The following is a 126,554-nucleotide window of genomic DNA, read 5'->3' on the forward strand; positions in this document are numbered from 1 at the left end:
TGAGGGGGAGTATTGAAGAGCAAGTATAGAAAAGTCTCACATGATTCTCACAAAAAGAAGTCTTATAGAGCCAAAATTACTACGGAAGGAAGTCTCACAGAAGAATCTTAGTTTAAAAATATTTTAGTTATGTTAGTCTTCAATTTGTGTTTAGTTGTTCAATTATTCTAGGACTAATCTTATAGTGTTTAACTTTTGGTGTCACTGGGATAAGGGTAGTTTAATTATAATTGGATTCTACTTGTTTCCTCTATTATATATAGAGGCTCATGTACTCAAATTACATCAAGTTAGTGAAGTTTTTCTCTTTTCTAGAAATTTAACATAGGATAAAATTTAATATTTACTTAACTCCAACCTTTAGAGAAGTGTAATCTTTATATTTTCCAAGTTAGGTTTTGTCATGATAAAAAAGGGGGAGATTATTGACCGTAGGTTGACTCCCATATTGTTTTTTATGATAACAAAACTTAATTGAGATAATAACTTACAAATCTAGTATTTCAAATGATTAACCTTCAAGAGCATATCAAGGTTTAAAGCTTCAATGCCAAAATGAAGACATCAAACAAATTGAAGAAGATCTCTTTAAGAAGCACCTACAAGAAAGAAGACTCGAGTTCAAGCATCAAAGACATATGCTTAAACTCAGTCAATATTTCTAAAAGAGTATTCTAACTCCTATTCCTTAAGTACTTTTGAGATCAGAGCTTTAAGATATAATTTTTATAAAGACATATTTAGAATCTTCATACATATTACTTAGAAACATGTTAAAACACTTAGAGAAAAATTCCCATGCTTTATAAATATATACATTTTTATCAATCATTAGAATGATCTATCAGTCACTGACTGTAATCGATCACCTAGAACTGTGAAGACAAAAAATATAAAGCATGACTGATCGATCATCCAAGATACGACCATTGCATGCTATAATGCATGATCGATCATCCCTCATCAATTGAACAAGTATAATTGTTTAGGCAAGAAAAACTAATATGGAATGATCAATCATTCCTCCAGATTGATCAATCAATTAGAACCTTTCTAGTAAGGGACTCCATGAATGATCGATTAAATGAAAATACACTGATCGATCATACTTGTATTGCACAGCTAGAGAAAATCTCGATTGTTCGATAAGCCACAGGAAATGATTGATCAACTTATCTTTTCTGGACCAATGATAACGTATTTGACCCATTAGTCCATCAATCAATAAGTCACTATTTGACAGAAAAGTAGTTGTTATGATCGATTGATCGATCAACCACTTACCAGTGATCAATCAATCAATGGTTTGATTTATGCAAATAGGCAAATAACGACTAGTTTGTGTTTGGGAAACTATAAATACCCCACCAAACCATGAGTGAAGAAGTTAATGAGCATTTATTGGCATATCTTCAAGCCACAAATCTTTATCTTACAAATTCCCACCAAAAGTGCTTTAGAGAAAAAGAGAGAGAACCTTACCTTTGGAAAACCTTCTCTATCTTTCAATCATCCTTGCATGCATCATCGTATAAGCTCCTTGACCATTCTACAACGCCATGCAAAGGCTTGAATTTCTCAAGGAGAAGCATCTCTCCAAGTATGGGTATAATTTTTTTTATTTCTTTTATGTATTTGTGAAATATTCATCTAGAATATGTTAATCTAGATAGAAATGCCTAGCTAAAGATAGAATCTAGTAGCAATCTCTTGGGGAGATTGGCTTGTGAAAAAATCATGTATTGAGCTACACGTGACCAAAGAGAGCCATAATCTCTTTGCAATTTTCCAACTTGTAGAGTGTAATACTGGAAAATTTTCCAAGTAAGAGTTCTTAAGCGGTGGCTACCACTAGGGTACATCGAGAGCAAAAAAAATCTTTGTCCCTATGGTGCGTGAATGTCTCTATTTATATTGATTGTTTTTTTGGATGATATTTTGAATACACACACAAATCTCTTTTAGTTCGAACAACACAATCACCCCCCACCATTTGAGAAGCCACCTCGGACAGCAGCTAGGTGATCATGTCACAACCACAACAATTTGCAACTAAATTCTATCTCAAACAAATGATTTCAAAATACGAGCACTTTAAGGGTTGTTGGACTCCTAAATTAGAGTTATCTAATTGGAGTCTAATATGATAGACTTGCAACCAAATTTCAAAACAATGTAAAATGTTGTCAAAATATGTTCAAGGAAGTTTCAGCATGAAAAATGCTTAGCAAACACAATAAATTTCACTATAGCAAGTGTAAATACTAATCTCTTTCAAAGAACTATTTTGTTCTAGATCTTTGAAAATTTTGTTATTGTGTTGGAAAGCTGGGAAAGTGTAAAAGTACTTGTTTTCACCGTAGAAATTGGTGGTTTTTAGTGTGGGGCACAAAAACCTTTAGATAGACATGATTGACCGATTTAAAAAGAGGTTATTCAAGGGCCACTTCTCCCAAAAAACTACACTTTCTCATTTTTCAAAAGTTAGTCAAATCGATCTCATAAAAATTGAAGAATAATGTAAATACATCATTTGAGCTAGTAAACAATGGTAGGTTACTTAGAAATTATGGTGAACTATGTTGGCCGTCTCAAATTAGTTGGACATTTGTGAAACTTTGTCTTGGTGTCGGTCATTTGATTGACTACGGTCTAATTAGATAGTCTTTTTAACATGCTCTTTCTAATCTCTTCAAGATGTGTAGATGGGTGGCAAAATGTGAACTTACAATTCTTTTTTCTCTCATGGCAATTGGATGGAGTAGGTCTAATTAGATGGTTTTCTTTGGTATTCCACTTTTCCTTCTAGCCCTCAATACATGTGTTGTTCGATTGGTTGGGCAAATGAACATCAATATAGGTTTTGCTCTCTCCTATCAATTGGATGCATGCAGTCTAGGCAAATGAGACTTTATCATAGCTTCCTTCTCTTCATGTGTTCATTTGTTTTCTCATTCAATCATCGGGGTAGACGGTTAAAAACATAACTTTTTCTGTCTCCTCTCATTCAATAAGCTAATAGGGAGTTAGAAAACCTTCATAATTCTTTTGGGCTGCCACCCTCACCTTTTGCATACATCGTTCAGCTGTTCATGGCCTGATTGGACGGTTAATACTAATTTTCTTCCTAAGACAATTTCCTCCAAAATTGCTCATTCAAAATTTTTAATTAGTTTCTAAGTGTTGGTTCTCATCAAAGTTAACTTCCCGAGGATCTTTAATCCAACCATTTCCATTTTTTTAAGATGGTAAACACACTTGAGAAAATAAAAAATCACAATCAATGAGTGTATGAAGATGCATGAAGTTCAGACAAGCTTCCCATGAGTTGGTTGCCTACTGTTGAAAGTTTAGGGAGAAATTGTATTCACTCATTGATTGTAAGCTGAGTAGATCTCCTATTGGATTTATAATAGAGAAAATAATAAAAGCCAAAGAACATGTAAACTACTAATGTCCCAATTACACCCAATTGGAACTCCCAATGAGGAAAATATGCAACATAAATAGAGACTAGAACCAAAAGACCTCTTATATGAAATAAGGAAGTTCAGTATTATTTGATTTTTACTTTATTAGAATTGTTTAATTATTGCAGAACAAATCTTTTAAGAGTTGCACTTTGTGTAACTAGGATATGGGTAGTTTAATTTCACTCAAATTATGAAATCTGAGTATCAGTGTGAACAAAATGAAAAAGAAGTTGATTGCCACAATAGGATTGTTTGGACTAGATCCCTCAAATGCTGAAGAAACACTCTTTAAGCTACATCTTTTGATCAGGCAATGTCTTTCAATAAAGTACATTTCAGCCATAATTACGACCAACAACACAATATGATTAATGAAAATAGTCTCGTATCTGATCAAACAACTCTGACCTCTATCTTTTGTGATAATACTTTTGCAAAAATAGATGGATGTTAATTTGATTCAGGAGCCATGCTCGACTTCATGGGACATTGAGCTTGCTTCCAGCCCTTCTCAAAGTCACAGCCATGTCGTATCAAACAGCAGATAGGCAGCAAGTAATGTGGTAACTCCCTTCTTGAAAAACTACCAGAGGAAATAGTCACCTTCCACAAAGGAATCCTAGGAGAAATCCACTTATCAGCTGCGTAAATCTTTCTCTTCAGAGACATTTGACAGTATCTTGCGTAGTGGATAAAAAAAGTCTTGTTCATACTGAAGCTTCCATGGCGGGAAATGGCTTCTTATCTGGCTAGCTAAGCAGTACCTTCTTGGACTTTCGTGACATCCGTCCTGTGTTTGTCCCCTTATCATTCATTACATCTGAATGGTCAAGAAATTTTCGATTCCACTGACTGGAATTGTTTTTATTGATGGAGCTCCTCCATGATTGGCGCCTGGACTCGAGGTACCCTGAATTCTAATAATCATTCATCGAGCAAAGCACATAATAGAACTCGTATTTTAGATTTGTTAATTCGTTGCAAGGACTGCACCAGACGTCCACATGGTGACCCCGTAAGATCAAACTCTGCCATTCATGTGGCGATCTTCATTAAAAACCTCCCGTTTGCCGACTTATCAATATTTTATCTCACTGCACTGCCTCTGCAAAAACCAGAAATCAGTTCTCCCTCAGTCCCTATTTCGTAAACATTAATGGCGGAGTTGCCGGGAAAGAGTGGAATAAGGAATGCATGGCAGTAGGGCCACCCGTATTTCTTCCAGATTCTCACCATTTTGCACGTATTTTTCGATTTGACTGCACCATTTTCGTTCATATAACAGCAAAAGAAGGTATCATAACTGTATGTAACTGCATGTTTTGATATAAAGAGAATTCATGTCTGTCACTGTTTGTTTTTTACTGGAGAAAATCACCTTCACGGGCCTCGTCCATCCCATCATTTATGACTAAAATTGATGAGAAAGGGAGCAAGAAAGACGGCCAAATAGCCGTGTCAGTTCCGGCAAACAATCCCCACGAGACTGGAGCTGCAAGGAATTTATAGTCTACCAATCTGTTCTTCTCTCCCTCCGCGTCCTAGAAGAAAGCAGATGGGTGGTGTTCTAGGTAGAGGTAGTACCAGAAGAGGTGAGAATTGCGGACTTCTGAAGCAAAGGGTAAAGCTGCTCGAGAAGGAAATCGTTGGAAAGAGGTGCAAGACCGAGCAGGAGAACCTGGTCTACGAGCATCATGCCTTTGCGTTCATAGTGAAGGAGACTGAGTGGAAGCGTGAGAAGAAGAAATGGAAAGAGGAGGTCCGGAGACTGAAAAAGAAAGTGAAAGAGAAAGAAGAAGGAATTCGCCGACTAGAAAAAGAAATTACGGCGATGCTAGTGAAGGGGAAAAGCGATAAGGAGTTGCATAATCTGAGTGCAAACTTCTTGGTGGAGCAGATGATTGAAGAACAGGCACTGAGAGAAGAGACTGTAGAGAAGTGGAAGCGACTCTACCTTGCCATCAAGACGGAGCTCGATGATCTCATTCTCAAAACACGCCACGGTATGATCACCACGAAACCGAAACCCAAATCTTTTGCATTGCTTAATCAAATGGAATGTGAGCATTGTCTTCAATAAATCTATGAAACTAGTCTCAGATACAATTAATCCACCGACTCTACCTTTTGCTAGCGGTTAAATCGTTGTGAGTGTTATGTTTTTAAGAGAACCTACAGAACAAGCGAGTCTGCTTGAATCTACACAAGAATACAAGGTTTAGTTCATCCTTGTAACCAGATCGTTACAAGTTGGTTCATCTTCTTCGATCTGGCTTCCCCAGCAGATAAAAGGGAAATAGTTAGAAGTTAAGAGCAAAACAGTCATGGATTTTGCTCACGCTTAATGCTCTAATGCAGCTTTTTTCTTCACTGGTAAAAGGAAATTTACAGGTCAAGTAAATGATCTCTTTGCCGTTGACTCTTTGTAGGGGAGAGATTATGGAGGGGACGAGAGAAAGATCTGATTAACGGCTTACGCAGGCAATTGAAGGCCAAGGAAGAGATGGCGGAAGATCTCAGAGACAGAATAGGTGACATGGTGAATGAAGCAGCTAGAAGGGACAGAGAAGTTGATATACTGAGGCAGAGCTTACGAATCATAAGCAACTCGAAACAGGGCAACAAAGGCCTTCCTTGAAGCTTGCATTTCTAAAAGAGCCAGAACGAAAATGGATTGGACGATTGGATCACAGAAAAATTTTCTGTTCAATCTTTTCCTTTTTTTGATTTTTTTTTCGTTTTCTTTCTGTTTATATATGTTGTTGGGTTTGAAGCTTTGATCATCAATCTGAGAAAAAACATATTTACCTTGAGGATTAGAAGCAGATGTTAGAAGCAGCTTCTTGCCTTTCATAGAGAAGATACTCCTTTCATATGATTAGTTGCCAATCAGCCATGAAATCATAGACAAGCAACTGGACTAGCTTTCACATTGCAAATTAGATTTGGTTCTTGCATTTTTTTTTCAAGTGGTCAACATAAGAAAGATGAGAAGCCCCATAACCTCTCCATTTCTGTACAAAAGAAATGTGACAAAGTCTAAAACATGTTTGAGGATTACAACAAAAAGCTTATTCCTCCAAAATACAATCTGGCAAAACTATTCTTCCAATTTAATAGCATTTTATTGTTTGGACATGTTCTTTTAGAAAGTAAATAGTTTCAGATCAACTCCAAAAACTTGCTTAAACTTAATTATTAAATAAACTAGCTTCATTATTGTCATGGAACATTGAGATAAGTATGAGAACATAAAATGTTATTATGTTTCCTTCAAGGAGTAAAAACTTCACCTGAATCAGCCATTATGTTTCCTAAAGAGTCTAAAAAGTAGCACACAAGTCAATGTGGGTAGGTGCTATGGGCTCCACCTTGAGGGGGAAAATTAGGGTTTTGAAGATTGGAAGACCCAATTCACCCCAACAAACAACTCTTACTATTGTAGGTAATTCTATGAGAAAAACCACAAATTTCACCCTTTCAAGGTTGATGTCACATGACCTTGTGATGACAAGGGTAGTGTAGCCCAGTAACAGGCTGATCGGCAATGAAGAAGAGAGAATTCAAGTAAACAACTCTCTTTTAAGGTATAATTCTAGGATTAAGCACTTAAGTGCACAAGCTCATGCAATAAACCAAAAATTAGGGCTGATGTACACAATCCAAGAGATGATGTAGGCAAAAGAACAAAGTGTTGGGCTCGCATAGTCCAAAAGAGTAATTGTTATTTTTATCACTCAATAATTAGTCATAGGCCAGTAAGTAGTTCAAAACTATTCAACAGGAGAGCTAAAAAAGTTCAGATTTTTACCAATCAGTCAAGGTAGATTCTGGAAAATCCTTCGTCCTAAAGTCACAAGCTTTGATGAAAGGTCTGGAGAGAGCTGGAAGACTTCAACTAAGACCTACTACTTCAATACCATGTAAAAAAAATCATTTTTAGGGTTTTGGAGGAGGAGAAAAAGGAAGAGGGGGAGAAAATCTGAGTTCAAAAAGACTGTGTGCGAGTCGAGCTCGTCCACCAATGCTATTTATAAGGATTTTTGTTACAAATTATAAAAATGCCCCTAGTCACTTAATCCCTTGTATCTCCCTACATACTTGTCCAAATTACATAAAAATTGAACCAAAGATAAATATATATATGGAATAAAGTAGTATAGTTGTTGGACTTTATAGATAGTGTAAAATGATGATGTTGCCCTTTAGTGGATTTTCTAACATGTCTCTTTCTATCCATGGAATCATCAATCATATGACTCTGGGCCGGGAAAAGCTCTCTCACTTTCACGTTGTCCGACTGAAACTGCTTCAGTTTTCTATTGAGATAATATTAGGGTTAGGACTGCTAGTGCTCCTAAGATAACATCTCTATCTTAGAAGATCCAATGAGTTCATCTTAAGGTCGGATAACCAAGATTGAACTACCTTGGTTTTAGACTTTAACACTCCCCCTCAATATAGAGCATAAAAATCTAGGAGACCTAACTTCTTAAAAAAAATCTCATGATCTCGTTTTCCTAGAGTTTTGATAAACCTCACCAAGTTGACCAATAGAGTTGATAAATTGGAGTAACCATTGTTCCACTCATGACAACATCTCTGATGAAGTGACAATCAACCTTCACATGTTAATTCTTTTAATTAACAAGATAGTCATAGCCTCTTTAACAAGGAAGCCAAAATTCTTGTAACCCAAATTCTTTTAACACAATTTTCACCCATAAAAGTTCACTAACTATATTAGTCGTTGTTCTATACTCGATCTCTATATTGAAATAGGAAACTAAGCCTGTTTTTTGTTTTTCTATCCCAAAATAATTTTTTTTGTCTAGTTTAGAACCGACATAATCAACATCAAAATATTCTACAAATATAACAACTTTTTTCCTACCCTTCAATTATCTCAATATTTTCAATGCAACTTCTAGATGAGTCTTTCTCAAGTGCTTAGTAAACCCGCTAACACACTCACTACAAAGACTATAAATGAGTTTGTTTATCAACCTTTTGTACATTATCTCTTAGCTCTTCTCTATTTTTCTCATGAAGAGTATGACAAACTTCCATAAGGGTTTCAACAACTTTAGCTCCTAGAAACCCATATTCTTCTAGCATAACAGTCACATATTGTCTTTGACTCAGATACTTTCTTTGCAATCCTAGAAAGGTGAATCACAGGGTAGCTTCTTCAAGGACAATTTTTTTACCAATCTTCTTTTCTTGAACACACGCAAAGGATCCTTTCTCATGTGCAAGGGGGTTTACATAGACTTGGGTTATAAACTATTCCAAGTCCAACTCAAAGTTGGAGTGTCTGAGACTTAAACAAAAAACTAAAATTACCAGAAGAGTTATGTGTAGAGTTCTTCTAGTAATAGAAAAAAATTCACTTGAGTGGTTTATCCATTGACATGATAGAGATTTCTCTTCAAAGAAAGTGTAAAAGAAGTAGTTCCCTTGTAGTTTCTGGTAATCTACATGCAACAGCAACCCTTCTTCTTTGAAGCTTGTACCACTTCAGAAGCAAACACCTTTAAAGCTTCTTAATGAGTGAGAAAGCATCTTAATAACTCGCCAACCATGTCAATGAAACCGATATTCTTGAAAGTTACAAACTTTAAGAAATAACTCAACAGTTATAATACAACGGGTCCAAATTACAAGAGCATAAAAGAACAAATGAACCTTTCAAAATTAGAGGCCACGGAGTCTTCCCTTACTAGCATCAGGGAAAAGCCACGGCAAAATGTGAGCTACAAGAATACATCAAAGTAAAACACGTAGAGATGCCTCTTTATCTTGGATCTGTACATTTCAAGAAAAATAGTGAAACTAAAAGAGACACCAGAACCAAAGGGAATCAAACCCAATTTCTATCCGCTCCCAGCCTCCTCGAAAGAAACCCATGCTCGCTCATGCTCCCCCTCAATCTATAGAAGGCGGGCTTGCTTCTCATGGTTCTTAGCGGACCTGATCTATTATGTGCTGTTAAGGACTCTGGTCCTGGCATCAAAGTTGATGTGGAAAGATGTCTACCAACTTCGTCCAGAGGTCCTGAGCTGTACTCCATTGTTATGAAGGAAGAAGCATATCCGTAAGTCAGACGAGGAGTCCCACACCACCAACTACTGTCAAGGCCCTGATCACCCTTGAAGTCACAATCTGGACCAGATGACCCATCTTTCTGACTGCAGGAATCCCGGTAAGTTTCATCCGCATCATTGTATACAAGTTTAAGGGCTTGCACTACTTCACCCATGAATGGTCGTTGAGAGACCTCTGGATGAACACACATTGAAGCAATGGCTGCCACCTTTGCCATGTTGTCGAAATTGTAGTTCCCAGCCAAGGAAGGATCCACCAACTGCTCCAAACCTTCTCTGCTAGTCAATAATGGGCGAGCCCATGTTACAAGATTCTCTTGTCCCTGGGGTTGGGACATGTCCACAGGCTTCATCCCTGACAGAAGCTCCAATAAGACAACCCCGTAACTGTAAACATCACTCTTGACTAGCAGATGCCCAGTCATTGCATATTCAGGAGCCACATACCTGCCAAAAGATGAAGTTCATTTATGTGTTCGTAGAATGTAAAATCACATCCCTTAGTTGAATACTAAATCCTCAAAGAGCACTTGACTAAAGAACAAATAAACATACCCAAAAGTTCCCATGACACGAGTGGAGATATGCTGACTGCCTTCTGATGCCTCCCTAGCTAAACCAAAATCTGAGACTTTGGGAGTGAAGTCCTCCTCTAATAGAATATTGCTAGCCTTAAAATCCCTGTGTATGACACGGGGATTGGAATCCTCATGCAGGTATGCCAGTCCCCTTGCTGCACCAAGGGCTATTTTCATCCGAGCATCCCAGTCCAAAGGACTGTTTCTCTTATCAGCACCTGAAACAACAAATATTGGTTTGAACTTAATGTATCCATCAGATGTTTATCTCAATAGCTAATCAAGACTACGTACCATGTAAGTGGAACTCAACACTTCCATTGCGAACAAGCTCATAAACTAAACAGCGGGCACGCTCTTCGATGCATATACCTATCAGTTTGACTAGATTTCGATGGTGCAATCGGCTCAGCATTTCAATCTCAGCAATAAACTCACGGTCCCCACTTTGATGCTTCCGCAGTAGCAACTTCACTGCTACCTCAAATCCATCTTCCATTATCCCATGATAAACACGCCCAAACCCTCCTTCACCCAAGATTTTCCTTGGACTGAACTTGTCAGTGGCTTTCTCAAGCTCATCCAGTGAAAATGTCTTCACTGACAGTACGCAAGTAGCAACAGTGGAGGCAAGAGAAAGGGATGTCAAGCTACCAGCATCACTACCTGACAAAATGGACTGCCCCCCTGCATTACAATGCTGTTAAATTACATCAAATTCATAAATGTAATAGAGACATTAAATTGTGAGCCCACGGTTATGCTTTACCAGATCTTTTACCAATTGATGATGGAACTGCGGGACCCACAACATTAGATGCTCTTCCAAGCTTCTTGCATTTGAAAAGGATCAAAACAGATCCAACACACATCAATACAAGTATGAAAGAAGACAAGGCAATAAGTACAACAGTTCTAGCATTCATCTTTTGAGACTTGCGGATGACATTTGCCGTGATAGGGTCTGAGCCTCCATCAGGAGAGGCTGCAGGGAATTGCCCAGCTAATGAAGAAGGAAGCCCTAAGAGTGAGGCACAAGCATCAAACAGAGAAATACGAATGGAATGAGTTAGAACACAGAAAATGCCTAGAGATGAAAGAGAAAAGAAAGGTATATGTAGAGAAGTAAATAAAGATCATATCACCTGGGTATCTGATGGATACCACTTCATAATCACCAAAAAGTGACTCATTAATTGCCACCTTCTTCTTCCAAAATCTGTCGTAAGTCAATAAAGCCGTTGTATTATCAAACTTTTCACCAAGTGGGACTAAGTCAATGTCCACTACTGTCTTCTCTTGATCTTCACTATTGACATTTGCACCCATTATCCTTACTTGACTTTGTTTAAGATAAGTGCCAGCTGCAACCTCAATCTCTAACTCTTGAATTAATGGAAAAACTACAAGTGGAGCTACCCCAAGATTGAGTTCAACTTGCATAGGAAGCACACAACCACAAGGTGAACCAATAGGAGTTGCAGTCAGTGGATCAGCGCAAGAGATTTGATCACAGCCTGCCAAAGAAAACAACATATCAGTCTGATGATGATCTAGCAAATAGAAAAGCATGCCCAGCACAAGTATTTTGGAAATCAAGGGCTTTTGTCAGTCGTGTCAGCAAGCAAAGACTTCTTCTACAAGCCTACAAACCTTGATCGTGTAAAGGAGATGGGGCTGGGCCAAGTCCATGAGGTAACGTTCGATGATGATGATGATGACGGTGATGATTTGAGTGTGCTCTGCTAGGACGAGGAGCATATCCTGAACAGATAGATAATTAACTATATGCATACAATTGAAGATTCTAAAGTTCTCAAGCTGCAGCTAAAAAGAAATGAAGTACCTGGATATCCTGGAGCAAAAGTGGGTGCAGGAGATGGTACCCATGAGTGACTAGTTGCATGTGTGTCAACTGGATCCGAAGGACAAAGTGGAGTTGTTAGAATTGATTCAGTTGGATAACAGAGAATATTGTATCCATGGATCATAGATGCTGGTGAGAACCTCTACCGTCAAGTACTTTAGGGTGGCTAAGAATAAGTCTCATATTTCATGACACCCATATTCGCCACAAGAAAGTCTCACATAGATTGACATGGTCCACGTATCCTAGTTGTTATTCAATATTAATAATCTGATTTACAGCATACTAATAGAAGATTGATGAAGAAAGAACCACTGCATTTTGAACATTTTGAATTGTACAGAGAAATACTTATAACACAGCTAACATTGACAGAATGACCAACCCACAAAGCAAAAAACAAACAAAAGAACATAAAGGGTAAAATTGAAGATCTGGCTCATTCCAGGAGACAAATTGATTAAGACAATATGGCCAAGACAACAGTTGACTTGCATGTGATCCAAAAGGTTAGAAACATTGCCAAAGAATTGTCATTTTTTTTGAAAATATTAATTAAATTAAACTAAACATGACTCATAAACATTGTTTTTGAATTACTTTATCGAGTGCAATTTTATGTAGAAGTGGACATATTTGACGGGTGAGGAGCACATAGTTCTTCAACCTAATTAATTTCTTTCTTTAATCCCAATACTCACCTTCTAGTTGGACCTGTGACTAAATAATCTAATGCTATTGATCACTTAAAAAACTATTAGTGCAATAGTGCAATTTTGTGAAGAAGAAGACATTTGATGGGTGAGGAGCACATAGATCTTCAACCAAATTAATTTCTTTCTTTAATCCACACACGTCACCTCCTAGTTGGAGCTGTGACTAAATAATCTAATGCTTTTGATCACTTAAAAGACTACTCTTTGGTCTTTAATCTGGATTATAGGGTATTAATCACATAGTCCCATTAAATTTTAAAAAATAATATTTTCTTACATCATTAGGGATAATTCAAGGTGTCGGTAGTTCTGATCTCTTGAATACATCCTTCAATGTTACAATGATGTTTTGTAATCTTGAAAATTCATATTTTAAGAGAGTCTCAAGAAGACATGCGTGCAGTAATAAGCATGTAACAGAATTTTAACTATTGAGGCATGAAAAGTTCATTTTAGCATTATATACATTTATAGATTATGTTGTCATTAAATTAATTAAGTTTGTTAAAAGAGACAAAACTCCAAATACTAAAGCTTCTTGTATGGGCATCAATATTTCAGTAGATCACTATGGTGTTTTATGACTGAGTTGTCTTGGACTCAATTTAGATCCCTGACTCACCTCAATCATGCAGAAACATCTCATCAAGTCTAACAACTATGATCTGAACCTTTAATACCTGAGTCAAAACAGGCTTTAACTTAAGGAACTCCAGACCATTTCATCGATGACCAAAATATTATCTTACTCAACACCTAAATACAAATAAGATGTCCCTGTTCATTGAATTACTACTTTTCATGAGCTCAATAACAACTTTAATGCAGTTATCTACCCCTAAGCAATAGTAAAAAGGAGAAAAATGTATGAAACATAAAAGTTTACAAGCAAATTGCATCAGTAATCAGAGCAGAAATTGTTGAAGACCTTTAGTTGAGGATCTTGATAGAACAAAAGAAATGTCATTTGCTTCTCGTCCCATTGCAATGACAGATTGAGGCCTCAGTACCTGAGCAACGGCTTCTATAAACACAAAACAAAAAAGCCATCACTGTATCAATTTCTAAACGTTTTGCTAGTACACTATTATTAATAAGTCGAACACAGATAAAGCTTTGCTGATTGAGCATTGCATTTTCAGGATCCATCAATCATTAGCCACGATGAGTTCAATCCTCACCATTTTGTTTTATGATTGAAAGTTGATCGAGTACTCTAAATACATCTATATTCTTTACATCTGACTCCATCAATCTTATGTGCTCCACCGTCCTAATTTTTACAATATGTTACCTATTTGAACAAGAAACAGAGACTAAGAGCGACAGCATGCAGCATTTCTCTCTCACTATGAAACATGACTAACTTAAATCTAAACTGTTGATATGAAGACCCCACAACTAGACCACCAATGGGAAAATTTTGGTTAATGAAAAAGGCCCCACTTGATGCTGGGCATCATCATCATAAGGAAGGACAAGACCCCATAAAAGTATTCCTTTATGACATCATTCATGACTCCATTCTTGAAAGCAGTCCCTTGAAAACATCCATTGACATCCACAAACATTTGTATGCTTACCAAAATTCAACAATGACTTCCTCTGAGCCAGTGGCTTCTGTGGCAGCAAAGAAGGAGACAAGTTTATATGAAGCACCTTCAATCCTGCAGGATGAAGTATAATATGTTAACAGTAGCAAAAAAAGGTGATTTACACGTTTAAGCTCATAACACTCGTTTGTAATTAGCCCACTTTTAGCACTTCAAAACCAATACCATGTTCATTCAACTGAAGCCACATTTACAATTTTCACTTTAGAATGCCTTGGCAATTTACTTTCGTCATAAGAAAAACAGATGAGTGCATCCAATTTAGAACCCAAAATTTGAAGAGAGTGAGATATAACATCACATGGCACTCATATGCAAAACCTTCTACGACTATAAGTTGCAGCATCCCATAGATTTAACATCATTCTTATTTTTAGCTGTTTTTCTCTCTAGAAAAAGTTGTCTAAAACCATTGAGGAGGCAATTGTGTTTTTACTTTTTATGCATCTACTTAGACTTTGTTCATTTGTAAATATATACCTTTTTTGCACGCACACTACAGTAATTCATATTGTTCTCCAACAATTGTTGGTGTAAATTCCAACCTTCTGATTGAGAGTGCCTGATGTTGAACTTTTATGCATATATCCATAATTCCATCATTGTAGTTAGGACTGCTTGTAGACAAGTATATAGCATAACATCCTTGTGTATAGTGTTGATTTTACACGTACATCCAGCATTCCTTGTGGATACTGTTGATTTTCGACCAGGCTTCCCAGCCTGCTCTCAAACTAGTCAGGATAAATACATAATAAGGTTACTAAACAAGCATAAGCAACGGTACTTCTTTACAGAGGGAAATATTGCACAAATCGATGTTTCACTTGGGTTCAGAAGATTTATTCCAGCCTCAGAAAATGCCCTAAACTCGCATTCAGGAGACGGAGGTAAGTACATCATGATGGTGGACCACTACCAGAACAAAATTTATCAGCCACCAACCCAAAAAAGCACCACGCTCATTTAACTGAAAATCGTTGCCCTCAAATTCCACAATCAGAACAACCGTCTACATATTAGCCATCTTACTGGGCTCACAATGTCCCAGAAGAACGCGCGGCGGCAATATGCTATCATCACACTAAACTTTGAGAAAAGCCACGCCCAAGACTCACCCCATGGCAGAAATCGGAGAACCAGAAAGCACAAAATGCAGCATTGAAAAGCTGAATAACGCACCGTAAGCAGAAGAAACCAAATTAAGGGAACAAAGCAGTATCGATATCAGCATCAGCATTCGCATCTTCTTCCAGCATTAGAAACTCGTGAAAACGACCGTCATGAGCAGAAGGCAAACTCGGAGAAAGTAGGGAACCCGAGAGGGTAGGAAGACACTCCATGGCATTGCCGCAATTTTTCAGCCCCTCTTTTTTTGAAGCTGAACCGAAGCATCGCTGACAGGAAGACCATTGGAGTATCAGAAGTAGAAAACCTAAATCAGTAAGAGCAATGCAAGTGGAGGATGAGAAGGATTTTCCAGATCCATGAACAATCAGTACCAGTCAGGAAAAAAATAAAAAAAATTTAGGTACCGTAGGGAGAGTAGTGAATAGAAAAAAAGAGAAAAAATCAGATCTTGGGGAAGGAGGAAGGGTAGGAAGAACTGGTAACAGCTAAGAAGAGGAGAGAGAAAGTAACGAAAAAGAAGCTACAGTGTGGTATATGTTTCTCTCACTAGTTACCGACTAGGCTCTTTCTTTTATCCAGTCGAGCTCGTGCTGCAAACTGAACGAGAGAAGCAGATGAGACGCTTCCAGTTGAGTAGGTGAGATTTCAATGGGGGAGAGTCTCACACTGTTGCATCTCACGGTATCAAAAGCGAGCGGGAAGATGGAGAAATTGTTTATAGAGGGTTATAAGGAATCCGCTGGAATTTCCTTTGGCAGAAAGGCAGGGTAGAGACAGAGTGGTTGGGCCCACGAAGTTGACGTGTCAGGTAGAGGTTGCAACCGGGACAGTCGGTCACCACGCGCGGGGGTGGGTTTTAATTTTTAAACAAGGAATTAATTAATTTAAATTATAAAATATTAAATATTAAAATATGATATTTCTTGTCTTAAAAAATTCAACTGCCAGGTGCCATTTTTCACCAACTTTCAGGAGAAAATATAAGAAAATACAAAGACGCGTTATCCAGGCCAACATACTCGCACTGCTATTTGTCTTTATTATGGGACCGGGACGGCGTTGACGTTTCTGGCGTTGGCGTGAGCGTGTATGTGTTTATTCCACCAACTCTGCAGTGGGATTTTATTTTGTTGGTGTCCGGCGTCCGGCGTCGCTCCCGCGAAGCGGCACGATGAGTTGCTCCGCCGTCTGGAATGAATCATTCACATTCACGTTTGTCAGCCTTAATTCTCTCGCCCTCGTCTAACCAGCTTTAAGCTAATTCTCTCGCCCTTGTCTAACTGCTAGCTTTAAGCTGATGCTCTCGCCCTCATCGGACCAGCTTCTTCCTGCATTTCCGAAGCCCACCCTCCCTCAGTGCTGTCATACACGTGTCCCTTTATTACTTGTAATTTTGAGTTATAAAGTAATAATAACTCAAAATTATAAGTAATAAAGGAACACGTATGTAACAATTTTATTCTAGAAGATTCTTGTAAATCACCTTCACCGCATGGTAAGGTACTCAGGGTCATCCCACATCAATCTCAGGTTGCTTCTTCCCGACCAAAGTCTAAACTTAGGAAGAAATCTTTCTTTATAGATCTAAGACGTTCAATGCCCCAACCTAATGTCCTCTGGCTTTCGTAATGGACGACAAGGGAGAGTCGAAGTCTGGAGGGTCTGTGGAAGCAACGGTGACTTAAAACTCGCTATTAAGCCATGGAAGCCGGGCCGCCAAAAGGGAAGGCTGCTTCCGCAGGCGATTCGACAGCTGCCCCCATGGGAGCTTCCAAGTACCTGGCCAACCTTCCCTCCCGTGGTCTCTTCTCCTCTACTGTTCCATCGTCGAATCCAGTACATGCTGCCATTTTTCTCAAAACCCTTACTTTCGTCTTCTTCATTCTTAAACTCTTGTTTTTTCTTCTTTGTATTATTCTAAAGGATATATTTCTATTTCTTTTTTATTTTCACTTATTTACATATAGGGTAACCTTAATTCGGTTTGGAGACTTGAGGACTTGATGTCTTCCGAGTTTTGTGCACCTTGATCAATTATGGTATTACCCTCTACTTATTGCTTTTTTTTTTTTGAAAAAAAAATTGTAGGGGGGAATGCGTGTGTATGTTTGTGATCATGATACCTCGCCACCCGGTAAGAAATTCTCTATGCTCTCATATTTGTTTTTATGTTATTATCTTTTCATGTGTACCTTATAAACTTCGACGAGTCTTGGAATTGATTATATGATGAGATTTTCGTCATATATGCTATCTCGCCTTCATGCAATCTAACTTTACTGTATAATTTGTATATCATTTTATTAGCTTGACGAATCTTTTTTTTTTTTTCTTCTTATTTGTACTGTACAATTGTTTTCACTAGAAATCTGAACTATCCGTATCTAAATAGATGAGCCCGAAAAGAGGAAATTTCCTATTATTTTGGATATATGTTGACTGCACTAAGTGCATGTTCTAGTGAACAATAACGTTGTGCTCTTGAAACTATTCAGATTAAGTTTTAAGCTGGATTTCATAGGATATATTACTTGTTACTGGATGACCATTTTGGTGTTACGCTTCTCTGGTAATTTTTCGCTGATCATTTTAATTACTATTTCAATGTTGTACTTTTTGCTATGACTTGTAGTGTTTTATCGTTCCATTTAGATTCCTGACTCAAATCTATGGGAAACTATGCCTTATGATCAGCAATGGCGAGGTTTAGGCTCTCGATAGTCCTTCTTGAAATGATTTGACTAGACAATTTTTCATTTGTTATACTTAAGAGTGCAATATTTTTTTATTTAATTCACAACTTTTATGACACAGATCACCTTTTAGTTTTTCATTTCTATTTGTGAGATTTCATCTTCACGTTTAATGATCAAATTATTGTTTTTGTCTCTGCAGCAGAGCAACTAATAAAGACAAACCAAACTAACATTTTGATTAGGTCTCTCACTCTTAAGAAGCAGAAGAGTGATTCTTGTACAAAGGATTTGAATGTTAAAATAGCGGCAGATAACACAAGGGGCAAGAGGTGTTGACTCTTATTGGTTGTTGAATAAGGTTTTTGTTGTGTATGACCTGGATGGATTAGCTTACCAAAAGATGTTTACTGATTGTTCTTAGTTTCTGTTTTTGAAAAAAAAAATAGCATATTTGAATGAGAACAAAGATATTTCGTTAGAAGTATTTGAAGAAGACAAAAACTTGTTGATTTGTGTCCTTTTGTAGAGATTTTGGAATACTTTAACATGCTTTCATCGTATTTGTTTTGTGAGGGTCAATATTTCTTATGGACTCTTTAGATTAGTAGCCCAGTCACCTGTTTACTAAAATAGCTTTTAACAGAAGGGAAACCTATTAGAAGGGAAACCTATTTAGTGGTTTTAGCAAGTTATATGGCAACTCTGAGGTATTCTGATCCTTGGGTCATTGTACATAGTTTTCTTTTCACGTGTTTGGTGCTGGAGAAAAATAGAAAAGAAGCAAAAGTCTTTTAAAAGCAATTGAGAGGATACTATTATACAACCTCTTATGCGTGGATGCACGTGGGTCATCTATATAATTGTCAGCACATGCCATATTTTAATTTCCTGCATGTTTACTTAAATATATATTAGAAAGATAGGCATACTCTCAATTTGCTCCTAGTTATTCTTTACTATTGTTTTCATATTTATGAATTTTCATTTATCTTTTTCAGATGTGCCGAAAGGCCTGTAGATGGTAGAACTTCAACCAAGAGAGCCAACTTAACCAGTAGTAGTCAACGAGGTAAAGTACAGTTCTAATTTTCTACCTATGTTTGGGGAATCCTGACTGGACAAACCTCAAATTGTAATAGCTTTGAAATTTTTCTCTTATGGTCTTTTGCAGTTAGTGTAGGTTTTCTTTTGTAAGAAAATTTAGAATTACATTTAACACAAAGAGTATAAGAAAGTACATAGAAGAACACAAAGAACCCTTATCAAAATATAAAAATCAACCCATATCCATTGAAAAGGAATCACCCACAATAGTATGTTATGGAGAATGTGAATGTTTATTTTTAGCTAGAGAATCAACAATATAATTTGCATTCCTAACCACATGTTTTGAAACAATTACCACACCTTGGCATTGTAAATTTTACCTTTTGTTGTAGAGGAGCAAAAAGAACCCTTTTCAAAATATAAAAATCAACCCATATCCATTGGAAAGAAATCACCCACAACTGTATGTTATAGTGACACTTTATTTTTAGCTAGAGAATCAGAAATTGATGCATTTCTGATGACATGCTTTCAAACAATCACCACTCACCAGTAACAAAAGGCAAACACCAAGGTGGTCTTGTCAAGGATAAAAACCAACTACTGGCGTTATTTTTAGTCAGACCCACTAAAGGTCTTAGAATTATAGAAAAGTTTAAAAGGAGGTTGACTGTTTGGAAAGTCCTATTGGAAGGGTCAAATTGATTAAGCAGCCTGCAGGTTTTCCAAACTATCTTTCTTTCAGAACATGTCCAATATCAGTAGCTTATAGATTTGAACTTATTATGCTTCATTTCTGGAGGACTGTTTGACAAGTTCAAATACCACTTTTAAATTGAGGGGTGGGGGGTGGTTATGCATGCCTAAAGACTTGCAGGGTCCAGGTAATCAGTCTGTTGGCCTCATGAATGGGGCCTTGTCGGTAAGAAGGCTATGTCTTTATGGGATTGACAGGAATACTTTATGCAGGTAGCTACTTGGTATAAACTTTAATTTTTTGTCTCTTCTAGCTCCCATTCATAGAGCATCTAAATTTTTTTAGTCAATAATAGCTTCATTTATTCAAGGTTTAAGATATCATGCTCATTAGGGAATAGATTTACATTATGGATTGATGAATGGATTGGGGACTCTCCTTTGGTGTTGCCTTTTTCATCGCACTTACTATTTCTCACAATCAGGATGTTTTGTTTTCTCAAGTTTTTACATGGGATTTGGAATTTAACTTCCGAAAAAATCTAAGAGGCCATGAAATCAATGAGATGGAGTGTCATAGGGCAAAAAACTGGCATGCACAGTTTGGATAGTGGAGGTTTGCATGCCCAAACTTGACAGTTGAGAAGTTGAGAAAATGTGCAACCCCAATTGGTGTGATGGTGTTGCAACATGGCTTAGGAACTGAGTGTCATAGGTGCTAGTTTGCAGCACGTAGGCATGTCAAGCAGTTACACTAGTAGATGTGTACAGGGAGATGCATGTCAAGATGCAAGTGACATTGGAGGAAGTGCACATGGCAAAGGCGTGTGGTGCAGCAAACCCACTAGGCATGGGTGCGTGCAACACTCTAATGTGAAGCGGAACACATGGGGTCGTGGCAGAGTGCAAGCGTCTGAGCTGATGGGCTTGTGCGAGCACACTGGCATGTGAGGGGAAAGGCATTTATAGCCCATTATAACCATAATGTCTCAGGATTTTATGTTTCAAGGATTACAAATTTTTGGATTTTGGGGGGTTACACTTGTAAGAACCTATAAATAGGAGTCAAAGGGAAGTCTTAAGCATCAGCCAGTCCATTCTGGACTTAGGCTCGATTAGAAGGAGATTAGCCAAATTAGTTAGTTGTCTAGCTTGATCAAGGGGAAGGTTTGTGAGTTCTTAAGGTAGGATCACCAAGTGTTTTGGTATTTGCCACTTCACAGGGATTTAGGGCATTACAAAGTTGAGCAATGTTAGAGAGTGAGATCTTGTAATATGTCTTTGTTCATTCTTTGGAGTAGAGTACATTATTGGTTTACATGGTCTACTCCTACTCTATTTCTCTCCTTTGGCTTCCTTTGTTGGACCACGCTACCGCAACTCTGTGAAATTTTTTACGTTGGAAAAACTTACATGTGTCTTTTTCCGCTTAGAGGGCACTAGGCCACATATTATTGACTTGTTACATGAGTGGTTTCTTTCTTGTGATAGTTGGTATCAGAGCGAGTTGCGATTGGAGTGAGAAGAAATGATCTTGTCAACTTGGAAGAGGGTGTAAGGGTTAGGTGAAGCGGTAGAAGGTTGTGAATTTGGTCATTTCACCAAGGCCGAAGGATTGACGCTAGGAATCTTGACTCTAGATTAGAGGGAGCCTAGTTTGAGGGTCTCATAAGGAATTTGTCTAGTTAGTGTGGACAACGTCTATGTTATCAGATGCGAAAGTGGTGGAGAGATGGATGGGTGAACAACTATGCAGAAGCCATGGTGGGCGATGTGCATGGCCATGACGATGAAGTAGCAGTGTGGAGTCATCATCTTTTGGAAGGCGAGTTGGCTGAGGTCAGCTATCTAAAAGTTGTGGTGGGATGCAAACATAGGGTTTTAAGCCCACGGGGTGATGGCTAGCCAAGGTCGTACACCTGCAACACCTATGTGCAGTGTGGCACCAACATCTTGCTGTGCATGTGCTCATTAGGTTGTCATACAGCACACGACAATGCTGCCTGGCCAGATCACCGTGCGGGAGACATCTATTGTGTTAAGTTCAAATGTGAAAAATTGCAACGAGTCATAGAGAGGGTGTTAAGCATGCAGGGCACTCGCTAGCCAAGGTTGTGCATGTGTGGTACTCATGAGCAATGCAACTACATCTTGCAGTGCATGTGCTTGTTAGGTTGTCATACGGCACATGACATGAGTGCCTGGCCAGACTGCTGTGTGGGAGACATCTTAGTGCTCTAAGTTCAAATGTGCAAATTTGTGACAAGCCATTGAGTTGGGTCTTGAAGTGCAATTGCATATGGTAAATCTGAGCAACCATTAACAGGATAGGTGTTTGTGCTCAGGCTTATGGAAGGAGGAATGGAGAACATGTGTATGCAACTCGCTTGTACCCTCTTCTGAGTTGACGAGGATAATTTCTTCTTGCTCCAATTGCGACTCACTTTGATACCAATTGGTATGGGTTGGGGACTTAGCTACTCATGGGTCATGTCGACACCGTGTGACCTAGGGCCCTCTAAGCTGAAACCAACATTACTCAACCTTCCTATGTAGAAAACTTTATAGAATCACAACAATTAGTAGAGGTAGGACAAATCATTTATGCAAAATAATTTACTTTATTTCCAAAGAATGAATAAAGGCAATACTAGATTGGCCTATATAACATTGCTGTTAGGGTAACTTAGGGGGGGTTAGTCAACTTGAAGTCTGAGATGATCTTCAACCGCATAACGCCCTTCAACAGTTGAAGTCGTTAGTGGAGCGCAAATGACATTTCATCAGGATACAGGGGATGAAGTGGTCCTTCATCTCCACGGTTTAAAATCCTTCATTTCAAAGAAGGCCATATTTGATCTTCTTTGAGATGAAGGACGCGCGACACTTCCTTTTCCCCTCTCTCCTTGCATCCCCCTCTCTCGCGCGTCCTCATTTTCCTTTTTTTCTTCCTCTCTCCCGCACTCTGTCTCGGAAATTTTCCAAGCGGCGAAGCCCCAACGGAATGCGATTTGCCACCAGAGAAGTAGGAGACTCTGTCGGCGAAATTTCCGCAAGGGTTCTGTATTCCGGGGGGCTGAGAAACAGAGCTTAACAGGTTTCCGAGAGCCTTCTGTCTCGGAAACTCTCCACGCGGCGAAGCCCCAACGGGCTGCGATTCGCAACCGGAGAAGCAGGAGACTCCGTCGGCGACATTTCCGCTCAACCTCCGTCTCAGCAGCACAGTGGCAAATGACCCATCGGCGAAATTTCCGCAGAAGGAGGAAGAAGGCTTCCGATTACAATTTTCCTAAGTTAGGAAAATTTAATCAGTGCAATATGCTGAGTCGCGTGCCGGACTGGGCTTACTGAATCGAGTCAACCCAGGCCAACTCGGACCGGGCCAACTAAAAAAATAAAATAAAATAAAAATAAAAATAAGCTCTAGTTTTGGGCGTCTAGAGGGTGGACATAGCTATCGCAGATGCTACTTGGGCACAGGTGGAGACGTCGGCATATAGACCCTATTTTCGAGCTTGAGGACAAGCCATATTGATTTGCTCCGTAAATTCAGTTGGAGCTTGATTAGCTGCCTAGATTGATTTTCTCTGTTCGTCATGATCTCTGGTTTTTCAGCGTCTGACGCAACCCAGCACTATATCAATTTTATTACTATATTGAACTTCATATTGAAGTCTCTGGTAAATAAAATATAATTAAAGTATGCATTTGATTAATTAATTACTTTTAATTTTGTGAAAATATATTATTAATTCATACCATGTAAAAAATCTATCTTATGTTATTAATATAATACTTTTTTATTCATTAATCATATTTATTTGTTATTTACTCTATTGTATTAGTTATTTAATAGTGGTAATTAAAATATTGTTAACTCAAACACTTGGTTTAATTAACTTATTTTTATAATTAATAAAATCAATGGTTTTAAATTTCGAAGATGAAGATGAAGATGAACTTGTTCACACTAACACCCTATTTCGAAGATTTCGAATATGAACTTGTCCACACTAACACCCATTTCGAAGATGAAGATCATGTAGATGCATGAGATGAAGATGAAGATGAAGATCAAATTTCCAATTTTTTTACTAACCCCCCCCCCCCCCCCCCCCCCCCCCCTTAGATCATGTTCTGTAACCCCATTTCTAGTGGCGGATTCTGAACACAAGGTAATCCTGCCTAAGGACTCACATATCTCCCCCTTTGATCTAGCCAGACGACTGACTGATTTGTCTGATCTTACTTCGTTCAAGCCTAAGTCTAGAATGGACTGGCTAATGCCTAAGCCTTCCCGTTGGGTCTTATTTATAGACACTTACAAGTGTAAGTCCTGAACCCCATATATTCTATAACCCCCGAAACATAAAATCCATAGATGCTATGGTTTAAATTGATCATAAATGCCTTTCAGCTTCGTAGGTTACAAAATCTAGTAGTTAATACACATATAGGACCCCAACAAATCCCTGCTTTTAACTCTTGGGCCGGTTAGAAATAGTTTGGTTCATAAATCCCTCAGACTTTGCTGATCTGCACCTTGGCCCACAAGTGCCACCTGCACATGCAGCTGTCCATTCTTGCATTTACCTGTTGCATGTTTGTCGGCCTTACTTTAGATATATCTTTATGGTAGTTCTAGAGGCAATGCAATCTCTCCTGGAGGTGGAGTTAGGCATCATCTAGGTAATATTACTAGAGTAACTCTGCCCTTTATGGCTTTGTGAGTCACCTGAGGCTGAGCTCAATGGCATACTTTGGGCATGTTGGGGTGTTTTGACAAAGTTTCTCTTGCTAACTAGACATGGTAGAAAAACTCCTCCTCGGTAGTTTCTTCACATTTACATTGAGGTCCTTGAGTTTTGATGCAGTTCACAGATTTAAGTCGACTCACACAGCTTAAGGCTCAAATTCTATGGTGGATTCTTTAGCTTGTCATGGGTTTTGACTCACGTATGTTTGATGTGATGTTATACCGATGCATATCACAGTATTCTATTGAATTTTAGGGGTCCCAATTGTTAAAGTCCTAAACAAGAGTACTTCCCAGGAGGTCACCCGTCCTAGAATTACTCTGGTCCAAGCTCGTTTAACTTCGGAGTTCTGAGTCAGATACCTAGCCAATACAACCCGAAAAGACTAGTCGTTTAAGGTGCGAAAAGCCAAGTACCTAACTCAGACCACAAACTCTAACAAGAGTGGACGGAACCACTCTGACACCCACCCCGCCCATTCTGGAGCCGTTTCTCACGGGATACGAACGCGGGCCGTGGCGTGCCTAGCTCTGATACTATGTTAAAGTCCTAAACAAGAGTACTTCCCAGGAGGTCACCCATCCTAGAATTACTCTGGTCCAAGCTCGTTTAACTTCGGAGTTCTGAGTCAGATACCTAGCCAATACAACCTGAAAAGACTAGTCGTTTAAGGTGCGGAAAGCCAAGTACCTAACTCAGACCACAAACTCTAACAAGAGTGGACGGAACCACTCTGACACCAATATGTTACCCAATAATGATAATGCACCCCTGGGATTTACTCATGGGGAATAAAAAACTGTCATTTTACAGAGTTGCATTCATCATTGTGGTCTTGTTTCAATTGTGTTGAGGGACACAAATGTTTCCCTATTTCGCTCTATCATTTTGTAGTTCAAATGCTAGGTTGGCTTGTTTCAAGACTTGTCACACTCATCAATGTTATCTTGAGCCCCTGTTCTTTTGCTGGTCTGTGGATCAAAATTATTGACACTCCTGGCCTGTTCACAGCATCTCTAAAGTCCTGTCGTCTAACCATGGTTTGCCATATTGGTGTTAGGTATTTGCTGTGTACAGTAAAATTCTATATAGTTTTTAAAAAACCGTTTCTATTTGCATCATCACATTAGCAGAGAATGAGAGATCATGTTTGTAACTGCCTAACCATGATGTAAACTGTCACATATTCTAGCCTTTTTACAGCCTGTATGTATCTTTCCTGTTGACGTTTGTCTTGTGGTTCACATTGTAAGATGGAAGAGCAGTTAATAATTCATTGTCCATATTGACAGCTAATGAAATCTGTTTGGAAATAAGTCTTACAATGTTTGATAATTCTCATTGTTTGATAAGTTTTTTTCTCATTGTTTGAGATCCTAACAAGTATGTGCTACTTTAGAGGGTACAAGATCTCGCTCACCTGCAGAATTCCAAAGTCTCACTGTAGAAAGATTGCGGAGAATACTAAAGGAAAGAGGTTTATCAACTAAAGGGAGGAAGGTAATCGAATTTGTTTTTAGCATTATTGGCGTACCACTTATGTTCGTGTTACTGAGCATTGTGTCTGTGTTTGCGAATCCATAGGATGAGCTTATTACACGACTGAAAGATGATAGCTATAAATGATTGTAAGTCTGACAGATGATGGGCAAAGTTGTAAAGAGGTCCGTTGCTTCTGATCCCCTCTTTTGTAGATGAGGAAGGGCTTGATCATACTCAGCTCTGTATGTAATTTTTTGGCTTTAAATAGGGGAAGTTGTTTGGGAGTCTTAGAATAGGTTCTGTTTGTATGGAAACGTATTATTTCGGCTTATTTAAAAGCCTTTTGCAGTTCTAAACGCTTATTTTGTTTTACTTTTTCTTGTGTTTTTGTTGGCTTACCTGTTGACGAGGAACGGCGTGATTTTAATGATGTTGACGGTGAAATTGGGGATGGACAGAGACGAATCAGAGAAAGAGGAGGAACTGAGGAGAAGAAAAAGAGAAGATTATGGGGAAAGAAGAAAAAGACTGAGAAGGGAGAGTAGAAGAATAATTTCAATTCTTCGTCAATTTGTTTTTCACTAATCCAATTACAATTCCTTAATAAAGAAAAAACTGAAATTCAAAATTCAAAAAAGAGATAAATAACTTGGACAAAGTAAAATGAATCTCGTAAAAACAGGAAAAACAAAATACAATAAAATAAATAAAAACAAAAATATGGTTGTGGTGGGTTCTAATGCGTCTGATACACTCGTGTGATAGGTGGCACATTGGTGTCCTCATTAACTCTTTTGGGGTAGGTGAATCTCGATCGTGTTGAATGTGGCTTTTGGAGGTTTTGATAATACTCGAACAACGTATTAAGAAATGTTGAATTGTACTTTTCTTAGTAAAATTTACTTGTTTATTTAAAATAACATCAATATGATATTTTTGTGTTGGTGGTAGAGGGGTTGTAAGGGTGGGAATGGGTGTTGTATCAGATGAAGTAGTAGAGTCAGAAGGGGCTGGACAGAATGGATCATCAGCAATGGATGGAGGACTCTTATATGCGATCAAACCCTTAATGTTAAAAGTGGAGTTAACGCAAGATTTAGGTGGCAAATCAACAACATAAGCATTAGTTTCCACTCTTTTGAGCACCTTAAATGGTCATGCACTACGGGCTTGTTGCTTTCGAGTTGCATTGAAGGTATATGTTTGGGTCGAATCTTAACCATGACATAGTCACCCTCATTAAATTATTTAACATTTTTTTGTTGCTTATTAGCATACATTTTGTACTATGTATTACTTGCGTAACTTTAGCATGCAATTCTTAGACTCACTATGCAAATGAAACAACGGACTTAGAAACCCAAGTATGGGGAGTCATTGGTACGAGATCTAAAGGTGTCCTAGGTTGATACCCATGGACAACTTGAAACATGCTCATAACTATTGACCTATTCGTCAAATTATTGTATGCAAATTGCACAGTTGGAAGAATTAAGACCCATGTCCGATGAAGGTCACCAATGAGGCATCCAAGTAAGTTCCCTAAACTGTGGTTAACGACTTCACTCTATGGATGGTAAGTAGTAGAAAATTTCAATTGTGTACCTACTAAGTGCCACAAAGTTTTCCAAAAGTAGCTCATGAAGCGGACATCCCTGTCAAAAACTATGGTTTGAGAAAGACCATATAGCTTGACGATCTCATTAATGTTAAACGCCTAGTCAATACAACTCAAAAAATCGGTCTGTTAAGTGCGGAAAGCCAAGTACCTAACCCATCAGTGGTGGACGGAACCACCCAGCTCTGATACCTACCGTTCCCGTTCCCTACCACTTCACCCGGGATTCGAACGTGGAACGTGGTACCCAACTCTGATAACATGTCGAACCCCTAGCCAATACAATTCAAAAGACCGGTCTGTTAAGTGTGGAAAACCAAGTACCTAACCCATCAGTGGTGGACGGAACCACCCAACTCTGACACCCATCGTTCCTGTTCTCTACCGCTTCACCCGAGATTCGAACGCGGAACGTGGAACGTGGTGCCCAGCTTTGATACCATATCAAACACCTAGCTAATACAACTCAAAAAACCATTCTGTTAAGTGCGGAAAACCAAGTACCTAACCCATCAGTGGTGGATGGAATCATCCATCTCTGACAATTAAAGAATAATCGAGTGACTCTAGATGGATCAAAAGTTTTAGCACAAGGGATAAAATGAGCCATCTTGGTAAAACGATCTACCACAACAAAGGAGTCATTTTTTTTCCGAAAGGTACTCGGTAGACCGAAGACAAAATCAATGATGAGGTCTTGCCAAGGGCATGTTGGGATTGATAAGGGCATATATAACCTAGTGTTTTGTTTCTTATGTTTACCCAATTGACATATCCTATACTGTCCAACCAGTTTTGCGACCTTCCTTTTTAAGCTTGGCCAGTAAAATTGACTTTCTACCTCCTCAATTATTTTATTTTGCCCAAAATGTCCATCGAGTCTTACCGCATGAGTTCCCAAACCAAAAAGTCTCGCACCAACATACGGGGAACACATAACTTATCTGCTCAAAATAAATAGTCATCCTCGAGAGAGAAGTCATCGATGGTGCGCCGTTGTCCTTCTCGTAATTCTGTGTACACCTTACCAAAGTCGGTACATGAAGCATAATTATCTTTGATCTTCTCAAAACCGATAACTTGCACACTCACAACGGATAATAAGCTAATCCTACGATTGAGGGTATTTACCACTTTATTCACACTCCCGGATTGGTGTTTCAAGACAAAAGAATATGCTTGTAGGTATTCAACCTATATTCTATGCCTAGAATTAAGTTTGTTTTGAGAATTGAGATATCGAATGGCCTCGTGATCGAAGTACAAGACAAATTCATGCAAAAGGAGATAGTGATACCAATAATGTAAAGCTTGTACAATAGTATATAATTTTTTTTTATCATAGGTTGAGTACTTTTGTTTGGCATCTTTAAGATTTTCACTAAAATACGCGATTGGATGTCACTGTTGTCTCAGTACTCCATCTATTCCAATACGATGTATTGCATTCGACTTTGAAAACCTTAGAAAAATCAGGTAGTCTCGTAACAAGTGCCTCTGTCATATGTTTCTTAATATCTTGGAAAGCGTAAGAGGCAACTTTCGACCACAAGAACTTTCTTTTCTTCATGCAATTAGTGATGGGTGCCAGATGGAACTGAATCCCCTGATAAATTATTGACAAAAAAGGCTAAACCATGAACACTACGAACCTCATAAATGGTACTAGGTTTTGAGCACTCAACAATTGCTTTTACTTTTTGGGGATTTGCAGTGAGACCAGCAAGAGTTACGGCAAGCCCAAAAAAACCACTTGATAAGTCAAGAAGAACTATTTCCATAGATTTGCATAAAGATGTTCCTGCTGGAGGTAAACTAGGCGGAGGTGGTAAGGATGCTAGTATTTGATTTGGCTATAAATGGGGATGTCATCAAAATAGACCACCAAGAACTTGTCAAGAAATGATTGCAACACTTGTGTCATCATGCGCATAAAAGTGTTACGTGCATTTGACAATCCCAATGGCTTAACCATCCATTCATACAACTCATCTTTTGTCTTAAAGGCTATCTTCCATTCATTTCCCATGCGGACTCGAATCTGGTGGTAACCGCTTTTAAGGTCGATCTTCGAAATACCTATCATATCATCTAGCCACGGAATCAGAAACCGATACTTTACAGTGATTTTGTCGATGGCCTTACTGTTCACACACATTCATCAAGTGTCATCCTTCTTTGGTGTGAGTAGGGCTGGTACTGTGCAATAACTTAAACTCTCCCTGATGAATCCCTTTCGGAGGAGTTCATTCATGTCCAACAGGATTCATTCGATAATGTAGTAAATTTGGAAGTGAGACTCTTAACACCAAATCTATGGTATGTTGGATATCATGTATAGGTGGCAGTGTATTTGGAAGCTCCTTAAGAAAGACTTCCTGGAATTCTCGTAAGATGGACTCGACTTTAGGCGAGGGGTCACCTAAGGATTACACAGGTACCTCGTGGGCTACCACTGTCAAAACTACAGGCTCATGTAGTATTTCATGTTCCAAATCTTTGGGACTGATGAAATGCAAGGTTTTCTTTTGCAAGGTTGATTGTGCTTTACCCTACGTGACAAGTTTTGGGGCAATGGTTTAAGGTGGATGGTTTTTCCATTAAACAAGAAACAACAAATATTTGAACGCCCATAAATAGTAATATCTCGGTCATACAACCAGGGCCTGCCCAAAATGATGTCACCCAAATCCATGGTAGTTACATCACACAATATTTTCCTTGTAGTCGAGAAATTGAATAGGAACCAGACACCTACCTCGACTGAAATGGAGGTGTCATCGACTCGCGAAACTCGATATGGTTTGAGATGTGGAACAGTCTTCAGGTCGAGGTCGGTAACAATGCTGGATGACACAACATTGATGCAACTGCCGCTATCAATGATGACCTTGCAACCCTTATCTCCATACTTGATGTAAGTGTGAAAGATAGTAGTTTGATGTCAGTCGTTAGACTCCTTGGGCTGACTCAATGCACATCCAACAACATTCAGCTTGTTAATGGGAGTGTGATCGGGCTTGGCACAATTCACGGTGGTTGTGTTTTCCTCACATTTCTCATCTAGGATATCAAAATTGGTGAGATGAGGTTCTTATTCCACGTTTTTTCTAGTATTCCTGTGGGTATTCCCAATCCTCGAAAAAGGGACTTGAGGGCTAGAATTGGATGTGATGTGCCCATATCCTCGACACTTAAAGACATTGAATCCTCGAATTAAATTTTGACAATTCTTTTCCTGCCCCTGATAGGGGAGTGTCCAAATTGTGATTCAGGGGAGCTCCTAAAATTGACTCTCTTAATAGGAGTTTGAGTTTTCTAATAGATTTACATGAGAAATTTATAGATAGAATGAAACTTGGCTAGGCAACGCATGCCAAAAGCTATATTTTTTCTCTCTTATATCCCTTCATTCTCTCTACTCGTCCCCTATCTCCTCTCTTCCTACTTTTCCCCTCTTTTCTTTTTCTACTTTGCCTCTCTCTCTCTCTCTCTCTTCCCTTCTCTCTTCCCTTGGAGCATTTTTTTTTCTCTTCTTCTCCTTTTCTCCTTCCATTCTCCTCTAAATCTACACTTAAAACTCTTTTCCAACCCTCTAAAACCTAAACCTTAAGCCTCTCCTTGCACACGTTGGAAAAATATAGAACCTTTCCCATAAGGGTTCTATCAAAATTTTACTATGAAAACATTTTTAATTACAATCATGTGGTTTAAAATTTTTAAATATCATAATTCTTTTATTTTGATTTTTGGAATTTTTAGAACATTTAGTCACAATTTTTCAGTCTCCTCAAATAAATTTCCATTCCACAAATCAAGTGACTTTTAAACTTAAATATTTTATCATAATGTATTATAATTATATTTAGCTTTAATCATTTTGCTTCATTTGCAAAGGTATAGAGGAACAGTACACATTGATACAATGAAAAATAAAATAAAATAATAATTACTTTTTTTTTAGCAATGCTTTTTTTACTTTTGTATATTGCATGAAGTTTTCCACTAGTGTTCTTCAATGAAATTTTCTTCTTTTTGTCTATGGACTCAGTGATTCCCTTGTGTCTTTTGCTTCTCTTGGTTTAATTGTAACAAATGGGAGACTTAGAAATGCACTTAACTGTTCATTCGCTACAGAACCAAAACCAAAGCAACCTGAAGGCATTCAACTATAGAATATAGGAATGATGAATAATATAGCCTTGATTATTATTGATCAGGTGTAAATTATTTATAGAATTACACAGAGAGATTGTAGGTGATTAGGACTCTACAATTTGAGTTTATCTCTAATTCAATTATTAATTATCTTTATATATATTATTATATTTATCTCTATCTCTGTCATCAACCACTCCAACTAATAATTTCTCTTGCTTTAGTTTTTTTTTTCCTTTCCTTCAAATTTTTTTAACCTAGCATCTATATTGTCCATCCAATTCTTTAAGACAGTGATTAGATAATTATATCTAATAAAATTTAAAAACTCAAACATGATTTTTGATCAGTTGGAAGCATATCTGAACTGAGAAGGGTCCGACCGGACAACAGATTGAGCACAACCACACTAATTAAATATTAGATCCCACCGAAACTTGGACAAAAGATTTGATCACAAAGAACCAAAATTTTATCTTGGAAAAAAAATAACTTGTTTATCACATATTTTTTGTGAGATAAAAGGAACCAGAGAGAAGAGTTTTATTATAAGTAAGATGTACATATCATGTTCATGTCTAGTTTACCTTAGAGCTTTAGTCCTACATTACTAAAAGGAATCGGGACTTTTAGCCATAAATATAACAACAATCTCTCCTCTATTGATTGTGTTCGAGGCACATGCACACGTGCATTTAAGGTGCTTATGCATGCACCTACACGTGGTCTCACACGTGATTGTACTACCACAAATGTATAGACATATAAACATGTGTATTTGATTTGAATCGTTGGATGTGTTGTTAAAGATCTAAATAATCAAATCAAGCCATTATTGATCTTAACCATCAGATCATGTGCTTGCATATTTGAATGGTCAAGCAGTTACTAATCTAGATTGTCGTGTTGTTACAAATCTGAAAAGCCAAATCAAATAGTTGTTGATCCGACCGTCAGATAGACATATCTAGACATCAGATTTATCCACTGATCATGGAGGAGTTCTAGAAGGAAAACCATTGCATCCCCGTGGTCTTAAGTGTTCTTGAAAGTGTTCTTTAGTTTTTGATAGAAAAGGAGAAAACAAACCTTGGTTCATCTGGTTTGAGCAATCAACAAAATATGGTTGAGTTTTTGGGCTTTTCTTGTTACTACAGACGTCTAGGAGCTCATAAGGTTTGTTGTATCTTGAGGAGGAATCACAAGCATCAGGTTCACTATAGGACGTGAATCTCTCGTAAAGATAGTGAATGCACACCTCAGACTTGCTAAAGGTATTATCTAATTATTTATATTATGTGATTGGTGAAGTAATTTGGCAAAGTGGTACACATTAATACCTATTTTATATTATTGGGTTTATTGTGTTATTTATAGTTCTATGAGTGATTATTTTCTAACAATTTCGAAAGAGTTTGGATTTATAGAATATTCAATTGGAAAATTCGAAGAACTCAATGAACAAAATACTAAAACCCGAACCTTTAGATGAAAATTTTTTTACTAGATGGCAGAAGAGAATAAAATATTGGTTGACAATATTAGGGTTTTTTACATTATCATAAATGAATATCTAGTAAGTAAACCAGAAGACCATGAACTAGGAAGATCAAACACTAAATACAAAATGGAAAGGATTATTATTTGTGTCGTGGATTGATCATTAGTGCTCTTAATAGTAGCTTATATGATATCTCAGATGCTTAAACTACGATAAGGTTATGGAAAGCTTTAGAAACAAAGTATAGGCTAGAAACTAGGTCAAAACAAAAGTATTTCAAGTGAGAGTACTTCACCTACATGATGTAGATGGAAAATAGGTGATCAATCAAACACATGAGATTTGTAACATTATTGTTAAGGACATCTCTAGGGTATCCCACTAAATGATAGAATTCAAGCAACTGCTCTCATTGAAAAACATCCACCATCATGGTCAAACTTTAAACTCCAGAAGAAATATAAAGAGAACTACCCTCTTTAGAGGAAGTGTTAGTTTTAATCTGGACTAAAACATAAAAATAACACACATAAGAGTTTAGGTGATGGTTCTATTGTTAGTGGTAAGGCCAATTTGATAGAATCCAAGAAGACTAACTTCTCAAAGAAGAAGACTAATAAACACTTTAGTAGCCTAATCTAAAGATTTAGAAGGACCAAAATAAGAATGAAAATTATGTTTGTGGTATATTAGGTGACTTTGCTAAACAATGTAAACATAGAAAAGATAATGGCTAGGGGCGAGGTGATAATGTAAGTGTTCAAGAAAACATGATAATTGGGCTAGCTCAGCTAGACTCGATGATAGGTAGTTACAGTTCACTTAAAGTTAAACCTAGCATATAATCTATAACATGTTGGTGCATTGGTACAACAGTAGTTATTCATATTTGTTCTAATGTTTCATTATTTCTTCCTACTAGGAGTTGAAAGGGAGAACTATGATGATGGGCAATTCCAGTGTTGCACAATTATCAGAGAAGGAGAAATACAATTGAAGGTTACATCTAGGAACACTCCCACTCTCTACAATGTGTAGCACATGTTAGGTGTACACAAAAATCTTATAGCAAATTCCTTATGAATCAACTAGGCTTTAAATTAATATTTGAATCAAATAAAGTTGTAATCTCCAAGGGTAGGTCTTTTGTAGGAAAGGGCTATGTTTCAAATGGATTATTTAAGTTAAAATGTACTTTCAGTTAAGTGTATTTATAAAAATAGAATTTCAACTTATGTCACGTTTGTTGATTCTTTTGACTTGTAGAAGTAGACTTGGACATGTATGTAAATATGAACACTTTAAAAAGAATGATGAACTTGAATTTAATACCCAAACATAATTTAGATGAAAGACATAAATGTGAGATATGTGTTCAATAAAAAAAACGTATAAAGCCATTTAAATCAACGAGTAGAAGTTCTAACCTACCTGAGCTTATAAATGGTCACAACCGTGAGATGAGTGGTATTTTAACAAGAGGAAAAAGACATTTCATTATATTTATAAATGATATATCAAAATACTTCTATGTGTATTTAATAAAGACTAAAGATGAAGTATTGAAAATTTTTAAAATTTATATGTTAGAAGTTGAAAATCATACCCAAAAATCAATAAAAAAAAAACTTAGGTGAGATAGAGGAGGATAATATAGTTTTATAGAATTTGGAAAATTCTATGAGGAATATCGTATCATACATGAAACCACCACTCATTATTATCCCTAATCCAATGGAGTTGTAAAAAAGGAAAACCAAAACTTTTTTAGAGATGCTAAATTCCATGTTATCTAGTTCTAGTCTTCCTGGCAATTTTTGGGAAGTCACCATAAAAGTTATGATAAGGTAGAAGATCTAGTCTTAAATACTTAAAAGCCTGGTGTTGTCTTGCTAAAGTTAAAATTACTGTCAACAAGATAACAAATCTATGTCGTAAAACATATGGTGTGGCTTTCATAAGATACACAAAATAATAATGCATATCAGTTATTAGTAGTACAATTAGATTTACCTGATATTTTTATAAACACTATTAATGAATCTGATGAAATGGTATTTTTTTAGAATATTTTTCCTATGTAAGAAAAGAGGAAGTTAGTAGAGAAAATTCTAGATCCCATAACGAGGATATCTAAGTTGTACTACAAGTTGAGCTTAGAAGGAGTAAAAGATCTAGGATATAAAAGAACCTATGGGATGATTTTTATACATTCGTGATGGAAGACGATCCTTTGATATATACCGTAGTAATGGAATCTAGTGATGCATCTTTGTTGGAGGAAGCACTTAAAACTAAAATAGATTAATTCCTTTTACAACACACAAGTGTAAAGACGAACTTATCTCTATGGTCTACACCAATTGGATGAAAATTGATTTTCAAAGGAAAACGTAATCCTGATTGGTCCATTGAAAAACACAAACTTAGGTAAATTGCTAAAGGTTTTAGTCAAAGAGAAGGGATTCACTCTTTGATACTTATTCTCTGGTCACTAAGATAACTTTAGTTCGAATTCTTATCGCCTTGGCCATATCATATAAACTCAAAATCCATCAGATGGATGTGAAAAATCACTTTATGGGCAGGTAAGAGGAGGAAATTTATTTGGAACAGGTAGAGGGTTTTGTAGTTCCTGACAAAGAGAATAAAGTGTACAATTTTTTTAAATCATAATATTAGATTAAAATAAGCTACTAGGAAGCAACATGAAAAAATTAATAAGGTTATACTTTCTTATGAATTTAAAATGTATGACTTTGACAAATATGTATTGAAAAACTTACGATAGGCCTTTCATTCTGTTATGTCTTTATATAGTTGATATTTTAATATTTTAAAATAAAAATGTCAAAATTCTAGAGGTAAAGAGATACTTTACTGATAGTATTGAAATGAAGGACCTAGAATTAGCAAATGTAATTTTTGGAATTAGAGTAATAAAGAATAAAAATAGATGTGTTTTGAGTCAATATCATTATGTAAAAAAAATGTTGAAATGATACGATTATGAGAACTGTAACTAGTGAGCACACCATATGATTCTACCATTGAACTAAAAAAGAATGGTATTTCTCAGTTAAGGTATTACCTAATTATTAAAAGTTTAATATATTTATCAAATTGTATCAAACCAAATATTTCTTATGTTGTAGGAAAATTGAGTGCGTACATTTGTAATCCTGATAAAAGTCATTGGGATACTATTGAGAGACTTCTGACATATTTGAAAGGTACCATTACCTGTGGAATGTACTATTTTGAATTTTCTATTGTACTAGAAGGGGACAATGATACTAATTGGATCTTTGATTCTGATAATACAAAAGTTACAAAAGGTACAAGTAATTTTTCCATTTATACTAGAGGGTGGTGTTGTCACTTGGAAATCTTTCAAGCAGACCTTTGACTACTAGATCCAATGTATTGGCTGAAATGGTAGCCTTATAGTTAACTATTGGAGAAGTTGAACTACTTAGGGTATATTATCAGTCATTCCATGATGGATAAGCCAATTCTAACTATACAACAACACCCTAAGTCATTTCGATCGTGCATGAGACATGCTTGCGCTTGCACGCTACAGATTTTAATGGTTAGATTAGGCAATTAATGATATGAACAGTTGAATCATGTGATTATGGATTTGAATGGTCAAATCAAGTTGTTAATGATCTAGACCATCAGATCATGTGATTATAGATCTAAAAAGTCAATTCATAGTTACTTATATGAACTGTCACTATCAGATCGTGTAGTTATAGATCTGAATAGTCAAATAAGACAATTACCGATATGAACTGTCAAATTGTGTTGTTATAGATCTGGACCATCAGATGATTCTATAGATCAAAGGGGAGTTTTTCCTGCAGCGGGTAGAGAGCTCAATAAATAGAGCTATATAATGAGAGAGTGATACAAAGAAGGAAAATCACTACTCTAGAAGGAAAAAACACTTTTTTGTTCTAGTTTCTTAAGTGTTCTTGAAAGTGTTCATTAGTTCTTCAAGCAATTAGATAAATCTTGTTGACTTCGTGGGTCTTACTTAGTATTAGTCTAAGAGGGCATAAAGTCTATTATATCTTAAGGAGGGATCGCCAACATCTAATACATTGTACGAAGCGATTATCTTTTGAAGGCAGTGAAAACACACCTTGGGCCTACTGACAGTATTATTAATTATTTATTTTTACGTGAAACTGTTCAACAAAGAGGTACATATCCGCACCGACTTTATATTAATGTATTATAATCTATTATTTATAGTTGCAATAGTAAGAACCTACATAATATGTAGAAAATTTTAATCTAACAAGTTATTTTTTTTTTGTATTTTTTTTTTGCAGGCATCTTAGGCACGAGTAGTCCAATGGAAACAAATTCATATTACAATTAAACATCTTAAATAAAAAGATATAAAGAAAGGTGAAATATTTAAATGGCTGACCGAGAAATGGTCGATCAAAGTTCTACAATGACGATGATTCGGAACAACATGTATAAGAATATACAAAACAAGTTATGATTCAAATAGCAATGGTTACTTCTTCTTAAATATAAAATTGTCCCACGACAATATTAACAAGCTTGCTCAACCTCATTCTATTAATATTTTTATTGTCATTAAATAAAAATAGGAAACCAAAATAAGAGGAATTTCAAAAAAAAAAAAGAAGAAGCAAAAAACTCATAAACCAAGTTCTTTAAGAGGCCACGTGTCAGTACGCATGGCCGTTGTTTAATATCACAACGCTTGTAGCCCGATCCAAATGTTCATATCTGGTTACGTGAAAACAACAAAAAAATCAGTAAAAAGAAGACAAAGAAAACTTTAGGTTTGGGGGGGTTAGTCCACAATGAAGTGGAAAATTGAATTGAAGTGAAATGAATTGCTTCCACTTCAACTCATGTTTGGGTGTTAGTCCAGGCAAGTTGAAGTGGCTGGAAAACATATTCCAGTGTCCTTTTCTAAAAAAAGAAGAGAATGAGTAACCTTTTATGATTATAGTAAATTATAAATTAAAACAATAATTATGTATGACTATAATAAATTATATAAAATTAATTAAAAAATTAAAAAATAACGTAAGGGAATATAATAAATAAACCTAATGGTTAAATTAATTATAACAATTGGATAATTAAACCAATTAATGATCATAGTTTATTATAAATTAAAACAATAATTACATGTGACATGAATAAATTATATAAAATTAATAAAAAAATTGAAAAATAACATAAGGGAATATAATAAATAAACCTAATGGTTTAATTAATTATAGCTATTGGATAATTAACCAATTAATGATTACAATTTATTATAAATTAATATACTAATTACGTGTGACTAGAATAAATTATATAAAATTAATAAAAAAATTGAAAAATAACATAAGGGAATATAATAAATAAACCTAATGGTTTAATTAATTATAGCTATTGGATAATTAACCAATTAATGATTAAAATTTATTATAAATTAATATACTAATTGCGTGTGACTAGAATAAATTATATAAAATTAATAAAAATTAAAAAATAACATAAGGGAATATAATAAATAAAACTATTTTTTTAATTAATTATAGCAATTGCATAATTAAACCAATTAATAATTAAATTTTATTATAAATTAATATACTAATTACGTGTGACTAGAATAAATTATTTAAAGTACATAAAACAGTTAAAAATAACATAAATGAATATAATTAATAAATAAATTATTTTTTAATAACATAATATATAGTATAAAAATACTTAATAAATAAAATTCAAACACGTGACAAAAAGGTATAAAATGACAACAACGAATATAATTAGAGTAAATTATTTTTTACAACAAGTTTGTGTGTTTAACATCATCAACTTACTAGTTTAGTAGATACGAACGACAACATACATGTTCAAATGCAATAAAGTACAACCACTAATAATCACTCCACATGCTAGTTGCTATGGTATCTCAAAATTTTGCAGCTCTAGTGGATTCTAATGCACGACGCCTACGCATTGTTGTTGATAGGTTGCCTTCATCCCCAAGATCATCGCTATCTTCATCCAAATTTTCACCTGCAAATCGGACCTCATCACCTCCTCCACCTACCTCATCATCAGAATCATCATCTTCCAATTCAAACATATCATTGTAATCCTCTTTACGTATATAATTGTGTAATATGCAACAAACTATTACAATTTTCATCTGGATCTTATAAGAAAACGGAGGAGCGACTTTCAACATTTGGAATCGAGCTTTTAAAGCACCAAAAGTTCGTTCAATAGTATTCCTCAAAGATGAGTGCCTTCAGTTGAATAGTTCTTTATCATTTCTAGGAAGGTTGTCTCCAAATTCTTGTAGAAGATAACGAGTTCCTCGATATGGAGCCAAAAATCCTAACATATTTGCATAACCAACATCGACTAGATAATATTTACCTACAATACAAAATATTTTCCACATAAGATATTTGAAGATAAAATAAAATAAAATTACTACATAAAAATATATTATTTACCTTTAGGTACACAGATTCTATTTTGGCGAGTCAATGCGTCCTTCAATACACGGGAATCAGCTGTTGAACCCTCCCATCCAACAAGTACATAAGTGAATTGCATATCAAATGTACATGTTGCCATCACATTTTGTGAGAGATAACCCTTTCTGTTCCAGAACCTTTGTTGTTCTTCAAGTGGGATGTTTGCTTAAATATGAGTTCCATCAATAGCCCCAATACAATCCTAATTATATCATTTCAATTAATACAAGTAACTCTAAATATTAATCTAAAATTGTTCATTAGATGCCAAGTGATGTTACCTTAAAATACGGATTAAACATTGGATTGTTTAAAATCTTCGAGTGAGTCTGTTCCGAAGGCTGTTACATGTAATCAGGTCGAAGTTTGATAATAGCATTCAACACCTTATTGAAATACCTACTTATAGTCCAGTTTGATCTATCAAACATCTCTGTTGTGACACTATACGTTTGTCCTTGACCAACAGTTAGGAGAAAATATGCAAGTTGTTCTTCCACTGAGATGGTCTTTGTAGGTGATAAAAATCCTTTACTATAAAGTATCTCTGCCATTTTTTTAAACACAATTTGATTCATCCTGTAAACTTTTCAAAATTTAACAGGTGATTTCGCTAATGCCTTTTGCAAATAAATCGGACCACCAATCCCTCGAGGACGTAATGCACGTCTATACCTATGGTTGAGATAGTATCTTCTCATCATGTATATAAGACATGTCAATAAAATCATTCTTGTATTCCTATTTTTCGTCTTCCATGGAAACCTGCAAATACAATCACCACAACCACAATGACGACAAAAACATACCCTTATCTTCAATCATAACCTATTTTCAATCACACCTATATAAAACCATCTCCAATCCCACACCCACAATATTCATCCACACAATAAGAACACAACAATCATGAAAACCCAAATCTTAACCATAATAACATTCATAATCTATCAATGATAAGTCTTATAAAGTCATAATTAAAAAAACATAATTAAACTTCAAAACAATCGTCCCAAAATACATAGTGTACTTAAAACTATTGACTACATTTCACCAGCACAGTATTTAAGCCAATTAAGTCGCTCTTCCACTGGCAGCTTCGTAAACATGTCTTTCTTCATTGGTGTATCTAACAATAGAGGAGTGTGAAACTTTATCTCTACCGACAGGTTCGGGATTTCTTTGAGGGCTTTATACCAATTCTCTCTGATGGTTTTATCATCTTTAGGTTGTAAAGATTGCAATAGGGTGGCAGTTCTTGTCATTGTATCAACGAACATAATACTATCATCGGTGGCCATTTGCGGTCTCTTTCTACGACGACTTGAAGTTGACGGTTAGTACTTGGAGACTGATCAGGTGTCGACTCATTTTATGTAAAGAATGACGAAGGAGTATCTCTACCTAAACCGACATCCTCGAGCATGTCCAAACTTGAATTTCTTCCTCATGTTGGACATCATTGCACATGTCTTCGTCATTTTGACTTGCTCTCCCCATGGCTATTGAGTTTCCCACTACCAAAGCCAATTTGTCATAAAGAGGGCAGCCTTGTTGCCTATACTTTTCAGCTTCTTTATGCTCCTACAAGGATAAAACATCATTTAGACGACTTGGAATAGAGTTCTAGTAATGCGGAAAACATACAAAATATTTTATAGTCAATCATAATTTACTGACCTTGATATAGTCTTGCCATACAGAATGACATGCAGTAACTTGATGTGTGGTTGCATCCCAACCAAACCCATTAGTGTTGAGACAACTTGTTATTGCTTGGTAAGTTTTCTTCCATGATCTTGTTCGATTCTTGAGCTGCTCAACAATTTTTTTATTAGTTGTGTCTTCATTGAACCTATTGACACAGTCCAAATATACTTCATGCTTCCAAACCCCATTGGGCATCCTGTTCCCCATATTGACTTGCTCAACTAAGAGATCGCGCATTTTGTTGTCATCATCGAAGGTCCAAATGTCATATGATCGAGGAGTTTATTGTTTTCTTCTAGCCATTTATAATCTAAATCTGAGATGGTCATCATGGAATTTTTTTTTATTAGAAAACCGTTACCCGTGGTAGTAACTAGGGACACACAGAAATACAACCAACAAATAACAAAATACCATGTGGTGGATATTTATAACACCAAAATCTCCTCACCACATGGCAAGAGCATTCCATAGCATTTCAAACATATTCAACAACATTCTAAAATATTTCAAAATTAATCTAACTAATTTCATTGCAGATGACTAGAACAATGCAAAAACAAACTCATGAAGTCCAAATTCTACGAACACCCCTGGTAGAGCCCCATATGACTTCGAAGTCACTACGAACCATACATCGTCATTGATGGGGGTCGGGTTTTGTTGGCTAATGGACGCCCGTGTAGGCGACTCTCAGCCTTGTTTGAATTGGACCATGTGGTAGATATTTATAACTCCAAAATCTCCTCACCACATGGCAAAAACATTCCATAGCACTTCAAACATAGTCAACAACATTCTAAAATATTTCAAAATTAATCGAACTAATTTCATTGTAGATAACTAGAACAATACAAAAACTAACTCATCAAGTCCAAATTCAACGAACACCCCTGGTAGAGCCCTATATGAATTCGCAGTCACTACGAACCGTACATCGTCATTGATGGGGGTCGGGTTTTGTTGGCTAATGGACGCCCGTGTAGGCGACTCAACCTTGTTTGAATTGGACCATGTGGTGGATATTTATAACTCCAAAATCTCCTCACCAAATGGCAAAAACATTCCATAGTACTTCAATCATATTCAACAACATTCTAAAACATTTCAAAATTAATCAAACTAATTTCATTGCAGATTACTAGAACAATGCAAAAACTAAATAATCAAGTCCAAATTCACCAAATACCCTTGGTAGAGCCCCATATGATTTCGTACGCACTACGAACTGTACATCATCAGCCTTGTTTGAACTGGACTAAACCCCCTAAATCCTATACCCTAACCGAGAAACCTACAAATTAAAATCAACCCTAAACCCAAAACCCTAGTCCTTAAAACTCCTAGCCCCAAACCCTAAACGCTAGTCCTTAAAACCCCTAAAAGTCCCAAACCCTAAACCCTAAACCCTAGACCTTAAAACCCCTAAAAGCCCCAAACACTAAACCCTAAGAACTTAAAACACTATCACCCCAAAAACCGAGAACCCTATGTTTTTTTAAAATAAAAAACATAAACCCTAATTCTAGACCTAAAGACTAAACCCTATACCTTAAAACCCTAAAAGTCCCAAACCCCAACTCTAATCCCGAAATTAAACCCTATCAAGACGAAATTGAACCCTAAATCCCATAAACCCTAACCCTAAATCCCCCAATTAGGCCACAATCAAGATAAATTACGCACATAAATTAAAATTAAATCAAATACAACACTAAATTAGTTGGAAAAAAAATAGGGTTTTGGCTTACCTTTTGAAATTTGGGGAAAACCACCGCCGAATGGGGAAATCTAAGCCCAATCGTAGAAATCGACGTCTAACTGTCGAAAATCAAAGAAGATCGAAGGAAATCGAAGGATATTGAAACCGGAATAGGTTAAATCGAAGGAAATCGGGGGAGGAGGAAAGAGAAGAGCGAGAATGAGAAGGGAGAGGGAGGCCGAGAGTGAGAAGAGAGGGAGGCCGAGAGGGAAAAGAGAGAGGGAGACGAGAGAGGGAAAAGGAAGAGTGAGGCCGAGAGAGAAACGGAGAGGAGATGCGTAGAAGAGAAGAAGAAGAAGATGGGGAAAAAAAAAAAAAAATCGTGTGTGTGTGCGTGCGCGTGCGCGCGCGCGCGCGCGCGGGGGGGGGGGGGGGGGGTACTCAGCATTCATTGTCCTGTTCACGGCAGGCCTGATCTGCCATGAAAGCCCGGGTGAAGCAGATGGGCAGGCAAAGAGGCTTCATTTATGTGGAGAAAACCCAGCCACACTCCCGATCCCGACAAATCTTTTTTTTTTTTTTTTCAAGTTGGAAAAACCAAATGGATTTGGTAAATTCAAATCTTATATAATATGGACCAGCTTTTGATCTGCCCCGTCGTCTTCCTCTTCTCGCTTTTGTATCTTTGCTCGCAGAAACAATAAAATGTCGATGACTTTCTTCTTCCTTCAACTACTGCTGCCTGTAGCTCTCTCTTTTTCGTTTATTTTCTTCTCTGTATATCTTTTGGTGCTTGGTTTCCAATATTACAGGCAGTACTCCGGCCAGAACCCTCCGACGTACCCACTTCTTGGTTGTCTTATCAGCTTCTGCAAGAACATGCATAGACTCTTGGACTGGTACACGGATCTGCTTGCGAAGTCTCCCACTCAGACGGTCACCATCGCTAGGTTTGGTGCCACGAGAACCATCGTCACTGCAAACCCGGAGAACGTCGAATACATTCTCAAGACCAGGTTCGATAACTTCCCCAAAGGGAAGCCCTTCACTGAGATCCTAGGCGATTTCCTCGGCCGCGGGATATTCAATGTGGACGGCGAGGAGTGGTACACCCAGCGGAAGCTCGCCAGTCACGTCTTCTCCACTCGCTCCCTGCGGGAATACGTGGCCATCACGCTCGAAACGGAGGTGAATCGGAGGCTACTTCCTCTTCTGGAGAGGGTCTGCTTGGACGAGGGAGTGGTGGACTTGCAGGATTTACTGAGGAGGTTTGCGTTGGACACGGTGTGCTTGGTTTCCCTCGGGAAGGACCCTGCTTGCTTGCATCCATCCTTTCCGGCTTCGCCTCTCGCCAGTGCCTTCGACGTCGCATCCGAGATCAGCGCCCGGCGTGCTGCAGCGCCAGTATATGCTCTGTGGAAGGCAAAAAGGGTCCTCGGCATTGGATCTGAGAAACGCCTTAGAGAGGCCATCGACCAAGTCCATGACTCCGTGATCAAGTTGATTCGCTTTAGGAAAGCAGAAAGAGACGACAAGAGGGAAGACAAAGATCTCCTATCTAGATTGATCTCCGGTGGTCATGATGAAGAGGTCATCAGAGACATGGTAATCAGTTTTATAATGGCGGGAAGGGATACCACATCTGCGGCATTGACTTGGTTCTTCTGGTTGATTTCATGCCTCCCGGACATAGAGAAGCAGATAGTAAAAGAACTAGCAGAGACAACAGTGGCGCCAACGGAGGAAGGAAGCTTGGATTACGACGGTCTGAAGGAGATGACAACATTAGAAGCTTGCTTATGTGAGAGCATGAGGCTGTACCCACCTGTCGCTTGGGACTCCAAACACGCCATGAGCCATGACAGACTCCCGGACGGCACCATTGTTGCAAAAGGTGATCGAGTTACTTACTTCCCTTACGGCATGGGAAGGATGGAGAGGTTATGGGGGAAGGACTGGAAAGAATTCAAGCCAACGCGGTGGCTGGAATCACCTGAAGGAGGCGTTTCAAGAGTCTCCCCTTACAAATTCCCGGTATTTCAAGCTGGTCCCAGGGTGTGTTTGGGGAAGGAGATGGCCTTCGTCCAGATGAAGTACGTTGCTGCATCGGTGTTAAGGAAGTTTGAGATCAGGCTCATCTCTCCTCGCCAACCAGTCTTTGTGCCTCTCCTTACAGCTTATATGGCAGGCGGGTTGAAGGTGAGAATTTATAAAAGAGGAAAAGATAAAGAAATTTAGAACTTAGGGACATATTGTATAGTATTTATATTTTTTTAGTGAGATGGTGAATAGATATCTTCAAACCCAATTGATTTTCAAAAGTGTGATAAGATTCGTGATGGTTATATTTTTGTTTTTATATTTGTTGCAATGTGGATGGTGATCATAAGAATCTTCACCTAATAATTTTGTTTGCCCATGTTCCTTGAAAGAGAAGACATGAACACCATACTCTTCTTGCCGGCTATGTTCATCGATCAAAGTTCATGATCTTAGACCTCCTATACAATTATGGTCCTAGACATTTGATGAAATTGAGACGTAAGTACCGAATTTCTCTTTTGTAACGGTCCCATGCCTTCGATTTGGTTTGTGGTCATTGATAAGGATATACGATTTTGATGATTAAATTTTATGCCTACAAACACATATATGTATTGAACTTTGGGGTAAGACATTTCAAATATTATAACATATGAATTATAGCCTCACGGGTACAATATTAAAAAGATGATATCATAGACAAGCTTAGGTGACATTATAGTAAATATATTATGTTCTTTGTCTTCTCTTCACTCTCTCTAGGGTGGAGGTATACTCGTAATTTATGTACTATTGACATTCATAAGCAAATTCATCATGGAAAGAGGTTATAGTAGAGCCAAAGATGATATCATCCACATAGATTTGAATAATAACCAAATCTTATTAATGACTAATAGTGAAGAAGGTTTGATCCATACCTCATTTCTACCCGTTTTGTTTTAAGAATTCACCAAGTCATGAGCTCTAAAAACACACTTCAAACCATATAAAACTTTATGCAATTTGCATAAATGGTTAGGATTTCTCAATGTCTCTTTGATTAGTAAAGGATTAACTAATACAATTTCATAATCGAACAATGAGATTAGATAAGACTCAAAAAAAGGGTCTCACTGCTCTAAATACAACAATACGATTTACAATTTTATGTTGGTCTAAATTTATAAGGTTTGTCATTTACCTATAGACCTTTGTATTTTGTGAAGATCATTTTCATGCATCTCTACTATTTTCCATTGAGATCTTCATGATTCTGGGATAGGTGAATGTTAACATTTTTATTTAGCATAAGTAGGCAAATTTGAATTTCACTACGCAAATTCAAAATACTATTTAAACTATTACGGCCAAGGAGATAAGGATTACTTACGACTAAGTTTCTATAGTACTATACAATTCAAACCTAAGAATCATCTGTAGATTCATATTCTTAAATGAAAATTGATTCATAGCTATGAGATGAAATTCTCAAGACCTTGATAGAGATCCAAAAACACAAGCACACTCATTCTATAGTAAAGGTTACCTAAGTAATAATGTCTAATATGCATTATTGTCCCCCAAATTAATTATCTCTTATTGTCCAAGAAGACTAATGGCAATAGAGGCTTAATTTGCCTATACCAAGAGATTTCAATATAAGCTTTCATTATACTTCCATAAACTAAGCAAAAAGAGCATCCAAAGTAGCTGCACATTTAAGATTTCTCTGGAAATCCAATTTTGGGCTACATGGACTCTAATGGTACAAGGACCTAAAGATTTTTTAATTGTCTTTTAATCGGGTTCTAATCCATTTCTATTAGGCTTGATTAGTTTGTATAGAGGCACAAAATTTCGTGAGTTTCATTTCTCTAACAAACTAACATTTCCCTCAATATGTAATCAATCTTATTATAGGAAAATACCTAATTAATAGTTTACCCAATTATATCTAAACATTATGACTTGCAAGAGTAGCAAATCAATGATTGACAATTAAGCTCATGTCAACAAAATAGTTAATACACAAATTATTGATTAAATTCACTTTATTGTGTATAATTATACTCTGTATTTGAACTTATGACTATGGGTCTAATTCTCAAGTGTGTTCGAAGTAAAAAGTTCATACAAGTAGAACTGAGAGTACTAGATTCGACAAACTAAGCTTAAGGTTTCAAATTCATCTAATCTCTCAATTCTCAATTGAGTTTAAACCAAGAGCTAGACAAATTTTGTTAATGTGTAATTTTTAATTTTCTTAATTCCACAAGAACCAGTTTTAAGCTTGGTTAATGAGGTAAGATTAGTGAAAGTGGATGTTTACAATTCAGGACTAAATTGCCACTAATACCTTAAGGTAGATAGTATTTGATATCCAAGAGTGACATGTTATACACACTAGCCACTCCAAAAAGTATGATGCATAAAATTTTCTCAATTTTGCGTTCTCATATTAATCTATGAGAAAGTAGGGAATGCATCAACACATAAGCAAGGAAAACTACTTATTTTAAAGAGTTTCATTTCTATGTCTTTACATATTGTATAGTATTTATATTTTTTTAGTGAGATGGTGAATAGATATCTTCAAACCCAATTGGTTTACAAAAGTGAGATAAGATTTGTGATGGTTGTATTTTTGTTTGCCCATGTTCATTGAAAGAGAAGACATGAACACCATACTCTTCTTGCCGGCTATGTTCATCGATCAAAGTTCATGATCTTAGATCTCCTATACAATTATGGTCCTAGACATTTGATGAAATTGAGACCTAAGTACCGAATTTCTCTTTTGTAACGGTCCCATGCCTTCGATTTGGTTTATGGTCATTGATAAGGATATACGATTTTGATGATTAAATTTGATCATGTAATACCTAATGATCGATCATGCTTTGTAAACTTTGCAAGTTTGCGTTTTGTATGATCAATCAAGTTTATGTAGGTTGATCGGTTATGCCATATATTAAGTGTACTATTTCCACATTTAAGCATGATATAAGTTATTCTAAGGAATTTATATGTATTGGTTAAAATATGGTTTTGAAATGTTTTCATGCCCTAAAGCTCCATAACATAATTGTATTTAAGAATCAAATTTTGGTTGGATATCTACTTATATAGCTAGAGTTCTTGAGATTTTCTATCCGATTTTGACTCTAAGCCTTCGACAAGTTTTTTCGTAACAACAATCTTGAATGTCTTTTTGCTTTAGGTCTTGACTTGGTAATTTGATCGATCATTCTTTTGTCTCGAGCTTTTGCAATAGACCTCATAATACACTGATAATACCATTAGAAGTACACTTTCAAGTTATTACATATTTTGTTATCATTAAAATAATGAATACTAAAAGGGTTGAAAAATATCTTTAGGAAATAGAATTTGTATGGAGGGTCCTTTAAATAATTTCCTTTTTTATTGTCTCTATTCCCTCACTATTACTTGAATTTCATAAATTAAAAGCCAGAGGCCCAGAACAGGTTCGTCTGAATAGCTTTCTGGTTATTCGAAAATAAGTTCCCTCGGAGGAGAGATTTACATGGACGGGCTATTTCGTGGAATTTGAATCCGACGCAAGGTTGAAGAGGGAAGGACTCAGGACTCTGAAATGCAGTACTAGAAACTGTAAGTTTCTTCGCTCTCATTTTCATTCTGTTGAGTCACTGAATCAGACTGGTCGGATGATTTCAAGCACATTGCGTGCTTGTATAAAGCAAATCGTTCCTTAGTCTTGTTTTTACTAGGTCCAAGCTTCTGTGATTGTTTCGCCAGGCGGCAAACTTTGACATTTTCTAGGTCATATAGTAACTCAAATTGTGGTTTTCGGTGTTATTATGTTGACAGGATTAGGGTTTTGTCGAGGTGAAGCTTTATTCCCCATTGTTGCCCTCATTTTTTTTTTGAAGAATTAGTTTTCTTGTGATTTATTGGAACTGTACTTTGGCTGAGTTTGTAATCTAAACCTTAGTTTTGATTCTGCTTGAAAGTCTTCCGTGTGATAGTTTGCGCGTTTAGGATACGAAATGTAATCTATGGTGTAGTCTTTAGATTCTAGCCTCTCTGATAGTAATGGCAGCAAATAATAATAACCAACCTAGAAATCCAGCTGTTCCGTCTCCTCTAGGAAATCCAGCCATGGTACCTTCGACTATGACGATGAATCAGCTCTCTCACCTTCGTCCTCCGTCTCAAACCCAAACGCCTGGAACTTCTCACTTCCAAACCCAGTTTCAGACTACACTCCAAGTTCAAGCCCAATACCAGGCACAGATGCAAGCCCAAGCGCAGGCACTCAGCCACAACCAAAATGCCGCGCTGGCATCTTCGCCTTCCTTATCTACTCCTGGCACTGCTAATGCTAAGCGGGCTCCCCAGAAACCTCCAGCTAGACCTCCAGGTACCTCTGCAGTCAATGCTCCACCTCCGTTCAGGACCACAGAACTCACTCCAGCAGCTCGCAGGAAAAAGCAAAAACTTCCTGAGAAGCAGGTCCCAGATCGGGTTGCAGCACTTTTACCTGAATCTGCTCTTTATACTCAGTTGGTTGACTTTGAGGCAAGGGTTGATGCAGCTTTGGCTAGGAAGAAAATTGACATCCAGGAGTCCCTAAAAAACCCTCCTTGTATCCAGAAAACTCTTCGGATTTATGTCTTTAATACATATGCCAACCAAACTCGAACTGTTCCAGAAAAACCAAACTCTGAACCCCCTTCATGGTCTCTTAAAATAATTGGGAGAATTTTAGAAGATGCTGTGGATGCAGATGCAGCAGGTGGGATACCAAAACCAAGCCCATCATATCCAAAATTCTCATCTTTCTTTAAAAGGATAACAATCACACTTGATCCTATGTTGTATCCTGATAACCCAACAATCATTTGGGAACATGCTCGCTCGCCAGCCCTTCATGAGGGTTTTGAGATTAAGAGAAAGGGAGATAAGGAATTTGTTGCAAATATAAGGCTGGAGATGAATTATGTGCCTGAGAAGTTCAAACTATCTCCACCTTTGATGGAAGTTCTTGGCATTGAGGTTGATACACGCCCAAGAATCATTGCTGCAATTTGGCATTATGTGAAGGCAAAAAAGCTGCAAAATCCTAGCGACCCATCATATTTTGCATGTGATCCACCTCTCCGGAAAGTTTTTGGAGAAGAAAAAATGAAATTTTCTGTGGTTTCACAGAAGATCTCTTCCCATATTTTTCCTCCACAGCCCATCCATTTGGAGCATAGGATTAAACTTTTGGGAAATCAGCCAGCTGCAAATGCATGCTATGATGTAGTAGTTGATATTCCCTTCCCCATACAGAGAGAAATGTCAGCTTTCTTGGCCAATACAGAGAAACACAAAGAGATTGTTGCATGTGATGAAGCAATCTGTGCTGCTATTAAGAAGATTCACGAGCATCTTAAGAGAAGGGCATTTTTTCTTGGTTTTAGTCAGTCTCCTGTTGAGTTCATTAATGCGTTGATTGCATCACAAAGCCGGGATTTGAAACTTGTTGCCGGTGAAGCCAGTCGAAATGCAGAAAAAGAGCGTCGATCAGACTTCTACAACCAACCATGGTAAGTTTCCTCTAATTTTCTTGTTATTTGTAGAAAGTATTGTTTATCAGTTGTTTTTCATGAAGCTTCTTTATCTTTGATGTCACCTTAGGGTTGAGGATGCTGTTATTCGTTATCTAAACCGGAAGCCAGCTGGAGGAAATGATGCTCCTGGAAGCACATAATCAGGGAATCTGTAGACTCTTCACTGACATGTACACTGTTTTCCTGTAATTGCTTCTGAATGTTTCATATGTCATCTTCTTTGGGTCTATATGATGATATATGGATTTAAAGTACTTGATGGGAAGGAGTTTTGATAAGGAAGTGATATTTACTTGTATATTTAGTTTTGTCAAATTTTACCACATTGATCTTATATCTTTAGACAAGGAGCTTCTCTTCTAGTCTTTTTCATCTTGCTGTTACAGTCTTCAGGTAGTTCATGTTGCTGTCAATACTGCCTTAAAAACCAGACACAAGGGCAGAGTTGTAGGATATAAGGTAAGTGATTACTTTTGAACTTTTGTTATTTATCTTCCTATTTCAATGTGGAGCATTTTCTCTTGGATTTATTCTTTTTGAAAGTCAATTATAATTTTCTCTCTTTTAAGTTTTATTCATTGATCTTGGACATTTTAGCTTTTTGTTTTTGGTGCTTGAAATGGAGTTATTACAATTTTTTTTTGGGGTAAAAACATGTCTTAGCTGTGTTGGGATGAGACAGAATTATATCACAGTTACAAGATTAAAGTTTTTGGTAATTTGGGAATAACTAGAAAAAATAAAGATGATTCATTTTTCTGGTTTGGAGCCTCAATCACAAACACACACACACACACACACACACACAGAGTAAAATAAAGTCTATTTATGCCTATTTAATGACAAGAAGATAAAACGATCTGTCTAATGTAAATTTGAATTTTTTTTCTACGAATAGTTTCTTTGGAGTAATTTTAAAGATTAATACAAACCATGATAAAAACACCATTCAAAAAAAGAAAAATAAAAAAAAATAACCATGTTAAATACTTTAATATAATCTTGTTTATCTATATTCTCTGTTATTAGTGAGTTGGTTGGTTTCGGACCATTTTTATGCAGCGATATTGAGTTGTAGTCAGAGAAATGGTGTTTGCTTGTCAAACAGTTCTTTTCTTGTTTGGGGTCAGGGAAGATTAAGTCCTATTGGCATTGGGATTCATTGGTCACAAAACAATGATTCCTATTGTTTTGAGGTATAATGTGTCCGTAATCAACGCTATCAATGCTAAAAAAGTGATCACCAGTGGCACCTCTCCTGTATTTTGTTCATAAGTGGAAGTTCAACAAATTATTTTCCACTAATACAAACACAGTGATCCCCTTACATGTGATAGACATTCAAGTTACAAAAAGTAAAAACATAATATAAAGCAGCAGGCATCTTTTCTGAAAATTGGTTTGGCGTGTTGAGAACCAATTGTAAGCTGTACAATTTGAAGAGTGAAGAAAAACAGAAAAATGTCGTCTTTCTGTTTCAATTACAATCTTTGGTGGATATCTGTTTCACTTTCGACGGTGAGCTTTCTCACTGTCAAATCTTGTCTTCTTCTGTTGTTTGGTGTTATATCATTATTCATCAACATCTATCTGAATTATGCCTATCCTGACAGCAAGTATGATATAAAAGATTTACTATTTTCTGTTCAAATTGCTTACTGTTAGCTCAGATTTGGCCAGATAGTTCATTTTAAAAGAAAGAGGGATGTATTTTTAAATTAATGCGTTCAAACAATATTATCAGAACCACCCCATAACGTCATCAGGTCCGATTCAGTTGGACTGTGTTGATATTATAATTTAAACAATTAAAAATTAGGAAGGAAACTTTTTTCCCTTTATTGGGGTTGGGGGTGGCGTTGTGTATGTGTTTGTGTGTATATTTGTGTTAGGGGTGGAGTCTTACCGCCTTTCCCACGCTCGGTGGGAATGCTCCGCCCTCTCCTCCTATTTTATGTATATGAGTTTCAGAGGTACTGAATTGAGTTGATTCTCATACCATTATTTAACCTTCTGCAGCCCAGACAGATGCAAGCGCTTGGAAAGATGCTGGTGCTATTGTGTTTTTGTTTTTCAAAAAACTATTTGATCGTCTCAAAGTTCTCTTTGGAAATCTTTTACTATTTACTATTTTCCATTAGCAGGGATTCATGTTTTTTTGTTTTCCATTTTTGCAATTCTCTCCACTGGCCATCACCGACTGGCCAATGAGTAGCTCCTTATTCCATTTTTTCTACCAGAGGGATGGCCTTACCTCCCCTTTTTTTCTACTGGATCTTCCCCTGCTCTCCCTTACCCATATTGGGTTTCAAATGAAGTATCCGGGTACTAAATTTAGTTGACTCTCTCTTACCATTATTCAATCACCCGTAGTCTAAGGTTAAGTAGGAGGATTATTATGACTTTAGCCTATGGTAGAGTTACCAAAACAGAAAGTGACTTGTTTGATACTATGGTTGACTTGTTATGGAGGGATTGTTTCGTTTTTTAGGACACTGGTCTTATTGTTTTTATTTCGCTTTGGGGGATCAGTTCACACGTACCACCTTTATAATTTCATGGTATACTCATGGATTAGCTAGTTCGTATTTGGAAAGTTGCAATTTCAATATAATGGCTCTTAATCTTTGAAAGATGTTGATGCGGTTGCCTGTTTTTATTTCAAAGAAAACTAATTTGTAGTCTGGAGGTCACACCAGTATGTCATTGATCATCCAAGTGTATACTCAGGAGGCATAGGCCTTCACATCATGGTTGGGTGATTATTCTTTCTTTTATTTTTCTTATTTTATCTTCCCTTATTTTACCAGATTTTATCTATTGTTGATCTTATCTATTTTTAATTTTGAGTTTTAATCTTTTTTGTTATTAATTGATTGTAACTGTACAAAAGATCCTTTCTCCTTTCATGCTTCTCTTATTCTCCTTCTCTTCAAAATCCAACAATGGAGCCAATTATTCATCAACCAAGTATCGGTTCTGCATCAATTTGGAATTAGAGCCAAGAACCACCGTCGAACAGCCTTTGGTATTGTCTAGTCTCCCATCACCCTCAATGATCGCTAGGCACTTCAAGACCACTCGGAATACCTTGTTGAGACTCTAAACATGTATAGAAAACCAGCCCTTCCCTTTGTCGTCGAAGCAAACTATTACGTTTACCTGTCATTTTTCTTCTTCCTAGGTGTCACCAGAAGCCCTGTTTGGCAACCTTTGGCCTTTGTCGAATCGTAAACCTTCTCTCAGTTGTTGTCAAAGCCTCCTTTGTTGATTTGTCACTTGTTGTCATCATCGACCTTCACCAGCCCCCTACAATCGATAACTGCCGTCATCGCCAAGAGCCAAATAAGTGTACTATCAGAAGCTTGGGAAGAGGGGTGCCCACACGTGCAAAATTTACACTTATGAGCTCAAGTGAAGAATCACACATGCGAAAAGGGGGTTAAAAAAAAAGTTTGTGCTTGATAATCACTTGCTTGTTCACTCTAGCTCGTTGTCGCTTGGATCAACCCCAACCAAGGTACCAAGTTGCATCGTTCTAACACTTTTTCGGTAATATATTGTTTGTCTTAAATTGCATTCATTATTCATTTTTGTGTTGGTGACTAGTTTTTCTTTCGGTTAAACCAATTGTGCCAAATTAGACCTTGAAATCCGTGCATATTCGAAACAAAAAGATTTTTTTTTTTTTTTTTTTGCATGATTCTAGTACAATTGTATAGTCAATCCTTGGTGTTAATTCTTGAGCTTGGCCAGTTGGTGCGATCTGCATCATTGCTTCAAATTAACTTCCTTTCCTTACCTTAGTGGTATTTGCACTTTTGTTGATTTAAAATTTTGACTATGTCACAAAATGAATCATAAGAAATAACTTTAATGTGCATAGCATTTCTGTGGACTTTACTTGCTAACACACAATAATTTATGCATTTGCATAGTGGTCGCATAATGTTTGACATTGCATCATTTTCCTTTGTCGACAACAAAGATGATACCCTCAAATAAATCCTAGAACAACTAGGCACCATTAAGGACAAACTCACTGCCCTAGAAATTCAATCAATCAAAGGAAAAACCCTTTAGAAGCTAGGTTCCTAACGGCTATTGTATTGAAGATGAGGAATTTACTCGTACCCGTTCTCATATATTCCTATGTATCGCTATGAGGGGCCTGAAGACAAAATATTGAAATAAATAAAGGTCGATGCCTCTATACTTGATTATCGTTTGGACCCATAGGTATTTTCCACATGGGTTCGTGAGATAGATTGATATTTCAAGTGGTAAGAACTATCTCTGGATAGGAATGTTAGGTTCACCAAAATGAAATTAACTAGCACCACTCAACTTTTTTAGGAAAATATTTAGAAGGATATCTCTCGAAGGTGTGAACCTCATATTTCTCATTGACCAAGTTATGTTGTTCTAACCCTCTTTTGGCATTACATTGTTTGTCTTAAATTGTATTCATTATTCATTTTTGTGTTGATCACTAGTTTCTTTCCCTATTTACGTCACAAAATGAAACATATGAAATGAATACTGGCACTATTTTAGATTAGTGACACAATTTTAGGCAGGGGAGTAAGTCAATTGCTGAGTACATCACTCAATTTTATGAGTTCTAGATGATTTGTTCTGTCATCGAGGATGATGTCGAGTAGATTCCGAAAGGGCCTCAATGACAACCTTTGGTGTGAAATGTTGCTTTGAGGTGTCACCACAATGGAAGATGCAAATAATTACAAGTTGACCTCCAAGTTTCAGCCAACATGTGGGTTAAACACTTGTACAATACCTTTTAGATCATTCATCGTCAAATCTCAAGTCCCAAGAAAGTTAATATTAGGGGCACTCCATTCGAGAGTGAATTTCAATTCGGAACCCTACGTTGGAAATAGGGAAAGACGTGTTAAAATTCAATTATGGAATTCGGTTTCACAAATGCCAAAGATTTGACCACATTGCATCCAATTGTAGCACTAGGGCCTATTCTCATTGAGGATTAAGAGTCACCACACCATAATGTGGAGTACAAACCTGACCCTGCTGATTTTGATCTCTTAGATGAGACATGTGAAGACAATTTCACCACTTTAAGTTACATCAGGTCCACCATCAATCCCATTTATGGGATGAATGTTGTACGGTGTGTGTTAACTCAGCCTACGGAGTTTGATGACTGGCATCACACTATTATATTTCATACTTACATTAAATGTAGAGATAAAGGATATAAAGTCATCATTGATAGCGACAATTGTATCAATGTTATCTTGTCTCGCAAGGTTACCAACCTAGGCCTTAAGACCGTTCCACACCCCAAACTTTATCAAGTTTTATGGGTCTATGTCACTTCCATCTCAGTCGAAGGGAGGCGTATTGTACCATTCAATTCCTTTGAGTACAAGGAAGATATTTGGTATGATGTGATCACATTTTTTCCTTTGTGTTCAAAGAGAAGACTATCCACATCAAGTCATTGCCACCTAAGCTCGTCACACAAGGTAAGGGACAAATGAGTGTAACTACAAAAATCTTTCATGTAAAATACCACAGGTTGTGAAAAAAGTAGAAAACACACCATCACCTTAATCTTCCACCTCCTTTCTCCCCACGTGCCCTCTATCTCCTTGGACGTCTTTCTCTATCTCTCTTTCATCTTCTTCTTCTTTCTCTTCTCCCTTCTCCTTCATCCTTACCAAAGATCTTAAGGCTATGGAATCCTGAAAATCAACACATGCACCTTGTTTTGCAACATTATCCTTGGATGATCTCCCATATTTTGCCCAGTGCTTATCTAGAACATGATTAATTTTTCCATAATGAGTACAAGGTTCCAATCCTTGTCCTCTACCTCTCTTTTTTCCCTTAAAATTGGAATACTTTGGGATACCTTCAAATATAAGAAAGAGTTTAAGGCAGAGGACTCACCTTTAATTGCCAAGGAGGACAAAACTAACTTAACTTAAAGTTGTGTCTTCAAATACTGTTTTCTCTTTACTTGCAAGAATATGAGCTTAAATTCCCTCAAATTCAGGTTCAAGATCATGGAGATCGTTTGGTAACACGAATGTCTTCTTCCTATCTCTCAACTTATGTCTAATCCATAACAAAACGATGATAACTCAAGATTTCTTGATAAACACTTTCTAATTCACCCACACACTCCATAACATTTCTATCACCGCTTTGTGTAGTAAACCACTAAGAGTATCATACATACAAGACATATTATTTTCTTGTGACATTCTTCTCTTCAAAGTTGTCCAAATTTTCTAAGCAGTTTTACAATAGATAACCTAATTAATAATATTTTTGTTCCATACCATTAAACGACCAAGACATAACTTGGTAATTGTCTATTTTCTACGCAGTTGAGGGATTAGTTAGAGGAATTTCCATAAGATATTTCTTTTTCTTTCTTGAGAAAACATAAATTTCAATGACTCTACACCACATCTGAAAGTTTCGGCCATTCAACTTGATCGAGTTAATGGGACCAGATTGTCCCTCTTTCTCTTTTCATTATCTATAATTGGAGAATCAACTTCACTGCTTCCTAATATAGTCACAAGCGCAAGATATAACACAATCAATACGAAAGAAAACTAGAGCTAGGTAAGTTCTCCTATTGTGTATGCAAAAAAGAATACTTGAAGCAAGTAATAACCCTCTTTACAATAGTGTAAGCTATTCAAAACTTGATAAAAAATAAATATTTAACTCAAATTATGGTAAAAAACAACTTAAATAAATAAGATCTCAACGTTCAAATATTTAACCATTGAGCTTAGGATGGGACACTTTATCCTCTCGCAAAACTTGATTAAAAATCACAAGAAATTAATAAAAAAAGTAAAAAATTCTCCTTAAGATAACCGAATCAAAGCTTGAGATCTTCCTCTACATTGTTTTCAGGTTGCATAGTTCATATAGTATTTGGTTTTGTTCGAATGGTTTCTCTATCAAATCATCGGACGTTCGAATGCAGAAATCATGCATTTGAACTATCTTCAATCTTCAACACTTTTTAACGGTTAGGGACCATTCAACTGGCTTGAATTTTGAGTGAGTTTTATGAGATTTTGAGTAGAATGTTTGAATGTTGGCACATGGCATTCAAATGGTCTGTCTTCCATCAACTTTTAGTGTCTATTGCTTCAAAGTGTTCAAACCCCCCAACGTAGTTTGTTCAATTATTGATCAATTTTATGATTTAATGAAATCCAGCCAATGAAGGTTATTACGTTTAATGAAATCCTTTTATATGAGATAATACCAAGGTGGCAATCACATGGCTTTAAATACATTTGGTTTTAGCTAACAAATAAACACAGTTGTCTTTCACTTGTTTCTATCTTTCTCTCCACTCAAGTGCATGATAGGAGGAAGACCCCATTACAAGTATGGAATCATCCCAAAAAAAAATTAAAAAAATGCCAAGTCAAGTTGCTTCACCCACAAATCAAGCCATGAAATGAAGTCTATTTGCATGTCTTTGCATGTAATTCAATTATTTGAGGTAGGAAACGTACCATGATAGACAAAATGTGCATCCACCTCCCTTCATGACCCCTCAATGTTTAGGATTGATTGGCTTCAATATTGAAACTAATTTGAACTAACTTTGCTTCCATGTGGATTAATCCTTTTTTAAACAAGACACCATCTTCACCAAAAAGATTTGTCACCTACTATCGAATTATCTTAATTATTGATTTGTTTGTGTATTAAATGGATGTTTATCATTTTTTTCCAAATTGGTTTCCACCGAATGATCAAACACTCAAAAGGGAAATTTAATTCGATCCGACCCAACCCAATTTTGGTAGAAATGAAGATTCTCCTTTACTCGATTGTGAAAATGGTGTAGAAATGTGATAGGGACAACTTTATGATTATTCTCATGTTTTGTATTCAAATATATCTCCATTTATGTTGTGAAGAATTGGCTGCTCCAAACGAATGAATGTATTATCCATCGAAGCCAATTACAGCTTCATAATTGGTAGTATCGCGGGTGGTGATTTGATTGTTTTTTAAAACAAAATTTACATAAAAAAACGACAGATGGGTTTTCCTTTTTTGAAGTTTTAAATTTTTGATTCACGTCTGTTTAAGATATTCATAATTGAGCAAATAAAGTTGTGTCTCAAGAAGGAAGATTCTCTGGAGCTTCTCTTTTTCATTTTCTGGTATTTTTTTTGTTTTTGACAATGGTGGGATTGACTTTTCTCTTATACCTATATCAATGGAGATGATCACGTTGAGGGACGGAAAAACGTAAGAGTGAGGGTTATTTCCGTAATAGACACGAAAACGTTTGTTCTGGGCATCAGCAATTGCATTGTCGGCTGTTGGATTCCCACTCCCGCCTCCCACGTTTGACAGCTCCCGTGTTATTCGGCTCCCCCTCTCTCTCTCTCTCTCTCTCTCGTTCAACCCACTATCTTTTATTTTTCGTTTGTAACGCTTCTATCCGATTTCCGAAGAACTGAAAAGAAGCAGTAGAAGGAAGCAAATTCCACAGGGCACACTTCCTTTTACGCGTCCACTCCATTTCGTCGTCTTCTCCATCATCGGGGTGTTTTATTTGCAGGAGAGTGCGCTCACTGTCGGGCTGATACTGGTATTTCTCTCACCCCCTTGTTCGATTGATCTTGCGTATTAGGATGACCTTATCGGTGTCATATAACTGTTCGGGCTGTGTGTGAGTGCCTGGTAAAGCAGAGTCTTGTTCAGATTCATGAGCTAGTTTTTGGTAACATCTGGGTTTAATTGGCCGAATTCTTTATTAGTTGTTCACTGGCACTGAGAAACCGCTACTCATGGTTTCATTTCCTTGCCCATCCCTGCGCGCTTCTTGCTTGTTTTTGCTTCAACTCCGGTGTCACGACTAGACCCGGCTTTCTCCCTCCTGAGGAATTCAGAGAGAAAAGATAAGATTGACAAAGAGGGGAGAAAATTTTATTGGGTTCCTTTCTTTCTTTTCAACGCAGCCTTATGCTTCTCCGATGGAAAGGGGAGCAGAGAACTTCCTTCCTTCTCTCTGTCTCACGTCGATTCCCACTTGTGATTCTCCTCTGCCGTGCGCTTTTCATCCGTTCCTTCCTTCTCCCCGTTCTCGAGGGAACTCTCCGACGATAGGTGTCGTCTCCATCGGCTTTTAGTTATAGATATCTCTCCCCCCTCTCTGTACTTTTTTTAAGAGGTTGACGAAGAAGCCGGTGCATTACGAACACCTTTTCCTTTATCCTAAGAAAAGAGGTCTCTACCTTGATTAATATAATACCATGGAGGCCGTGGTTCTGTTAGAAGTAAAAGTTACTAGTTATCCTCATCCGTGTAGATTATTGCACACTGGTTGGGGCAAGAACTACGAAACTACGTCTCAATCATATTGAACACTTCATATTTTATTTGGGTATATGAAATTTCAGTTTAGAAAGTTATCTGGTAATGTTGTAGAAATGGTTATATCAGCCGTGAGATGTTTTGTTTCCACATTTGTCGATTGTTTGTTTCTGTTTTCTACTCCTACGGACTCTCTCCCACTGCTGTAGATTTTGCATCCCCGTTGTAGCCCTTTTGAGGATTTAATTACTATCAGATAGTATGGTTATGGGCTACGTTCTGATATGTACCCACTAAAATTAAGCTTAAAAAGTTTTCCTGCTTCTAGGGCTATGTCCCAGTTTACCATCCCATTTTGTTGATGATCTGTAGATTTTGTTGTAGCCCTTTTAGGAACTAATTACTCTCAGATTGTATGGTTATGGGCTACGTTCTGATGTACCTACTAAAAGTATGCTTAAATTTTTTCCTGCTTCTATGTCTATGTTCCAGTTTACCATCCCATTTTATTGATGATGCTCACACAGAAGATATTAGATATTTCATCGTCTCTCCTCCTCATTTAAATTTTTTCTTCTCTACCAAGGAAACACTCTTTGAATAGCCAAAACTCATTTCATACTCGGAGAAATCAAAGTCCTCCCGGGACATGAACCATGTACTTTGATTACTCTCTTCCAGTTATCTCTCTATCTCACTTTTAAGAAGTTCCTTTGTGATTCTGGAATGGTTTCTCACTCTTGTCTCATCTTCTTTTACTCTTTTCAAGATTTATGAACGTGAACCATGCCCAGTTTGATTGCTCTCTTCCATTTATCTATCTATCTCACTTTTAAGAAGTTACTTTGTGATTCTAGAATGCTTTCTCACTAATTAGAAGCATTTACTGGTCTACATATCTTCTTTTTTTTTTTTTTTTTTTGAGAAAGCACATTTCTTCTTGTATCAGTGGCTCATTTTGTTTTCCCTATTGTTTGTAGATGAGTTTTGTGGAAATTGAAGATGACAAACCTTGTAAGTATTCTTGGACGAGCTTCTCTTTTTCAGTTTGGTCCTTAATTTTCATTGTTAATGGTGAGAAAATTAGTTTCTTTTCCTCTATGATTTATTCTGTACTCAATAATTTAAAAGACTAGAAGATATTTATTAAAAAAACTAGAAAATATTAAAGCTTTTACATTAGATGGCAGAATCAGCATTGGAACCAGGGATCTGGATCTTTTAATTCTGTCAATGACTATTAACTTTTTCATTGTTATGAAGAATATTACAGGCTTTGGAGTTCTCAAGAATTGATTGTTAGTGTGAAAGTTCGTTAGAGCTTAGCATGAAGCTGCTTTTGGTCTTCTATAATCCATTGTAGCTGCTACTGTTTTATTGGTTGGATCCTCATAATTTGTTAGGACTTTGTGGGGTCCTCAAATATCGATTCCCCATGTCTCTGTGTCTGAAATGGTTGTTCATGTGTGGAGCAACTCTAGATTCTCCTCCAGTTATAGGACTTTTTTAAGGGAATGATAGGCTAGGACAGTCAGTGCCAAAATTGTGGAAAATGTAGTTTTAGGCTACTCCCGTGGCATTTTTATTCATAGAGAGTTCAATATTAGTGTTTTTCAGTTTCCATGGTTCTTATATGTCATCAATTATGCATTTTATCTTGCTTGATGATATTTATATAATTAGAATATTACATCTGATTCAGGTGTCAGTAATGGCAGATCCCACCACTAAGAGACCATGTATTTGCAATGTTCTCCCTGCAGCGGCTGTGCTTTGTGTCACTTTCTTCATAGCAAGTGCATTCATTGCTACTGATTATAAAGTATGACCCTGATATACTTTTGTTTCAATTTCTTTAGATGTGCTAAGGCTAATTTATCCATTTCCAAAATTTTCTTCAAACTTGGTGCTGACAAAAAGATGTCTTGCTATTTGTTTGTTTGTCAGTCCTGTTGTTTGTGTATTGTCAATTGCAAAGTGCTTGTGATTAACTTCAGCTTCTCCACTATGCAGAGAGAATCAAAGTGGGCAGTTATAAATCCCAAATTGATGGTGCAATCAGATGGCTGCAAGGTTCCTAGCCTTTTCTATTTCCATGTTTGGAAGCTTAATGCATTCTCGGTTGACTATTCTGATTCACTTGAACCATGTTCTTTGGATAGAATCAATGCAAACCTCCTGGAAGTGAGCCTCTACCTAAAGGCATAATAAGTGGATCTTCCAATTTGGAAATGCGGCCACTATGGGGTTCCCCAACAAGGAAGGTTTGTTTGATATTTAGGTCTAGATATTTAATGCTTAAAAAATGTAAGTGCAAAAAATTGTTCTTCAAGCTCTACATTGGTTTTTTCTCAGCATTTTTTATTTTATTTTATTCTAACTTATGAATAGAGGAACGCAAAATCTTCAAAGAGCTTGCTAGCCATTGCAGTGGGAATAAAGCAAAAGGAAACTGTAAACCAGATTGTGAAGAAGGTATATGAGTCCTGAGGTTTTTCAATCTGCATAAATTCTTTATTTTCTCTTTATTTTAATTAACAGTGTTAATTTGTCTCTTCGTATGTGAATCTACAGTTTCCTTTGAGTGATTTCTCTATAATGCTTTTCCATTATGATGGGATTGTGGATGACTGGAGAGATCTACATTGGAGTGATAGTGCTTTGCATGTTTCTGCTGTCAATCAAACTAAATGGTGAAGAATATCGTGCATTTGAAATTATTTTAACATTATATGCTTATGTTTATCTACTATCACCTTGTAGAATAATATGCAATTATATTGTTTCAGGTGGTTTGCCAAACGTTTTCTACATCCTGATGTAGTTGCTGAATACAGTTATATATTCTTATGGGATGAGGATCTTGGAGTCGAAAATTTTAATCCCCTCCGGTATGAACTATTTACTCTAATTATCTATGTACTAATTAATATCTTACTCTAATGTGGTAATGACTGAAGTTCAAGTGGCTATGTAAACTTGACAATTTATTTTCTTTTTGGTTGCTCCAAAGGAGGGTGGAAACCAAGATACAATGTTCCACATGATTCAAATTTATCCAGTTCTATTCTCTCCTGTTGTGAAAAATCATCTTTTATGCTCATAAAAATATGTTTAGAGTATATTAGATCAATTAAAAGGGAAATCTCATCATAGTGTTTGACTCTTATCAGGAAGAAGACTTCTTGTAGGAGTACATACTTGCTTTTGCATTTGTGTTTTATTCAAACCAGTACACTTGTAATATGCAACTGTAAATAAAGTGTGGAGGGTTGAACAGATGATCATTGATTATCCTTGTAGGATGAAAATAAAATCTTTGACTATCCTTTCTCTCACCACCTCATGAATCAAGGTATTTGGGAGAGCTGAAGGATACTTTTCGCCCTATTATGCTGTAAAACTGACACACTTTGGATACAGTGGAACACTATGTAGGGTTGTGTGTTTGGGCAGACATGGTTTGGGGGTGTCTCATTATTCTAAGTCTGTTGTCCTTTTTTCTTTTGGATAGTGAAATACTGGTTTCTAGATTTGCCAGGAACTATTAAACTGGCATTGCTGGGGCTGCAGGCATAACTTGAATAATTGTTTGTGCCAAATACACCACGATATGATCATAATGATTGATAGTGAGAGCTGTTTGCCAAGGAAGGGCAAAGATGCTCTGACTCTAAAAATTGAATTTCAGAGTATGGACGAAACTGTAGAGTTCCAAATTATATAGTTCATTCTTAAGTCAATCTATTGTGGATGGTTTGTTGACTTTCCTGAGTGGGGGAAAAATATAGTGACATGTCTCCAAGAAACCTGTAATTAATTGGGTGAAAAAAAACTAATCGTCCAAGAAAATATTTGTATATGCTATTTGATAATATAGTTTGCCCGCTTCTCTGTTTACTAGAAAAAGAGAAAGAAGTTGGTACAGTTTTCAGTTAACAAAAAAAAAAAAAAAGAGAGAGAAAAACATGCTAAATATGTTTTAATGGTTGGAGGTTGCTCTTGCTGGTTTCCACACTCAGAATCTGATATGTTCCATTGCTTCAAATTTCAATATTTTTTTCTCAGCCTTTTTCTCTGGAATCAGTTTTCCTCATTTGATTGAATACATGCAGATATTTATCAATTGTTAAAGAGGAAGGGCTGGAGATATCCCAGCCTGCATTAGACCCTGTCAAGTCACTGGTGCATCATCGAATTACAGTGCGTGGGAGGAATTCCAAAGTACACAGGTTGTCTTTATTTTTTTTATTTTAACTTTTTGTGAATCTGAATATAATCCCTTCCGTGTTTTATCTTGAAATACTATAAAAACAGCACTAGAACAGATTGTTAATGTTTGACAGTTTTGCATGACAGAAGAACTTATAAGTTCACTGGTGGTGGGAGGTGTTACAAAAACAGTACAGCTCCTCCTTGCACAGGGTAAGATTCTTTTTCAAGTAGAAGGATGGTGATCTCTTCATAAAGTGTCTTCTGTTAGATTTCTCTGTTAATTAATGATTTCAGTGCTTGATCAGTCCCCCCTCAGTTTGAGGGATTCAACCACTGAACCTCGCAAATGAGACTGGTTTGCTGGATCACTTCTCACTCCCTTCAAGTACACAACTCAGATACGAAACAGAGAAATGGGTCGGGGATATGATGGAACAGGCAAACACCACCCCCACCTGCACACACACCACCACCACCTCAGTTTTAGGGGGGAGATGGGTGCTTTCTGTGCATGTGGAGTGAAGCCCCCCCCCCCCCCGGGACATTTTCTATCTATACATAACCACCAGTTCAATCACCGTTTTTTTGCGGTTGACAGACCCAACCATTTTTCTGGGTCAATGGCTGGACCGGTTCTAATAATTTTGCTCACATTTCAGTTGCAGACATGGGAATAGTATAGCAGATTTCCTTACAGATGGTTTGCTTTTTTACGTGTCTTGTATGCTTAGTTGAACGTTAGCTTTCAACTTAGAAGACTGGATTGTATCTTGGTCCAATTTTTTCTGTCGGACACTTTTTCTAGATTTGGATTTTATTTGATCAATAATCTTTTATACTCATTCAATGATTAAATTCTGTTTTATTGTGCTGATCCTTCTCTTTCATTTTAAATGAGAGCTCTTTTAAGGTTGTGCAAAATTGTCATCAAGAAAGTAAGAAAAACCGTTTCTTAAGTTTTGTCGTATCTATGGCGCAGGTGGGTAGAAATGATGGCACCTGTGTTTTCAAATGCAGCATGGCGATGTGCATGGTACATGATCCAGGTTTGATTATTCCTATGGAATGTCGGAGATCTGTAATGCTGTTTTAATCTAATTCAAACATTTCATGGCTGTGATATTTACTAAAATATGTAATCTATACTCATTTCCTGGATTTTCTGATGAAAGTGATGCTTGAATCATGTGAATGCTTGGTTGAACTTCTTGCGAATAATTAGACCAAAAATTTTCATGATTTTTTTCCTTTTTATATGATTCCTTTGTCTGAATAAATCATTTCTCTGAATCTTTTTACAGAATGATTTGATCCATGCATGGGGCCTTGATAAGAAACTTGGGTACTGTGCACAGGTAACGTGTTTAAGTTTGATGTGTCTTTGATACTCAAGGTTTCATTGGTTGAACTAGATACGAAAACTTTATTTAATTTATTTTAACATATTCTCTTATAACAGGGAGAACGAACTAAAAAAGTTGGAGTAGTGGATGTTGAGTATATAGTTCATCAGGCTATTCCTACTCTTGGAGGCTTTGAAGAAAAGGTGAGAATTCAAACTCTTCTTGTATCCTCTCCAAAAAATGCAGGCTGGGAGGAACAGATCGGTTTAATTTTTCAAGTAAACAACTTTACTAGCTAGTTGTGAGGTGGCAATAGTACTTTAAAAAGTGCTTGGTTCTTTACTAGGTTTGTTTTTCAACTATTGTTTGGCATACCTTTTTATTTGTGCTTCGGGTTTGAATCTCTTAGTAAAGACCAAAATGTTTCGTTTTACCACTGAACCATTTTCTTAAGCTTCTGATTTGCAGATGTGAATACCGAAGATCAATTTTATACATCTTGTATACACCCTGACTGAATTTCCCTACTGAAGTACTTTTTATCTGTAAGAGAAGGATAAATTTTGTTAAAGTTATTTATTAGTTAGGCTGGATCGCGGTTCAAGTGTTTTGCATGAACTGATGGCCGTTTGGTCTAGTGGTATTTTTCTTACATTAGGTGCATCAGGCTACGAGTTCGAATCGTGCCATGCCCATCTCAAAAAAAAATAAAAAATAAAAAAAAAATAAGTGTTTGGCATGAAATATGTTTTAGTATCCATGTTTAAAAAAGTACACCTATCTGAGACTAGTTTTTAACTGTGGTGATGATTTTACCATTTGAATCAAGTATCTAACTGAATTATGTTACTTCTACCTCTAGTCAAATGTTGAAGTTTCAAAGTCTGGCCAATCAACTGGTAAATCAAAATTAGGAACACAAGTAAGATCTGAAATCTGCAACCTGGCTTTCTTGCTGCTTTGTTTTGCATTTTTTATTATTTGCATCACATGAACTGATTTGGGGCTATAATTGGATATGCAGATGCTGTTTGACTCTCGATCAGCTGTAAGAATTCAATCCTAGATTATCGTCGCTTCTCTTTTAGCAGACTTGCTTGGTCGGAGTTAATTTACATCATTTTTTTGACAAGGATGTTCAACTTGCAGGTAAGGCAGCAGTCATACAATGAGCTGCAGATTTTCAAAACAAGATGGCAAAAGGCTGTGGCAGAGGATAAATGCTGGAGAGATCCATATTCTTCTCCAGTGGAAACCCATTAACCTTTACATCACAGGAACCTCTTCACTTTCTCTCAACTGGGAGGAAAGATTATTACTCAATCATGTTTCATAGAAAGAGAGATTTGTTGTGGAGCTTTTTAAGAAGCCCGCTCTTCCCAAGTCAAGCAGAATTCTTGGCTGGGTGTCAAGGACAGGTTTGTCTCTCAATCAGATATGCTGTAATTTAAATACCAAAATAACTGGCTGTTAAATAGTGTTGTAATTACATCATTCATTTTATAAATAATAAAAAAAAATGGTTGTCATTCTTGTAAAACTTCTCTATCTTGCTCACTGAGCTCGAATATTGAGAATGTAAATTGTATTTTGTTATGAACCTAATTTAACTCCTAACCTTGGACGAATGTGAAGCAGTTATTCTATGGTGACAGAATAAGTTTAGGCTAAAAAACACAAAGACAGAAATTTGGAGAACTCAGATACCGTTAAAGTAAGTTCATTTCACTGTTCACAGATGATTTACAAGAAAACTTTTTGTCTCTCCCACTTAAACCAAGAAACTACTTTATTAATTAAAACAAGGAAAATAATTCTTTCTCGGTCTCTTCCAAAAACTTAGGCTGTGTTTGGAACAGAGGAAGTGGAAAGAAAATAAAAGAATGATAAAAGAAACAGAGAAATGAATAAATGAGGTTTTATTCTCTTGTCTGGATACCCATGGAAAATGAAATAGAGAATAGGTAGAGGTCTCGTTCCCAATGGGAAGGGGATGATACTCCCCAAAAGGAGACCAGAATAACCAAACAACCTGTTGATTTTGACCCACCGGGGCAAGTTTGCATGTGGAAGAACAACAAAGATTATGCATATTTCTAAGATTATACATGGTTCAGGAGCAGAACAAAACAGGTTTAGCATACGGCTGAGGGACAATGCAGTATAAGAAAAACTTACAAGACGAAGTGAATGAAGCAATGACAACATCATCTTCATGCTTTGATCGTTACGCTACATAGGCACAACCCGGATGGCTTCAAAGAGGAAGTCTGCCATTCTGAGCCAGGAGATGCATCCGGATCATACAATAAAGTCTGGTACCATGGCTCCTCCTCCAACGAGAACAGCAACAACTTCCCATTAAGTATCCCAAACTGAAACCCCACTCTAGAGCTACCAGTCAATGGCACTGGAACCATTTTCCATGAGTTATCAACAGGGTTAAATATAGCCAGTTTTCTTTGGTTCTTCCATTCCATGCAGAAAAGTTTCTTGTCCAAAACAGCATGGGAAGTCACCATGACACACCCATTCTTCATTTCGCACCAAGTGTTATGTTTTGAGTTGTAAACATCCACAAACTTTGAATTACCAATTGTAAAGCTTGATCGGCCCCCCATAATGTAAAGCTTGCCTTCAAGGCCACAGGCAAAGCATCCCCAGCGAGGACGCCGGAGGCTCTCTATCAGAGACCACTCATTCATATCAGGGTCATAGACCTCAGCACTAGACAGGCTCTCACCATCAAATCCAAAACCGCCAACAGCATACACGACACCATCCACTTCAGCACAGGCAAAGTCATAACGGGCTACGTTCATCTTTGCAAGTTCGCCCCATCTGCAATCAGAAAAGAAAAGGATGAGTAACATTTTGATAAGATTCCCTTCCTGAAAGCCTTTTCTAAATTGAAGAATCCAAGACCCAATAAAACAATAAGCATTCCTGATACCCAATAGGGAAGAAATAAGAAATGTAAAGTAAACAACTTATTTGCATTTCAGAAACTAGATTTAAGTAGGTAATATAAGTCCACTTAGTGAAAATCAACAAGCAGAAATTTCTTTACTTCACTGAAACAGCAGTTTACCATGCACTTTGGATGCAACTATAGATAGATAAAGCACTTATAGTTTGAAAAATACCTAGAGACATGATTGACCCAGGGACATGCAGCATGGTCATAAGAGACCACCTGAGAATGTAGCCTTCATCTTCTGGGCCACTAATAGTTGCAAAACTAAAGGGTACTTATAAAAACCCACTTAGATAATCAAAACATAAAAAACGTCTTTGGAAGATGTGGTGTTCTAAGTGAGACACAAAAAGCAAACAGTACAATAAATAACAAGAGGTGACAATACAACTAGTTACTGACATTGGCCCTATTGTTAAACAGACAATGGGCGGCAGCATAAGATGACTAAGAAAAATACACGTACCTGTTGAGACGAGAATCGTACTGATAAACATCAGCACATACACAGCTTGTACCAACTTCTGTTACATAGCCACCCATAACCAAAAGCATTCCATCAAGAACGACAACCCCAAAAGCTGTCTTCAACGGACCTGGCATTGGTGGGAGGAGCTGATGGCCTCCTCCCAAATTATCCAAAATCTCCCAGTGATTCCCCATTCCTCCTGCATCTCCTGTTAAGACATAGAGCCATTCTTCAAGCTTTCCAGCGTCCTTCCTTACTGCAAGGAACTCCTTACTCTGGATGAATGACCTCCACCTCTTGCATACAACACCCATGACTGGCAAGTAAGAGCGTGGGACAAGGGCAATGCAGTACTTTGCCACATCATCCGGTAAACCAGGTAAAATTGGGCAATAGGAATCAGGTGACATCTGGAAGATTGTGTGAGAAGACAGTTTTGACAGTGAAAGCATATCCATCGGGTTTTTGTTGAGGAAATGCATTTCAGACTCAGTCAAGTGTTCCTTGACAAGCTCAAGAGCAGGCATTAGTGAAGGAAAAGGATCCTCACAATAGTTGTATTTGTCTCATCAATCTGTTCACTGAATATCAGAAATGACTTTGGAAGAATTTGTGAGAGAGAAAAAGTCAGAGTATTTCATGGAAATCATCACCTATGGGGATTCTACAAGTCCAAGGTTTAATGGTTAAGGAATATGTAATTTGGGCAGTGGGTGTCAAAGGCTTCCTAGGGTTAGTTCGTGCTCGCTCAGAGGCCATTCCACAGCCACTGCTCTTAGAGTAGTTTCTCCTTCTCAAGTGACAGACTGTTAAATTAAGCTTTCTACCGTAAGATTGGTTCCCCTGCCTACACATTGCCCCAATACCTACATGTATGGCATAAAATGCAGTCACATATGAAGGTCATCATAAGATAAATGCAGGCTCATAAATTGAAGGGAAAGAAAAAGGAAAACACAAACTCAAGGCCATAAACATCGACAAGATTTAGCCTCCAGCTGCTTCCATACCCTCGATGCTTAAGTTCAACTGATTAACTACATGAAATGGAAAATAGAAAATGAGGAACTGTAACTTTACATCAGAACCACAAGAATAAGATTTTATGTAAAAAAAATCAAAAGTCGGCCCTAAAGAAACATAATGCAAATTATAGCTTGCTAAATTTAGCATTACATGGCATAATGCTAGTAGTTGACTTAGTATTTCGAGCCAATAAAAGGAGAAAAGGAACGTTGCCTGGAAAATGAAATTCCAAATTCTGATTCTAACAAATACCAGCACAAAGGAAAACTAGGCAAATCCAAACACATAATCAGAAAACTATCAAAGCTTCCACGAATTCACAGTATCCAATAACCGTTACCAACCACAGACTGCAAGATCATAAAGTATACTCAGAAAACAATGTCCCACATAGTGCACCTGAAAGTGGTGGAGGAATTTATTTACTTTCAAAAACAAGGTCACTTTTAGCATTGGTGCACATGGTAAGAGAGGTGAAATTCACTTTAAATGGGTCAAAAAAGGTAAAATCCATTGACTAGAATAAACAATTTTATTTTCGATCAGAAACAGAAGAGGTTTGATGGTGATCAAATCACCAACTTCATATTTCATAGAGTTTCTTCACCTCATGAAGAGTAGATCATCCCCAAAGACACATTCGCTCTCTCCCATAGGTAATTCACTTTTCCCATGTGCTAACCAAACCAGAGCAAATCATATTGAGAATAACTGTTTGGAACGATTGACAAGAGATGAAAATAAGCCATTCGCTAAAACAGTCACTGTGAAAACTCAAGAAAATAAGTTGAAGGCATGAAATAAAAACGATGAAGCACATTTCCTGAACAGAAACAGAGTAAAATAAGCTGATACGTCAGATGCATAATAAGAAATCTAAACAACGGAGAATCTTTGAAAAGAATATAATAGCAACGGGATAAAATACAAACAGCAAATCAGAAACCTCTAGCCGGAAACAAGAAAACGAAACCTATCCAATCCGACAATGTATCGAAGAGTAAATATTTGATCGGGTAGGACCAAAGTACCGAATAGCTTACGCAAAGAGGAGCGCGAAAGACACAAATTATTCAAAAAAAAAAAAATCTTAAAAGGACATTTAGATACCCATCTGGTCGTGATCAAAGAACATATATCCAAGATCAAATAGAACCGACAATCTTCATCTCAAATGGCTCATAACATAAAAGAGGATCTTGTTTTTGTTTTCCAAACAAGAAGAAAAAGATAAAAACGGCATCGACTTCGTTCAGGGGAAGATAGTCTAACCACTCAAGAAGCAAATGAGATCTATAATAAGTCAACAGAAAATTTAACTACTTCCACTGAGCAAAAACTCCAGCTAGTTGCTAGTCATTCCGATGAAAACCCATGAGAGTTAACCACGACATTCGACATGCAGCACAAAGGACGCAAATTACCTCGTCCAAAAAAAAAAAAAAACTGATTGACCCGAATAACAGACCAAAACCACAAACGCAGAGAAAGGCAAAAACGAACGCCATAATCAACAATGACAGAAGAAAGAAAAATGAACTAAACAAGAAATCACCTCAATGTGCGGGCGGATACCTAGGCAGTTCTCTTCATCGCTTGGATTATCGCAATGCAGAGGCGATGACAACAAATGGAGAAAAGGAGGCAATTTATAGAGTGTAAAGGATTCGAAGAGGGAGATAAAGATAAAACTAACACACCAAGAATACCTCAGACAAGTAGTACAGCAACGTTAAGAAAAGGACGCGCCCAAAATGTCTCTTTTATCTATTAAACCTTGCTGTGACAGACAATCTCCACAGAGCAGATTAATATAGTAGAAAAAAAAAACAAATTCTCAGTCAAAATCTCAAAACCATTGCGACGAGTGATGGTAGCATTATTGATCGAGATGAAAAATCAGTTAAAGAGATCGGAATCTTTAATCCGTTAGGACAGGGGAAGGAAAATTGAGTCTTATCCAGACACCAGACTGCAGCTTACAGAGAAATTGCCGATGAGTCAGCGGTTATGTGGCAGGCTGGATTTGCTTTATTTGACCTAGCAACAAATCACATTGAAAAGTGCGACTTCGAGTCGGGCAGGTAGGCGGAGTTGGTGGATTGTTGCCCGCGGGCTGCTCGGGCAACTTCCCTAAAAAGCAGGCAATCAAAGAGTGGATTAGGATTCAACGCTAATCTTAGCCGTCCACGATGAGGGCGACGGCGTGTACTGTACTTTGAGTAGGGTTGATTATTCGTACCTTGAAAACTAGAGGACTAAACGGAACGGATTGGATCCGGTCTTAGATCCGATAATTCCAAATATCCTAAAATCCGAATTCATATAATAAAAAATTCAAAAAAATTAAAGTTGAAAAAAATATAAAAATTAAATAAAAAAATCAATAAATAATCATAAAATTATTTATTTAACTATTTAAAAAATTAAATATTTTTGTTTTTTGTTTCAAAGATGGTAACTAATATGATGTACACATCAATGCTAAAATGTTCATCAATAACTTTAGAACCTGTACTAAAAGCATATTTAAAAGTAACACTAGTAAATAGTAAAAATAGAGTGAAAGGATTTTCTATATGAGTAATGGAAAGACTCTTTGTCAGGTTAATTTTTTTGTTTGTTCCACTCTTATATACTCGTCGATGATCATTGTCAAAGTTATTCTGTCCACTCTTGTAGGCGGTAGCTTTTCGCACCTAACAGATCGATCTTTTGGGTGTATTGGCTAGCCGTTGTCAATCATAACCTTCAATAAGCAAATTTTATTTGTTCGCATGATTAGACTTAACCTTTTAAACCTTACCTTGTTAGTCTAAGGGTGAATTTGAGTTTGTGGGAATTTCTTGTTTGAGATTCTTGATAAGTTGTCTTTTAATTTATCAGGAACCAGTGAGGATGTCCCCCTCTTTATGAGAATTCTACGACCATTTGATATGAGAATTCTATTGCACACTCATTGTTTGTGAATCTAGTAGTCTTATTTTGAATTCTTGCATTTATGATTGTTAGAAAAATGAGTTGGTGCCTTCAATGTTAAATGTATGGGTAGTTACATGGCCAAATTGCATGTGTTATAATTACTATTATGAGTTCCTTCTTTAGTAGGTTTGGTTAAGAATGATTGGATTTTTAATTAGGATGAGAATGAGTAATTAGACAAAGGTTGATACTCTTCCAATTGCTTTTTTTTTAATCAATTATTATTTATTGTAGTTATGAGTTTCTTTATATACTATACCTTTATTAAGAAGGATTATTGTGGCTTGGTTCTACAAGTTTATAATCTCCATGTTAGGAGAATATGCAAGTATACTCATATGTACTAATGATAGTTATAACAAGAATTGAGAGTTAAGGATTAAACGTGTTGAATTTATGGAAGAAAAAAAATACTTCATTGACTTATTATAATCAGAGTACAGGAACCTCTATTTAAAATAGATGAAGGTAGTAGAGTCCAATTACAATAAATCTACCTTTGTCTCAATTACACTCAAACTCTAACACTTAAAGATAAGTCCTAGCATAATTAAATAACTCAATATAAATAGAAGACAACATAACTCAAATTAGAACTCTTCTATGAGGACATGACCATAGGATAAAGATGCCAGCTCGAGGCTATCTTTGTGGGTCCCACTTGATCTTCTAACATGTTCGTAGTTATCTTTGTGAATCCTTCTTGATCTTCCAACCCGGTTGTGGTTATCTTTGTGATTCCCACTTGATCTTCCAACTTATGTGATAAGGATGCCAACTCATGGTAATCATGGTCGGTCCTACTTCTTATGGGCTTGGGCCCATCTTACAATACTTTTAGATATGTGGGCATGCCTAGGTCGTGTGGGCTTGGACCCATCTTCCAAAAAATAGTAAATTTTATGTCTCAGGTAATTGCTATCTGCAATATTGACAACTATGTGTATAAATGCAATGCTCTCATTTAGTATATGCAATAATAATGAATAAAGCATTCGGGACCTGGACTAAGAGTCTTATAATAGACTTGAGTGAATTATCATAATTGACCTTAATTATAAGAGAGGGACTGCAGATTCCTTTTAAAATTAAAAAATAATAATAATTTTATAAATAAAACAAATTTTAAGATTTGGACCCTTGACATATGGGGTTAAGCACGTGCTTATAAGTGAATGTGTGCCCCAACTATTGTGGGGAATCTAGGCCAGCAGATGACCAAGAGAGGAAAAATATTGTGCCCTATCTGCATAGAGGAGTCTAGGCCTCAACTGGTTGACCAGGAGAGGAAAAATAATTGTGCCTCATTTATAGCAAGGAGTCTGGGCTTCGCCTGATTGTCCAGAGGAGGATTATATGGACTTTGTCAGGATACTGACAAGATGATGTGGACTTCACTTGGGACTCCAAGTGGGGAAACATGACCTCTTTTGGGACGCTAATTGAGGGTTGTGGACTGGACAATATTATGATTATGGACTTATAAAGTCTATCTCTGGAATTGTTGTGTCTCATATGTAGTAAGAAGGACCTTGTTGGGTGACCAACAAAGGTGTGTGTGTGTGTAAGGCAACCATAAGGACCTTGTTGGGAGACCAACAAGGGTATGTTTATGTGTAAGGCAACCACAAGGACCTCATTGGATGACTAACAAGGGTATGTGTATGTTTAAGGAAGCCATAAGGCCCTTATTGGGAAATGAACAGGCGTATGTGTGTGTGAGTTGAATAATTACTATTTAAACTCTGGAAATGTTGTGCCTCATCTATACTCAGGAGTAAGGACCTTGTTGGAAAATCAACAAGGACGTGTGTGTGTGTGTAGAACAACTACATTATAAACTTTGGGAATGTTGTGCCTCATCTATAGTGAGGCGTCAAGATCTTGTTGAACAATCAATAGGGCTATGTGTGTGTAAAAGAATACAAGCACATGAGAAAAATGTTTAAGAATAAGGAATGGAAAATTGACACAAGTTATAAACACGAGCATAATAAGGACCCAAGTAGAGGGTAATGCCCCTCAAATTAGTGAAGAATGTGCAGCTGATAGAGTATTTGGTGAGGGCATATCATGAGCTAGAGTTAAAAAAATAGAAATTTTCTTATGTTTCACAAGATCTTGTAGCAGTTATATCTGTACAATTGAAAATTTGAGATTAAATTGGGTTCAAGTTTATGCTAAATAATCGTCATGAGATATCTATGTGGGATTGATGTTATTATTAGACAATACCCATGGTGGGAATGGAATGATACTTGTAGAAGTGTATTTATAAAATTTTCTAATGATTGAAGTATGCAGGAATTCTGAGTTGGGTTAAATGGTGAAATTTTATAGAAGCATGTATAAGTTTTAAGTTTGAATGTGTGCTATCTTCTGTAGTGATAAATAATATTTGTTTTGAGATTCCTATTTATTTTCTAAGTTTTTTGTTACTAGCAGTAGGATTTATTGGGCAATAGCTCACAACCTATATGGACACTTTTTCAGGGGGATAAAAGAGTTGGGTAGCTTGTTTCATACAGTGGCAGAAGCATGAGTTGGAGATTTAGTAGGTGTAAGAGTTTAAATTTTTTAGACAATTATATTTTTTAAATTACTGTTGGAGAGTTTGCACCCAAGATATCTGGGACACATAAAGGTATGTGATGTAAAATAAAGAGCATGACACTAGGCCTTTCAAAGTGTGTATACTTTGGTGAACTTAAAAGTATTTCTATGAGAGTATGATAATATGGAAGGTATTAGAATGTTAAAATGACGTAAGAAGAAAAAATTGCTACCTTAAAGGAGTGTCATGTCCGATGTTCTATGAGTTAGAATTTAGGTGTGACAGTTTCAATACTCTTGTAGAGATAATGGCTTCATTCATTAGACTTCATGTATTTACACACCACAACAAAATGGTGTGGCTAAGATAAAGAATAGACATCTTCTTGAGTTTGCCTAGACTTTTCATCTTCATATGCATGTGTCCCATTTCTACTAGCCCCATGCCATTACTAATGCTAGTTTTCTCATCAACATGTTGCCTTCCTCGGTCCTTAATTATAGGTCACCGTACTCCCTACTTTTTCTTGGTGAAGATATGTTTTTCCTTCCCTTGAACGTGTTTGGGTGTACTTGTTTTGTTCATGTCTCATCTCTGGATACTACTAAATTAGTCCTAAGAGCTATTACATGTATCTTTTTAGGCTACTCTCATCCCAAAAATAATATGTTTGTTATAATCTCTCTCTCAAAAAATATTTATCTCCCAAGGTGTGAGATTTTGTGAAGAGCAACCTTTTTACTTTGTTAATGGTACCATGCCTAGTTTTTCTTCTATGAATGAATTTTCAAAGCCTATTGTGCCTATCGAATACTCTCTCTTTCATGGCAATAATGATTTATTTCTTTGGCCCCCTAAAGCAATGGCTAATACCACTCCCATGGAGTCTACAAATCTCTATGAGGTTACTTTTACTTCTCCTCATCGTGTTTTTGGTCCTTAATTTGATACTAGACCTATTTCTATTCAGAAATAACATCAGTTTTGCACTAAACCATATCTTCTCACCCCATCTCCGATTTTTTATCTATTCATCGGTTATGTCCATCTTTCTACGACTTCCTTGCTTCTAGTTCCTCTGTTTCTATTTCTTGGTCTTATCAGGAGGCCCTTCAGCATCTCGAATGAAAGAAATAATGGAAGAAGAAATGGCAGCCCTATATAAGAATCAAACTTGGCAACTAATCCCACTTTCATTAGATAAATAGTCGGTGGGTTGTAAGTGGGTGTTCATACTTAAGCCTAATCCGGATGGTTTTGTGGCCTACCTTAAAGCACTACTTGTGGCCAAAGGATATACTCAGTGTTATGGTGTCGATTATGGGGAGACATTTTCCCTTGTAGCCAAGTAAAACTCGCTACGTGTTTTATTATCCCTTGATGCTAACTATCCTTGGTCTGTCTATCAACTTGATGTGAAAAATATATTTCTTAATGGAGATATTAATGAGAATATTTACATGAAGCAACCACCTGAATTTGTGGTTGAGGGTGAGTTGGTATGTGACCTATAGAAGTCTTTATATGGTCTAAAACAATCTCTATGTGTTTGGTTTAACAAGTTTAGTCAAATAATGTTTCGATTTGGGTTCACGAGGTGCTCTATGGATGATTCAATATTTGTCAAACACACTAACAGGGGAGTTGTGCTACTTGTTATGTGTGTGGATGATATAATTTTAATAGGGAATGATAGAGATAATATAAGTCAATTCAAACACAAAAAAAAAGGAGTGAATTCAAGAAAAAAGACTTGAAAATTTTCAAATACTTTCTCGGTATTTAAGTCTTTTAGTCCAAGCATGGCATTATCCTATCACAGAAAAATATGTACTGACTTACTTAAAGATCTGCAGACACCCCTACGGATACAAATACAAAGTTTTGTGTTAGCCCTAGAGAAGATGTTAATGTGGGAAAGTGCCAAAGGTTGATAGGCAAGTTAATTTATCATATTGTGACCTGATATCTCATTTGCAATTAGTGTTATCAGTCAATACATGCATAAACCTTCAATTACTCATTGGCATGCATTGGAAAGGATTCTCAAATATTTGAAAAATGCTCAAGGTCAAGTGCGTTTATATAAGTGTCATGGTCTTCTTAATATTGAAGGTTTTTCCGATGCTGACTGGGCAGATATCTGGATGATAGAAAATCCACCTCAGGGTATTGTACCTTAGTTGGGGGGAACATTGTCACAGAGTAAAAATAGAAATCCAGTTATCTAGTGTCGAGGCAGAATATAGGGTTATGGTACATGCGGTAAAAGAGCTTCTATGGATTAAATCCTTCCTGGCAGAGTTGGGGTTCAACAAAGGTGGTCCTACGAAACTCTACTATGATATCACGCTGCAATTCATATTGCCTCTAATCCAGTCTTTCACGAAATAACAAAGAATATCAAAGTTGACTATCAATTTTACTAGAGAGAAACTACAAGTAGGTATTATGTCTCAAACATAACTCATCTCAAAAGCAAGTTGCTCATACACTCACAAAACCAATAAGCTCAAAAGTTCTCCCATATGTCTCGCTCCTCTCTGAGCACATTAAGACGCTTGAAACAAGAAGATCCCGTATGTCTCCCTCCTCTCTGGGCACGTTAAGACGTTTGAAAAAATAAAATAAAATAGTGGAAGAAAGCAACATGAAGAGTAAGCAAGCCAGCGAATTTTATTTCCACGGCCTTGGTTTGGTGATTTTGGATGGAATTTCTTTTTCCTTAATGCTGCACCAAGTATACCAAGAACGCTGAAATGCATGTCATCCCATTTCTTAAGATTTGGTGGGACTCTTATTCAACTTAAGACGTTAATTAGACTCGACAATTTAACAACATTAACCTTGAACCTGATTCCTCCATTGTTGCCGCAGACCCTTGACGTGGAACACAAAGAGTTAATCTTCTTTGAGTGTTTCAAAAGGTTTCAGTTATGGAATGGAAGTTTTAATATGTGCAGATATTAAGAAAATATATCAGAGACGACTTGCAGAGAAGAAGATATACGTGAAAAAAGAATTCTTGCAGCCGTCTCACAAAAGAAAGGGCACTTGGCCTTTGGTGTTCCCAAAGGATGGAAGTGGCCGTCGTTTCTTATGATCATCTTCTTTTGCTCAGCATCGTTATCTGCAGACATCATGACAACCGAACAATGCAATTCTAATGTCTATCCGATACTTGTAATACAAGCAAGGCCCTAGGACTGCAAGTCCAAGAGATGGTCAAGGTATTACGGACTTCCTCCAATCTTTTACATGGAACAAGAACATAAAAGAAATTATACCCAAAAATCTTCAGGCCATGGAAGAGAATAAACTCAAAGAGATTGTGATATTATGAGATAAAAGTATGCAGATACCTCAAGTAGGAGCATTAGCTGAATCTGATAGTTGTAATAATCATCATGTAACCCTTATTTTTCTGAAGATATGGATAAACATGGCACTTGCCAAGTAGCAGAAAAGCAAAGAGAAAAGCCAGCTGAGGTTGCTACCATGTGTTGCAATTTAATCCTAAAATTCATCATAAGTTGGTTTTGTACTAAGAAAAAATATAGTAGGAGAGAGACCATTGCAATTTTTCTTCTTCTTCTTCTTCTTCTCAAATCTAATTCCCATGGATTAAACCCTAGAATTTAACATAGTATCAGAGCTGAAATTCTTGGGTTTAAATCAAAGTTAACCAAGTGATACAAGTGTAGAGAAAATAACTCTCAAAATCATCCTTCAAGCAAAACAAGGCTCAACCAACTTGAAGGAAAGAAGAGGTTGAAATCAATTCAGCATGGTTTCTTTTTAATCAGCTAAGTTTCACTCTATGTTTTACATTATGAGGGATCAAATTCATATCTTTGAAAGTGATAAATTCATTCATGGTCAAGTCTAGTCAAATCTAAAAAAAAATCGTTTTTCCTCAAGTTATATGGCTGAAACTTGCATAAGCACATGTTGATTGTGTAGTTCATGGCTTGCTCCATTTTTTATGCCAAAAATTCTTCAATAAAATTTTAAAAATTCCTCTTAAATTTCTCGTTGAGTTCACTCTTGTTGAAAAAATAATTGATCAATTAATCCATTGAAACCCTAAGTTAGGGTTTGAGGAGTCGTTTCAAAAAGTAGTCCATAGTTCAATTGTGTTTAGGACTACTTTCATACCAGTTTTTATTTCGTTTTTCGTTGGATAATTAATAGTGATTGTTGGACAATTAGAGTTCTAGTTTAAACTCTAAAAGGAGAAGAAAAAAATAAAAAAATGGAAGTCATACTTGTATACCTATAGGCTGAGTTTATTTGCTTGCTTGATTGTTGAATTCAATGCGTTGTTAGTATTGTTTTTGAATTCCATTGCACCGAGTATTTATTCCTTTGATTCAATCTTGTCCTCTTCCTTCTAAAGTTCATTCAAGAGTTTTTTTTTTCATAAAAAAAATTGAGTCATCTTTGTCTAAAGTTTCAAACTCATATTCTTCCTCCTCCACAGATGTTGATTTCAGTCAAGAAGGGTCGGGCAATTATTTGTCTTGGTCCCAATGTGTGAAATTTTTCTTGATTACTAGAACCTTTTTGGAAATATAACTCAGCCACCATTTCATATAGGTTACCCCTCATATCACAAGTGGTTGAGGGAAGACACTCTAGTTGTCAATTGGCTGAAAAATAACATGGAGGAACCTATTGCAAAGTTTGTGGTACACCTAAAGGCAGCCAAAGCAACACGTGACACATTTTGAGTTATATTCTACTCCTGATAGTCTTCAGAGGATTTATGATATTTTCAAGAGATGTGCAACACTAAGAGTAAAGACAACCTTCATGAGTACTTTGCTAGATTTAGAGGGTTACTATTGGAATGGAAAGTTCACAACCATATGTTCTTGATATTGTTACACAGGAAAAGAAGAGAGAGGACCTTGTTTCAGCTATATGTCCTGCAAAATTACCATCTTACTTGGATGTTACCAAGTCACGGGTACTCAGCTCTATAGAAAAACCCTCCTTCAATGATGTATGTGCTACCATACTACGGATTTCAGTTAAGCGGTCTAACAATCAGCTAGACCAAGTGAAAAATTTAGCTATGTTCTCCCAAGGGTGGGGGAACAACGGTTATGGTAGGGTAAAAGAAGAAGTGGGAAGAAATATGAAAAAGGAAGAGGCAGACGTGGGAATGTTTCTACCTCTAGTTCAAATAACACTAGTAGTCAACAAAGGAAGTGTACTTTTTGTGGGCTCAACAAGCATCTGGTTGAGAATTGTTGGAACTTATAAGGGAAACTACCATACTTCAAAGTTAATCAAGCATCAACTTCCACCACTAGTGAACCATATTTAGATCCCTCGAAAGGAAGATTAACCCTATCAGAAGAGGATTATGAATTGTTTCATAAATTTAAGAGTATGATGGCCACTCCTCAAAGCAACACTACAACCACAATTGCTACTACTGGTATGTATTCCTTTCTCTCATGTTCTAGAAATTCACCTTGGATCATTGACTCTGTAGCCTCCGAACACTCACAAATAAAATTGAAAATGTATCTTCTATGACAACAAGAACTTCAGACCGATTTGTATCTAGTACAGATGGATCCCAAACAAGGATTCATGGTACTCGTACATCCACCATTTCACCATATTTTTCACTTTCTAATGTTTTTCTTGTCCATCAGTTTCCTTTGAGTCTTATTAGTGAGTCAATTATCCAAGAAACTAAATTATTTTGTTACCTTTGTTTCTTCTCACTATGTATTTTAGGATATCAAAATGAGATATGTGATTGATGGCGGCAAGTGAGAGAGGGGTTCTTTATTATATGGAAAATTCCATCCTAACAACAATAGCAACAACCACATCAAAAGAGGCTTCTCAATGGCATAAAAGGTTGGTCCATCCCTCCTCAGAAAAATTTAAAAGTTTAGTTCCTTCCCTTTGTTTTGTTTCACATTTTTTTTGTGAGTTTTGTGAACTTTGGAAACACTGTAGATATGTCTTTCAACCCAAGCAAAGCAATATTACTTCTCATCCATTTTGCTTTAGTTCAATCAAATGTTTAGGAACCTGCTAATATCCAAAATATTTCATAATCCAAGTATTTTTTTTTATATTTGTGGATGATTACAAGATAATTACATGGTTATATTTAATGAAGGACAGGGTCAAAGTATTTTCTATTTTTACCTCATTTTGTGCTATGGAGGAATATTAGCTCAACACTACGGTAAAAAAAATCGGTTTGATAATGCCAAAGAATATTTTTCTTCTACCTTTTAAATTCTTTCCAAGGAAAAATGGATCTTTCACCAATCCTCGTGTGTTTATACACTTCAACAAAATGGTGTTTCGGAAAGAAAACCACAACATCTTATAGAAGTTGGCTGCATTATTATGTTGTCTATGAATGTTCCTCAGTTTATTGGCCCTATGTAGTCCTCATTGTGTGTGTGTTTATAAATCATATGCCATTGAGTGTGCTACGAGGTGCCACTCCCTTCTCAAAATTGTTTCCTAATTCGGTACAATTAAACTACCCTTGTCCCAATCACACTCAAATTCTAACACTTAAAGATAAGTCCTAGCATATTTAAATAACTTAACATAAATAGAAAACTAACATAACTGAAACACCTTTAAGTGGAAACTCTTCTGTGAGACCTCCTTCTATAATAATTGTGGCTTTGTAAGACTTCTTATTGTGCAAATCATATAAGACTCTTCCATATTTGCTCTTCAACAATAGGGAAAAAAATATCAATACCTAAAGAAAAGGTTATGGCTAATGGTTTCCCAGAGGAACGCAACCTATTTAGGGCCTAGAAGGGATGATTTGTTTCTTCTTGTCGCAAATGTCTTCGAACTAATGCTCCAAAGAACAGATGGATCTTGAATAGTGGGTGTTCTAGGCACATGATGGGTGATGGAAAGTAATTCATGAAACTAAACACCAAAAGATAGAGGTCATGTAATATTTGGAGGCAATAGTAAAGGAATCATAAGAGGCATTGGAAAAAAGGTATTTCTAACTCTTTTATTTTTCATGTATATTATGTTGAGGGATTAAAACATAATTTACTTAGCATAAGTCAATTTTGTGGTAAAGGTCATAATATTTTATTTGAAAAGAATAAATGTGTTATTAGAGATGAATAAACTGAAATCTCGCTAGAAGGAACTAGAGACAAAAACCTATACATTGTGAATTGTCTTTGAGTTATCATCTTTTAATGCCTTATCTTTGAATGCCAATTTAGATAAATCTTGGTTGCGGCGCAAACGACTTGGACATGTAAGAATTGATTTATTGAATACATTAGCAAAGAAGAGTCTATTGAGAGATTACTAAACCAAAAATTTATACGAGAAAAATCTCATGATACTTGCCAATTAGGGAAGCAACACAAAACCTCTTTCAAATGAAAAAATGTAATCTCCACTACAAGAGCACACAACTACTCCTATGAACTTAGTTGCACCTATCCTAATTTCATGTCAAAATGGAAATTGCCACACCTTGGTAGTAGTAAATGATTATTCTATATTCACATGGGTAAACTTCCTAGTCAGCAAAGATGATATTTTTGGCCTTTAGAAAGCTTTGTGAGAAAATATACAAAGAACAAATAGTATAGGCAAAATTAGGAGAAATCATGGAGGAGAATTATTCTCTCAACAAGGTATAATAGCAACTTCTCAACTCCTGGAACTCCATAACCAAATGGTGTTATTAGGAGAAACAATAAGTCTTTAATTGAAATGGCTAGAGCTATATTTAATGCATATAACTTACCTAAAAAAAATTGGTTGAAGCTATACATACAGCATGTTATGTAGTTAACTAAGTAAATATTAGGTTCTTCCTCAAGAAAACACCACTTGAGTTATATACAAGAAACCTACCCAACATTAAGTATATTAGAACATTTGGATGCAAAGTTTTTACACTCAATGAACCAAAGAAAAAATTAGGAAATTTTGATTCAGAGAATGATTTTGGAATTTTTTAGGTTATGCTTCTCATAGTAAGGCATATAGAATTTATAACAAAACTACTACAAGAGTAGAGGAGTCGGTTCATATTGAATTTGATGAATTAAACTCATCAAAGGCAACACCAACTCTAACTTTGGATGGGGTGAAGAGGAAGATTCTCTTGATCCTCCAATGGGATCTCGAACTCAAGATCAAGAACTCGAGGAGAACCTACTACAATTAGAGCTTCTTTTACCCATTTCACTCGAATGGATAACAATTTATTCCAAATCCGCTTTTCTTATCCAATTACTCAGGGATAAATGGGTAAACATATAACAAAATGCATAATTTAGTACATTATTAGAGCCATAGAAATATGATAATAAATAGTTAACATAATTGAAAATTAAAATTAAACTACGATATTACATAAAGTTCTATAAAAAAATTATAAAATGATAAAATTAATAAAATATCTTTATAATATTAAAAACAGTATGTTATACTCTACTATCTCTTGCTTCTAGGCTAGATATATATTAGGTAGAACCTGAGTAAGGGGGTCATGAGTGCAAAAAATTGTCTATGAATATCCATTTTTCTTATAAACCAGGTGACGAGTAAACAGATAAATTGACTTGAATTCATAAAGGGGTAAAGATTTTTCTCCCATATCCTTTTAATAATTAAATGGGTAAAATGGGTAATTAGGTAATTTAGTAATCAAGTAAAATTGCCACCCTTACCTACAAGAATCAAATACACCCCTTAGAATAAATTTTAAGTAACTCAACCATAAAAATGAGTAGAAGAAGAAAAAGTTAAGAACAAATGACAAATAGTACCTTTGTTTCTCAATTAGAACCCAAAACCCAAAGCTAAAAAAGATGAATATTAGATAATGGCAATGCAATAGGAATTAAACTAATTTGAAAGGAGTTAGGTCAAAACTCTTGTACCTAGACCTCAAAATAAACAAATTATAGACAAATGGGTTTTTAGGAATAAATTTGGTAAGTTAAATAAGGTAGCGGGAAATAAAGTAACACTGACTGGTTGCAAAAGGATACAACCAAGAAGAAACCATAGACTTTGAAAAAAAAAATTGCACTAGCTAGATTGGAAGCAATAAGAACACACTTTGGCTATGTTAGTCACAAAAACTTTAAATCATACCAAATGGATGTTAAATGTGCATTCTTTAATGGGTACATACAAGAAGAAGTTTATGAAGAATAATCCCAAGAGTTTGAAAACTTAAACAAACTAAACCATGTATGGGACTTGCATAAAGCATTATATAGTTTGAAGCAAACTCCTATAGCTTTAGTATGAGAGGCTTAGTGAAGTTTTAAAACTAAATGGATTTAAAAGAGATAGTGTGGATAAAAAATTATTCACCAAGAACCATGGACAAAATTTGATCATTTTTTAAATTTATGTAAATGATATCATTTTTAGTCCAATTGATACCTCCTTATGTGATGAATTTGCAAAGATAATGAAAAATAAGTTTGAAATGAGTTTAATGGGTGAAATCACTTTCTTTCTAGGATTTCAAGTATGTCAAACTAAAGAGGGTATATTCAACTAATCCAAATACCCAAAAGAACTTCTTAAGAAGCCTAACATAGAAAATTTGAAATCCATTATTGCACCCATTTGTACACCCATGAATACATCCTTAAAGTTAAAATCAAACGAGCCTAGTAGACTCATAGATCAAAAACTATATAGAAGTATGACAAGGTGTTTGTTATATTTGACTGGTAGTAGACCAGACATTATGTTTTCAATTTCCTTGTGTGCTAGATTACAATCTAATCCTAGAGAACCACACCTAGTGGCTATCAAGAAATTTTTTTGTATTTTCTTGGAACTTTGGTACGCTTATGTCTCAACCATAAACTTAATAGGGTACTCAAATGTTGATTTTGTCAGATGAAAATTAACAAAAAAAAAAATAGTATTATAGGTAATTATCAACTACTAGGTAATATGTTGGTCTCTTGGTTTCCCAAGAAATAACATTTTGTAGTTGTTTCTATCATTAAAGCTGAGTACATAGCCATCAGTTGTTGTGCATAACTCTTATAGATGAGACAATAAGTAGAAAATTAAATTTTGAACAAAAATGAAATTCCCATCTTTGATGAACACAAGAGTGCCACGAGATTAACCAAGGACCGATGAAAACATTTTGAAATTAGAGATTATTTTATTCAAAATTTGTTCAATCTGAAACAGTTAAAATTGAATTTTGTTCCTACTGAAAAATAGTTGGATTATATTTTTACCAAGCCTTTAAAATTTAATCAATTCTCTAAATTAAAAGAAGAATTAGGCAAGGACAATCCTCCTAATCTATTTAGGTCAAAATTAATGACAAATAAAAATTCCTCATCACTAAAATGAGGGCACTTCTCTTTAATAAGCTCGAGAACTTACAATTTTTGTATAGGTCATCATTTTGACTTAGGTTGCCTTTTTTTATCTTAGTTGTATCCCTTTGACAATTCTTTTCGAATGGCTATACATCCATTCTTAAACACTTGAAACTTAATGAAATATATGCCTTTTTTGCCATAATTCTCTTTCTTTTTTTTATATTTTTCTTTAGTAAATGACAAAAAGGGTGAGAAAAACTATTTTCATTACTCAAGGGGGAGTAAACTAAGTAGAATGATAAAAAAAACTGTGAAAGAATGCTATTTCATCATCATAAAATAAGTCGTCATTTTTACTTATGCTGATTCAAATCCACAAATGTGGATTACCCTAGTTTTGACAATAACAAAACTTAGCTTTTGAACTAATGTTGGAAATTAAACATTCTAAGGATAAAAATGTATTTTCTTTTCAAGTGACTCTTATTCAAGGTCCAAGGAATAACTCTTTTTTTTTTTTTTTTTTTTTTTTTTTTTTTAAGAGCAACATAGGCGCGATTCGAACTTGCAACCTAAATTGCTAAAATAAAGTTGGACTAAAGATCTCAAGTTAAAAAAAGAAGATTCAATCAGTTTAAAGAACTCTCAAGGGTTTGAGCATACAAATTTGTACACCTAAGTATCATAGAGAGTTTAAAGAACTCTTATCTATGTAAGAAGACAATTATCCAACTTCCAAAACTTGGATAAAGTATAATCTAATGATGTGGGGATCAAAAGTTCTCTAAAAAACATGTTTTAAATCATCACATGAGTGTTTTAGAAAACTTATTTTATTATATTTAAATAGAAAATGATCACTCAATGAGAATTTGATCACAAACTGATTGATCGATCAATGGTATTGAGTTATCATACTTTCACGTTCTAAATGGACAATTTTCAATGTTAATCTATAAATAGAAGATAAAAGCACATTCTTAAGCATCCAAAGCCCTTCAAATACTATCATAAGCGTTGAGGAAGCTCCATATCCTTAGTGCTTAAAGATTTGGATACATGGATTTGATTAGGACCAATGATGTTACCAAAAGGGTGTGGGTGTATTTTTTTTTTCTTTTATAATGAATCTAGTAGAAAGAAAAGTGTTCAATAAAGTCTGAACGTAATTGTGTTGTAACAAAATCAGTCATGTTTGAGCACAAAAGATCATAAAACAATAGACTCGTGAAATTTAGTTGAAGTTCACAAAACAAAGCACTGCAAAAAAAATAGTATATCTATTCAGGACAAATTCGAAAACCAAACTAAGCAGAAGATGCACCACTCCGCAGTGCCTGACTCTTAGATTTCCGTGGAGCCAACTGAGTTTCGGGCTGCAAAAATAAAGTACATGTTTTCAGTACAACATGGACATGGCCAATCAGGCTGCAATTTGGCAAGCAGTTCGTTTTTTTTTTTTGGTTTGATTTAACATTACACCATAAAATAAAAGTTACTCTCAATAAATTCCACTCATCCACGAGTACACAGTATCCAACTAAAAGACCAGAAAGAGGTCGAATCAAATTACTCTAGACTAGGCCTATAAAACTAAATCAAATTAGGTGCCCTGCCTAAATTACTCTAGGAAAACAGAACAGATTAAGTCCAAGAAAATACTCTACATTTAGAGCAACTACATACAATAAATTCTTCCAGAACAAAAAAAAAATTAACGGATAAAGAAATAGAAGGGAGAGTTTTTATAAACTTACCTCTTTCTTGACACTTTCTTCTTTCTCAGACAAAATTAATTCAATGTGACATGGGCTGGACATGTACGCTGTGCAGGAAAAATTACCAAAGCACAATCAAACACTACTAAAAAACAAGACTCACAAGCAACTAGGACAAGATGACAAGACTCACGATTGATCCTCCCATGAGCACGGTAAGTCCTACGCCTCTGCTTTTGTGCCTGATTGACTTGAATGTGACTAACGTAGAGAGCATCAACATCCAGACCTTTAACCTAATAAAAAGAAATGACAAAATAAGTCCCAACAAGCCAATATTCAATTAAGCAAAAACATTGTATAATAACAAAGACCACATACATCAGCGTTGCTCTCTGCATTTTTTAGAAGGTCAAGAATAAACTTTGCCGATTTAACTGGCCACCTTCCCTGCCCATTGGAATGCCGTGCCTTGACTTGGGCGGTACGGCCAACCCCACGACAGAATCTCCGGAAGGGGATAGCCTGCTTATGAACAATCACATCTTCCAGATAACGTTTTGCCTTGATTAACGGAAGTCTTCGGATTGCATGAGCAGTTTCCCGGGTATTCTGAGGATAAGAGAAAAAAGAATTAGAATTGATGAATCAATGCATATTTAAAAATTAACAATACAGCAGCCTGATAAGCAGAGAAGTGAAAAGAAAACAATTATACAACATTAGCCAAAATGAAACAATGAGCTCCTCAAAAGAACCAATATTCCTCCGGTAACTATCCTTTGTAGGTAAAAAAAATGATAAAAACACATCATTACGGAGGATCACCCAACATACAATTACGTAGCTAGAGCCATACATTACAATAAATTAATTTGCAATGACATTTAATTTGTACAAGGCAATCTCCCATTCACCATTATTTCAGGAAGTAATGCGATGACCATACTTTTGAAAGCAGAAGTTGAACCAGACAGAACCTATAAATTACTTGGATTTTCACAAACCACTTAGAGGGCTTCTGGTTGAACAATGGAGACTCATGCAACTGTCAAGGTATTAGAGCAATAACCTCCAACTAGTTTTGTATTAATCATCGAATATATTCCATGCAATAGGAATCATACCAACATAAGTTCATAACCAAATGTCATGACATACTATAAGTACAGGCATTTGAAAGGCCAATCAATTAAAAATCAGTACAGAGCCTTGAAAATGAATGTATACCTCAAAGCTAGAGAAAGGTACAAAACCATAAATATGAAAATTCATAACCCATATCCATCATATAACATTGTCAACTGCACCAACTGTCAACAAAGACTCACTCCATCAAAATGGAAGTAGTTTCCCGAAAGCCCACACGACAAACATTCAGAGAAACAAACATATCACAGCCTTTTTCTGCATGTTTAAATTTCTCCAGAACTGCCATAGTTTAGAATTCAAAAGAACGACAGGGTGTAAAAGAATAGAAAACCTTTCTTTGAGGCATTCTTCACCCACAACAGGAGTACATGATGGTTTCCATTTTCTGCTTGAACAGTGACCATCGTATTTACTTAGTTAATTAGAATTCTTTAAATGTTTGATCTCAATACTTCATTGTTAAAACTTCAAGCGAGTCAGAAGCCCACGATAATAGGAAGATAAAAAGAAAAAAATGAATAACTAATCAAATAATAAAAAAAAATCATTTATAATCTCAAGTCAGGAATGATGAACTAAAGAGTAGAAAACCAAAAGAAAAAGTAATGAACAAATAGATTCACAAACCTTGAAATGCACCCGAAGATCCGATCCTTGCGCCTTGCAGGCTGACAAGATAAATCAAAACAACAAAAACCGCTTACGAAACAATTAAGCTAATCTCATTAACAATAAGAAGCATAGTGTCAAAAGAGCAGAATAAAAGACTACAAACACAAACTAGCCAAAATTTAGGAAAGTGCAGGACGAAGAAGAATAGAAAAGGAGAGTAAAAAAGAAACACAACTCACCCTTGGTGGGGTTATCTGGTTCTCTCGAGTACTTCACCTGAAAAGAAACAAACAGACTCACTCAGATATTTGAAAACAACACACGAAAAGAGAAAGGAGTAAGGAAGAAGAGAAGACGTCCAACCATGGCTGCTCCGGTGCTGGAAGTGACAGGAGGCGAACGGGAGGCTGGAAAAGAAATAATGAGATGTCCGTTCTTTAAAACCCCTAACCCTAGAATCTCTTGGCCGACCCAGCTTTCGTGATGTCTTCTGCAACTAAACCCAGGATCCAAAACCGGACGGTTCAGGGTGATCTTCGTTCTATAAAAAAATGTGCTGTTTTTGGTTTGTCATATAAAGTAAGTACAATGAAATATACTTTTTTTTTAATGTAACCTTAGAGAAAATGTCAAAAAATTCATTAATACTCATGTAATTATAGGCCACTCTAAGTTATAAAATATTTTTTAATTTGATAATATCAAGAAAATTATCTAATTTATTAATATATTAATTAAATAACTTAATATATTTATAATAATTTAATTTAATTATTAAATTATTAAATTTTATAACATAATTTTAATGTAATTTTGATGTAAACTAGTAATGGTAAATAATTGTGAGATTTATTAAATTTTAATTAAATATTTATAAAATAATGTAGCTTTTATTTACATAATCATCAACTAATATATAATAAATTTATTTACTCAAAATAAAATAATATGTATTCATAAATTAAATAAACCATCAAATATTAAAGTTTCTAAATTTAAAAATATTTATGTTATTTAAATAATTAATAAAATTACATCTAATTAAAAATGATAAGTTAAATTCTATTCATAAATCTTTCAACTATCAATGATAAAATATTTATTTATAAAAATGATAAAAATAAAAATAATGATAAATTTTATTTATAAATAATTTATAATAATAAAATGAAGAAGAAGAAGAAAAGGAAGGAAGGAGGGGGGGAAATGAAAGAAAAAGACGGAATTGAAAGTGGATTCCACCGATGAGATGTGAAATTTCAGATTTCATCACTTTGTGAAGGAATAAGGTAATCTACTTCACTCGGTGAAGCAAATTTCACACCAACTTTCTCACTTAAGTAAATAGAATTCACATTCTACTCATAACTTTCCAAGTGCAATAATCATGACTCTCTTATTGATTACAGGAGGGGTTAAAAGAATAAAATAAGCAATTCTATATATTAATTTATTATATATAAACATATTACTATATAATATTATTAGTATATGATATAAGTAGCCTTATATATCATTTATTTTATTTAACTATTGAATTATAAAACAAATAATTAAGTGAATAAATAGAATAATAACATAAATAAATTAAATTATATAAAATCATAAAAGAATTAAAAGTTACATTATCTTATACACAATCTTAATAATAATTTTATTCTAATTTTTAATAATTTTAAAAAATATTATAAAATCCTCAAAAAAGGCCATGTTTTATATCAAACAAGCATTCACTCAAATAAAATTTTAAAAAAATTACACTTATATATAATCAAGTAACTTGCTAATCTAGTACAAAATAATCCTTACCTAATCTCGTTCTATTTATAAACGATAATGAGTAATATGGCATAATCACACAAATGCCTTATTGAGGAAGAAATTTTGTTTCATTTTCATTTAATAAAGGAAAATTAGGTAAATGGGTACTTGTTGGAAAAAAAAAATTTTAATTTGAATACAAAAAATAGTGTCCTACTCTGTAGACCTTATGAACCACCCCAAAAGTGATTCTTAGCAATCTTTGTCAAGATGATTTAGTCAAACAATACGAAATCAAGTTTGCAGTATGAACGACTAGCATCAAGTTTGTCATTTCATTAGTAGTTTGCATGAACAACTCCCAGAAATCCGGTTGTTTGCTCCAATAGGTTTGGTCACAAGAAACTGGGATACGTAGGGAAGTGACGAATGCATCAATCAAGCTTTCCAAAGTGAAAAAAAGTGATAGGGCTCCCAAAAAGGACAACATGTCTCTGCTATGACCATGATGAGAGAGTCACCGCAGGATAATGATCAATTTCACTTGTATGTGTGGCAGAGTGTTGAATTTTTTTAAAAAAAGAAAAACTTCTCTAACTTGATATAATACGAGTACATGAGTTTCTATTTATAATATAGAAAATAAGTAAAATCCAATTACAATTAAACTATCCTTATACCAGTTGCTACCAAAGTTAAACATTAAAAGATAAGTCCTAAAACAATTGAACAACTGAAAAAACATAAATAGAAGACTAACATAACTAAAACACATTTAATTGAGACTCTTCGGTGAGACCTCCTCCTGTAATATTCTTGTAAGACTCCACCATATTAATCCTAATTTTGTGAGACTCACTGCTATAAGAGTCATTTAATACTCTTCCATATATGCTCTTCAACACTCCTTATTCTACTATTACATTTCAGTTACTCTGTATAGGGTACTAATCGATCAACTTAAGCAATTGATCAATCAATCGAGACAAAATGATTGATTATTCGCAATGCAAAATGAGAAGTTGAAGAGTTTTAAACGACCATTCACCTCATTTCAAAATGCTCCTAACTCCAAACCCTAGCCATTCTCAACACTCTATAGCCTTCATCCTCATTCTCATTTCGATTTTAGTATTATTCCGCCTTTAAATCCGAGGAAAAACTCTCTTTTACACTCATCCTCTACCAAAACCAAAAATTTCAAGATGGTTTGGACCAAGGTCATGGCAAAGAAGAAAACTGCATCCAAGGAATCGGATGTGTGCGAGGAAATTTCGAATTGGAGAGAATATTTCCGCACTCAGTAACAATGAAATATTTTTAAAATTTTGCTAATAAGAGCATTATGGAGCCGAGCAAAGTTGATTTGGAGTTTTGCCATAGGGAGATAGAGGAGCTCGAAGATATGTTCCTCCCTTACATGGGCATCCTAGAGCAAGAGGAGGTCCTTTACGCCTTGTTACTAAAGGTCTTCTACTTGAATACAGAGGTAGAGGAGCTTTCCCCCAAACAATTTGAAGATTACATCGTATCTAAAGAAGACTATGGTGTCTATTCAGTCTATAGATCTTAATAACCTCTTGGGTAGTACTTTCATGGAGATGACGAGGTATGTCAAAGAGAATTGTCTAGTCAACCTCCATGGTGACCTCCCACATAACATACAAGATGCCACTCAGTTGGTGTTCGGGCAGGCAATTGGGAGTTCTTATGAAGTTAAGATAAAGGATCCCACAATGGTGCTACGGTTAATCATGGAAATCGTCACCCAAATCCTCAAACCAACGAAGGGGACATTCTCTCGCTTGACCATGATTGACATCTTTTGGATGTGGGCCATCACACAAAAGGTGGGATTAAATTTTGGATATTTTATGGTGAATCGGATCATGGACATTGTGACCAGTGAGGATGACTTCCCGTTTGCTCAAGAGATCACAACTATCCTTCGCCGTTGCGGAGTTGACATCATCGACAAGGAAAGAGTAGACATCACAAGGAAGATGTCGATCAGTGAGATGAAAGTAAAAAAATTTGGCTTCGCCAAGTGGCTAGGTCAATGGGTACAAAATGAAACAATTCATAAGGAAACACCTCAAGTTGTTGGCTATGGGGATGCGATGAGCCCCGAGCCACAAGCCAACCAGTTTGAGTTAGTAAAGAGGAGATAGATTACAAATGAAGCTTCCTCTTCCATGGACCAATTGTGAGCTCCAAAGGCTGCGTTGACAATGTTTGAGCTACACAGGCGGGCATCCTTGCTGCGCGAGAGCAATTGAAGACCGAGCAGATAGAGATTCAACCATCCTACACCACCTTCCTAGTCGTTATCCGACTTACCTTTTGTTGTCGACTCCCTTGTACTTACATTTACTTATGATATACTTGTAATTTCTTTTAAGCAATTGTATACACCTTTGTAAATTCGTAAATCATATATGAAATGGCCTTTGAACCGAGTCATGAGTATTTGTAATATCTTTTTTAGTATGACAAAAAGGGGGAGAAAAAGACTTAGATCCATTAAGCATATTAAAAAATTACAAATTGAAACTTACAAGGTACTAAAAATCACGGAAGGTGATTAGAATTGAATTTGTTCCTACTGAAAATCAACTAGTTGGCATTTTCACAAAGTCATTAGGATTTTATCCGTTCTCAAAGCTTCAAGGAGAACTAGGCATGGGAAACCCACCTTGATCTACTTAGGTTGATAAATATGAGGTGAAAGGACACATCCCATACCAGTAGTGCTATAAGAGTGAAGTGAAAATCAAAAGATTACTGTTAAACTTTTGGAAAAGTGAAAACATCATTGACTTGAAGTAATTTGAGTACAGTGGGCCTCTATAAGTAACTGAGACTCTTCTATGTGACCTCCTCTTGTGAGACTCTAATAAGACTCTACTATAATAATTTTGACTCTGTGAGACTTTTTGCTATAAGAATCGTGTAAGACTCTTTCATAGTTGCTCTTCAATAGTGGCACTACTTCGATCTAAACAACAAGCAGGAGAAAAATAAAATAAATCAAATAGGGATAACGAATTACCTCAAGGATTGACACGAGCTGATCAACCTCGAAAGAGATATCTTCCACCGTTAGAGGGACACCAGAGCAATAATTGTCAACGTTGCGTTAGCCAAGTTTTGTGAGGGCTAGGCCACAGGGAATAAGAAGCGACTGAAAATGAGCAAGATGGCCCGATGGACGATAAGTGGCAATGGAGAGCACTGGGCAAGAGGGAATTAGAGGCATCTGAGAGGTGAGCGGGAATAAGAGCAAACGGTCAGAAATGGGTTTTACAGGTTTCGGACAATAGAGACTTTCACGCTGGATCAGGCCTCATATATATATATATATATATATATATATCTCACAACTTGGACTTTTTGTAATAAAAAATGTTCTTTTATTTTGTTCCAGGGCGCCCTCCGTTGCTTGATATAGTGTATGGTTTAGACATGGATGCATAACATTCTTTTATTTTGCAACCATGTTCGGAACTCCAACTTCTTCCACTCCGGCTTTCGGCACTCCATCGACGCCTTCCTTTAATCCGGCATTTGGCTCCTCCTTGTTCTCCACCCCTGCAATGCAGCAGCAAACTCCTTTGTTCGGTTCTCAACAACCTCAACAACACCAGCAGTCATTGTTTGGCATGCACACGCCTCTTACCCCTCAATTGACCACTCAGATGGCCCCTGTCGCTCCTCTCCCCTTTTCTCTTGCTGATCGTGACATCCAGGTGAACATTCTCAAGCCAAAAAGCTATTTCCCTTCTATTTGTCATGATTATATGTTCCTTGCTGGAAACTTTTTAATTTCTTTTAATAAAGGGTAGTACTATAAGCACGATTTGATTTTGGTCAGGCGATTGTGGATGCCTACAAGGACGAGGTCACAAACCCCAAGTATGCTTTCAAGGTTGGAATGTTTTTCTTTCTTTTAGGCGAATTCGAATTATGACGATTCCCCACGATATTCCTACGGTTCAGGAAGTGACGTAACTGGTAATTTTTCAGCATCTGTTGTTCAGTGTGACTGAGCCGGCTGCAAGAATGAAGTCAGTTGGTGTGTCAGATGTGAGTTTGTTAGTTGCTTCTTTTTCTTTGTGCCCATCTAGGAGTTTATGCTACTTTTTTGCAGACATTGTGCTCTGAAATTTTTTTGGGGTACTGTTGATTTTGGGATGTAGTCTGTATTTCCAGATTATGTGGGCTGAGGCAATGGGGAAGCTGGAGGGAATGGAAAGCACTGACAGGGAGAGGTTGTGGCCACAGCTTGTCCAGGGTTTCAAGGATCTTTCTCAGAGGCTTAAGGTATTCAGTTTTCTTGTATAGTCGTACATATATTGAAATTTTTTATTTTTCATATCATAATGATTTCAGTATGATTTTCTCTTAAACATCTTGCTTGGTATATTTGGTGGTTCAGTTTTCTAAAAAATTGTTATAAATTCGTAAACATCATAATCAATGGAGATGTTTACATTTTTCATATCAACCAAAGTTGAATGGTAGATGCCATTTTTGAGAAAAAAAGTGACAGAAGTATCCAATGTTTGCTTAAGTATTTTGTTACTAGTATTATTCTCTGTCATTAGTCTTTCATTTCATGTGAAGTGCTCATATCACTTATTTTTTTAGCAACAACGGAATTTAATACAGTTGGTTAGTAACTTCAAGATAAAAATTGTCAAGTATCAGGTCACCGATGGGTGTCTATGAGAAGGTAGACTTGGAAAATGGGTGGATTGCTAAACAAGAGGCACATCATGCAGCTCCTGAGATTTTCTGCTCTCTGATTGTTAGTGCAGGCAGATTAAAAAAAAAAGAGAGAAATCAAGAGGTAATAGGTCTGATCCATCGAGAAATAAGTACTTAAGAAGAAGAAGACTGATGGCAGAAGAAAGGAGGGAGAAAGGAGTGATTTATGGCTAAAAAAACCAAGAGATGAAGGAGTGTTTTAGGGCTTGAAAAACCAAGAGAGGAAGGAGTGTTTTAGGGCTTAAAAACTTAGAGAGAAAGGTGTAGTTCGAAAAACCAACCTGTCAACCCTCGATTGGTTGTTTTTTACACATGATGACATTATTACACTTTTGTTTAGATTACACTTAACGGGTGATAATTTTGAGATTGTTATGAAACTATAGGGGTGGTTTTGATATTATGGGTATAAGAGGGATAAGGAGCGCATTCTTTTAATTTTGAGAGGGTAGGAAGTCTTTTTCAAGGGTAGTTTTGGTGCATGCTTAAGAGGGAGCATCTTCTCCTTATTTGCAAAATTTATTGCTTGGTTAGAGTCTTAGATTGATTAAGAGTTTGCTTTCACAGCTTCCTTTGGAGCTTAGAAGGAAAGTCTTGCTTGACTAGGAGCTCTCACAGTTTCCGTAGGAGTTTAGTAGGAAAGTATTGCTTGACAAGGAGCTTTCACAGTTTCCGTAGGAGTTTAGTAGGAAAGTATTGCTTGACAAGGAGCTTTCACAGTTTACGTAAGAGTTTAGTAGGAAAGTCTTGCTTGACTAGGAGTTTGCTTTCATAGTTAGATTCTTAGCTTGATTAGGAGCTTGTTTGGGTAGGGAGATAAAGTGACATCTTGTTGGAGTTCTAGTGGGAGTGGTAAAGCTTGTAACCCTAAGTAATTTTGTTAAGTTGGGTCCAAGGCCAATCCCAAAATAACTAGCCAACTTAGGAAACCTCTTTCTTACCTAATAAACTCAAAATCTTTGTACTCACTAATCCATGTGCAACTATTCCTTAACACTCCCCCTCATGTGTAAGCCCACTTTTGTGGCTCTACAAGTAAATAGTTTAGGTGTAGGCCCACATATGAGTACTTGCTCTGATACTATTTAAAGTTGGGTCTAAGGCCCATCCCAAAATGACTAGCCAACTTAGGAAACCTCTGATACCATGTTAAGTTGAGTCCAAGGCTCATCCCAAAATGACTAGCCAATTTAGGAAACCTCTTTCCCAGCTAATAAACTCATGATCTTTGTACTCACTAATCCATGTGGGACTATTCCTTAACACTCTCCCTCACATGTAGGCTTTCTTTTGTGGCTCTACAAGTGGATAGTTTTTGTGGGTAGGCAAGGGGTAGGCAATTCCAATATTTTGTTTAGATCTTTTTATATTTGTCTACCTTGAGCTATCAGAGAGCCTGCTAGCTTAACAAGCTTATCTAAGCTTTCCTTATGCTTTCAGCTCTAAAACAACTGGTTTAGCACCCCACCCCCAACTATTGTATCAGTGCCTTCGCAACCTTGGAAGCAAGGGAAACACGACTTCTGTTGCGGAGTTTACGTTTCTTTTTGTGGTAACAATGTTTTTGTGCCACTTCCTTCTCCATGTGCTCTCCGTTACTTTTGCTTTGATGATCTGCTTTACCCACTTTGAGATATGTTCTCACCTCCTAAACTCTCAAAGATGAGACAAGAAACTCCAAGGTAGCAAAGAGAAGATATGATGATTGCTAAGTTAGATGGAGTTTGCCATGACAATAGATGGGTTCATTGTACATACATATCACCTCAAATATTACCTTACTGGATTGAGGTTTGTGAAAGTGAGAGCAAAGTCTTTCAAACAATGACTCAGCTGATACAATAGTTGTAGAGTGATTTGTCAAAGGATACCTATCTTGAGGAGCCAGCAGCCAAAGCCAATTGAAAGCTGCTGAGCCCTATAAAACTAGTAGGTTGATGAATCAGTCCACATCATTCCTCCCAATGAAAGAGTCACCCTTTTAGATAATTTACAAAGTCCAAAATCTTTTAGATTATTTATCTCAAAAGAAGTATATTTTATAAAGAGAAGTTATACTTGGATGAAAAGTACTTAAGTCTAATTTCAAAAGGAGAAAATTTCACGTCAATCTTATCTATATTTAAGGAAATATTCACATTGGAAGAATCAAAGGTCATGTTGGTATCCCGTTGCATGCGAAGATCCGAATTTAAGCCGAATTTTTTGCTTCATTTTTTGAGTTATTGTTATTGATAAACAATATTAGGAAAGTATTTCATGATCTACCCTTGGAAAGTTTCTGTTTGTTAACTAACAATATCTGGAAAGAATCTTTTGAAAATCATCTTATTTTTAGAAACTTTCCTTGATTTATTTAGTCAAAGAGAAGAAGTGTTCCTATTTTGAATTATGACAACTTCCAAAAAAAGTAGTTACTTGATTTAATGCTGCAAATTATGGAAGTATCTATGTAAGGAGATTCTGATCTAGGATCATATTCAAAATGTGTGTTTCTTTTCTGGTTATGAAAAATCCTTGCAGCATATCAACAATATGTTGGAATAGCATTGGTGTACTTATTCCCTTATGAAGTGAGCAACCTCACTTAGCCTATCTCTCGATGAAATCCTTTCAAGCTATAACTCTTTGCTTTCGGTTTTTTATCTTGCCTTTCATAATCGGTTTCATTCTGTAATACCTTTCTAAGCATGGACTATATTCAGAAACATGACACTTATGTCATTGCCTACTAATTAGTTGGTTCAATATGGCTAGCTCTTGGTTTGGTGTCTGAATTAATCACTGATGTAGTAACCGTGAAAGCAACATCCATTACTGTTTTATTCACTCTTCTCTGTTTTTGAGAAGACCCCTTATAGTTGCTCTCAGAACCAACAACACTCAGTTCGGTTATTTTTTTTGAAAAAATTAACAACACTTGGTTCAACTTATTGGCAACTTATTACTCGATTTCAGGTTATTATTTGGTGCACATATTCTTTATTCAAGGATGGATTTGTTGCAGGATCTCATGTGTCCTTATTAACTTTAAAGACTTTTACTATTTATCATTTATCCGCTACTATATAACAACATATTTGGTATGTGTTATTAGGGCATTGGTTCATTACTACAGCTACTATTGTGTCTCTTTGATTGAGACATTATTATTAAAGAACTCTTTGGTTGCTTGCCTTAAGTTCATTATTTGCTGATTGTTGTCGGCATTGGTTCATTTGATGAAGAATTTGAATTACATTGGAAAATAAAGCACATGATGGCTCCAACTTCTTCATCTTACATTCCTATTGATTCCCCATTACCCTTTTATTATTTGTCAGCCTTTCTCCTACCATCCTTTATTTGACTCTTGTTTACCCCCTTTGACCAACCCTTTCTGGTGGGCTACTATGGTTGGTCCTTTTTGTATATGGGTGTTTTTAAGTCCATTGAGACTTTTTATTGGTACCCTTGGGTTTTTTTATACCGTTTTATGAATGACAAGCATTACTCACTTTAGTGATTATTATCACTATATTTGTTCGAAATCATTCAAAGTTAGTTCCGACTTATGTTTTATCACCCATTTCTACCCTTTGGGAGTTTGTGCCTGGTTTCGTACTTATCCTTGAGACACTGTGATGGAAGAGATTCTAACTACATCTATGTTATTTGTTTCAAGTTGGGATCACTGACATACCTCCTAGTTTGAGGGGGAGTGTTGGAAGATATGAATATGTTGGATTGTCATTGATGTAATTAGTTTATGTTTTTTGTCTCTTCTTCACTCTTTTTACGGTGAAGGGTATAATTGTAATATTGGTACTTTAATTATTTATAAATAGAGCTTAAGGGGGAGGGTTTGGACTAAGTACATTACACTATTTTTCCTCCTCTTTTCTCCAAATTTGACACTATTCTTCTTCTCCTCCTAAAACCTTTTTTCCACAACTCTTCCTCTTCTTCCCCTTATTCCTTTTCTACTGTGATTATACATCATGGAATCCTAAGTTTCAACACACAACATAGTAAAATAATAATGAGTATTATTGGCCTTGTTTCACCTAATGAGTGGTGGGGAAACCAGTATGCCACCGATCACACTAGTGAGGGATCGAGCCCCACTAGTACCCACCACACTATGGTTGCGTGATTATTCATTTCTATGAATTCTTTTTATTTTATTTTATTTTATTTTTATTTTCTTTTCCCCCTGATTTTACAAGAAAGATTTTATCTATTTGTTTGAATCTTGAATGTAGAATTTTTGTTATTAATAAGTTGTAAATGGGATTGGAGTTTGATGGTTGATGAATGAAATTTACTACTCTTCTTCTCCTCATTATTTTCTTCCTCTCTGCTCTTCTTCTTCTTCTTCACAATTCTTCTTCTTCTTTTTCTTCTCAATTCTTCTTCTTCTTCAAGTCTATCAAAGTCCAGCCAATTATTCCCCATTAGATGTGCTTACTTAAAAACATGTAGCCGTCCCTCATTAGCTTAGTATCAGAGCCAAAGATTCCTTTAGCGAGTAATCTTTTGCATTTGCATCCCAAAACACCGCACCAATGATCTCACCTTCAATTTTTGTTGTTGTTGCTATTCTCTTCCATCGCTGACCTCCTACTGAGCTGCCAACTGAGCAGGCGCTACTTTTCCCCTTCCCCAGCCTTTCTATCATTGTTTCCGAGAGGGGATCTGTCACAAATCCCCCTCCAAGCTATTGTAACCATCGTCCTGGCTTCAACCGCTGTCAATTATTGCAGGACCCATTCCACCGAACATTCATAGTTGCCTCTCACTGTAGCCGAGCCATTTCCACTATTTCCAAACAATTTTTTCGCTTAAACCACTTTGTCACTGTTGAAATTGATGCTTTAGTCATCGTCGCCATCAGTTGGCACCTACATTGCTGCCGTCAACTTCTGTTGGCCTCCTGCATCGATTGTTCCTATCACCTCTCATCGGCGAGCACCAAAATCCCTAGCCTGAGCACAGGCCTTGCCTCAAAATCAAAAGGACCCTAAGTTCCCGAGGCCAATAAAGCCTCTCCCTCGGATGCTCATTAACCCTTTGCACATGTGCCAAGTCGCATGTGCGTAATGTGTGAACAAAAAAAAAAAAAAAATTGTGCTTGAGGACCGCATGTTCATTTGTTTCAGCTCTAGTTCACCGCCTACCTTACGTACATCAACTTGATCACCCCAAGTTACGTTATTCCAATCCCCCTTTTGGTATTACATTGTTTGTCTTAAATTACATTAAATATTTATTTTTATGCTGGTAACTAGTTTCTTTCCTTAACATTTGAAAAACAAAACTGGTTTCTTTCGTTGTTAAACCCACTTGAACCAAATTTGACCTCGAGATCTGTGCCAATTTTTTTTTAAAATCATTTATTTGATTGATTGTTGTACATGTTTGCAGTCAATCCTTAGTGTTAATTTTTGAGCTTGGCCTGTCGGTGCAATCTACGTCATTGCATGAAAATAACTCTTTCTTTACCTTAGTGGTGTTTGCACTTTTGTTTTGCAATTTTATTGATTTGAATTCTTGACTAGTCACAAAAAGAACAAATAAGATATTAACCTTAATGTGCATTAAGTTTGTTTGAGCTTTACTTGCTAGAATTCAATAGTACATGCATATGCGTAGTGGTTGCATTATGTCTGGCATTGCTTCATCTTTCGTAGTAGACAACAAAGATGAAACACTCAAACAAATCTTGAACAGTTAGGTACCATCACTGATAGGTTTAGTTCCCTAGAACTTCGGTCCTCAAAAGGGAAAAGTCCTGTAGAAGCTAGGTCTCCTAGGGGTTATGATACTAAAGACGAGGAATTTGCTTGTACTGCCTTCGCATATTTCCTCCTTCTAGGAACCACACATCATACATCCTGTGCCATGTGGGGTTTGAAAACAAAATATTGAAACACATAAAGGTCAAGGCCCTACATTTGATGGTCGTTTGGATCCATGGGCATTTTCCATGTGGGCTTTTGAGATGGACAAATTATTTGAGTTGTATGAGCTATTTGAGGATGCGAAGGTCAGGTTCACAAAAATGAAATTAATAGGCACCACTTCATTTTTCTGAAAAACTGTTGAGAAGGATATTGCGAGAAGACGTGAATCTCCTATTACTCATTGGGAGGAAATGAAATTCAAATTACAAATAGAATACCTCCCCCCTCCTATACAAGCATTCTTTTAAATCAGTGGCACAATCCTATGCAGGGGAGTAAGTTGGTTGCCAAGTAAATCACTCAATTTGATGAGTTTCAGATACGGTGTTTTGTCATAGAAGATGAGGTGATCACTTTGAGTAGGTTCCCAAAGGGCCTCAATAACGATCTAAGGCATGAGATGTTGCTTCAGGGTATCACCATAATGAAAGATGCCTAAGCACTTGCCCATAATTACGAGTTGGCCTCTAAATTTCAGCCAACACGTAGGTCAGACACCTGTACAATGCCTTTTAGGTCTTCCACCATCACTTCTCAAGTCCCAGGAAAGTCAATTTTATGAGATCCCCCTTCGAGAGTGAATCGCAATTTGGACCTCCTTACATCGGGAACATGGAAGGAAGTGTCAAAATCCAATTCTAGGATTTGATGTCATGTGTCAAGGATTTGGGTACATTGTATCTAATTGTAGCACTCGGGCTCAAGTCATTGAGGATCAGGAATACTCACAGGAAGATCAGGAAAATGTGGAGTACAAACCTAACCCTGCTGATTTTGACCTTTTGGATGAAACATGTGAGGCGAACACGACCACTTTGAGTTGCATTAGGTCCACTATGACCCCCGTTCTCAAGTTGAATGTTGTGCGGTGTACGTTGGCTCAGCCCAACGAGTCTGATGACTAGTGTCGAACTACTATCTTTTGTACCTACATTAGGTGTGGTGATACGGGGGATGCAAAGTTATCATTGATAGCAGCCATTGCATCAATGCCCTTTCGTCCCACACAGTTGCACACCTTGGCCTTAAAGACCGTTCCACACTCTAGAGCTTACTGAGTTTTGTCGGTCGATGACACTTATATTTCAGTTCAGGGAAGTTGTCTTGTCCCCATTCAATTCCTTGAGTACAAGGAAGATATCCAGTGTGATGTGTTCACTATGGATGTGGGCCATATCATTTTGGGCAGACCATGGGTTTATGATCTGGGTGTCACCTTTTACGGACGCTCTAACATTTAAAGGGAAGAATATCCACCTCAATCTCCATAAATGCTCCTTCCCGACTGATGAATTGGTTTTCTTGGGTTTTATGGTAATCCCTGTTGGTATTACTATCGATCCTTAGAAAGTGAAAGCCATTATCGAGTGGCTAGAACCTTCTACTCTCCATGAGGTTGGTAGTTTTTATGACCACTTTCTACCGACGATTTATTAGGGCATTTAGCATCATCTTGTCTCCTATTACAGATTGTATGAAGAAAGAAGGGTTTTCGTGGTAAAAAAACTGCCTCTCGTGCTTTCCAAGAAATAAACAAAATATGATAGAGGCACTTGTTATGAGATTACCTGACTTCTCTAAGTGCTTAAAGTACAATGCTATAGGTATAGGTATAGGTATAGGTGGAGTACTTAGTCAGGAGCGACATCCAGTAGCGTATTTTAGTGAAAAAACTTAATGCTGTTAAACAAAAGTACCCGACCTATGATAAAGAGTTCTATGTGGTCATGCAAGCCTTAAGGTATTGGTGCCACTATCTACTTCCGCAAGAATTTGTCTTGTACTCCGATCATGAGGCTTTTCACTATCTCATTCCTAGAAGAAACTTAACTATAGGCATGGTCGATGGGTTGAGTATCTGCAAGAATACTCATTTGTCTTAAAGCGCCAATTAGGGAGTGCAAATGCCCTCAATCACAAAATTAGCTTGTTGTCTACTATGAGTGTTCAAGTTATTGGCTTTGAGATACTCATAGATGATTGCATCTCGTGTCCCGACTTTGGTAGCATGTATACTAAGTTGCGAGAGGGACCGTCCTATCACCAAGGACTTCCACATCTAGGATGATTATTTATTTTGAATAGATAAGCTATGCATTCCACATATATCAATACGAGACTTTTTTATCTAGAAACTATTTGCGGGAGGACTTGGGGGACATTTTGGGGGCAACAAGACTATTGAGGAGGTGGACTGTTTACGTCGCGAAATTGGTAGGATAGTGTAGGACCGTCAATTGGCCAAACACAAGAAACTAAACATAGGGTTGTATATCCCCAATCCCTATATGCCCTTGGTAGGACCTCAACATCGACTTCTTCTTTGGCCTTCCCTGAACCTTTTGAAAACACGACCCTATCTTTGTAGTGGAGGACCATTTTTCCTAGATGGCTCATTTTATCCCTTGCATCAAAACTTCCTATGCTTCCAAAGTTGCTCGAATTTTCTTTGATGAGATTGTTAAGCTATATGGTCTTTCTTAGAACATAGTTTCTGACATGGATGTTTGCATTATGAGCTATTTTTGGAAAGCACTTTGGCACTTAGTGGGTACATGATTGAAATTTTCTATTGCCTACCACCCACAGATTGATGGTCAGACTGCAGTTGTTAACCAGAGCTTAAGAAATCTACTTCGATGCCTTGTTGGTGATCACCATAGAACTTGGGACTTAATTCTTTTAGTTGCTCAATTTGCATACAACAATTCGGTGAATAGGTCGATAGATATGTGTCCATTTCAAATTGTCCATGGGTATCAGCCTTAGAAACCTTTAGATTTCTTAACTATGTCTCCCCATGCTAGGGTTTTTGAGTTAGCCACCTCATTTGCACGTAGATTCTAGGAATTGCATGTTGAAGTTGCTCAACGTACTCAAGCCAGTAATGCCTAGTACAAACTTCATGTTGATATGTGTAAACATGAAAAACAATTTGAAGTGGTCGACTATATCATGTTTTAGATTTGACCAGAGTAGTTTTCTACAAGGCTCACTCGAAAGTTGTAAGCTTGTAGTGCAGGACCATTTAAGATGCTAAAAAGTGTAGGGTTTAATACTTATGTTGTTGAATTGCTTCCCGATCCAGGAATTAACTCCACATTTAACATTGGGGATTTGATGGCTTATAGGGGCCACTCATCCATTCTTGATGATCCTTTTTGCATTACACCTTCTGAATCTGCCACATCGATAGATACAATGCCTATTTCTTCTTCTGAAGTCCCTTTGAATCATGTCGCTCTTTCCCTCCCACTAGCACAAAAAGACCTTATGATGCTAATTTAGATGAACAAGTTGTCTTTACTAGGAGCGGTGAACTTCAACATTTCTTAACACATTGGATGGGGCGACTAGATTCAAACAACACTTGGATTTCCTACAAGACATTGCAACAGTTGGACCCCGATTTGTTCGAGTATTATCAGAGCCATCAGGAGTTATACTCGATAGGGATTAGATTCACCCAACCCGGGAGAATTGGTGGAGACACTAGTATGCCATTGATCACACAAGTGTGCACTTGGACGCATCAAGCCCCACCAGGAGCCACCTCAAAGTGGTTGGGTGATTATTCATTTTTATGAATTTATTTTATTTTTTATTTTATTTTCCCTTGATTTTATGAGATAGATTTTTATCTATTTGTTTGAATTTAGAATTTAGAATTTTTGTCATTAATAAGTTGTAAGCAAGATTGGAGTTTGTTCCTCTTTGCTCTTCTTATTCTTCTTCACAATTCTTCTTCTTCTTTTTATTCTCAATTCTTCTTCTTCTTCTTCTTCAACTTTATCAAATTCCAGCCGATTATTCCCCGCCAGATGCGCTTAACTAAAACCACATGACCATCCCTCATCAATGGGCTATATCATGGTTCAAAGTGGCACCGGAAGTCTCAACCTTGCCTCAATTGGGACTCCTTTGATAGAGCATTGCATGTAAGATTTGGACCACAGGAATATGAAGAGTTAGTTGTTGCCCTCACTAAACTGTGCCTAACTAGTTTGTTGAAGACATATCAAACAGAATTTGAATGTCTCACTGTGTGTTTGGATTGATGCGAAAAATTTAAGTCAGTTACTTTATTAGTGGGCTCAAGGCAGAATTAACTGCAAATGCCCTATTCTTTAAAACAAAGACCTTGCTAGATGCCATAGAATCAGTGAGAGTGCACGAAGAAGCATCAATCCATGCCTTGTTCGACCAAAAACAACTAGTGCGCTAGTGCAACAACACTTTGGTTAGGAATGACAGTCTAAGACTCTTGAAAAAGCTAACTTTAGAAGAGCTAGATGTCCTGAACCAGCAGATTATACTTCAATTGCGATGAGAGGTACACTATGGGCCACAGGTGCAAAAGACTTCACATGTAGTTGTTCACTAACACCGGAGGACAATTTGTGGATGAAGTGAGTATATTTGCATGCAATGGGGTTGATCCAACAGACATTCGTAACCAAACCTTTTGGGCTTGAATGTAAGATGTACTTGTTCTTTATAGAAGGTGGAATTTTACAAAAGTTTCAGGGGTTCTTGCATGCTATAAGGATATAAGAGGGATGAGGGGGTCACTCTTTTAATTGTAGGAGGATAAGGAAGTCTTTTTGAAGAGTGGTTTAGGCACATTCTGAAGAGGGAGTTTGTCCTTCTCTTGGCTGTTAAATTAGAAATGTTTTGCTGAAATAGTAGTTTGCTTTCATGGTTAAGAGTCTTCCTTTGATTAAGAGTTTAGTAACATAGTTTGGATAGGAGATTAGTGGGAAAGTTTTACTTGACTAGGGTATGCCTTAGCTCTTGATTAGGAGCTTGCAAGAAGCCTCTGAATCGGGAAAAATACTCATTGAGGTTGTTTGAATGCTTGGTGTTATACATGACCTGAAATACATTATAAAGTCTTTGGAGGCTGTCAGTGTTGGAATAAAGTCTGGAACATGTATCTCATATGATTTTAGCAGTTTCAAGATGAACCACATTGTTTGCCATTAATTCTTCCATACAATTGATCAACCAATTAATCACTATGGTGTCTTCTTTCAACCACTTTTTGTAGCTAATATCTTCTTCATTAATGGAAGGAGGTGGCATGGTTAAGTGATCATCCAAGTTACTGTGTGATGAAAAATCTCTTGATGGATTGAGACCAAGGCAAATAATTAGAGACACCCTTTAAAGGAATAGTAACAATTTTCAAATAATAAGAACATTAGCCACGATCAAAACTTGGACTTGAGGAATTCAAAGCGAAGAAATTCAATTGAAAACAAATAAACAAGTTTATGTAGCCACACGTGCAAGTAGGAGAATGAGTTCCTTATTCAACAACTTAGGAACTTGACAGAGAATAATTGTATGGCTATGCTGAATTTCTTGGACCTGATAAGCAGTAAAAAAAAAAAATTCCAATAAAAAGGACTAAGCTTAATTTTAGAAATATGATAGCCTAAAACATGATAGAAAGAGACCAAGTAATTAAAAGGTTTGAAGCCACATGAAACACAATTCAATGGCTGGAATTATTAAACCCTAAATTAGGGTTTCAACTAACAAAAAATTCTGAAATCTCACAAACTAGGAGGAGACTTGAAATACCCTCCAAGAGTATTTTTTGAATTGGAATGGCTATCCAAAGAGACCCACAATGCTGGTTTTGAAATGGGTTAGAACAAAAAACGAAAATTGAGATTTTTTTTGTACAGTTGAGACCTCAAGTGTATTAAAGAATAATACGATCATATACCTTTCTCAAATTAATGAATAACATGATAGATTAAGACAAAGGAAGGTTGGAACAAGGATTACCAAAACTTACCTTGGTTGGAGAAGACATTTTTCAGTCACTTGTGTTAGGCTGATTTGAAAAAATCTGCATTGAAGGCTTGTATGGTAGAGATTATCTTCTTAACTTTGCTTGAAAATTTTGAGTAGCTTTAGACCTTAAAAACCCTAGAATCCCTGCTCTGTTACCATGTTAGATCTAGGGTTTAATCCATTGTAGAGGCTAGTGGTAAGAGGAGAAGAGAGAAGGAAAAGAAGGAGAAGAAGAGAGAAAAAGAGAGAAAGAGGAAAAGACAGTGGACAAAGATAGAGCTTTCCCCCTTAGGTTTTCTAATAAGGGTTAGCTCCTCTCATTTTAATCTATATTATAAGCTTGATAAAATTACAAGAGTGTCCCTTGGCCACTTATGAAGAAAAATAACGGAACACAAACTCGATGGCCAAATTGCATCACACTCTCAACAGTACGTATAAAAGTGATATAAGAAAAGGAGAAGGTGCAGAAAACTGTCGCTCTACCCATGTCCCGGGGTACTGTTTAAGCTATCAGCATACTGAATCTACTGTTTAGCCTCAATGATGGTTCTATATTTGTTTGGTAGAATGTATTTTTGTTGGTCAGCCTTGTAATCATTCTCACAAATATTGGATTTTGAGTAGTGTTGCTGTTATTACTGTCAAGATTTGATTCCTTTTGTTAAAATGCAGCTTCAAGATGAAGCCATACTCTCTGATGCTGAGAGATTGCGTGTAACACAAGCCAATGTGAAAATGGTACCTTTCTCCCCTGTGAGACACAAAAATGCTTTTATCATTTCAATCAAAAGTGTTGCATAAACATGAACTCTCCGTTAACAGATTAGTGCAATGGTCTTTTTGAAGCATTTCCTATTATGCCATCTCCTTTGATTGACATCATTGCTCTCTCTCTCTCTCTCTATATATATATATGTTAGGTGACTAATATTGGATTATGGAGGCTGTGGTTTGGATTGTTGCACATAACCATATTGAAGTTCATGTTGCCCTTCCCCTATATTTGTTTGCCAATTTTTTAAAACGAGATTACTCATTAAAATTAAAAAAGAGGTGAGAAGAGTCTGGCATAAGATAAATCAATTGATCTTTGCAAAGCAAGACATTAAAAGTTACCTGGAGAAATCAAAGTGAGCGTCATTGAGGGTGGGAGAGAAATAGGTAATTCTGTACATGTTGCTCTAGTTAATTTTGTTTACCAATGAAAATTGTGTCGATTACAGCTTCAGCGACATTTTCAAGCTGATACAATTCCATGGATCCAAAGAATGAGACAAAAAGAGCAAGGTCTTCAAAGGCGGCTGTTGCGGGTGGGAGAGTCCCTTTTCTCTTATGAAGTTACATCATTTTTTTAGAGTGTTCCCCCAGATAAAAGGGCAAGGTACAATAAATTATATCTTAAGTGCTGATATTTTCTTATTCTTCTACTTGGAAGGTAATGAGAATTGTAGAGGCCTTGGAAGGGAAGGGTTACCGAGTGCCTTTAGTTAAAGCTGAAGTAGAGTTAGCTGAAAGACTTGTGACATTAGCAAGACAGGTAATTCCTTCTCTTGTTGTGCCCCCATCTCTTGCTGACTTTCTCTCCATCTTCTGCCTTCCTATCCCTTTTTTTTTTTTTGGTCTATTTTATTTCTGAAGAGGTCTAACTGGAGAGTATTCCAGCTGAAAGGATCAGGAGCTGAGTTAGCTAGAAGGGTACAGAATCTTCTATCAGTTTCAAGGTTACATGCTAACGTCGGTGTTGATGGAAGTTCTATGCACCTTCCTGGATCAACCAAAATACATGAGCAGAGTCTTGCAGATATGCAGGAGGTGAGGTCCTCTCACATATGATAACCATTTCATCAATTAACAACATTTGGGCACATAATTTGTGATTGCATCTTTCTGATAAAAGCCCTTTTGCATGAAAAAAGATAATGTTAGTTTTATTCTCTTTTCTCAAAGCAGAACTTAATAGGCAGCCTATTCCTAGATGAAACCGCTACACTTTTATGGTTATATATTTTGGTTTTCAGTTGATTTTTCTGATTGAAAGTTGCTAATAAAATGCTACTTTGGGTGTTCTGCACCAGGTCTTACAGCAGCAAACTGAGGCAATAGCGAGACTGGGTAATGTTTTGAAAAGGGATATAAGAGATACTGAAATAATAATGTCGGAGGCTACAGAACTGGAAAATGGGGTTGCAGCTTGACATTTTGTAGATCTAGTGACATGATTTGTAGTGGAAAACATGAAAGAATCTGATCATTTTCTACAAAAACATGAAAGAATTTGATCATTTTCTACATTTTGTAGATCTAGTGACATGATTTGTATGTGGTTTCCTAAAATGCCATGATACTTTAAAGTTGGTATTGCCTTTCTATTACATTCCTCGGTATATTAGTTGTTTTACATGGGTAAAAACTTATAAAGATATTATGTATGTTAGTTGGGAATGGATTTCTTAACTTAGTTAATTATTTTGTAATTAACTTTGATATAAGCTTGACATTGATTAGTGTTAAAATGAAATATTGAGAAAGATTGGAGGAGAAAAAGACGCAAATAAAGAGACAGAGAGGGACAGAAGCAGCCTTTGTTGCTGCGTTTGAATTGAGGGCTAAAAAAGCCGAGCCCTTCTCTTATACCTTTCACTCAAGTGAGTATAGAACAAAATGAAAATACTACCTCTATTACAAAGAATACTAATCTCCTAAGAACGAGATGAAACTTAAAGCATATGTAGTTTAGCTTGCTGAAATCATATAACACCCATATGAGAATGTTAAATGATTGAACTAAACCCATATGTTAAATGATTGAACTACACTTGTTTTAGAGTTTTAACATTTTCCTCTTATAAAAAAAAACACAAAATGTTATTGCCTTTTAAGGGGTTTGGTAATCACATCTCTAAGTTGATATGAGGATTTCACATATGGAGTAACCACCTTTCTTTTCATAACAATATGACTAATATAATTGAATTCTGTGTTTTGATCTTTCATAAAACACTAGGTTACTTCCTATAAATATAGTAGTTTGACCGTTACACTATAATCATGAGCTCTAGAATATGAAATCCAAATTCAACAATAACTGATTTTTCAACCACATTAGTTCACTACCAGTGTGAGTCGTTGCTCTATATTTTGCCTTAGCACTTGATCTAACGACTACAATTCTTTCTTCCTCTTCTAATTCACTAAGTTACCTTAAGACAATAACAATAACCTATGGTTGATTGTCCTTCCATCTTGCATCCAGTATGGTCCCCATAATGCAACTCTCACACATACTGAGATCAACTGATTTCAGTTCCGGTAGCTTGCCTCTGGAGAGAAGTTCTTTCATGCCCTTCTGACTCATATGGCCAAGCTTGCAATGCCACAAATATGTTATGCTCTCTGAAAAGGTAGTAGCAATAGTGTTAGTCAAACCAGTAGTCAAATAGAGTGTACCGGTTTTCTTACCTCGAGCCAGTACCAATGCCCCTTTGGTGACTTTCCAGGTGCTATCTGAGAACACCACTGAATGACCACAATCATCAAGCTGCCCAACAGAAATGATGTTCTTCTTCAACTCAGGAATGTGCCTGACCTTTTGCAAGGTCCATTTGTTCTTGTTAGGGAGAGCAATGTCAACGTCTCCCATCCCCACCACGTTCAATGCCTCTCCATCAGCCAAATACACCTTTCCAAAATCACCTACAACATAGTTTTACATTATCTCCCGATGGTAAGATGTATGGAAGGAAGCCTCTGAATCCAGTAGCCAGTCATCAACTGGACTATGAACTGCAAGCAATAGTGCATCCTGTACTTCTTCATTTACTGCATTAGCACTATCATTCTCGGTCTTCTTAGGGTTTTTACAGTTCTTCTTTATGTGGCCAACTTTGCCACAATACCAGCAAGTTGCATGCTAACCAGGCCTTGACTTATTCTTGCCCCTATACTTTGATTTTGCTCTGTCTTTGTTTGAGTTCTTGTCATGTGATCTCCCCCGAGAATCAATATTCAATGCTGAACTCGAACCCGAGGTCTCGCCTAAATCCCTCCTGCGCACCTCCTCAGCCAAAATCAAATAACGAATATCATCATATTTCAATTTTGATTTACCGATAGAATTACTGACAGCCATTCTCATGGCTTCCCAACTATTTGGCAATGAGGCCAATAGTATCAATGCACGTATCTCATCATCAAAGTCAATTTTAGCAAACGACAATTGATTTGTGATAGTATTGAAATCATTCAGATATTGTGCAACAGACATACCAATTGCCATCTTCAAATTGAATAACTTTTTCATCAAATAAACCTTGTTATTTGTTGAAGGCTTTTCATACATACCTGACAAAGCCTCTATGAGACCCGCAATCATCTTCACCTTGTTGTTACACCATTACTTCCGCTCACTGATATTCTTTTTGTTCCTACCTTCCCTTTAAATCTTTTATCAGTTAGTCAGCTCACTAAACATTTTAATTGCTCTATCACCTTCTCACCCACTTCATGTGTTTTTTAGGACCTCATAACGAAACAGGTGATTGGTGGAGGCCGTGAATAAGGGGGGCTCTACTACCTAGATGTGCCAAAAATAAATACCGTTTCCACAAGTGAAACTGACAGTAGGTTATGACACAATCGGTTGGGACATCCGTTTGCACAATCTCTTCATCATATCTTTCCTACTCTTAAAGCAAGGCCAGAAGTCTGTCAAATGAGTAAACATTAGAGGTCTACATACTCACCTCGTCTAGAGGTTAAAAGTGTCACTTTGTTTGCCTTAATTCATACTGATGTATGGAGACCCTTGAGCGTCTCAAACATTTCTCAAGTTAAGTATTTTATAACATTTATTGATGATTTCACTCGTACCAATTGGTTATTTCTATTTAAAGAACGTTATGGAATACCATTGATTTTTAAATCGTTTCATGCTATGGTACTCACTCAGTATGGTCAAAAATTCAAATACTTAGGTCAGATATGCCAAAGAATACATCTCCAAAGACCTTAACTCTTTTTGTCATGAAAATGACATTATTCATCAAACATCATGTGCCTACACCCCTAAAAAAAATGGTGTAGCCGAATGGAAGAATCGTTATATTCTTGAAGTAGCTCGCGGTTGACTATATGCCATGAAAGTTCCATACTTTTATTTGCCACATGCAATTCTTACCGCATTCTTTTTTATAAACCGGTTACCATCTTCCGTTCTTGGTAACAAATCCCTTTACTCTCTATTATTACCTCATGATGATCCTTTTTTACTGCCATTGAAAGTATTTGGGTGTCAATGTTTTGTTCATGTTTCTTCCCCAACACATAGTAAACTTGATCCAAAAGCTATCAAGTGTATCTTTCTCGGATACTCTCGCACCCAAAAGGGTTATGTTTGCTACAATCCCACTTTTTAGCGTTTACTTGTGTCTCGGGATGTCACATTTCTTGAAGACTCTCCATATTATTCTAACAATGCTCCTCCAGGTCTATCTTCGGTACCAGGTTCGTCTCGGCCGGTTGTGCCCCGTGCTACAGAAACAACTCAGTCCCGAGAAACACTAGTTGACACCTCACCTGCTGAGTTTACAGATCCCCCCGAGGTTAGTCCATCTTCTCTAGTTATTTTTGGCCCACAATATGATACTCGTCCTATTGCCCTCCGAAAAGAACCTCGATCATGCACCATGCCCTCTACTTCTCATCACCGTCTGTCCCCTGTATGCTGTCAATTTCTCTCGGCTATTTCCTCCATGTCTGTACCATAGTCCTATCAGGAGGCTCTCAAACATCCAAGATGGAAGGTGGCAACTGATGAAAAAATGCAGACACTTTATGAAAATCAAACATGGCCTCTAGTCCCACTTCCATCAGAGAAGAAACCCGTCGGTTGCAAATGGGTGTTTACTGTGAAACACAATCCGGAAGGGTTCGTGGCTCGTCTGAAGGCTCACCTCGTTGGTAAAGGCTATACACAATGTTATGGCATTGATTATGAGGAAACCTTCTCTCCAGTGGCAAAAATAAACTCGGTACGTGTGTTATTATCTTTGGCAGCTAACTCTTCCTGGTAGGTATATCAACTTGATGTCAAGAATGCCTTTCTAAATGGGTATATCAAAGAGAAAATTTATATGCAACAACCACCTGGTTATGTGGCTGAGGGGGAGTCCGTATGCCAACTAAAAAAAATCTCTTTATGGTCTGAAACAGTCTCCTTATGCATGGTTTGAAAATTTTAGCCAAGCACTCATACGCGCCGGATTTCACAGATGCTCTAGAGATCACTCCATATTTATTAAAGACACACCAAATGGCAAGGTGATCTTGGTAGTATATGTTGATGATATCATTATAACCGGTAGTGATCCCGAGGGCATCTAAACAACAAAAGAAAGGATATATGCTGAATTCAAGAGAAATGATCTCGGACTGCTCAAATATTTTCTGGGCATTGAAGTACTACAATCCAGGCATGTAATTATATTATCTCAAAGGAAGTATGTCCTTGACCTATTGGAGGAGACCGAAATGATGGGATGCAGACTAGTAGAAACTCCTATGGACGCAAATAAAAAATTATGTGCCAGTACTGGAGAAGAGGTAGATGTCAAAAAATATCAAAGATTGGTGGAAAAACTTATTTACCTCTGCGTAACGAGGCCAGATATTGCATATGCAGTCAGTGTGGTAAGTAAATATACGCACACCCCCACAACTCAGTCATTGGCAAACACTAGAAAGGATATTGCGATATCATAAAAGAGCACCAGGAAGAGGGCTCCTCTATAAAAATCATGGTCACTTCAACATCGAAGGATTCACATATGCGGACTGGGCCGGATCCCTGGATGACAGAAAATCAACTTCATGATATTGTACAATGGTTGGAGGAAACTTGGTTACATGGAGAAGCAAGAAACAGAATGTAGTTGCACGGTTCAGTGTAGAAGCAAAATACTGAGCCATGGCACACACAGTCAATGAATTTCTATGGATCAGATCTCTTCTTACTGAACTGGGATTCTATAATGAAGCTCCTATGGACCTATATTGCGATAATCAGGCAGCCATACATATCACATCCGATCCAGTTTTTCAAGAGAGGACAAAACATATTGAAGTAGACTGCCACTTCATACTAAAAAATTTGAATCTGGCATATTATCTCTCAAGTATATATCTACATAGAGTCAAGTTACAAACATTCTCACCAAACCTGTCACTTAGAAAATTTTGTCCACCATCTGCAGCAAGCTGGGCATTTACGATGTTTTCTCACCCCTAGCTTGAGGGGGAGTGTTACAATGTGGGACCCACCATGGTTGCATGAGCTGGAGGGACCCACCATGAAGACGTGAGAAGCCAAGATGAGTCAACACACAAGCTGGCATGAGTTGGATGACGATCTCGAATAAGTTGGCAGAATTGAAGATTTAGTGGGACCCATAAAGATACCACGAGCTGACATCTTTGTCCCATGAGCTGGAAGATCTAATGGGACCGACAAGAATATAGCATGAGCTGGCATCCTCAGCCTATCCAACTCGTGAAGAAGGAATTGGGAAAGTTAGTTTTAAGGTAAGTTAGAATTTGGGTAAGTTAGAATTTTGGTAAGTTAGAAATTGAGTAAGTTCTAAATTGAGTGGAATTATAGTTGGAAAGTGTATATAAATTATATCACTCCTCCACTATAAATAGAGGAGCTTGTATTCAAGAAAAATCAATCAAAAAGCAAGAAGTTCTCTCCTCTTTTCTCATTCATGTGCAACTCCTCTCTTTTCTTCTCTTCTCTTCTCTTTAGTTTTTTTTTCTTCTCCTCTCTCTACCCGAGAGCTCTTTTTCCCTCTTCTCTTTTTCTCTTCTCTCTCCCCTTGCTTGATTTATTATTCATGGGGTCCTAAACTCAACAGATACATTAGGTAAGAGAGTTAAAACATCTAATGAAAAACATGAATTGGGAAAGAAAGACAAGGAAAAATAGAAACTCCTCTTATTACTTTTTCTTTTTCCTTTTCTTCTTGTTCTTCTTCGTCCCATTGTTCTCCATCTTCTTCTCTTTTTTCATCTCATACCTTTCTCCAATTTTATACCATGTTGAAACTTAGGGTTCTATGGTGTATAATCATGGTAGAGGAGGATTAAGGTGTGAGAAGAAGATGAAGAGTAGTGGAGAGAAGGTTTTAGGAGGAGAAGAGGATGAGTGACGAATTTGGATAAAAGAAGAGGAAGAATAAAGTTATGGACTTAGTCCAAACCCTCCCCCTTAAGATCTATTTATAAATGATAAAAGTAACAATATTACAATTACACGTTTCACCCTAGTAAGAGTGAAGAAGAGACAAAAAAAACATAAACTAATTATATCAATGACACTCTAATTACATCATATCTTTCAACAAAGGTTTTGCGAATGCAGATTGGGTTGGATCGCCTGATGACAGGAAATCCACTTCTAGGTATTGTACCTTAGTAGGTCGTAACTTGGTTACATGGAGAAGTAAGAAGTAAAACATTATTGCAAAATCAAGTGTAGAAGCAAAATATAGAGCTATGATCCATGCAGTCAGTGAGCTTCTAAGATCAAACTTCTTCTTACTAAATTGGGGTTCTATAAAGAAGCCCCTATAAAATTTTATTGTCACAACTAGGGAGTCATTCATATTGCTTCAAATCCGGACTTTCATGAAAGTACGAAATACATTGAGGTAGATTGCCATTTCATATGAAATAAATTTCAAACCGATATTCTTTCACTCAAATATATTTCATCTCAAGGACAAATGGTAGATATTCTCACAATTCCAATCACATATAAAATACATATAACTATATGAAACAAGTTGGGCATCAAAGTTGTTTTCTCTCACCCAGCTTGAAGGAGAGTGTTGGAAGACACAACTTGAAGTGGCACAAATGTAAATACTCTCCCATGTCAAGAGATGGCAAAGGAGGTAATTAAGAGGTCTTTTCATGAGGATGGCACAAGGGTGTAATTAAGGAAGATAATGTATGTCTACTTATAGTCTTTCTTTTACAAAACTTGTAGCCCTAATGGCATTGTAGTCATTGTGAACTTCTTTCCACAACTATAAATAGAGGCTCAAGGCATGAGTAGAGCATTAAGTCTCCCCTATTCGCTCTCAAATTCGTCCCTAGACTTTTCCCTTCTCCCAAACTCTCTCTCTCCATCTCTCTTTAGTTGGCTCTCTCTTCTTTCTCTTTTCTCCATTCTTCCTCTCTTTTCTTCTCCTCTTCTTCTTCCTCTCCTCTCTCAACACCTTGGTTGAGGACCTTGTCATGGGATCCTAAATCCAACATTTTCTTCTCTCCCTCGCTTGAGATCTTTTATTTTTATTTTTTATGTGTAGGCCCTAGAAATCAACATGGTATCAAAGCGGGCAAAGATCTAACATGGAAAATGAGAAGAATATGGAGAAGAAAGGGAGGAAGAAGAAAAAGAAAAAAAGAGGAGATTCTCGTTTTTCCCTTCAGTCTTCTTTCCCAATTCTTGTCTTTCATTGGTTTCTTCACTCTCTTACCATAAGCTTCATATAGAATATCATATACAATTGGAAAGATATTAGAGTCTAGTTTCCAATTCAAAAAGAATTCTTGAAATCATATTTTTATAGAAAGAGAAATCGACATCTAAAGCAAAAAAGGTCAAGCAGTAGAAAAGTTTCAAGTAGTAGTAGAAAGCCTATTTTTTGAATGGTTTGCACCAACATGATTAAAAATTTATATTTTGAATTCTCAATTAAAGATGTTTCAGTTATGTTATTCTTCTATTTATGTTCAGTTTTTCAAAAATTCTATGACTTATCTTTTAGTGTTTAACTTTGCGTATAATTGGGATAATGGTAGTTTAGTTGTAATTGGATTCTACTTGTTTCCTCTATTATGAATAGAAGCCCATTATACTCAAATTACAATAAATTAGTGAAATATTTCTCTATTCCAGAAATTCAACATGGTATCAAGGCGAGTTTTGTGAGTTGACTCAGTCAACTAACAAAAATAATGTGATCATTTTCTAATCTATCATATCTAGTAGTTTAAGTTCGTATTTTGTCTTTTTTCTTTCCTTCATATCCGGTACCCGTTATTTTTTTGGTTTTAGAACCTTCATACTGAAATTTTCAAATTGTAATTTATATATTGAAGGAAAAATCTTCGAGTATACTTTCCAAAACAAAAATAATTTTGAAATTGAAGTTTTATACAATGAGAAATCGATATTTAAAGCAACAAAGGTTAAACTACTAGAGAGGTTTATGAAACAATAGAAAGCTTCAACTTTTGAGGCTTTTTATGCCATTAATAATGAGAATTTATATAGAGAATCATATATCAAAAGATTGATCTGTAAGTATATTTTTTTACCTATTAAACAAATTCTCAATCTGAATTTTCTAGAGGGAGATATCAATATTGGAAGAGTCAATAGTCATACTAGCCAAAGAAGAAAGAGCAATATTGGAAGAGTCAATAGTCATACTAGCCAAAGAAGAAAGAGCAAACGATTCAACCTGATTACAGAGTCCGAATCTATTAGATTATTTCTCCAAAAAAAATTATAGTTTTTGAAGAAATATTATAGTTAAATTAAATTTATCTAATCATAGTTTAATAAGGAGAAAATTTCACATCAATTTGATTTATATATAAGGAGATGTTTGCATTGGAAATGGCAACCGTCAAAATACAAAATGAAGAAAGTAAATAGGTCATAAAAGATTAAAGAACGAAAATTTGTATATCAAATTAGGTATCCAATTAAATCTCTTTGAGTCTAGTTTCTTAAAACACCAATGGTTTGACATTCTGATCTATATTGTGGGAGATATTGATATTTGAATTACTAAAGGTCAGGTCAACTAAAAATGTCTCCTGTTTCCTTTTCTCTCTCCTAGTATGTCTTCATGCATTAGCATGAATTGAGTTTCCTTTTCTCCTAGAATCCTAGTTTTTTTAGCCAAATTTCTCATCTAATTAGAGATTTTTCACCAGAATTAATCACTTCATGATGTTCTTGTTCAAGATATGCACAAATTTCCTGCTTCAATGTTATTATCAAGTTTTGCATTTTTGTTACTTAGTTGTATATCTTACGCATCATCAACTCCAAAAATTGTGGTCACCCCAAAAAAATTATATTTGGTCAAATTTATTAAGTTCTACCATTATAGTTTCCCCCGATTTTTCAAAAAAAGGACATGTTCTTGATTCATTTGGAAGTATGAGTATTGCATAGTTGCCTCCTTTTGGTTAAAGTTATTTTCCTATAGTATTTATTTAGTTTATCTTCTTGTATTTTTATCACTTTAGAGCAATGCCCTGACCCAATACCTAAAAAGTAAAGGAGTGTGCCCAGCATCCACCTTAAGTCAAGTATTTTATTCTTCACCCAAGAGGTGATTTGTATTTGAGTTACCCTTAAAAAATAAATAGTCACTTTTTAAGCCCTAAAGTTGGGCCTTTTTTCCACCTTTGAAATTGAGCGGAGTGTGTCTTAGATTATGACCATTTTGATTGGTGTATGAAGCTTTGACATACGGCTAGGAGTGATTTTCTTCTCCGACATAGTGTTTTGTCCAAACAGGGTCTCTATATCTTTTTTATCCCCAGCTCGAGGGGGAGAAGTAAAAAAAGAATTACAAGAAAGAGGTATTTTGTTCCACATGTTGTGGTACTTTTTATGTGACCAAAATATTCAAGAAATGGGAAGAACAAATGATGAAGATTTAACATCTATGAAAAAGTTTTAGCCAATAAAGATTAAAGACCAAGAATGAAGACCAATAATCCTTTTTTCATTACAAGTTGAAATTATAAACTCCATCTTGAGGGGGAGTGTTGAAGAGTAGATATGGAAGAGTCTTACATGACTCTCACAGTAAGAAGCCACACATAGCCATAATTAATAGGGTAGAGTCTTACAGGAGTATTACATGAGTCTCACAAAAGAGTCTCACTTAAAAGTGTTTTAGTTATGTTAGTTTTCTATTTATGTTCAGTTGTTAAATTGTTTTAGGGCTTATTTTTTGTGTTTAACTTTGGGTGTAATTGGGATAAGGGTAGTTTAGTTGTAATTAGATTTTACTTGTTTTTCTCTATTATAAATAGTGGCTCATTGTACTCAAATTGCAATAAGTTAGTGACGTATTTCTCTTTTTCATAAATTCTACAAGATTTATATCTCAAAAGAAAGCTATATGAGTCAAATTTCTATCCCAATAAATCGTTACTCAATCCGATTTTCTTAGAGAGAGATATTTACATGGGAAGAATAAAAGGTCATGCAGGTATCCTCTTGCATACAAAAATATGATTTTAAGCCAATTTTTGTACTTCACTTTTTGAGTTGCTAATATTGGTTAAGTTTCTTATTTGTTTTCAAAATCTAGTCAAGATTTTATCAACTTAGGTATCTTTTCTTCCTTAATTCCTTTCTTTAATCTCACATTACATTAGTTTCCTTAAGAGAAGTCTTTCCTTATATGAGTTAAATTTTCTTTTTTACAAAGTCTGAAAATTTTGAATTAGAAAGTTTTGTTTCTTAATTGTAGATTCCAAATACTAGTGTCCTAAATCTTCCTTATTCTAGAATTTCTCTTGAATATTTTATTTCCAAATTGGTCAAGTTGTGTTAAAAAACTAATTGCCTTGTATGAGAAGTTTATGTTTAGAAAGTTTCCATTATTATATTCCATCTAAAAACTTTCTTATTAGAGATTTTAAAAAAAATCCTCGATCATCATGTTCATAGAAGAATTTTTTATCTCCCTCTTGGACCATACATGGTAAAAAAAATTTAGTTATTTCAATACTACCGTTACAATCTCCTTCTTATTATGATGTTAGTTACTTTCTCTTCCTTTAATCCCCCGTTACTCAGTTGCCTCTCTCCTACCATCTTTTTTCTGACTCTCGTTTAACCTCTTAGGTCAACCTCTTGGTGTGTTGCTTTGGTTGGTCCTCTTTTTTATATATGGAGTTTTTAAAGTCTATTGAGACAATTTTTACTAATTGCCCTAAGTGGTTTTTATCGCCTTCATTTAAGTGATAGATATTGACCTATTTAGTGACTATTATCACTATTTTGTTCAAAATCCTTTGAAGTTGTCCGACTCCTACTTTATCACCCATGTTTTTTACTTTTTGAGAGTCTATTCGATTGTGTACTTTATCCCTAGGACAACTTGATGAAGGAGATAATTACTACAACTATATTTTTTTTCCAAGCTGGAATCACTACCATTACCTCCCAACTTGGGGGAGAGAATAGAAGGAGAAACATGAAGGATGAAATTGGAAGTTGAGTGCTATAGTGGTTGTGCCTCCTTCCGAATTGAAATATGGGTGTTGGTATCATTTGAGAAGAAGAAGAATTCCACGTATTGTGGTAATCAAAATTTATGTTACTAAAATATCCAAGTAAGGGGGAGAACAAGATAAAAATATGATGAAGACTACAGGCAAGATGTGAACAAGAATAAGATGAATCAAAACAAGGCAATCAAAATTTCTTTTCAAACACACAAGTTTCTTCACCAAGACTATTTGCAAAAGTGATGTTACAAACACCAGCTTATGGGGATGTGTAAAAAGACATCCACATGTGTAGGCATGGCATGACTTATTAATAAGGAGAACTTCAATAGAGATAACATAGAATTGTAATTAGGCAAGCTGATGTTTGTCCTCTTATGTCTCTTTCATTTTGAAGCATGTAGCCTTAAGGGAATTATAGTAATTGTAAACACCTCCCAACATGTAAATACAGTCTCAAGACATGGAGTAAGTTTCTTCCTCTTAGCTCAAATTCGTCCTTACACCTCTCTCTCTTTTCCTCTTCTTTCTCTCCCTTGATTTCTTTTCTCTTCTTTCCCAAGAACTTGAGTTCATCTCTTCTCTCCTTCCCTTGAGATCGCTAGTGTTTTGTGTTGGACCTAGAAATCAACAAGAACAATGTAGATAGACCCACTACCTATAAAGAACAGGAGTGCATCCAACTTTCAATTTTATTCTTCACCCAATAGGCCATTTTTTATTGAGTTACTCTTAAAAAGTGAATACTCTCTTTTTTTGTGGCCTAAAATTGGGTATGTTTTTGCTATTGAAATTGAGTGGAGTTTTTTTTTTCAAACAAACTATTTTTACTAGTATATGGAGTCTTGTCGTTTGACTATTGTTTTTGCTAGGAGTGAATTTTCTTCCATTTTTTTTCTAAACTGGATGTTTTTGTCATTTTTATTTCTCGTTTGACAAAGAGAAGTAACAAAAGAAGTACAAGAAAAAAACCTCTTCCACTGTGTCTCATTGATTGGAGTCGTAGCCAAGGAGAGATTTTACTATTGTCATGTTTCAACTGTGTTAAGAGTTGTTAAATTGTTCTAAGATTATTTTTTTAAATAGTTGTTTACTTTGATTTTGATTTGACATTCTGTTCTTGGTGTAATTAGGGCTTGGGTAGTTTAATTTCATTAGGTTTTTATGATTTTCCTCTATTATAAATAGAAACCGAATATATTTAAATTGAACGAGTCAATGAATTATTTATTTATTTTTTTAAGAAATTTAATATACCTCAATAAATTGATCAATTAGGATTAAGTATTTTGGCAAAAAAAAAAAAAAAAAAAAGCTCAAAATCGTTGCTATAATATATACATAGATATAGATTAATATGGTGGAAACTCCAAAATCATTAATTGTAATGGAGTAACTATTACCACCTTTACCATGTGACGTTGCTATAAAGTCTGAATACCTAAATAAATAATAAGCCAGTATAGCCGTGGCCCACGGTTTTATGAATTCCATGACTTGCTTTCAAATCGCTCCCTTCTACTGTCCAGTGCGATACTCTGAGCACCAGAAAAGCAGGACAAAAGCAACGTCTCTTTGTTCTCTTCTCACTCTCTTGTCTCTCTGTCTCGCTGCAAGAATCAGTTACCAAGTTTTCGAATGTAAAGGGCATCTCTTTAGATATGGGTTCTTGCGTCTCAGTCCATGAGGACCCGGATTCGGGAATGAGAATTAGACTCTCACTTGGTTCTAAGGCTAAGAGTCACTTGATTCCATCGCTCACGAAGAAAACAATGAACGGGGAAAAACAGGTTACCCCCTTCGGCCCTGATAGCAGGAAGCTAGCCGAGCAGTTGGCTTTTATTGATTCTCCGTCGCCGATTGGGATGCGCAGGGACTTTGGTATGATGTCGTACTTAAATTTGCTAGTCTACAGTGTTTTACTTTGTCGTTTATGTTTGTTTTCGTATCTTCTGCTATGCTTCTTTTGATTTATTTTCATGATTTTAGAATTATATGATATAGCTGTTGATATTACCTGTTGAGGAGAGAAGATAAGAAATTATTGGGTACAGGAAGGACACTCGATTCCTATGGATATCATATTTAGAGATCACTATGTCCTCTTAGAAGTTTACGTAGACTTGTTTATGTTTAGGCAATCCTCCCATTTCTTTTCCTTGTATTGCTATTTGTCACCCATCTGAACTCATATTTGAACTTTGTTACCTCTGAAATCAAGTATAACATGTTTTGAGCCAAGTTTCTCAAGCTTCCCCCTGCTTTTCTCAAGAACATTTCCGTTTTTCTTAACCATCTCAATTAATTTTTTTACTACTATAGCTTAAATTTTTTTTTCATATTTTATATTTTGCTATCAGTGGCTTACCATCCTCTCAGCAACTATAATCTGGATCTGGATCTTCAATCACCTAATTCATTTTGATTCATTTCATATGTATCTTCTCAAATCTTCTTGCAGGAGAAGAAATGTCAGTGAATGGTGCAAAAACAAAAAAACAAAAAAAAAAATTTGAGATAATTTTTAGATAATGGCAGGTTTGCATATTGGAAACTATTATGGCCATACATGTTACAAGGAAAAAAAATCAATTAATGAATATCCAACTGGTACTTCCATGTAACTATCCATTTAGTAAATGTGAAGAAGGCCCTGGAATATATTGAGGAAAACATGGAGGCTAACATCAGGCTGTCTGTTTAATGCACAAATCATTTTCCAAAAATATACATCTTTAAACGAGAATGGGAAAATGGAGCCTTCATGCATAAAAATGCATTTTGTGCAAAATATGGCAGATGGAACATTCATGTCATATAAAATATTCTTGGTGATGCTATGCTATGATATTGATTTTGTCCGGAACTTCTAAAACCTCTTCCACTGTGCTTTGGGCATGTTCTAATATCCCTACAGTTTCTTCAATCTAACTTTTTGAGAAGTTATTTGAACATTTTTCTTCTTCTACTTAGAATTTGAAAACCTGTGGTTTGCAGGTAGCAAAGAGGAGGCTTTCTTTGACACACAGGCCTGGTTAGAATCTGATTGTGAAGATGATTTTCTCAGTGTAAACGGAGGTAAGTCCCCCCTCCCAATTTTAGGCAGTATGATGAAAATTACAGATTTTGTCGTTCTGAAATCTGAACTAAACTGAGTGAATTCTTGTTTTGGAAGACGTCCCGTCCATGTGATGACTCAGTTGATTTGAGCTTGAATGGCTGAGGGTTAATGCCTCTTGGCCCGAGTTAGTGTTTAATATTATATTTTTTCCTGTGGAATCATACGCTTAATGCTGAGAAACTTATTTTTCTTCAACACAGAATTTACCACATCCAGCTGTAGTACTCCAAACTACCAAAGAAGTATCTCTGGGACTCCCCAACACGATAATGCTTTCTTTGTTGAAAGAATACCGAATGAAAAACCAGAGACTTCTCCTACAGATAAGAAGAAGAAATTGGCTGATCTTTTCAAAGATAATTTATGTGATGAACAAGAGTTTGTAGGCCAGGTAGTTGACAATGGAAAGCTTGAAGTTAATAACATCCATGTAAATATACCTCGAAAAAGTTCAGATGGGACTCCTCATATGTCGGGAACGATCTCTTTATGCAGTAGCGAGAGAACTCCCACCAGGGATTTCAGACTGGAGAAAGAGAAAAAGGTTAAGGCTGCCCAGTGTTGTCTTCCAAGTTTAGTCACTAGTCTTAGCTTCGGTGAGAGAAAGAAGCATCAGAGTCCTGCTCACCACAGCAGTGGATAGGAATAATATAGATACAAAAGTGTGCCTGAGACGGTGAATAAGGAGGACATACCGAGTTTCATGTAAATAAAGGAAGCAAAACTCTTCAAATCCTTGAAAGTCAAATGCGCCATGGAGGAAACCTGGTTCTTCACTTTAACAGAATTTTAGTAAGATCCAAGTTGTTGTTGTGATTTGTGACATAACTGCTCATATTACATGAGCAGGCAAATTTTCTAGTGTGTAAAGCAGAGAACAAGAGTTATTTTGATTTAAAACAGGTACAGATGTGGAACTTTTTACCCTTTTCGTTTGATGGATAGTTTCTGAAACAAAATATGTAATGTAGACCCCTGTAATGAAGAAAGATGTCAGAATGGGTGGCCATTTTATCCTCATGAATGGAGCTACTAGCCCTTTTGTTTGTTCCAGAAGATTAATTGAGATTCGTAATGACATGATTAAGGGTTTATGTCGGTTGTCTACTTGACACGACTTTCTTCACAGTTCAAGTACTGGCGTCTTGGATTACTAATCGCTGATCAATGAATCGATATGTTACAGTCCCATTCAAATCTTTGGCCATACTTGACCATTATTCCAAGTAAGAGCACCCCAGCTCGTCAGATAGTTCAATGATCAATCTGAAAGAAACTCCATTTTATAATTTTTCTTTTCATAAACATGGAATTGGGAACTTCTGGCCCCATGGCAAGGAGCAAAGATTCAATTGAAAACATGGAATTGAACTATCCCTCACAAACATCGAGCCTTCCTTCCCGAACTCTTCAGAGACTACCGAGTTTCTTCATCGCTATCAGATTCAATTTCCATTCAGAAGTTATCATTTATTAGCTTGTCACGACCAGCATCTTTGCAACGTCTGAATGAACAAGGGCATTGGCAGTCTCTTCCGAGTAAGTTTATCAGATGGTCTTCTCTGTGTCTCTGCATAGGGTCGAGATGTAAGATTGGTTTCACGGCTCTTCAACGCAAACCCTTGGATTCCATCATTGACATGGAGATGGCTAAACTCCGCTCGCTGGAAGATCTCATTTCTCTGTATGGGCTAAACTACTTTCACGACTTCTACTTCCACTCTTCTTTCTCTCTTTTTCTTTTTCTTTTTGTCATTGTTTTAATGTAACTTACAAATTTTTCTTGAAAGAAAGTTTATGAAACTTAGGTCATGTTTTTTGTAGCCGGTACTTTGTTATTCCATTGTGGAGAGGATCTGGTTACACGAAGATGTTTCTTCATGGTACTGTTCTTTTTACTGTCATCCTTTTTGATATGCAAGCTTTAGGGATTTGTAGAAGGAGAGGTTTCAAATGAAAGGTATATCTCATTTGAATTACTTTTGCATATACTGTTAACTCAAGTTCACACTTTATAATTTTCTTTATT

General features: G+C 36.3%; 10 protein-coding genes across 18 annotated transcripts; 7 read left to right on the forward strand and 3 right to left on the reverse strand.

The window, feature by feature from the left end:
- The first annotated feature begins 4,882 nt into the window (after positions 1–4,882).
- Positions 4,883–6,333, forward strand: LOC137963747 (uncharacterized). Its single transcript, XM_068810929.1, has 2 exons — positions 4,883–5,476; positions 5,903–6,333. The coding sequence occupies exons 1-2, from the start codon at positions 5,029–5,031 to the stop codon at positions 6,109–6,111; spliced, it is 657 nt and encodes a 218-aa protein (XP_068667030.1). The 5' UTR covers positions 4,883–5,028; the 3' UTR covers positions 6,112–6,333.
- A 2,811-nt stretch (positions 6,334–9,144) lies between these two features.
- Positions 9,145–16,009, reverse strand: LOC137962720 (receptor-like serine/threonine-protein kinase ALE2). The gene is made up of 10 exons (XM_068809750.1): positions 15,537–16,009; positions 14,325–14,408; positions 13,670–13,765; positions 12,005–12,073; positions 11,812–11,922; positions 11,304–11,675; positions 10,928–11,179; positions 10,453–10,845; positions 10,136–10,376; positions 9,145–10,027 (listed from the first exon to the last, which is right to left on the reverse strand). The coding sequence occupies exons 1-10, from the start codon at positions 15,598–15,600 to the stop codon at positions 9,337–9,339; spliced, it is 2,373 nt and encodes a 790-aa protein (XP_068665851.1). The 5' UTR covers positions 15,601–16,009; the 3' UTR covers positions 9,145–9,336.
- A 985-nt stretch (positions 16,010–16,994) lies between these two features.
- Positions 16,995–26,746, forward strand: LOC137962610 (protein LOWER TEMPERATURE 1-like). Of its 4 annotated transcripts, none has more exons than XM_068809585.1 (6): positions 16,995–17,286; positions 17,574–17,619; positions 18,381–18,510; positions 19,180–19,250; positions 26,081–26,181; positions 26,266–26,746. In XM_068809585.1, exons 1-6 carry the CDS (start codon positions 17,095–17,097, stop codon positions 26,305–26,307), a joined length of 582 nt encoding a protein of 193 aa, XP_068665686.1. In that variant the 5' UTR covers positions 16,995–17,094; the 3' UTR covers positions 26,308–26,746. The 4 variants fall into 4 exon arrangements, with proteins under 4 accessions (XP_068665686.1, XP_068665685.1, XP_068665688.1 ...); XM_068809587.1 differs by having other exon boundaries at positions 17,094–17,321; XM_068809584.1 differs by having other exon boundaries at positions 26,081–26,746.
- A 17,362-nt stretch (positions 26,747–44,108) lies between these two features.
- Positions 44,109–45,635, forward strand: LOC137962226 (cytochrome P450 94B3-like). Its single transcript, XM_068808971.1, has one exon. It carries the CDS (start codon positions 44,109–44,111, stop codon positions 45,633–45,635), a length of 1,527 nt encoding a protein of 508 aa, XP_068665072.1.
- A 3,277-nt stretch (positions 45,636–48,912) lies between these two features.
- LOC137963864 (SWI/SNF complex component SNF12 homolog) lies at positions 48,913–53,696 on the forward strand. Its single transcript, XM_068811081.1, has 4 exons — positions 48,913–49,055; positions 49,275–50,998; positions 51,090–51,481; positions 53,042–53,696. Exons 2-3 carry the CDS (start codon positions 49,500–49,502, stop codon positions 51,160–51,162), a joined length of 1,572 nt encoding a protein of 523 aa, XP_068667182.1. The 5' UTR covers positions 48,913–49,055; positions 49,275–49,499; the 3' UTR covers positions 51,163–51,481; positions 53,042–53,696.
- Positions 53,697–59,421: 5,725 nt separating this feature from the next.
- Positions 59,422–67,470, forward strand: LOC137962198 (uncharacterized). Of its 6 annotated transcripts, none has more exons than XM_068808930.1 (16): positions 59,422–59,654; positions 61,360–61,393; positions 62,082–62,201; positions 62,393–62,452; positions 62,542–62,643; positions 62,771–62,854; positions 62,954–63,072; positions 63,169–63,270; positions 64,495–64,611; positions 64,739–64,804; positions 65,574–65,640; positions 65,896–65,949; positions 66,054–66,140; positions 66,800–66,859; positions 66,962–66,985; positions 67,087–67,470. In XM_068808930.1, exons 2-16 carry the CDS (start codon positions 61,382–61,384, stop codon positions 67,198–67,200), a joined length of 1,188 nt encoding a protein of 395 aa, XP_068665031.1. In that variant the 5' UTR covers positions 59,422–59,654; positions 61,360–61,381; the 3' UTR covers positions 67,201–67,470. The 6 variants fall into 6 exon arrangements, with proteins under 6 accessions (XP_068665031.1, XP_068665029.1, XP_068665035.1 ...); XM_068808928.1 differs by having other exon boundaries at positions 62,098–62,201; XM_068808932.1 differs by lacking the exon at positions 59,422–59,654 and adding an exon at positions 59,793–60,449.
- Positions 67,471–68,004: 534 nt separating this feature from the next.
- Positions 68,005–72,190, reverse strand: LOC137962750 (F-box/kelch-repeat protein At1g67480-like). The gene is made up of 4 exons (XM_068809795.1): positions 71,965–72,190; positions 70,346–70,420; positions 69,381–70,249; positions 68,005–68,778 (listed from the first exon to the last, which is right to left on the reverse strand). Exons 3-4 carry the CDS (start codon positions 69,908–69,910, stop codon positions 68,151–68,153), a joined length of 1,158 nt encoding a protein of 385 aa, XP_068665896.1. The 5' UTR covers positions 69,911–70,249; positions 70,346–70,420; positions 71,965–72,190; the 3' UTR covers positions 68,005–68,150.
- A 15,325-nt stretch (positions 72,191–87,515) lies between these two features.
- LOC137962915 (large ribosomal subunit protein uL22y-like) lies at positions 87,516–90,241 on the reverse strand. Its single transcript, XM_068810045.1, has 7 exons — positions 90,149–90,241; positions 90,025–90,061; positions 89,801–89,841; positions 88,403–88,633; positions 88,215–88,317; positions 88,061–88,128; positions 87,516–87,679 (listed from the first exon to the last, which is right to left on the reverse strand). The coding sequence occupies exons 1-7, from the start codon at positions 90,149–90,151 to the stop codon at positions 87,611–87,613; spliced, it is 552 nt and encodes a 183-aa protein (XP_068666146.1). The 5' UTR covers positions 90,152–90,241; the 3' UTR covers positions 87,516–87,610.
- Positions 90,242–95,017: 4,776 nt separating this feature from the next.
- LOC137963566 (nuclear pore complex protein NUP54) lies at positions 95,018–110,504 on the forward strand. Its single transcript, XM_068810694.1, has 9 exons — positions 95,018–95,295; positions 95,421–95,474; positions 95,573–95,632; positions 95,759–95,869; positions 108,745–108,810; positions 109,296–109,382; positions 109,508–109,609; positions 109,735–109,884; positions 110,148–110,504. Exons 1-9 carry the CDS (start codon positions 95,044–95,046, stop codon positions 110,265–110,267), a joined length of 1,002 nt encoding a protein of 333 aa, XP_068666795.1. The 5' UTR covers positions 95,018–95,043; the 3' UTR covers positions 110,268–110,504.
- Positions 110,505–122,941: 12,437 nt separating this feature from the next.
- On the forward strand, positions 122,942–125,449 carry LOC137963826 (uncharacterized protein At3g27210-like). Its single transcript, XM_068811033.1, has 3 exons — positions 122,942–123,285; positions 124,402–124,482; positions 124,726–125,449. The coding sequence occupies exons 1-3, from the start codon at positions 123,066–123,068 to the stop codon at positions 125,166–125,168; spliced, it is 744 nt and encodes a 247-aa protein (XP_068667134.1). The 5' UTR covers positions 122,942–123,065; the 3' UTR covers positions 125,169–125,449.
- Positions 125,450–126,554: the final 1,105 nt, after the last annotated feature.

Source organism: Aristolochia californica, unplaced genomic scaffold, assembly GCF_029961685.1.
Source record: "Aristolochia californica isolate CCGP_79_NKW_82.1479 unplaced genomic scaffold, dmAriCali1.0.hap1 SCAF_4, whole genome shotgun sequence".
Lineage (NCBI taxonomy): Eukaryota > Viridiplantae > Streptophyta > Magnoliopsida > Piperales > Aristolochiaceae > Aristolochia > Aristolochia californica.

Excerpts from the sequence above, each read along its gene's own strand:
- LOC137963747 (XM_068810929.1), top strand. The coding sequence starts at position 5,029 with ATGGGTGGTGTTCTAGGTAGAGGTAGTACCAGAAGAGGTGAGAATTGC. Across the intron at positions 5,477-5,902 it reads CATTCTCAAAACACGCCACG|GGGAGAGATTATGGAGGGGA; the intron begins GTATGATCACCA and ends GACTCTTTGTAG.
- LOC137963826 (XM_068811033.1), top strand. The coding sequence starts at position 123,066 with ATGGGTTCTTGCGTCTCAGTCCATGAGGACCCGGATTCGGGAATGAGA. Across the intron at positions 123,286-124,401 it reads TGGGATGCGCAGGGACTTTG|GTAGCAAAGAGGAGGCTTTC; the intron begins GTATGATGTCGT and ends TGTGGTTTGCAG. Across the intron at positions 124,483-124,725 it reads TTTTCTCAGTGTAAACGGAG|AATTTACCACATCCAGCTGT; the intron begins GTAAGTCCCCCC and ends TCTTCAACACAG.
- LOC137962915 (XM_068810045.1), bottom strand. Across the intron at positions 88,318-88,402 it reads ATGCAGAGAGCAACGCTGAT|GTTAAAGGTCTGGATGTTGA; the intron begins GTATGTGGTCTT and ends TCTTTTTATTAG. Across the intron at positions 88,129-88,214 it reads TGCTCATGGGAGGATCAATC|CGTACATGTCCAGCCCATGT; the intron begins GTGAGTCTTGTC and ends TTTCCTGCACAG.
- LOC137962720 (XM_068809750.1), bottom strand. The coding sequence starts at position 15,600 with ATGCGAATGCTGATGCTGATATCGATACTGCTTTGTTCCCTTAATTTG. Across the intron at positions 11,180-11,303 it reads GGTATCCATCAGATACCCAG|GGCTTCCTTCTTCATTAGCT; the intron begins GTGATATGATCT and ends CCTCACTCTTAG. Across the intron at positions 10,028-10,135 it reads CGTGTCATGGGAACTTTTGG|GTATGTGGCTCCTGAATATG; the intron begins GTATGTTTATTT and ends ATCTTTTGGCAG.
- LOC137963864 (XM_068811081.1), top strand. The coding sequence starts at position 49,500 with ATGGCAGCAAATAATAATAACCAACCTAGAAATCCAGCTGTTCCGTCT. Across the intron at positions 50,999-51,089 it reads GACTTCTACAACCAACCATG|GGTTGAGGATGCTGTTATTC; the intron begins GTAAGTTTCCTC and ends ATGTCACCTTAG.
- LOC137962198 (XM_068808928.1), top strand. The coding sequence starts at position 61,360 with ATGAGTTTTGTGGAAATTGAAGATGACAAACCTT. Across the intron at positions 66,141-66,799 it reads TTGGAGGCTTTGAAGAAAAG|TCAAATGTTGAAGTTTCAAA; the intron begins GTGAGAATTCAA and ends TTCTACCTCTAG. Across the intron at positions 66,986-67,086 it reads TGTTTGACTCTCGATCAGCT|GTAAGGCAGCAGTCATACAA; the intron begins GTAAGAATTCAA and ends TTCAACTTGCAG.
- LOC137962226 (XM_068808971.1), top strand. The coding sequence starts at position 44,109 with ATGACTTTCTTCTTCCTTCAACTACTGCTGCCTGTAGCTCTCTCTTTT.
- LOC137962750 (XM_068809795.1), bottom strand. The coding sequence starts at position 69,910 with ATGCCTGCTCTTGAGCTTGTCAAGGAACACTTGACTGAGTCTGAAATG. Across the intron at positions 68,779-69,380 it reads TACGATTCTCGTCTCAACAG|ATGGGGCGAACTTGCAAAGA; the intron begins GTACGTGTATTT and ends TTCTGATTGCAG.
- LOC137962610 (XM_068809584.1), top strand. The coding sequence starts at position 17,095 with ATGTCCTCTGGCTTTCGTAATGGACGACAAGGGAGAGTCGAAGTCTGG. Across the intron at positions 17,287-17,573 it reads GGCCAACCTTCCCTCCCGTG|GGGGGAATGCGTGTGTATGT; the intron begins GTCTCTTCTCCT and ends AAAAAATTGTAG. Across the intron at positions 17,620-18,380 it reads TCATGATACCTCGCCACCCG|CAGAGCAACTAATAAAGACA; the intron begins GTAAGAAATTCT and ends TTGTCTCTGCAG.
- LOC137963566 (XM_068810694.1), top strand. The coding sequence starts at position 95,044 with ATGTTCGGAACTCCAACTTCTTCCACTCCGGCTTTCGGCACTCCATCG. Across the intron at positions 108,811-109,295 it reads CACAAGCCAATGTGAAAATG|CTTCAGCGACATTTTCAAGC; the intron begins GTACCTTTCTCC and ends TGTCGATTACAG. Across the intron at positions 109,885-110,147 it reads GTCTTGCAGATATGCAGGAG|GTCTTACAGCAGCAAACTGA; the intron begins GTGAGGTCCTCT and ends GTTCTGCACCAG.